Genomic DNA, 144179 nt, shown 5'->3' with positions numbered 1-144179 from the left:
TTCAATCTAATTTCTTTCTGCATCTAGCTCTGAAAAAATATTTAAGCTTCTAGCAGTGTGTGGGACTTGTTCCATTAGTCCATCTATACTGACCTCCATCAGGTTGCAAATTCAATCTAATTTTTTTCTGCATCTAGCTCTGAAAATATTTAGGCTTCTAGCAGTGTGTGGGACTTGGTCTATTAGTCCATCTATACTGAACTCCATCAGGTTGCAAATTCAATCTAATTTTTTTCTGCATCTAGCTCTGAAAAAATATTTAGGCTTCTAGCAGTGTGTGGGACTTGGTCTATTAGTGCATCTATACTGACCTCTCTCAGGTTGCAAATTCAATCTAATTTTTTTCTGCATCTAGCTCTGAAAATATTTAGGCTTCTACCAGTGTGTGGGACTTGGTCTATTAGTCCATCTATACTAACCTCCACCAGGTTGCAAATGAAAAATAATTTTTATCTGCATCTAGCTCTGAAAAAATATTTAGGCTTCTAGCAGTGTGTGGGACTTGTTCTATTAGTCCATCTATACTACCCTCCATCAGGTTGGAAACTCAATATAATTTTTTTTCTGCGTCTAGCTCTGAAAACATATTTCAGCTTCTAGCAGTGTGTGAGACTTGTTCTATTAGTCCATCTATACTGACCTCCATCAGGTTGCAAATTCAATATAATTTTTTTCTGTATCTAGCTCTGAAAAAGTTTTTCAGCTTCTAGCAGTGTGTGGGACTTTTTCTATTAGTCCATCTATACTGACCTCCATCAGGTTGCAAATTCAATCAATTTTTTTTCTGCATCTAGCTCTGAAAATATTTAGGCTTCTAGCAGTGTGTGGGACTTGGTCTATTAGTCCATCTATACTGACCTCCATCAGGTTGCAAATTCAATCTAATTTTTTTCTGCATCTAGCTCTGAAAAAATATTTCAGCTTGTAGCAGTGTGTGGGACTTGTTCTATTAGTCCATCTATACTGACCTCCTTCAGGTTGCAAATTCAATATAATTTTTTTCTGCATCTAGCTCGGAAAAAATATTTCAGCTTGTAGCAGTATGTGGAACTTATTCTATTAGTCCATCTATACTGACCTCCATCAGGTTGCAAATTCAATCTAATTTCGTTCTGCATCTAGCTCTGAAAAAATATTCAAGCTTCTAGCAGTGTGTGGGACTTGTTCTATTAGTCCATCTATACTGACCTCCATCAGGTTGCAAATTCAATATAATTTTTTTCTGCATCTAGCTCTGAAAAAGTATTTCAGCTTCTAGCAGTGTGTGAGACTTGTTCTATTAGTCCATCTATACTGACCTCCATCAGGTTGCAATTTCAATAAATTTTTTTTCTGCATCTAGCTCTGAAAATATTTAGGCTTCTAGCAGTGTGTGGGACTTGGTCTATTAGTCCATCTATACTGACCTCCATCAGGTTGCAAATTCAATCTAATTTTTTTCTGCATCTAGCTCTGAAAAAATATTTCAGCTTGTAGCAGTGTGTGGGACTTGTTCTATTAGTCCATCTATACTGACCTCCATCAGGTTGCAAATTCAATATAATTTTTTTCTGCATCTAGCTCGGAAAAAATATTTCAGCTTGTAGCAGTATGTGGAACTTATTCTATTAGTCCATCTATACTGACCTCCATCAGGTTGCAAATTCAATCTAATTTCGTTCTGCATCTAGCTCTGAAAAAATATTCAAGCTTCTAGCAGTGTGTGGGACTTGTTCTATTAGTCCATCTATACTGACCTCCATCAGGTTGGAAATTCAATCTAATTTTTTTCTGCATCTAGGTCTGAAAATATTTAGGCTTCTAGCAGTGTGTGGGACTTGGTCTATTAGTCCATCTATACTGAACTCCATCAGGTTGAAAATTCAATCTAATTTTTTTCTGCATCTAGCTCTGAAAAAATATTTAGGCTTCTAGCAGTGTGTGGGACTTGGTCTATTAGTCCATCTATACTAACCTCCACCAGGTTGCAAATGAAAAATAATTTTTGTCTGCATCTAGCTCTGAAAAAATATTTAGGCTTCTAGCAGTGTGTAGGACTTGGTCTATTAGTCCATCTATACTAACCTCCACCAGGTTGCAAATTAAAAATAATTTTTATCTGCATCTAGCCCTGAAAAATATTTAGGCTTCTAGCAGTGTGTGGGACTTTGTCTATTAGTCCATCTATACTGACCTCCATCAGGTTGCAAATTCAATCTATTTTTTTTCTGCATCTAGCTCTGAAAATATTTAGGCTTCTAGCAGTGTGTGGGACTTGGTCAATTAGTCCATCTATACTGACCTCCATCAGGTTGCAAATTCAATCTAATTTTTTTCTGCATCTAGCTCTGAAAATATTTAGGCTTCTAGCAGTGTGTGGGACTTGGTCTATTAGTCCATCTATACTGACCTCCATCAGGTTGCAAATTCAATATAATTTTTTCTGCATCTAGCTCTGGAAAAATATTTAGGCTTCTAGCAGTGTGTGGGACTTGTTCTATTAGTCCATCTATACTGACCTCCATCAGTTTGCAAATTCAATCTAATTTTTTTCTGCATCTAGCTCTGAAAAAATATTTAGGCTTCTAGCAGTGTTTGGGACTTGGTCTATTAGTCCATCTATACTGACCTCCATCAGGTTGCAAATTCAATCTAATTTTTTTCTGCATCTAGCTCTGAAAATATTAAGGCTTCTAGCAGTGTGTGGGACTTGGTCTATTAGTTCATCTATACTGACCTCCATCAGGTTGCAAATTCAATCTAATTTTTTTATGAATCTATCTCTGAATAAATATTTAGGCTTCTAGCAGTTTACCGGACTTTGGCTATTAGTCCATCTATACTAACCTCCATCAGGTTGCAAATTAAAAATAATTTTTATCTGCATCTAGCTCTGAAAACATATTTAGGCTTCTATCTTTGTGTGGGACTTGGTCTATTAGTCCATCTATACTGACCTCCATCAGGTTGCAAATTCAATATTATTTTTTTCTGCATCTAGCTCTGAAAAAATATTTCAGCTTCTAGCAGTGTGTTGGACTTGGTCTATTAGTCCATCTATACTGACCTCCATCAGGTTGCAAATTCAATCTAATTTTTTTCTGCATCTAGCTCTGAAAATATTTAGGCTTCTAGCAGTGTGTGGAACTTGGTCTATTAGTCCATCTATACTGACCTCCATCAGGTTGCAAATTCAATCTAATTTTTTTCTGCATCTAGCTCGGAAAAAATATTTCAGCTTGTAGCAGTATGTGGAACTTGTTCTATTAGTCCATCTATTCTGACCTCCATCACGTTGCAAATTCAATCTAATTTCTTTCTGCATCTAGCTCTGAAAAAATATTTAAGCTTCTAGCAGTGTGTGGGACTTGTTCCATTAGTCCATCTATACTGACCTCCATCAGGTTGCAAATTCAATCTAATTTTTTTCTGCATCTAGCGCTGAAAATATTTAGGCTTCTAGCAGTGTGTGGGACTTGGTCTATTAGTCCATCTATACTGAACTCCATCAGGTTGCAAATTCAATCTAATTTTTTTCTGCATCTAGCTCTGAAAAAATATTTAGGCTTCTAGCACTGTGTGGGACTTGGTCTATTAGTCCATCTATACTAACCTCCACCAGGTTGCAAATTAAAAATAATTTTTATCTGCATCTAGCCCTGAAAAATATTTAGGATTCTAGCAGTGTGTGGGACTTGGTCTATTAGTCCATCTATACTGACCTCCATCAGGTTGCAAATTCAATCTAATTTTTTTCTGCATCTAGCTCTGAAAATATTTAGGCTTCTAGCAGTGTGTGGGACTTGGTCTATTAGTCCATCTATACTGACCTCCATCAGGTTGCAAATTCAATCTAATTTTTTTCTGCATCTAGCTCTGAAAATATTTAGGCTTCTAGCAGTGTGTGGGACTTGGTCTATTAATCCATCTATACTGACCTCCATCAGGTTGCAAATTCAATCTAATTTTTTTCTGCATCTAGCTCTGAAAATATTTAGGCTTCTACCAGTGTGTGGGACTTGGTCTATTAGTCCATCTATACTAACATCCACCAGGTTGCAAATGAAAAATAATTTTTATCTGCATCTAGCTCCGAAAAAATATTTAGGCTTCTAGCAGTGTGTGGGACTTGTTCTATTAGTCCATCTATACTACCCTCCATCAGGTTGGAAATTCAATATAATTTTTTTTCTGCGTCTAGCTCTGAAAAAGTATTTCAGCTTCTAGCAGTGTGTGGGACTTGTTCTATTAGTCCATCTATACTGACCTCCATGAGGTTGCAAATTCAATCTAATTTTTTCTGCATCTAGCTCTGGAAAAATATTTAGGCTTCTAGCAGTGTGTGGGACTTGTTCTATTAGTCCATCTATACTGACCTCCATCAGGTTGCAAATTCAATCTAATTTTTTTCTGCATCTAGCTCTGAAAAAATATTTAGGCTTCTAGCAGTGTTTGTGACTTGGTCTATTAGTCCATCTATACTGACCTCCATCAGGTTGCAAATTCAATCTAATTTTTTTCTGCATCTAGCTCTGAAAATATTAAGGCTTCTAGCAGTGTGTGGGACTTGGTCTATTAGTCCAACTATACTGACCTCCATCAGGTTGCAAATTCAATCTAATTTTTTTCTGAATCTAGCTCTGAATAAATATTTAGGCTTCTAGCAGTTTACCGGACTTGGGTTATTAGTCCATCTATACTAACCTCCATCAGGTTGCAAATTAAAAATAATTTTTATCTGCATCTAGCTCTGAAAAAATATTTAGGCTTCTATCTTTGTGTGCGACTTGGTCTATTAGTCCATCTATACTGACCTCCATCAGGTTGCAAATTCAATATTATTTTTTTCTGCATCTAGCTCTGAAAAAATATTTCAGCTTCTAGCAGTGTGTTGGACTTGGTCTATTAGTCCATCTATACTGACCTCCATCAGGTTGCAAAATCAATATAATTTTTTTCTGCATCTAGCTCTGAAAATATTTAGGCTTCTAGCAGTGTGTGGGACTTGGTCTATTAGTCCATCTATACTGACCTCCATCAGGTTGCAAATTCAATCTAATTTTTTTCTGCATCTAGCTCTGAAAATATTTAGGCTTCTAGCAGTGTGTGGAACTTGGTCTATTAGTCCATCTATACTGACCTCCATCAGGTTGCAAATTCAATCTAATTTTTTTCTGCATCTAGCTCTGAAAAAATATTTCAGCTTGTAGCAGTATGTGGAACTTGTTCTATTAGTCCATCTATTCTGACCTCCATCACGTTGCAAATTCAATCTAATTTCTTTCTGCATCTAGCTCTGAAAAAATATTTAAGCTTCTAGCAGTGTGTGGGACTTGTTCCATTAGTCCATCTATACTGACCTCCATCAGGTTGCAAATTCAATCTAATTTTTTTCTGCATCTAGCTCTGAAAATATTTAGGCTTCTAGCAGTGTGTGGGACTTGGTCTATTAGTCCATCTATACTGAACTCCATCAGGTTGCAAATTCAATCTAATTTTTTTCTGCATCTAGCTCTGAAAAAATATTTAGGCTTCTAGCAGTGTGTGGGACTTGGTCTATTAGTCCATCTATACTAACCTCCACCAGGTTGCAAATTAAAAATAATTTTTATCTGCATCTAGCCCTGAAAAATATTTAGGCTTCTAGCAGTGTGTGGGACTTGGTCTATTAGTCCATCTATACTGACCTCCATCAGGTTGCAAATTCAATCTAATTTTTTTCTGCATCTAGCTCTGAAAATATTTAGGCTTCTAGCAGTGTGTGGGACTTGGTCTATTAGTCCATCTATACTGACCTCCATCAGGTTGCAAATTCAATCTAATTTTTTTCTGCATCTAGCTCTGAAAATATTTAGGCTTCTAGCAGTGTGTGGGACTTGGTCTATTAGTCCATCTATACTGACCTCCATCAGGTTGCAAATTCAATCTAATTTTTTTCTGCATCTAGCTCTGAAAATATTTAGGCTTCTAGCAGTGTGTGGGACTTGGTCTATTAATCCATCTATACTGACCTCCATCAGGTTGCAAATTCAATCTAATTTTTTTCTGCATCTAGCTCTGAAAATATTTAGGCTTCTACCAGTGTGTGGGACTTGGTCTATTAGTCCATCTATACTAATCTCCACCAGGTTGCAAATGAAAAATAATTTTTATCTGCATCTAGCTCTGAAAAAATATTTAGGCTTCTAGCAGTGTGTGGGACTTGTTCTATTAGTCCATCTATACTACCCTCCATCAGGTTGGAAATTCAATATAATTTTTTTTCTGCGTCTAGCTCTGAAAACATATTTCAGCTTCTAGCAGTGTGTGGGACTTGTTCTATTAGTCCATCTATACTGACCTCCATCAGGTTGCAAATTCAATATAATTTTTTTCTGTATCTAGCTCTGAAAAAGTTTTTCAGCTTCTAGCAGTGTGTGGGACTTGTTCTATTAGTCCATCTATACTGACCTCCATCAGGTTGCAAATTCAATCAATTTTTTTTCTGCATCTAGCTCTGAAAATATTTAGGCTTCTAGCAGTGTGTGGGACTTGGTCTATTAGTCCATCTATACTGACCTCCATCAGGTTGCAAATTCAATCTAATTTTTTTCTGCATCTAGCTCTGAAAAAATATTTCAGCTTGTAGCAGTGTGTGGGACTTGTTCTATTAGTCCATCTATACTGACCTCCTTCAGGTTGCAAATTCAATATAATTTTTTTCTGCATCTAGCTCGGAAAAAATATTTCAGCTTGTAGCAGTATGTGGAACTTATTCTATTAGTCCATCTATACTGACCTCCATCAGGTTGCAAATTCAATCTAATTTCGTTCTGCATCTAGCTCTGAAAAAATATTCAAGCTTCTAGCAGTGTGTGGGACTTGTTCTATTAGTCCATCTATACTGACCTCCATCAGGTTGCAAATTCAATATAATTTTTTTCTGCATCTAGCTCTGAAAAAGTATTTCAGCTTCTAGCAGTGTGTGGGACTTGTTCTATTAGTCCATCTATACTGACCTCCATCAGGTTGCAAATTCAATCAATTTTTTTTCTGCATCTAGCTCTGAAAATATTTAGGCTTCTAGCAGTGTGTGGGACTTGGTCTATTAGTCCATCTATACTGACCTCCATCAGGTTGCAAATTCAATCTAATTTTTTTCTGCATCTAGCTCTGAAAAAATATTTCAGCTTGTAGCAGTGTGTGGGACTTGTTCTATTAGTCCATCTATACTGACCTCCATCAGGTTGCAAATTCAATATAATTTTTTTCTGCATCTAGCTCTGAAAAAATATTTAGGCTTCTAGCAGTGTGTGGGACTTGGTCTATTAGTCCATCTATACTAACCTCCACCAGGTTGCAAATGAAAAATAATTTTTATCTGCATCTAGCTCTGAAAAAATATTTAGGCTTCTAGCAGTGTGTAGGACTTGGTCTATTAGTCCATCTATACTAACCTCCACCAGGTTGCAAATTAAAAATAATTTTTATCTGCATCTAGCTCTGAAAAAATATTTAGGCTTCTATCTTTGTGTGGGACTTGGTCTATTAGTCCATCTATACTGACCTCCATCAGGTTGCAAATTCAATATTATTTTTTTCTGCATCTAGCTCTGAAAAAATATTTCAGCTTCTAGCAGTGTGTTGGACTTGGTCTATTAGTCCATCTATACTGACCTCCATCAGGTTGCAAATTCAATCTAATTTTTTTCTGCATCTAGCTCTGAAAAAATATTTAAGCTTCTAGCAGTGTGTGGGACTTGGTCTATTTGTCCATCTATACTGACCTCCTTCAGGTTGCAAATTCAATCTAATTTTTTTCTGCATCTAGCTCTGAAAATATTTAGGCTTCTAGCAGTGTGTGGGACTTGGTCTATTAGTCCATCTATACTGACCTCCATCAGGTTGCAAATTCAATCTAATTTTTTTCTGCATCTAGCTCTGAAAAAATATTTAAGCTTCTAGCAGTGTGTGGGACTTGGTCTATTTGTCCATCTATACTGACCTCCTTCAGGTTGCAAATTCAATCTAATTTTTTTCTGCATCTAGCTCTGAAAATATTTAGGCTTCTAGCAGTGTGTGGGACTTGGTCTGTTAGTCCATCTATACTGACCTCCATCAGGTTGCAAATTCAATATAATTTTTATCTGCATCTAACCCAGCCAATACTTTTGGCCTAATACCACAGTTTGGCCACTCAGCTCTGCTCGGTTCCCATCCATTGTTTTTTTGTGCAAACAGCTCTAGAGTTGTGAATTAGTTAACCAACAAAATGAGTGGAAAAAGGCCTGCTGCTGGTGGAAAGAGGAATAGGCGTGTTGGGAAGTGGAAAAAAGGTTGTGTCCGTGGGGTAGGTGTTAAAGCAACAGTAACATCTGCAGAAGAAAGACCATCTTCCAGCCAAACTAAAATGTCTACTTCTTTTAGCGGACAATGTGATAAGATCCCTTTCTTACGGCCACGCCAATCGCTACAAATTCCAGATGAGGCACAAAAGCAGCAGGTGCTTCAACGGATATCAAGTGCTCCTTTAAGTGGGCTCTCCTGCACCTCAACTTCAACATCACAAATACTCCAGTCCTCAGAGGTGTCACCCCAATCGCACTTGCTTCCTCACAGCTCCCAAGTTCTCCAGCTGCCCGTCTGAGTATGGGGTAGAACAGATGGTTGAGTCTGCAGTGCTGTTTACTCATACTATAGCCTGCGAATCAGAGGTCAGCTCCAGAGCTTCTGTGAATCCAGACTAGGAAATGATCTGCACTGATGCCCAGAATCTTTATGAGTCGGATCCAGGACCAGACGCAGAAGGTTCTGACCATAATGTAGACTCTTATTCCCAAACTGTAACTCCTGTTGGTGGAGACAATGAGGAAGACGATGATGAGACTCAAAAACCTGATTGGAGCAACAACTGTAGTTATTTGTCAGGGCAGGAACAGGTTGGCTCTGAGGATGACGGGTGTGATAACACACAGGGTGATGATGATGAGGTTGGAGATCCCACTTACTGTCAACCCACAGTCAGCCAAGAGATGAGGTCAGCAGAGGAGGTGGAGGAGGATGCTAGTGACGACGAGGTCAGGTTGCGCCTTCCTGGACAGAGACGTAGTACTGGAAGCACGTCAACAACTGTGTAGTGCCGGCGTCCCTGCCCTCTGCTAGGCAGGGACGCTGTTCCCCTCACCGCTCTGCTCCGTGCCCGGCGTCCCTCTCCCGCTCTGCTGGCAGCGCGCGCTCCTTCCCAGCCACTGTGCTTAGGGCGCGCGCGCGCGCCCTCCCTCTTAAAGGGGCCGCACGCGCCGTCCTAAGGAGTCCCTGGCCAATGGCCGGAGGACTTTACCATATATAAGGCACCTCCTCCAAAATGGAGGTGCCCGAGCAATGTTGTTGCACCATTCTACTCTGCTTCAGCCCTCAGGTCCCGTTGCCAGTTACCTGCCAGTTACCTGCCAGATTCCTGCCAGCTTGCTGTCCTAATCCTGCCTGATTTCCTGTTACCTGCCTGCCTGCCTGAGGTCCGACGGTCTGCCTTACAACTCCGGTCAGTCTGTCTAAGGACCAACTTGCCCGCTCACCTGGGAGCGCACATCAGCTACCTGCCTGCTTGCCTGAGGTCCGACGGTCTGCCTTACAACTCCGGTCAGTCTGTCTATGGACCAGCTTGCCCGCTCACCTGGGAGCACTTCTCCGCTACCTGCCTGCTTGCCTGCCCGGAGGCTCTGCTGTCACGTGCTGTGACCACCAGCTATTCCAGACTCTTGCCCGCTCACCTGGGAGCGCTTCTCCGCTACCTGCCTGCTTGCCTGCCCGGGGGCTCCGCTGTCACGTGCTGGGACCACCAGCTATTCCAGAGACTCTTGCCCGCTCACCTGGGAGCGCTTCTCCGCTACCTGCCTGCTTGCCTACCTGGAGGCTCCGCCGTCACGTGCTGTGACCACCTGCTATTCCAGAGACTCTCGCTTGCTCACCTGGGAGCACACATCCTCCATCTGCCTTGCTAGCCTACCTGGAGGTTCAGCCATCACAGGTCATACCTACCCTTTACCTAGAGACTGCCCCGGTCACTTGCCGTGACCTCCAGCCCGTTCTTCCAGAGACTGCCCCGGTCACTTGCCGTGACCTCCAGCCCGTTCTTCCAGAGATTGCCCTGATCACTTGCCGTGACCTCCTGCCCGTACACCCAGAGACTGTCCCGGTCACCTGCTGTGACTGCCTGCCTGGTCGCCACCCGCTCCCTTACAAGGACCGCTCCCTTGTATAGTAGCCCAGAGGTTCCGCCTCCCAGACCCGTTACAGTTTGCTCGGGCCATGGAACCCGGTGGCACCCAAGCTCCCTCGCTCTCGGACCTGTGTCATGAACTGTCCCGTCAAAGGTCCCAACAGGAGTCCATCCTGGGTCACCTGCGGAATGTCAATACTCGCCTGGACACTCTGACTGCTCCACCAACAACCTCCGCCAGTGCCATGTCTCGCAATCCGGCAGCTCCGCTGTCCACTAACACCATGATATCCTACCCCGGACCTCGGCTTTCTGCACCTCCTCGCTTCGGAAGCGACTCAGCCCAGGCTCGGGGCTTCATAAATCAGTGCACCCTGCACTTTGAACTATTGTCCCACCAGTTTAACTCCGACCGAGCCAAAATTGCATTCATCATGTCCCATCTCACTGGGGAGGCCCTGGCCTGGCTAAATCCTCTATGGGAGAGAGGAGACCCCCTGGTGTCCAACTTGCCTGCTTTTCTCACGGCTTTCCGGAAAGTCTTCGACGAACCCGGACGGAAGACCTCATCCGCATCATCGTTGCTACGCCTCCGTCAGGAAAGTCTCACCGTGGGCCAATATGCCATACGGTTCCGTACCCTTGCCTCGGAGCTGGCCTGGGATAACGACGCTCTGGTTTCCGTCTTCTGGGAGGGTCTGTCCGGCCGTATTAAAGATGAACTTGCCGGTCGGGACATTCCTACCACTCTCGATGACTTAATAACTCTTGCCACCCGGATTGACCTACGGTTCCAGGAGCGTGCCAGAGAGGTCACCCGTGAGAGGAGGTTACCACGTCTAGCTCCTACTTTTCAGAAACCCGTCACTCCTTCTGTCTCTAACCAGGTACACCCTCCTGAGCCTATGCAGGTCGACCAGACCAAGATGGTCAAGACCCGTCAGGACTTACGCCGTGCCGAGGGGACCTGCTTCTACTGTGGCAGTAAGGAGTACCGGATCCGTGCCTGCCCGGAGAGGTCGGGAAACACCTGTGTCTAGGTTCGCTCAGAGAAGTCCACCTAGACAAAAATAAATCCTCTCCATCCCTGCTGTTGTCAGTTTCAATCGTCTACGGGGAGAACCGTTATTTCGAACTAGCCCAACTGGACTCTGGAGCAGCCGGGAATCTTATTTCACAGTCCCTGGTAGAGAAATACCGCATCCCCACCAAACCTCTGGCTGTACCCTTGTCTGTTGCTGCCGTGGATGGGGGGCTCTTACCACGCCCCATCCAACTCATCACCGAATCCATTACTCTGCAGGTGGGAATGCTGCATTCTGAAAGTATCTCCTTCCATGTTCTGCCTGGACTCTCTCACGCCCTCTTGCTAGGCCTACCTTGGCTCCAGAAACATGCACCCGTTCTTGACTGGCAGACCGGAGAAGTCCTTCGCTGGGGACAGGGCTGCCATAAGACCTGTCTGGTTCCCGTTCATCCCGTCCGTCCTTCTCCTACCCCAGCTAATCTACCTGGACTTCCGATTCCTTATTGGTCTTATGCTGATGTCTTTAATAAAAAGGAGGCAGAGACACTACCCCCTCATAGACCATACGACTGCCCTATCGACCTGTTACCTGGTACTTCTCCTCCCCGTGGGCGTATTTATCCATTATCCGCTGCTGAGACCCGGTCGATGTCCGAATATATTGAGGAGAATCTGGCCAGGGGATTCATCCGGAAATCTACCTCCCCGGCGGGAGCAGGCTTCTTTTTCGTCAAAAAGAAGGACGGCTCTCTCCGTCCCTGTATAGACTATAGAGGCCTTAACCAGATCACGGTGAAGAATAAGTACCCCCTTCCGCTCATTCCGGAGTTATTTGATCGTCTGAGGGGGGCTAGAATCTTCACCAAACTGGACCTCCGTGGGGCGTACAACCTGGTTCGTATCCGTCAGGGGGATGAATGGAAGACGGCATTCAACACCCGGGACGGCCACTATGAATATCTGGTAATGCCCTTTGGCCTCTGTAACGCTCCTGCCGTCTTTCAAGAGTTGGTCAATGACATCTTCCGGGACCTTCTCTACTCCTGCGTAGTGGTGTACCTGGACGACATCTTGGTCTTCTCTCCGGATCTCCAGACTCACCGGAGGGATGTTCGTCAGGTCCTGCTCAGGCTCAGGCAGAACCATCTCTACGCTAAATATGAGAAGTGCCTCTTTGAGCAGACCTCGCTTCCGTTTCTGGGCTACATTATCTCTCAGACCGGCCTACAAATGGATCCTGAGAAACTGTCTGCCATCGAGAAATGGCCCCGACCAGAGGGGTTGAAGGCTATTCAACGGTTCCTGGGCTTCGCCAACTATTACCGCCTCTTCATCCCGCACTTCTCTTCCCGGACTGCCCCAATTTCCGCGCTCACCCGTAAGGGTACTAATACCAAAGAGTGGCCGCCCGAAGCAGAGGAGGCCTTTCTTTCCCTAAAACAGGCCTTCTCTTCCGCCCCGGTGCTGCATCGCCCGGATGGCAACAAGCAGTTCTTCCTGGAAGTTGACGCCTCCTCCTCTGGAGCCAGAGCGGTACTTACTCAAAAATCATCTTCCGGGAGAATGGTAACTTGTGGCTTCTTCTCCAAACTCTTCTCCTCTTCTGAGCGCAACTATTCCATAGGAGACCGAGAGTTATTGGCCATCAAGCTGGCGTTGGAGGAGTGGCGTTACCTACTCGAGGGGGCTCTTCATCCGGTAATAATTTACACTGACCACAAGAACTTGGCTTACCTCCAGCATGCCCAGAGACTTAACCCGCGCCAAGCCCGGTGGTCCTTGTTTTTTGCTCGCTTTGATTTTGTTCTTCATTTTCGCCCGGCTGACAAAAACGTCAAAGCAGACGCCTTGTCCCGATCCTTTCTGGTGTCCGATCTCGAGGAAGAACCTAAACATATCATCGATCCCGCCAGAGTAATGCAGGTGGCTCCCGTGTGTCTAAATCGTCTCCCTCCCGGTAAGACGTTTGTTTCAGTACCTGATCGGGAGAAGATCCTACACTGGGGCCATTCGTCTAAACTAGCTGGCCACGCCGGTCAGAAAAAGACCCTCCAGCTTATTGCCCGGCACTATTGGTGGCCTACCCTGCACAAGGACATAATAGACTTTGTTTCTGCCTGTGTGTCCTGCGCCCGCAACAAAGTCCCGAGACATCTGCCAGTCGGACGCCTCCTTCCGCTTCCTGTACCTGCTGCCCCCTGGCAGCATATAGCAATGGACTTTATAACTGATCTCCCCGTCTCTGCCAGTTGTACGGTCATTTGGGTGGTCGCTGACCGCTTTTCCAAGATGGCTCACTTTATTCCCCTGCCAGGCCTTCCGTCTGCACCCGAGCTGGCTAAAGACTTTATCCGCCACATCTTCCGTCTTCATGGCCTGCCCCTCCACATCGTGTCGGATCGTGGGGTACAGTTCACCTCACGTTTCTGGAGAGCCACTTGTAAACTACTAGACGTCACCCTGGACTTCTCTTCCGCTTACCACCCACAGTCCAATGGTCAAGTGGAGCGGATCAATCAGAACCTGACCAGTTACCTCCGGCACTTCGTTAATGCCCACCATTCTGACTGGGTGGATCTCCTACCATGGGCCGAGTTCTCTTATAATAATCACGAGAGCGAATCCTCCTCCAAATCCCCGTTTTTTGTAGTCTTTGGTCAGCATCCTCGGATTTCTTTTCCTGTCTCCACCTCTGTGGACAACCCGGCTGCGGAATCTCTCGTTAGCAAATTTTCCTCCATATGGGAGAGTACCCGGTCCGCACTCCTTCTGTCATCCGAGCGTATGAAAAGACACGCTGACAAAAAACGCCTGGATCCTCCACAATTTCGTCCAGGAGATAAAGTCTGGCTCTCATCTAAATATGTTCGACTCAAGATACCTTCTTACAAGTTAGGGCCTCGGTTCATCGGTCCTCTGGAGGTCATCAGTCAGATCAACCCGGTGGCCTATAAATTGAAACTCCCGGCCAACTTACGGATCCCTAACTCCTTCCATGTATCTCTCCTCAAACCCGTGGTGCTTAACTCTTTTTCCAAGTCTACAGGTACGCCTCCTGCTCCGGTTTCTGCTGAGGACGAGTTTGAGGTAGAGAACATTCTTGCCACCAAAAGGGTAAGAGGAAAGACCTTTTTTCTGGTAGATTGGAAGGGGTTTGGTCCTGAGGAGAGAACGTGGGAGCCCCGGGAGAACATCCATGCCCCTCTCATCCTAGCTAAATTTCTATCTGGCCTAAAAAAGGGGGGGCCTAAAGGGGGGGGTACTGTAGTGCCGGCGTCCCTGCCCTCTGCTAGGCAGGGACGCTGTTCCCCTCACCGCTCTGCTCCGTGCCCGGCGTCCCTCTCCCGCTCTGCTGGCAGCGCGCGCTCCTTCCCGGCCACTGTGCTTAGGGCGCGCGCGCGCGCCCTCCCTCCCTCTTAAAGGGGCCGCGCGCACCGTCCTAAGGAGTCCCCGGCCAATGGCCGGAGGACTTTACCATATATAAGGCACCTCCTCCAAAATGGAGGTGCCCGAGCAATGTTGTTGCACCGTTCTACTCTGCTTCAGCCCTCAGGTCCCGTTGCCAGTTACCTGCCAGTTACCTGCCAGATTCCTGCCAGCTTGCTGTCCTAATCCTGCCTGATTTCCTGTTACCTGCCTGCCTGCCTGAGGTCCGACGGTCTGCCTTACAACTCCGGTCAGTCTGTCTAAGGACCAACTTGCCCGCTCACCTGGGAGCGCACATCAGCTACCTGCCTGCTTGCCTGAGGTCCGACGGTCTGCCTTACAACTCCGGTCAGTCTGTCTATGGACCAGCTTGCCCGCTCACCTGGGAGCGCTTCTCCGCTACCTGCCTGCTTGCCTGCCCGGAGGCTCCGCTGTCACGTGCTGTGACCACCAGCTATTCCAGACTCTTGCCCGCTCACCTGGGAGCGCTTCTCCGCTACCTGCCTGCTTGCCTGCCCGGGGGCTCCGCTGTCACGTGCTGGGACCACCAGCTATTCCAGAGACTCTTGCCCGCTCACCTGGGAGCGCTTCTCCGCTACCTGCCTGCTTGCCTACCTGGAGGCTCCGCCGTCACGTGCTGTGACCACCTGCTATTCCAGAGACTCTCGCTTGCTCACCTGGGAGCACACATCCTCCATCTGCCTTGCTAGCCTACCTGGAGGTTCAGCCATCACAAGGACCGCTCCCTTGTATAGTAGCCCAGAGATTCCGCCTCCCAGACCCGTTACAAACTGCATCCTCAAACACAACTCTGCCTCTGACCAGAAGTCGTGGTGGCTCTTCAGGTCGCATGGGTGCTAAGCCTTGCATAGCCTGGGCATTTTTTCAGATCGATAAAGATGACCCAACTCATGTTATCTGTAACATTTGTCAGCAAAAGCTAAGTAGAGGCCAAAAAATACATAGTTGAGTACTTCATGCATGAACCGGCACATGGACATGAAGCATAAGTTGCAGTGAGCTTCCCTGTGCTACAATGCGGCCTAGCCGGCCGGGCCAACCACCGTCTGCCCCATCTTGTGCATCTGCGGCCTCTTCATCCTCTGTGACTGGGGGGACAGCAGTCACGCCAGTTTTGGGACGCAGACCTGCCACCTCTTTACCCGCAACAGCCAGCGTGATTGGCAGGTCATCATTTTCTTTGGAGGTGGTAACACCAGCTGGTGTTGAGCGCTGTCCGACATCGATAGCACCACCTTTGGATTAAGGCAACCTAACATGTCCGCCTGCATCTTCCTCACAGACCGTCAGTTTGCCGGGGACACCCTTCTCAACCCTGTCTAAGCACAACAGCCAGCCCTCGGTCCCTCAGATGTGGACAAGTAAAAGACCATTTCCTCCTAGCCATGAGAAAGCTAAGAGGTTGAATTTCACCATCTGCAAGCTCTTGGCTACAGAAATGCTTCCTTTCCGCCTGGTGGACACAGAGGATTTTTGAGACCTTTTGTCCGTCACAGTGACCCAGTACCAGATGCCCAGTCGGCACTACTTCTCAAAGAAAGGTGTGCCTGCGCTCCACCAGCATGTCGCACACAACATCACCGCTTCTTTGAGAAACTCTGTGTGTGACAGGGTGCATTTCACCACAGACACTTGGACGAGTAGGCATGGACAGGGGCATTACATGTTGCTGACTGGGCACTGGGTAAATATGGTGACAGCAGGACAAGGGGCTGCTGTCCAAGTCTTGCCGTCCCCACGAGTTGTGCGTCAATCCTCTTTATCTCAAAGTTCCTCCACTGCTTCTGCCTCCTCAATCTCCTCTCGGTCCTCCACCTGCACCCAAATCCTGTCTGGACATGCCACAAGCTTTCTAACTGCGCAGTAGGGATCCTGCACCCCTCCTTACTATGCTGGCAGCAGGGCTCAACGTCATCAGGCGGTTTTTACTTTGAAATGTCTGGGAAATGTGAGTCACACAGCTGAGGAGTTGTGGTCAGCTCTGAATAACCAGTATCATGAATGGTTGTCTCCACTGGACCTGAAACCAGGGAAGGCTGTGTGCGACAATGCTGCAAACCTGAGTACGGCCCTTCGCCGGGGCAATGTCACACACTTGCCTTGTATGGCTCACGTGTTGAACCTGGTTGTCCAGCAATTGTTAGCCCACTATCCCGGACTAGATGGCCTTCTGCAGAGGGCACGGTCGCTGTGTGCTCACTTCCGCCGTTCACATCCCGCAGCTCATCGACCTACATCTCTACAGAAGTCATTGGGCCTGCCACTTCACCGGCTAAAATGCGATGTGCCTACCCGGTGGAATTCAACTCTGCACATGTTGCAGTGACTGTGGCAGGACCGACAAGCCCTGGTGCAATACGTTCTGATGTATAGCCTGGGCCAACGAGATCCAGAGGTGGGGCAAATCACGCTGGAGGAGTGGTCTCAGATCAGGGACCTATGCACCCTTCTGCACAGTTTTGAAATGGCGACGTAGATGTTTTGTGCTGACGATGCCATTATCAGCATGACTATTCCGGTGATTTACATGCTGGAGCACATGTTAAACAGAATTCGGAGTCAGGTGGTGGCACAAGAGGAGGTGGAGGAAGTAGAGGAGGAGGAGTTGTATGCGGAAGGGCTAACATCTGCAAGGTCCAGACAGTCGGTAGCACCAAGGCGGCAGGTATGTGAGGGTGGGGGAGATGGTTTTACCAGGGCGCATGGTAGCAGCCAAACTAGTGAGGAAGGTGCAGGAGCCCAGGACGAAGTGGAGGATGAACTGATGGAAGACTCATCAGATGAGGGAGACCTTGATCACATTTCTGTTGTGCGAGGTTGGGGGGAGAGGACAGAGGAAGGAAGCATGATTGTTACCTCGCCACCAACACGACAGGGACTTGGTGCTCCTGGATGCGCAAGACACATGAGTGCCTTCCTTCTGCACTACCTGCAACATGACCCTCGAATTGTGAGAATTAGAAATAATCCTGACTACTGGGTTACCACACTGTTAGATCCCCGGTACAAAAGTAAATTTGCAGAAATTATTCCTGCCATAGAAAGGGATGCACGCATGCAGGAGTATCAGCAGAGACTGTTGCAGAATCTTACATGTGCTTTTCCACAAAACACGAGTGGTGCACGTAGTGAATCTCACAGTTCCAACTTGCCAACCGTGGGACCGTTGAGTGTTCAGCAACAGAAACACAGTATCTGCTGGTAACATCAATTTTGCAGAATCATTTCACCACTTTCTTAGCCCATTCTTTGCAAGGCCACAGGACACAAGAAGTCTGACACATAGTCAAAGCCTAGAGACGATGGTACAGGAGTATCTCCAAGTAAACATTGAAGCCATGACTGTGTCACTAGACACTTGCTCTTTTTGGGCTTCCAATCTGGATAAATGGCCGGAGCTCGCCACTTACGCCTTGGAGATCATGTCATGCCCCGCAGCCAGCGTTCTGTCTGAACGTGTGTTCAGCGCTGCTGGTGGTGTGCTGACAGATAAGCGCACGCGGCTCTCCACTGATAATGTAGACAGACTCACGTTCATAAAGATGAACAAATCATGGATCCGAAACGACTTTTCTACCCCTGTGTCATCCTGGGGAGAGTAAAAGCTTGATGATTTGTTTAAATCACCTCACCAATCGTTTTAAGCTTTAAAATTACTAATCATGTTTATCTGTATCTTGGCTAGAAAATAATTTGGGCTTTGTAGCAGTGTGCAGTAATGATTCTATTAGGCCATCTATACTAAGCTCCACCAGATTTAAAATTACTAATCATGTTTATCTGTATCTTGGCTGGAAAATAATTTGGGCTTTGTAGCAGTGTGCAGTTCTGATTCTATTAGGCCATCTATACTAAGCTCCACCAGCTTTCAAATTAATAATAATTTTTAGCTGCATCTAGCCCGGAAAATAATTTTGGGTCTCCTAGATGCGTACGACACATGAGTGTCTTCTTGCTGCACTACCTGCAACATGACTCTCAGATTGTCAGAATTCGAAGTAATCCTGACTACTGGGTTGCCACACTCTTAGATCCCCCACACTCTTCGATCAACCTTTTCATTTTAATAAAGAACAAAAAAATGGTCATTTTTTAAATTATAAGCATTAGCAGGTTATTAGAAACTGAAATCAAACAGTTTTCAACTCAAAACTTTATTCTAGGTGATGTTACATTTGCACATAGGACCCCTTGTTCGAAAGGAGCTTCTGAACTGTCTCGTCCATTGAATTTGTCAGGTTTTGGATGGTTTCTGCTTCAATTGTTTTGCATGAGGACAGAATACCCTCCCAGAGCTGTTGCTTAGATGTGAACTGCCTCCCGCCATCATAGACACTCCTTTTGATGATGCTCCAGAGGTTCTCAATGGGGTTGAGGTCAATGGAGCATGGGGGTCACACCATAAGTTTGTCCCCTTTTATGCCCATATCAGCCAGAGATGCAGATGTGTTATGTGCAGCATGAGACGGTGCATTATCATGCATGAAAATGATCTTGCTGCGGAATACACGGTTCTTCCTCTTGAAACATGGAAGGAAGTGCTGTTTGAGAAACTGCACATACATTATGGAGTTCATCTTTACCCCTTCAGGGATCCTAAAGGGGCCGACCATCTCTCTCCCCATGATTCCAGCCCAAAACATTACTCCACCTCCTCCTTGTTGGCGCCGTAGCCATGTTTGCGTGGGGTGTCCATCAACCAGCCATCCTCCACTCCATCCATCTGGACCATCGAGCGTTGCACGGCACTCATCGGTGAACAAAACAGTTTTGAAGTCAGTCTTCATGTATTGTTTGGCCCACTGGAGCCGTTTCTGCTTGTGTACAGTGGATAGAGGAGGTCGACAGGATGGCTTACGCACAGCTGCAAACCTCTGAAGGACCCTGCATCTTGTTGTTCGGGGGACGTTGGAGGCACCAACAGCTTTAAAAACTTGCCTGCTGCTATGACAAGGCTTTTTTGCCGCTGCTCTTTTAACCTGACGTAATTGCCTGTAGGAAAGAGTCCTCAATTTTCCCTTATCAGCACGCACACGTGTGTACTGTGAATCAGCTACATACTTCTTGATTGTGCGATGATCAGGATGAAGTGTCTTGGCAATGTTGATTGTAGTCATGCCGTGACCTAAACACTCCACAATTTGTTGCTTCTCAGCAGCCGACACATCCTTTTTCTTTCCCATTTTGACAGAAAATGTAGGCTGCTTAATAATGTGGGACAGCCTTCTTAAGTAGTCTTGCCTTTCATTGGACACACCTGCCAAACTAATTAGCACATGTGTCTGCAATTGCTTACAGTGATATAAAGAGCCCTGACAGACATCACCATCAATGAGTTTAACTGACAAACAAACAAATTCTTCCCTTATCACTCCTAAACACTTTTTGCATAATAATTTGGAACACAGTGTACATGTGTTTTTCCACAAAACACCAGTGGTTCACGTAGTGAATCTTTAGTGAAAGACTGAAACACAAATGCAAACAACACAGTAAAGATAAATCCGATCTCAATGGACCCATGTTATTGCATGTAAGACTCATAACAAGACCGGGCCATCGTCTTGTAACAGTAAAGGGAAGGAGGGGTTTGTTCCTCTGTGAAGCAGAGAAACAAATAGATGGCCACACAAGTTCAAAATGGTAAAGAGGTAAGAAAATTCCACATGACAGGGCTGTTGATGCCTCTCCATGGAGACATTGTGAGTGAGGCAGGAAGTCAGTTACATGCAGTGAGTGAGACAGGAAGTCAGTTATACGGCACTTCCTCTTTACTGTGCAACATGTGCACGCTGCAGATATGGATATGTGGGTATAAAAGGTGGATGGCTGGTGTGCAGCATTACCCCTTGAAAAAGGTTTTCCTACCGAAACGTGCATCGGGGTGATGGTAGAAGAGCCTGTCCGGTGGCCTTACCCAGGTACACAGCTATTTCAGCTTATTTATGATCCATTGTTTACATTACTTCTATCTGTATAAGGCTATGTGCCCACGTTGCGGACCTGAAGCATATTTTTTACGCTTCTCCCTGGCGGGAAAATCGCATGCGGATATTACATGCGGTTTTCCCGCCAGGTAGAAGCGTTTGTGAGGCGTCTTTGCATGCATTTCCGCATGCGGGTTATCAAGCACTTCTCCAAGCATCACTTGGAAAAGTGCTTGACAACTTGTTCAAAATGGTAAAAAATAAAAAAATAAACTTTATACTCACCTTCTGATGCATTCTCTGCCCCGTCCGGAGGCTTGAGCGGCTCACGCTGTTGTGTGCAGGACCTGTGGTGACGTCATTGAGTCATGTGGTGGGTCACATGACTCAATGACGTGGCAGGTCCTTCAGACAACAGCGCGACGGAGGGAAAACATCATAAGATAAGTATAAACTTTATTTTATTCTTTTTTTTACAGGTTCTTTGGTACCCAGGTCTGGAGGAGAGTCTCCTCTCCTCCAGACTTGGGTACCATCCGCACATTGATTCCGCTGCGCTTCCGCAAAATTAATGAACATGCTGCGGATTTTTGACTGCAGCATATACGCTGCGGAAAAATCCGCAGCATGGGCATTGACATTGCGGAATGCCATTGGGGACCATGGGGTGCGGATCTACATGCGTTTTTCAAGCGTTTACGCTGCGGAAATTCCGCAGCATATACGCTTGAAAAACGCTACGTGGGCACACAGCCTCAGGGTTTTCACCCCTTTTGTTGCTGGGTATTTTGATTGTGATGGGATATTATTGTATTAGGGGTATTATTTGGGAAAGGGTATTCTATATGGGTGTATATATTTATTAATACATGTGACCCTGTTGCTGTCCCCCTTATAGTCCCATTTGCTATATAGGCTGACCTTTCGGGTGCTGTGTCACCGTTTTTAACATTGTTTTATCCATGTGGATCCAGCACTCTGTGTCCACTCTGTTGTCCGCATTTATCTCTGTAATTTGTATTTACTACATGTGTTAATAAAGGAATTTTCTTACCTCTTTACCATTTTGAACTTGTGTGGCCATCTATTTGTTTCTCTGCTTCACAGAGGAACAAACCCCACCTTCCCTTTATGTAGTGAATCTTACAGTTCTAACTTGCCAACCATGTAACAAAGTGATCTATTTCAGCCATAACAGCAGGGATGGATATATGTGATTGAGTGATATATACTAGGACATCATCAGCAAATGCAGAGCACTTGTACTCGGTGCCTGCCACCTCAATCCACCTAATATTGGGGTTATGGCGAATTGATGAGAGCAGGTGCTCCGTCACTAGGATGTATAAGAGAGGGGACAGAGGACATCCCTGCCTTGTCTCATTGGTGATTATGAAAGGTGATGAAAATGTTCTGATGCGCCCCCTGGGCCTTGGGACACCCGGAGCCGGGCGCTATTTGGTGGATGCTGGTGGTTGTAGTCTCCGTGGCGGCGACCCGGTTCAGGGTGGTCAAACCAGTGGCGGAACTATTTATGTGGTTTTGATGTTTAAATGTCCGACTACGCCACCCGTGGATTGCGGTCAGAGTGAACCGCCGCTCCAGGGCAGACCGCTGAGGCTGGTGTTGTGGGTGCAGCAGAGCGTGGCATAACTCCCCACGGGAGGAGTATAGCCTCAGGGCAGTGTATGCAGAGGATGGGGGTGATGGAGCAGGTCAGCAGCAGTAACGACACGGAGTCAGTGATGCTGTCCAGGGCCTTTACTCACAGTTCTTAATATCCAGACCACGTCTGCAGATAACGGCTGCCCACGTCATACTGTGCTCACCAGGTGAGGGGCTCAGACAACTCCCAGATAACTTTGGAGCGCTTCACAGGACCCCCTTTGTGTGTCCTTTGTCTGACCTTTCTTACCAACGCTTCTGTCCAGCTGCCTCGGGCCTCCTCTTGGTAAACTTGGTGCCAGTTTCCCTGACCCTATGTGGTGCCTTCCTAGCGGGTGTAGCAAGGGGCTGCGCCACATAAAATGTCACAGCCTCCGGTTTCTAGCTGAGGGTCGTTTCCCGCCTCCACTAGTTTCGGGGACCGGTCTCCCCCTTTGGCCTGACCCCTCCAAGCAGGTAGATTCGGGCGTGCGGTGGCGACTCGCCCATCCGCACCCCTGGGATCCCTTCGTTCCTCGTTCCTGGAGCCTTCTCTGCTCCTCTTCCTTCCTTCTCCCTCTTACAGGCCTGGGCCTCTGTTACTAGGCCCACCTCCGGAGCAGAGCTCATGCAGAGCCCCTGCTCCCTGTCACTTCTGCTCAGACTTCTCTGCACTGAACTAAGATGGTGCCCACCTTTTATACTCCCTTCTCAATGCACCCAGGAACTGCTTCCTCCCTGCTCCTGCACTACAGGGTTCCCCTTCCTCGGTGTTCTCTCCCCTCACTCCAGCCAGGGACAGGGACTGTCGTGCCCAACTCAGGGGCATATTGGTCGCCCTGCCCCACGGCAATGTGGTGTAATGCATGCAGGTGTCGGGTCCTGATCCACACTCCATCCTTACCTGAGAGTGAGATATCACACCTCTGGGTGAGGTGCAATACCTCTGTAGCAACCGAGCCCTCGGGGTGCTACAGTTCCATTTATCTTCAGCCTAGGTGACGTATTGCGATACAGGCCCATGATTTTGGCTATAAAAGGGTCCCCTAGACCCCTACCCCAAGCTTTTTAAGAGAATAATATATGGCGTGCCAGGAGACTCTATGGAATGCTTTCTCAGCATCCAACGAGAGTATCTAATTACAAATTTTTAACTGCATCTAGCCCAGGAAATACTTTGTGCCTAGTAGCAGTGTCTGCTAGTCAGCGGATTATCCCAGCTGTTAAGCAAGCTACACCACCTGTAGTTTGGACACTTAATTTTTTCAAAGGAAATGCTTTGGGACCCCGGGATACTCAGTGAAGAGCATCAGGAGGCACCCCAAGGCATAGGGGCTGGGACTGGCGGTAGGATGCCTTGCGGTGGACCGCCGAGCTCGATTCTTATAAAAGCTTTTTAACTGCAGCAGCTTTAGTGGACGCTACTGGAGCTGGAATTACGCGGCTGCTGGCATGAGACTTGCCCTCCAATAGATCCTTGTAAAAGGATTTAAAGTGTATTCTTTCTCTGCCCTGTTGGTTTTGTGACAGTACGGCTCCCAGTCCCACATTACTGGCATCTGTGTGGAGAATAAAAGGCTAGCCATAATCAGGGTAGGCCAGGATCTCATCCCCTGTGAGGGCCATCTTCAACTGGCGGAAGGACTCCTCTTCCGGTTTATCCCACTTGAAGGGTGGCTTTTGGCTTCTGGACTTAGACTGTGCTATCAGGAGGTCCCGCATAGGAGCTGCCATCTTAGTGAACCCGGGGATGAACCTTCGGTAGTAGCCTACCAACCCGAGGAACTGCCTCACTTCTTTGATGTTCGAGGGGCTTGGCCAGCTCTTGATTGCCGTGACCTTGTCAGGGTCGGGGGCTACTCCTTCCGCACTTACCACGTGCCCTAGGTTCTGGACCTTCGGTTTCAACAGGTGACACTTTGATGGTTTCACCTTCAGGCCATAGCCTGCCAGGGCTTCGAACACCTCAGCCAGGTGCTTTAGATGGTCCTCTTAAGTCTTCGAATAGACGATCACGTCGTCCAGGTAAAGGAGGACCGTCTCGAAGTTCTGGTGCACTAGACAACATTCCATCAGCCGCTGGAAGGTCCCTGGTGCGTTGCAGAGCCCGAAGGGCATACAGTTGAACTCGCTCAGTCCCATCGGGGTGGTGAAGGCGGTCTTCTCCTTGTCAGCCTCGGCCACAGGAACCTGCCAGTACCCGCTAGTAAGGTCCAAAGTAGAAAAGAAGTTAGCTGATTTTAGTGCGGCTAAAGACTCCTCTATTCTATGCAGCAGATATGCGTCTTTGTGGGTGATACGGTTGATTTGTCTATAGTCCACGCACACTCTCATGGTGCCGTCCTTCTTTTTTACCAGAACCAAGGGGGCTGCCCAGGGGCTACAGCTGTCTCTAATGACCCCAGCTTCTTTCATTTCTCTTAGCATGCCCTTTGCATTCTGATAATGTGCAGGGGGTACAGGTCTGTGTCTCTCTTTTATAGGTGGGTGGCTCCCTGTGGGAATGTGGTGTTCTATCCCTTTTACTCTGCCGAATTCTAGCGGGTGCTTACTAAAGACTCTCTCGTACTCTTGTACCACCCGGTAGACTCCTTGTTTTTGGTGCAGGGGAGTGGAGTCAGCACCCACGTGGAGTTTCTGGCACCTGTCCTCCTTTTGTTTCTGGGAGCCATTACCCTCCGCCTGTGGAGATGGAGGCAAAGGCTCCACGGCCCTGATAGCTTTGTGTTCGACAGCAAACAGTTTGGGAAGTGTAGCGTACCTGGGTAAGTGTACCTCCCTCTCTCCAATGTTGAGAATGCGGACGGGCACCCTCCCATGACAGACATCAACCACCCCCCGGGGCTGTCAAAATGGTGGGCCTGCTGTCTGAGTACACGGGTTCTACCATGGCTTGGTAGTCTCTACCTCTCAACCCGATTGCAATCAGACACCAGATAATCATTTCACTTTTGGGAGGCATGGAAATGGGGAATGGGTCACTCATTCTTACGCTACCGATCTCACCACCAGACAGTTCTACCTGCTGCCGTCTCATCAGGGCTTTTATCTCCTTGTTGAGGACTCTGTGTTGGCTGGAAATAGCATTCACCGCCACCTGTTGTAGAATTACAATTACCTCTGAAAGACAATTTTCAATCAAGTTAGTACCCACAGTTATTTTAGGGTGACTTTCACGACGGTCAATGTCCACAATAATCACTCCCTGTGCCGGTAGTTCAACTTTACCAATTTTAATGGTCATCTCCTAGAACCCCATCTGCGGAACGGGCAAGCCATTACTGGCGATGATGCTCAAGTCACTGTCTGGATACCGTGTGATATCAGCATCAGTCCAATACTGCTTAAAAAGTACATAATAGATAGTGGTTACTTACGACTCCGTACCCAGCAAGGCGCTCATGGGGATACCGTTCAGCACCACGGGTAAAACCGGGCGCCCCCCAACGTACTTATCACGCCAATTACAAGGGCCTGGTGATCTTATGCCTGGGGGTTGGCCCTCTGCCCCAGGTTGGACCCGTTTAAATTACAGTACCTGGAAATGTGTCCGGGCTGGTTGCATCGACAGCAAATGGGCTGTCCATCCTCTGCGTAGCAGTCTGTGGGCCTCCCTCGGAACGACGGGATCCTCCTCTGTCGACGCCACGGGACATCCTCCGGACTTGAGGCCAACTCGATGGGCCTTGACGGGTCCACTTGCAACGCCTGGATGGTCCTGGTCAACGCCGCGACGCTCCTGGTCAGCTCCTGGACTTGGTGGTGCAGATCTTTCGACGGGGCTTGGTTCAGGGCCTGTGCATCAGCCCCCACGGAGTCCATAGAGGAGGGCGCCGCCTCCCGGTGGTAGGTGAGAGCAGGGCGCCGGGGGTTTACAGCGCCACTGGTTGCGGGTTCACGGAGCACCCTTATGGCCCTGTCCTTAAATTGGGCAAAGATCAGATAAGGGTTCTGAAAGAACATGAGGCGCAGCTGGGTCCTGTGGGCGCTAGACAGCAGACCTTCTATGAACTGTTCGGTTAGTAGCTTATCCGTATCCTGCACGCTGCCAGGGTCAGCTTGTTTGATGACTCTCAAGGCTTCCTGCAAATTTAGGGCATAGTCTCTGATGATGTCCTGTGCCCGCTGCTTACACCCGTAGAACCGCATTTTAATTTCAGCGGAGGTACGTGTATCAAAGTTACCCCGCAGCCGGGCCAGAATGTCCTTTACGGTCTTTTTCTCCTCAGCGGGCCATGACTTTACCTCCCGCTGTGCTGCGCCAGTTAACTGCCCTGTCAGTATGCTAATCCTCTGTTCCTCTGTCAAGGGGTAAACTTGGAACAAACTGTACAGCCTTTCCTTAAAGTCAGTTAGGGCATGGGGCTCCCCTGAATACTTAGGCAGCCAGGCCGCTCCAGGAATATAGGGCAGGGAAAATGGCATCACCGCTGCTGCAGCTGCGCTGGTGGTAGTGGGCGCCTCCGTGTCCGACATCTTCCTCCCCCCTAGTTAAGCGTGGCCTACCTTCCGACGATCCTCTTCTGTAGGCCGTGGCTCCGCTGGTGCTGCTCCGGACAAGGACCTTGCGTCGCATCCTGGTGACGTCAGCGTCGCTCTCTCTCCCTTCCAGGACCTTGCGCAGCGTCGGTGCGTGGGGCGGAGCTTCGGATCTCGCGCGGTTTGGACGTCCACGCCCCTCTTCTTCCTGCGCGGCGTCCTGAAGATGGCGTACGATGGCGGGAAAACGGCTGAAGATGGCGGGAACCGACGGAAGATGGCAGGAAACGGCTCCGGATGGCGGGAAACCTCTTCTTCAGGTACGTGTACAGTCTTTTTCAGGCACGCAATACCCGTTTGTGGCGGGTTGGTTACAATCCTGCCGACTACGCCAAAGCTGACTCGCCCCCTGGGCCGTGGGGCATTCGGAACCGGGCAATAGGGAGACGATGGGGGTAGTAGTGGCAACCTGGTCTGTGGCTCAGGGTGGTCAGACCAGTGGCAATCCTTTATAAGTTTTAAGTGATGTCCGACTACGCCACCCGTGGATTGCGGTCAGGGCTAACCGCCGCTGCAGTGCAGACCGCTGGGGCTGATATAAATGTGCAGCACTGAATCGTTCAACTCCCCACGGGAGGAGTATGGCCCCAGGGCAGAATATATAATGGATGATGGAGGGGATGATTCCGACCGCGATAGCCAGGAAACGGAGGCCTCTTAAACAGTTCAGGGTCTTTATTAGAACAGGTAATATGACCCAGAAACAGGCCCGGCTAGGAGGGGGCCTGGATGTCTGAGAACAAGTGGGAGGCTGGCCCTGGTCAGGGTGAGGGTATAGGCCTACCGTGCTCTCTGTGCTCCTTCTGGCTATTTCCCTCCTTGTAGGGTAACAGCCCACGTTCCCGAGCTCACAGTGTCCTCTCGCCTGTATGGCTTGCAACGTGGGTCCCTTTCTACTCCCAGCCTGGTACGGCTTTGCTGGTCCCTTCTGCTGTGGCGGAGCCTCCGGGCTTCTTAGGCCAAGGAACATACAGTCCCCTGCTGACTGGTTATCTGCTGTGGGACGTGGAATCCTCACAGCCTCAGACACCAAAGTCTGGTAGAGTAGTCTCTTTGTCTGCCAGGACAGGCGCACTTCGCCTCTTGTCCCTGGCTCGTGGCTCTCCTACTGCCACACGTCCTCTTAGGCTGCAACACAACTGTCTGTCCCTGCTCTGGGACACTTCTCTATCCAGAGACAGGTTGTCCAGTTCTCCCTAACCCTGCCCCCAGTTCCAGCTTTTATAGGGGCAGCCTGCTCCCCCTACTGGCCTGAGACAGGAGGTATTACATGCTAATGTTCCTTGACTAGAGAACCTCCCCCTTGCTCTCAGACACAGCTTTATTATATTTGTGGCATCCAGGCCAGGGTGACACATCAACTTTATATATACTTATATTTTCCATGAATTAAACATTGGTGTTTTTTAGCTTAACTAAATACCCAGTAGAGATGATCAGTCAGGATTCTAAGAAATCATACCGACATACTTGAAGTGCTCTGGAATCTTTAAGAAAATGATCACTGTGAAAACAAATTCCACCATTTCTAGGAAAACCTTGCATGTCCATCCTTGATAATACAGTAATATTCTCATATTGCAAGAGAGCTATTTTAGTTTTATGCATATGTGACTTTATGCATCAAAATTAGAAATTCTTAGAGTCATCTTTCATAATATGCTTGTTTTAATTAAAAGAGAGATAGAGCTATGTTCACAATACAACTCTTTCCGCAAACAAAACTGGCCCTCATACAGCTAGGGTGATGGCAAATAAAAAAACTAATTGTTCTTGGAAGAAGATGGTAGAAAAAAATATAGCACAAAAAAAGAGCAATAGCTTTTATTATTCTACATCATCTTAATGTTTTTTTTTTGTGGAAAGCGTTGAGTTTTGAATGATACTTCATTTCACCATACAAAGTCCTGGAAAATGGAAGAAAATTCAAGTCTGTGAAAAGGTGAAAACAAAACACAATTTTGCCATTGTGTTTTAGGTTAAAGGGTTGTTCCTATCTTCAATATCCTATCCCAATATGTAGTAGGTGTAGTAATAATATTCACAAACACCTCCAATTAGAAATTTAGTATAGTTCTGTTCGCTGTCGCTTACCCCGCTACTGTAATGCCCTGCACATGCGCTAAGCAACATAGTAAATCAGAAGAACTATATTATATTTCTATTTGGAGGTATTTGCTAATATTATTATTACACCTACTACATATTGTGATGCGATCTTGGAGATGAGAATACCCCTTTAACTTTGCACAATATTCAAAGTAAAAATAATATATCAACATGATTTTCTAGGACAGTACAAGCACAGTAATGCCAAACTTTTTTGTATAGCTATTATTTTTATTGAAGAAGTGAGTAAAAATCAGAAATCTGTAAAAGAATATTTGTTTTGATTTGCCATTTTCTTAGACCTGTAACTTTTTTCCTTCGATGGAGCTGTGTGACGGCTTTTGTGTGGTGAGCTGAAAATCTAATTGATTACCATTTGAGGTACATACAACATTTTGATTGCTTTTAATGATTTTTTTTAATGCATTTCAGGTGCACAGACTGAAAAACTGCAACTTTGTTGGTTTATTTGATTTTTATCTCATTATGGCCTTTACAGTTCAGGTTAAATAATTTTACATTAGACTTTTACGGATGCAGCAATACACCTGTAGGTGGTAAACCAGATACTGTGCATTAAACATATTTGTATGAGTGGCACCCTATATAAGTCTCATCTGTGTGCATATTTAATATATTAGGCAATTACACCTCCATGAATTGGTAGGTCTATGAGTGGTTGTTTCATCAGTATTTTGCACCCCTGCTGCCTCTTTATCATGGGGTCTGCTGCATCCTGTAGGGCATTAGTTTTGTGACCTTTTGCTGATAAATATGGCTGCTTTTCTTCTGTTATGTTTTTTTATGTCATGCCCTTTTGATGTTTAATGCAGAAATATCAAATTTGCTTGTTATTTATTTCTTTCTTGTTATTTTTTTTTTCATTTGTTCATATTTATTTACTTCTTCATATTTTTAAAATCTTTTCCATTTTTTAAACCCCTTCTAAGTTATTTAGACCAGTCATCTGTTCACTATTTTGCTATACCGAAGAGGGCTGGCAAAAGGTTAAAAAAAAACAAAATAATATCTCACTGCTCACCTTTCCGGCCATCTCTACTTCTCACTCTCCCCCGTAGGTCCTCAGCGCCTCTTCTTATCGTCACCACGCACTGAAACCCGGGCATGTGCATGCTAGGCCGGGACTTCCGGGTGTGACAAGGTCGGGGATGTTCCTATGCATGCAAGTTGTAAGTTAAGGTCACAAAAATGTCCATCATGACACACTCTCTAGGCCAGTCGCTACTATTTCTTGGAAATCTCTGCACATGCACAAGGACATCCCAGGCCTAGTTGCAGTCAGAAGTCCTGGCCTAGAGTGAAGTTGTCCAGGTTTTAGATTGCATTAGTGGTAAGAAGAGGCACCGAGGACCCTACAGGAGACAGTGAGCAGTGGAGGTGAGTATTAGTTGTTTTTTTTATTTACATTTTATGATTATTATGCAATGGGTTCTCTCCAAACCCGAGTATAGTCAGGGGCGTTCAATTTGAAGAGAGTAAATTTACTGCAAATATGAATTTCCTGGTAAAATTCTTACGACTTGTTGAATTTAAATCTCGTCAGATCCGCTCATCTCCAGTCATTGATTGATGTTATTTTATTGTGAAATTACACTTTTTTGTGCCATTAAAGCCCAGTTCTGTCGGAGTCAAGATAACCTTTCTAGATTTGTAGAGATAAGAATGAAAAGTTATGGCTAATGGAATGTGAGAAGGCAGCAACCAAAAAATTATCTCAGACTTTATGTTCAAATTTGCCTTTTTGTCCATATTGGGCATCACAAATTGACATAAATTATAGTACATTCATAAATTTTAGTAGCCCTACTAGTCACACTAATTCCTAATTTAATTCTTAATGTAATTAGAAAAATGACGAGGGCTTTTGCAAAATATGAACATTTTAGAATTCACTATTGTGACATACGTCTTTTCATTCATTGTCACAATATCATCATGAGTCCTGACAAATTTTACATACATGTGAATGGAAGTTTTGGCGGCAGCATTTATTTATATTGATAAGTCTTCCTTATTTTTCTTGGCACCGCATGATATAGTGAGACACTCCTTGAACCTGCCAAGCATGCATTGCCAAGAATCAATGATCAAGAAGCTGTCTAACAATCATCACAATTAGCAATAGGTTTGGTTTGTTTTCTTTTTACAGCCACTTTCTACCCATACCACAAAAATCGTACATAATATAAAATAGCTGTTTATCCACAGTGGAAAATTTTAGAATCTGATGGACCTGTACAGAAGCTACATGACATTGTAATTACCTTTATTTATTTTTAATACTATTCAACTCATTTAATAGATTTTTTGTCACCTACCTGTTTTACCATCTACCTTATATTTTCCATATCAATTGAGAAGGAGGAGGTAAAAAAATGGACAACAAAACTCCCAATCCTAATGGACAGCAACTTGTTGGCCAATAAATGTGTCACCTCTAGTGGTCTTTGCAAAAAAATCTTGAATGACATAAAATGAGGTTTATAGGGCTGGAATAAATGTATTAATGTGCTTTGATGTTTGCCTACGGAGATAAGCTGCTTATTCCCTTAATGTGTCACACAAGTTGTATCAATGAACTTATGATTGCATGGAAGCTTCAAGCCTTGTGTTTTTTGGGTTAAGGTCATATAGTTTGTTTGATTCTTGGATGACAAGATATCAAATGAAATGAGTGGCCACTCATTGAAGTTGATGTCTGGTCATTTTTAATAGACCACTTCCATTAAAAAAGGAAGTGGTCCACTGAAGATGCCGGATTTGCATTAAAGTGGACTTCCTAAAGTATAACATTTTGGGACTAGACGTAGATACTGTGGAAAAAAAGTAATACATACTAATTGTGCTTAAAACATTATTTATTCCTGTTTCATGGCAAATAAAGATGAATTCTAATAATGTAATTCACATTCATTTGCATACAAAAATCGTCTATAAATATAAGGAAGAAAAATACATGTATAGCTAGATTTAAATAGTGAATGTGCACTTCCATCGCTGAGATAGAAGTCTTGCCAAGCTTTCTTGGGAAGCAGATGTAATGCATGTCTTGGAAAATTTCTGGTCATATCCATGGGACCTCGATAATTGTACTTCCCTTAATGTATTTTATTTTACTGCAGGAAAAGTTCACCTCCAGCTGTAGCTTCCCTTTCTTAAATGGCACACAGAAGATCCTGACAAAGCCACCTCGACCAGGAAATATCTGATCCATTCTGAATGGGAGAGAGAAAAGAAACAAAGAAAAAGTACAAGTGATGAATATATAACATAGTATCTTCATGTAATGAGTAATTTAGAAAAATCTTCAATAACCCAATATCAACCAATACAAAGTAATCAAGGGAACCGTTTAGGAAAATAATGCTGCCTGAACTATGGGCGGCAAGACACGAGAACAGGCTTCTTCTTTATAATCAGCTTTAGTATACTCTGTGTCACTGCGGCATATTAGAGATAATAAACACTAAACAAAATTGAAATTGCAACACAGGGAAAGAAAAGTTGTGGAATGATGGAAATCACAGGATTGATAGATATGTTAATGATACGCAAATTATGAAAAAATGGAAAAAAAACAATATTCTAAACATCTCAATTTTATTCAGTATTCAGTATGAGTACCATGCACAGAAATACACTTACATGCTTTGGCATGCAATCAGTCAGGTTATTAATGGTGGGAATGCACTAGGGCATGCAAATCATCAATATTCCTCTGCTGGAAACTCCCTTTGCAATTGCTGACCAATGATTTTTCATATGTGATTAATGGGTGTTAAGTCCGGAGACATTACAGGTCATGGTAGCACATTTCGGCCGTGCAGGCTGCTCACAGTAACTTGAGCAATATGATCCAACACTTTGGAGAAATGGCCATACCACTGGTTCCACAATCAACTCAATGTAACGCTGAGCTATTATTGTATGATGATTGGAGAAGTCCACTACTGCACATTATTCCACCTTACACCATAATCCCGAAAGTAGGACTAGTGTGACGTTTCCTTGTGAAGACCTCTTCATTGACCTCATGCCACAGCTCACAAAAGCTATTGTGCTGTTAAAGTGCGGAGGAAGATTGCTATGGAGGCTGAAATGCAGGTCTACCCCACCTTTGTCTTCACTGCAATGATAGCAGGAGTTTGGTCTGAAGACCACATGAGCAACACCATGAAAAGGCCTTCATGGGGGAACGCCACACCAATCCTACTTCCGAAATTAAAAACACATACAATTGAACATTATTGGCAGTTATTAGTAAAGCTTTGCTCACACAGGTTCACACAATGGAAAACAATGAAATAAGAAAGCAACACTTACTGTACTCTGACAGGACCAGCTGGGAACAGACCTGTGCCTTCTGCAGTCATTACACAGTTACTTAGGATCTCATTAAAAGGGTTGGAGAAGGATAAAATGACATTAAGTGGTTTATTGAGCTGTGGTGTACCATAAACCTAAAGTGATGAGAACATAAAATGGAAAAATAAATTATCTTTTTGCTTTTTTGTTTTTAACTTGCTTTAACTACTCCAACACAATATAAGTGGTAAAGCTTTTGTGTATGACCATACATTGCTATGTATTTTTCATATTTACAGACTCTGATTCCAGAGTGATCAATCAAATAAAGGGCAAAATGTGATTTAATGTGATCATGACATATGAACCACAACCATCATATACTTACAAAAAGGGTTTATCAAAAATGTATTCATATGGTCATCACATTCTTAGTCTCTGCCCACTTCTGTGTACAGCTGGGTTTATTTTTTCATTTTTTAGGCCACCTACCTGTTGGAATGAGCATTGCAACTTTTCTACAAATTTAGTTTTTTAAAGTCTTTAGATTTGAGAGTCCTCAGTGGTTGATACCTTTTAATGGCTAACTGAAAAGATGGTAAGTTTTTTAAAAAGTCAAAGCTGAGAAGTCTGGCCTACAACTCATTTATATATAACTAACTATGCCAACTTTCACACCCATTTTGAAAAACGGAGATAGAAGCTTGAAATAGTTAAAGACACAATTACATTTTTTTACAAAGTGACATTGATAATGCCAGAAAATTGGGGAAAAAGCCTTGATGAATTCCCCATTAATATATGCACAAACAATTTTACTACACAGGCCACTGCTAAAATAATATTAGGTTGTACACAGACCAAGCAGCTTAAAGTTGAATTACACATAACCATATTTTAAAATTTAAAGAAATACATTTTTATGCCCTAAATGTATTTTTAAATTATATACATTGAGGAAAGTTCATTAATATTATCTAAAATAAAATGTCTTTGTTGGCCATAGCAATCAATCCCACTGCATCTTTCATGTTACCAGATCTGTTGGAAAAACAAAATGTAAGCTTTGATTGGTTGCTAGGTGCAACAAAGACAGTTTTGATAAATGAGGCACACATGTTCGATTTCTTTAGACTGGTGCTTCATATGCCAGTTTTAATGATGGGCAAGCAAGAGTAAGATGCGCCTAATTCATTAAGAGGTGCACCAGCACTTAATGAATTAGGCGCATCTTATCACTTGTGTGCAACTCTGTGATGCACTTTGCCAGAAATGTTACTCCAGTCAGAGATTGGAGTACATTTGTGGCGTAAATTATGCCACTGAGGTGGTGTAATTTTTGAAGAATTTGTCATGTGGGCTTCGCCAAGCCCCATCTCACCCATGCTGTGCCCACTTTGGCAGATCTGTCCAGGACTGCTGTAAAAACACGAAAAGCCGCAAAATTTTATCGGAACTTTAAAACATTTTTGCAATTTTGCTTTTTTTGCATTTTTAATTTTTGCTAACATTTTTGCTTAACTCAAAAATCTGGAGAAAGTACTTGGGTGAATCTAAACCATAATGATTTTGTTTCTTTTCTTATTAAATGTGTATCATCATCATAGTCTCACAGTTCCATAGTTAATATGGTTGAAAAAAGACGAATGTCCATCAAGTTTAACCAAGGGATGAGAAAGGACAAAAGGAAGGGCACATGCACAACCACAATGTATGATCCAGTCTGCCCTAAAAGATCTTTCCCTCCTGATCCCAATTGTTGATTCCCTGGACCAAACATTCAGAAAAGAACTTTACACATTTACATAAGTATTTGTTATTTTTATCATTATGTTATTATCTTGTAAAAAAATTCATGAGCTCAAACTGTAGCATTCACTATTCATACTCTTTAAAGGCAATACTTACATCTATATCTATTGAAGGAACCTCAAATACGATGTTTTTAGTTGCCAATTTTAGTTTCTTGCTCTTCAGATCTGTGGCGAGGGCAGTGACTCTGATGTTATTACCAGAACGTACAAATCTCTGATAATGAAAGGGATGAAGCTGAAAACTTGTCTCCAGATCTAGAATACAAAACAGTTATACAGTTAAAGAACTGTAGATATTACATGCACCCATCTCTTTAAACAAGCCTACCATCTCAAATACCCAGTAAACTAACTTTCCCCTGTTCCCTCCTAAATACTATTCAGAACTGCCCCCTACTGTTCATCTGTTTCTACACCCTCCAAGCACACGATAACTGCACTCGGTAATTGAGCATTGCACTTGAACATACAGGCTGATGACCCGATCATACAGCTTTATATGACAATCCCGACTTATTATAATTGCCTGACCTGAAATAACAAGCACTTTCCACCTATTGTGTCCCCCCATTTCCTTGTAAATTGTAAGCTTGCGAGCAGGGACCTCACTCCTGATGTAACTGTTAAACTGTCTCACCTTGTATTGAATTTATTGTTTGTACATGTCCCCGCTTAATTGTAAAGTGCTGCGGAATATGTTGGCGCTATATAAATAAAAATTATTATTATTATTATTATTGTCACCAGAGGTACAGATATAGGCAGGTATAAGTCATATGTGGTGCCTAGAGAAATTAAAGACCTCTGTATCAAGTATGAAGACACCGGAATTATAAATGGCTAATAGTGTTGAGCAATACCTTCCGATATCAGGAAATATCGGATCGGATTGGTTCGGGCCGATACTCAAAAAGTATCGGATATCGCCGATTCCGATACCGGAAACCAATGCAAGTCAATGGGACACAAATATTGGAATGAAAATAAACCCTTTCTTTCCTTGTAGGTTAATTCTACATGAAGGAAAACAGCTAACAATAATGTAGAATGTATTGGGGGAGGTGGTTGCCCAAATCGATGTGAACAGTGCTCACAGTGAAACATGTAAAGCCGGCAATTCATCAGCGGCATGCACCGGTACCCGACAATTTAGAACAGAAAGAATAGAGCTTCACACATAGATTAGATAGATAGAAACATGTCAGCCACATATATAAGTAGTACAGGGACAGTGTTGCTTACTGTACTTGTCAATTAGGGTAAAGGATTTATTTAAAAAAATAATAGTGTTTTCATGCACCGTCTCTTTAAAAAAGCCGGCCGGCAATTCAGCAGCGGTACCCGACAATTTAGAACAGAAAGATAGAGCATCACACATAGATTAGATAGATAGAAACATGTCAGTCACATATATATGAAGTACAGTGACAGTGTAGGTTACTGTACTTGTCATTTAGTGTTAAAATAAAGGATTTATTTAAAAAAAAATTGGCGTAGGGTTCCCCGTAATTTTAGTCTCTAGTGGAGATTAAGCAGACGGCTGGGGCAGATGTTTGAAGCCTGGGAAGGGGGTAATACCCATGGAGCTTCCCAGGCTACTAATATCAGCCCCCAGCTGAATACCTAGCCTTTACTAGCTATTAAAATGGGGGACCCCCCAAAAAAATGATGTGGGGTCCCCCCTATTTTAATAGCTAGCAAAGGCTAGGCAGACAGCTGGGGGCTGATATTAATAGCCCAGGAAGGGTGCCATGAATATTGGCCCCCTCCCAGGCTAGAAACACCAGCCGTCAGCCGCCCCAGAAATGGCGCATCCATAGGATGCGCCAATTCTGGCACTTAGCCTCGCTCTTCCACGCTGCCCTGGTGCGGTGGCAGGGGGTAATAGGGTTGGGGTTGATGTCAGCTTATAATGCCAGCTGACATCAAGCCCAGGTTAGTAATGGAGAGGCGTCTATAAGACACCCCCATTACTAACCCCATAGTCAAAGTAAAAAAAAACACAAACACCCAGAATAAAGTCCTTTAATTGAAATAAATACACAATTCTTTATTGTTCTAAATTAAACCATACTTACCATCACGCCCATTCCAGCTGAAGCGAACGATCTCCTGCAATAAAAGAAAAATAATAAACCAACATCATCCTTACCTTTCGATGGTTCCCAGGACAGCTTCAGCTCTGCTACATCGAGGCGTCTATGGGGGTGTCTTATAGACGCCTCTCCATTACTAACCTGGGTTTGATGTTAGCTGGCATTATAAGCTGACATCAACCCCAGCCCATTTCTGGGGCGGCTGACGGCTGGTGTTTCTAGCCTGGGAGGGGGCCAATATTCATGGCACCGTTCCTGGGCTATTAATATCAGCCCCCAGCTGTCTGCCTAGCCTTTGCTAGCTATTAAAATAGGGGGGACCCCACGTCATTTTTTTGGGGGTCCCCCATTTTAATAGCTGGTAAAAGCTAGGTATTCAGCTGGGGGCTGATATTAGTAGCCTGGGAAGCTCCGTGGGTATTACCCCCTTTCCAGGCTTCAAACATCTGCCCCAGCCGTCTGCTTAACCTCCGCTAGAGACTAAAATTACGGGGAACCCCACGCCAATTTTTTTTTAAATAAATCCTTTATTTTAACACTAAATGACAAGTACAGTAATCAACACTATCACTGTACTTATTATATATGTGACTGACATGTTTCTATCTATATAATCAATGTGTGATACTCTATTCTTTCTGTTGTAAATTGTCGGGTACCGCTGCTGAATTGCCGGCAGGCTTTTTTAAAGAGACGGTGCATGAAAACACTATTATTTTTTTAAATAAATCCTTTACACTAAATGACAAGTACAGTAAGCAACACTGTCACTGTACTTCATATATATGTGACTGACATGTTTCTATCTATCTAATCTATGTGTGAAGCTCTATTCTTTCTGTTGTAAATTGTCGGGTACCGGTGTATGCCGCTGCTGAATTGCCGGCCGGCTTTTTAAGGAGACGGTGCATGAAAACACTAATATTTTTTTTAATAAATCCTTTACACTAAATGACAAGTACAGAAAGCTGAGCGCTGCCATCCAGCTTGTCATCCTTCAGAGACACTGCAGAGCGCAGGCATTTTGGGAACTTCCGATTCCGGTATTCGATATTCTAAAAGTATCGGAACTCAGTATCGGAACTCCGATACCGCGAATATCGGCCGATACCCGATATTTCAGTATCGGAAAGCTCAACACTAATGGCTAATATAAATTGGAAAGGATATTGGGAAAGATAAAGGTGTGTGAATAAAATTTAACTTTTATCAATATAATTAAAAAAACTCTTGTTTTATAAAAATTATTTATAAATGAATATTCATACATCAAAAGATGTATATAGGGCTACTGTTGTATAATTTTAAGCAGTTCAAGCCCACAAGTTTCTTATTTTAAATGTGAGGACACAAAGATAAATTGTCCACAGCCGATGTCCCTATAATTGTTGGCTGGGTATTATAAGTTGATATCTCAAGTATCCCAACTCTCTCTGTCAAATAATTTAATTATTATAAGTTCCATATATAAGATACCGTAAGAATGTGCGGGATAATAATTTATTGCGGTTAATACCGCTGATCTTTCAAATCATACACATAAAGATAAGAGTGCTCTATCTCTCCCACAGCATATGTATGTTAACTGTGTGCGAGTGATCTGCTTGCAGTCACTGTTATTTATTACAGAGATTAAGCATGCGGTTAACTGCCAGTTTGTATCATTAGCTAAAGCACGTGGAGATCAAAGCACCCTATCTCCCCCACAGCGTTCTCACTCAAGTCACGTGCAGATGATCTGCACGAGATCAATGCCGCTTTATATATTAAGCCGGCAGACTAAAAGTTTGAGATAACGACGGTACATAGCATGACAGAGAGTGGTATACGGATCTTGGAGTGTGTCACCACATTTTGAATATAAGAATAAATGTCCCTGACTCGCGTTTCGCCGTGATTACCGGCTTTTTCTAAGGGCTAGTTCAGCCATATATCTTTTCCTTTATGTCATCTATAGCAGTGAGATCATACAAGCATAACATTTTATCTCCCTACTAATACTGTTAATTGCTAGGGGGACGGTTGCAAACACTTTATTAAATAGGAACGCAACCGACCCCGGGGTCCGCGATGCAGCCTAGAGGACTGCTGCCGAACACTTTCCGGGTGAAAAGGCAAACGACAACTAAATGATAAACCCTTCCGTGTTAACTTCACACCAGACAGGGTATAGCGGTACGCTCTATCTCCATATACTGCACGGAGGAGAGAGCGACCGGCGACGCACCTAACAATTATCTTAGCCCTTCGTGTTAATGCACACGGAAGGGTAAGACGGTTCACACAATCTCCAAGAACCGCAGGGAGACGTGCAACCGTGGGAACAGCAGTAGCCCTGTCTTTGATACAGGCGCTACGCTATGGGGATTGGCGCTAAAGCGGTTTACACAATCTCCAAGAACCGCAGGGAGACGTGTGACCGGACTATGAGCAGTAGCCCTGTCTTCGGTACAGGCGCTACGCTATAGGAGATGTCGCTTGCGTGCGGGTGATTCCCGCCGGGTATTCGAGCACTCAGCCGGCGTGCTACCAGACTGAGCAAACCCGCTCTCTTTAGCTCACAGGCAGCACGGGGAGTAAGGCGAACCCCCTGGTTAGAGCCAGTCAGCGAGGTGAAGCTACCTGCCTACTTTCTCTACCTGCTTAGCTAAAGCTATGGCTCTTCAAGGAGCCCAGAGTAAGCGTGCACAGACCACAAACAGCTAGCTCAAATGATCTGAGCGCGCCGCCATGTTTGTGGGCGGGCCTTTTAAAGATTAAGCCCTGCCCCACTGTCGCACCATTGGTGACGACACCCGTGACCAATCAGGCAGTGCCAGGTCACCGGGTTAGGTGGGTGCCAAACCACCAATATACCACTAACGGATGCTTAGCTCCCTCCAAGAGGTACCTCCATTCTGAAAAAGCCATTTTAATGGCCAGCAATTCTTTGTCACCAATAGTATAATTCCTCTCTGCTGGAGAGAAGGTCTTGGAGAAGAAAAAACATGGTCTTGTCCTACCCTGTTCATTCTTTTGGGAGAGAACCACTCCTGCTCCGACCGAAGAGGCATCAACCTCCAGGAAGAATGGCTTGTCCACATCCGGGCGATGGAGAATGGGAGCTCTAGCAAAGTAGGATTTAATCTCCCGGAACGCCTCGGATGTCTCCTGAGACCAGTCCTTGGGATTGGCACCCTTTCGGGTTAAAGCGGCTAAGGGAGCCACCAGGGTGGAAAAATGTGGTATGAACTGCCGGTAGTAGTTAATAAAGCCCATGAAGCGTTGTACTGCTTTAAGAGAATGGGGCTCCTGTCAGTTCTGTACCGCCACCAACTTTTGTGGATCCATAGCCATTCCCTTACTGGAAATGATGTAGCCCAGGAACGGTAATGACTCTCATTCAAATTGACACTTCTCCAGCTTACAGTACGAGGAATTTGCTCGCAATCGCTCGAAAACCCTGCGAACATCCTCTCGGTGTGTGGAGAGGTCCGGGGAAAAAATAAGAATATCATCAAGATAGACTACCACGGAAGATAGCTGTAAATCCCGAAAGATATCGTTGACAAAATCTTGAAAAACCGCGGGGGCATTGCATAATCCGAAAGGCATGACGAGATACTCGTAATGGCCATCACGAGTGTTAAAGGCTGTTTTCCACTCGTCGCCCTCACGGATTTGCACCAGATTATATGCCCCTCGCAGATCCAGTTTAGTGAAAATATAAGCCCCTCGCAACCTGTCAAACAGCTCAGAAATAAGGGGCAGAGGATATTTATTCTTAATGGTGATGGCATTTAATCCTCTGTAATCAATGCAGGGACGCAAATCACCCCCTTTTTTCTGAACGAAGAAAAACCCCGCTCCCGCAGGAGAGACCGATTTTCTGATAAACCCCCGAGCCAGATTCTCTTTGATATAATCGGACATGGCCTGGGTCTCGGGTACAGACAGAGGGTAGACCCTACCCCGAGGAGGCTCAGTACCGGGGATCAGGTCAATAGGGCAGTCATACGGTCGGTGGGGAGGTAAAGTCTCAGCAGCCTTTTTAGAAAAGACATCCGCAAAGCTCCGGTATTGCACAGACAGAGCGGACAAGTCGGAAGGAGGCTCAGAGACTGCTCCTCGGGCAGCTGTAACCATACACTGGGGCACACAGTCTCTCCCCCAGGACGAAATTCTCCCTGTGCACCAGTCAATGTGTGGAGAGTGATGGTGTAGCCAAGGAAGGCCCAATAGCACTTCATCTAATCCCCCGGGGATAATAAGGAAGGAGATAACCTCCCGGTGACCCTGAGGAAACGACATGGTGAGAGGAACAGACTGGTGGGTAATTTGTGTATCCATCAGGGACCCATTGACCACCCTGATGTTCATTGGCCTAGGCAGTAAGTCCATAGGAATGGCATGTCTCTGGGCAAATGCTGCAGACAAAAAGTTGCCATCAGCTCCAGAATCCACCCACGCCTTGGCTGTGACCACGGTGGTTCCGAAGGACAACGTCACCTCATAAAGTAATTTGGAGGACGAGACCCCTGAATCTAACACACCCCCTCCAACAGCAGTTAGACACTCTCGTTTCCCGACTGCTTGGAGACGTGGTTAACGGGGTACTCCAGGGAACGTGTGAGTCGGGAACGAGGGGACTTAGACTTAGCCCGGGATATGTCCATAGCCTCATGCTCCGGATTGGAAACCGCGGGTTTGGAGATAGGCCTAGAAAAAGCGGGTGCCAACCGAAACCGAGGTCTGGAAAGCTCCAGCTCTAACTTGCGTTCTGCATGACGCAGATCAATTCTGTTAGCAAGTATAATTAACTCTTCCAGAGAGGTTGGAATCTCTCTGGTAGCTAGAGCATCTTTAATGTGCCCAGCCAGCCCCCTCCAAAACACCGGGATCAGCGACCACTCCAGCCAATCCAGTTCAGCCGCGAAGGTTCTGAACTGAATGGCATAATGGCTGGCGGTGACCGAACTCTGGGTCAACGCAAGCAGCTTAAGAGCCGTATCATGCGTGACCTGAGGCCCCAGAAAGACGCTTTTTAAGGTCCTAAGAAAAAGACCTGCATTCGCCACAACCGGGTCATTCCGCTCCCACAGTGGAGTAGCCCACTCCAGAGCCCTGTGGGAGAGCAACGAGAAAACATAACCCACTTTGGCTCTCTCGGAAGGAAATCGTGCCTCCATCATCTCCAAGTGAATGGAGCATAAATTTATAAAACCCCTGCAAAATTTACTGTCCCCAGAAAATTTCTCCGGGAGAGCAAAGTGGGGTAATGGAGCACTTGCAGCGGTGGCAGCCGAGTTTATCATGCTGGCTGCTAGAGAAGCCGCCTGGGTAGCTACTGCAGTGGTATCAGCAACCGGGACCATTTGTTCCAGAGACCTGAGTCTGGTCTCCAGTTGCTGTATATGACTCTGCACAGCAGCTGGTTGTCGGCCATGTTCGGCAAGACCCTGGCGCTCAGATACTGTTAGGGGGACGGTTGCAAACACTTTATTAAATAGGAACGCAACCGACCCCAGGGTCCGTGATGCAGCCTAGAGGACTGCTGCCGAACACTTTCCGGGTGAAAAGGCAAACAACAACTAAATGATAAACCCTTCCGTGTTAACTTCACACCGGACAGGGTATAGCGGTACGCTCTATCTCCATTTACTGCACGGAGGAGAGAGCGACCGGCGACGCACCTAACAATTATCTTAGCCCTTCGTGTTAACGCACACGGAAGGGTAAGACGGTTCACACAATCTCCAAGAACCACAGGGAGACGTGCGACCGTGGGAACAGCAGTAGCCCTGTCTTTGATACAGGTGCTACGCTATGGGGATTGGCGCTAAAGCGGTTCACACAATCTTCAAGAACCGCAGGGAGACGTGTGACCGGACTATGAGCAGTAGCCCTGTCTTCGGTACAGGCGCTACGCTATAGGAGACGGCGCTAGCGTGCGGGTGATTCCCGCCGGGTATTCGATCACTCAGCCGGCATGCTACCGGACTGAGCAAACCCGCTCTCTTTAGCTCACAGGCGGCTCGGGGTGTAAGGCGAACCCCCTGGTTAGAGCCAGTCAGCGAGGCGAAGCTACCTGCCTACTTTCTCGACCTGCCTAGGTAAAGCTATGGCTCTTCGAGGAGCCCAGAGTAAGCGTGCACACACCACAAACAGCTAGCTCAAATGATCTGAGCGCGCCGCCATGTTTGTGGGCGGGCCTTTTAAAGATTAAGCCCTGCCCCACTGTCGCACCATTGGTGACGACACCCGTGACCAATCAGGCAGTGCCAGGTCACCGGGTCAGGTGGGTGCCAAACCACCAATCATAATCCGCCAGGTCACGGACATGCTCAGTACGATGCATTTTAGACTTGAGCTGCTGTGGCCTAGTCTCTCTCCGCAACCTGTGCTTCATGTTGCTAGGCACAAATACACAAGATACCACTTGTACCTCTCGTGCATTGGCTAGGTGTTGGGACTGACGGCGATGCTGTGCAGCATCAGCCCTGACTGAACCAGAATTGGAGACCACAGAATCCACTGATGATTCAGAAACCATTTCTGATCCAGCAAGCGCCTGGAGCCTAACAGTTAATAATCTATTAACAGTGCAGAAAATATAAGAAGCCATAAGAGGCTCACTAGTGGAGAATAAATTATTATCCCTCACATTCTTACGGTATCTTATATATGGAACTTATAATAATTAAATTATTTGACAGAGAGAGTTGGGATACTTGAGATATCAACTTATAATACCCAGCCAACAATTATAGGGACATCGGCTGTGGACAATTTATTTTTGTGTCCTCACATTTAAAATAAGAAACTTGTGGGCTTGAACTGCTTAAAATTATACAACAGTAGCCCTATATACATCTTTTGATGTATGAATATTCATTTATAAATAATTTTTATAAAACAAGAGATTTTTTAATTATATTAATAAAAGTTAAATTTTATTCACACACCTTTTTCTTTCCCAATACCCTTTCCAATTTATATTAGCTATTTGTATCAGTGGTGACCACTAGTGTGAATTTTGTCCATTATCCTAATCAGTATTCTATGTAATGGAATTATAAATGGTACTTGGCACTGTTATTTGGGGGCCCATTTGCAGCTCGTTTAATCTCTTAACTACATCCGTACATGTATGGCGGAGATGTTTCCTACTTGTCTAGAGATGGCCCAGGAGGTGAGCCCGTTTCATACAGTGTGAGAGCTGGCTGTGTTATATGGTATACATTGCAACAGTGTAACCTCTTAAATGCACCTGGCAGTTGAAACAGCAGCATTTAAAAGTCTTCAACAGTTCTAACAGCAATTGGGTTCCCTCCCTTCACCGGTGTGATACGATTGCAAGCTGCCAATGGTTGCCATGTAAGCTGGGGGTTACTTCAAGAGGACCTTTCACTAAATTTTTTATGCTGAATTAGACACACAATATAATAGTGGTTGCAGAGCAGAATAAAACATTTTTCCTCTCCACTGTGGAGATATTAGCAATCAAAGTATTTGGCCCCTAATGATTTACTTTTTAAGTCCAAGTGGGTGTTATCAGACAGTTTTCACTGGGGCGTGTATTTTTTCTGCCTGTATGATGCTGCCCAATCATAAGCAAGCAGCAACACTCAAAGGAAAAAAGAACACACCCCAAAAAATAGCTTATGTTTCTCAGTGTGGGAGAGTTAATGCTATAGCCCTGATCTCCTGGTCTAACCTACTTCAGAGGGGGATGGGGGCTTGTATTGTGACACAGCTAAACTCATCTGCACCGCTGAGTTTAGCTATGAAAATTAGCTCATCATGGCTCAAGTACTTTGATTGATATTACCTCCAGAACACAGAGAGGTGAAATAAAAAAAAATAAAAAATTTATATTCCACTCTGCAGCCACTATTATATTGCATGTCCAGTGCAGCATGACAAATTTTGTAAAAGGTCCTGTTTAAGTTACCCTTGTGTCTGTTATGTTAGAAGTCCTATAAAGTCTGTGGCTTGGCTTCATAAGAGATCATCAATGTCACAATACATAGCAATACTACAGTATAAAGGCGTAACTAGGAGTTCAGTACAGGGTGAGACAAAACTCATCTGAGAGCACCCCTAGTCTAGGTAATGATGCACAACTTTCATGACGCACTCTACATAGAGGTTATAGGGGAACCTCAGCAGATGACTGCGCTGTTACTGAAAAAAAATCACTATACGAAGACCAACACTGATATTACTGCCATATGGTGACCATATAGTGGTAGATACCAGTCCTGAGGAAATAGAAGAGATTACAGTCTCGTTTTGACACTTCATAGGTTACATTGAAAAAGCTACTTCACGGTTACATAGAGTGTAGTGTGACCTGGAGAGTCTGATGAGCGGTGAATGCACTGAGAAGAGGAGATTAACAGCACTGGATACCGGAGAAGATGGCGGTAGGTGAGTATATTACCACACTGACAGTATACTACATACATTCATACACAGGTTTAGGGGAAGAAAAGTTCATAGATGTGTTTTTTAAGTGCCCAGTTAACATATAATATTGTCCCTTGTGTGCCTCCTAAAGAAAGTAATAATGTTCCTTGAAAGTTCCCTTAGCAATTAAAGGGAAACTGTCATCAGGTTTTTGGTATGTAATCTGAGAGCACCATGGAAGTAGGGACAGGGACCCTGATTACAGTGATGTGTCACTTACTGAGCTGTGTTTGCTTTTTCAATAAAATCAGTGTTTTATCAAAAGGAGATTATCACTAAAGAACAATTGGCCTCTTGCATCCTAGTCAAACTACGCCTCCAGTACTAATTAACAGCTCTGTCATTATACAATGTACAAAGAAAGCTGTGGTGTCGGTGGGGTTATCAAGGGCTCAATAACTGAGCTCTGCCAGAACTACAATAGAGAAAACTGACTGTATCACAACGGCTGCACCCAGTAAACTAAATGATGCATCGCTGGAATCAGGGTTTCTGTCCCTACCTCATGTTGCCGTCAGATTACTTAGCAAAAACCTGCAGTCAGATTCCCTTTAATAATGCCCAAAAGTGTGTCACCAAAAGTAATAATGGCCCAAGTTCCCCACAGACAGTAATAATCCCAAATCCCCTAACATTCTGGAATAATATGCCAAGTTTCTGCACATATAGTAATAAGGCCCTTTGAGCTAATACATATAATGTCCCGAAAAATAGTAAAAATTACCTCTGAGTCCACCCATATATACTAATAATGAACCATGTGTCCCCCTCACATGAACTAATAATGACCCCAGAGTCCCCCCACATATATTAATAATGCCCCCAGAGTTCACCAGCAAAAACGTAATAGTGTGCCAGAAAATTTAACATAAAAAATGCATATATACTCACCAAATCCTGGATCTGCGAGGCCGCTGGCACAGTCAGCATTCCAGCGCGGTTACAGAATAATTGAGCTCCATGTTCTGTAAGCTGCAGGCCTAAAGCAACCTGCAGCATATAGAACAGAGAGTGGTAGGGCAGGGATACCATGGCTCTCTGCTCTTCTGCAGAGTTTATCGCCATGTTTTTCTCAGCATGGCAATAGAGTTAGGAGCAGCAGTCATTCCGGATGGGCTTAACGGTGTGAGTGGGCCCAGGACGACCTCCCCCATAGGTATGCTACTGCAACAATGATGCTCTATCATAATGAATATTTAATATAGACTAGGAGGAAAGTCATTCTTGATAATGATTTTAGCTGAGAGGAGGTTGAAGGTGTGAGAGCGCCCTCTGCTGTTGATTTTTGATCATGTAAAGCTTATTTGTCTTTCAGTATATTTATACCTTACAGTAGATTGTCAAAAATTGCTATTATAAACAAGAAGTAATTAACATTACAAAACAGAGGTAACTTTTCTTTACTCACCATCCCCAGGTCCACATCACCATTATGTCAGCACTGCAAACAGTAGCAGACACCAAGAGCAGCGGCAGAGTCTCAATGCTGGACCTGGGGAGGTGTAGTAAGGATCCTTTTGTTTTTAAAAAACAAACTACAGATGGGAAGTAAGGGGTTTTCTGAAACCTGAAAACCCTTTTAATGATTGTTATGACAGTAGTTTTCCAGCACGGTCTGTTTGGGGGTCAGAGATGCCGTCTCTATTTGAATCGATGTTGGTAAGAATTACATGGTTCTTTAAATATAACCTGACGTATCTTTTTTTAGTAAAGAAAAATAGTTAAAACTTTTTTTCATAACGGGTTGCTCACACCACCGTATACATCGGACGAGTGATATCTGATTTTTTATTGGACAGCACTCGCACCAATGTTGTTCAATGGGGCAGAGCTGATGACCGATTTTTTTCACTGACAGAATCTGTCAGGGAAAAAAAATTGCAGCATGCTGTGATTACACTTTGAAATCGAGAGGCACTCACCCATTCAAGTCAATGGGAGCCTGGAAATACATCAGACTACACTTAGATGACATCCGAGTGCAGTCCGATTTCTGAGGACTCCTACAATGGAGAAGATGGAGAAATTTGGATCTCCATTTTCTACTCACAGTGTGCTCCAATACTATCATCCAAGAGAATCAGATCACACTATGCTGCTACTTGGCTCAAACTTTGATCAGAGTTTGATCGGAGTATCATCAGCATAATCGGCCCAATTCTCCCACATGAAACAATCTATGGTCGTGTGACCATATGGTCTGTATGACATAATGATGGGTGTAAGGAAAGGTGATTGGGAGATAGTGGGAGAAAGGGTAGTCGAAAAGTGTTATGAGTATCACTCTCATTCTCAACACATGGTGGATGTAAGGTGTTTAATCTGTCAGTAGTTAAATGGAATTAAAATGGCATACATCTCCTCTAACAGCCGGGGGCATGATCAAATTACAGGTAATCCAACTTGCCATCAGAAAGATGCAACAGACTCCATTATAGGGATATGCTAGCTGTCTGGAAAGTGTTATACAAGCAACATAATCTCCCATATTTTTTTTTCTTTTACAAAATGTTGGCATTACAGAATATCTCTATTCTTTCTACATCTTATTATGTCTGATGCAGAAAATGAAATGAGATTCCAAATAATTGAATGTTGCATGGCAGCTATACCATAACTCCCAACTTTCCAGGAAGAAAAAGTGTGAGAGATCATGTAGTGCTCATAGCAGTAAAATTTTAGGCTGCTCCCTTATTTCACACCCTTAGCCAAACCCATTTACCATTTCTCCTCTTGCAATAAAGAAACTGTTTAAAGTGATGAATGGATACTATAAAAGCAATGAATACTTGAGTGACTGTAGACTTTTGTTCCAAGCCTGGACTACCCCCTATAAGTACGTAATAAAATGTATTTCTAAATAAAATTATATTTTTTTTGGAGGTGAGGGCACTCCAATATAAATAGGAGGCACTCTACCTCCAATATAAATATATATTTATATTTCGCAATTCATACAGTGTATGTACTGGTCCTCCCTGGGATTCAAACTTTCTCTGGCTTCTTGTCTAGTTAATGCTCTTCTTTAATGGCACATTGTACTGGTACATAGAGATACAGCTTCATATACCACTACACCTCTACGTACTAAATAATTTTATATATATACAGTACAGACCAAAAGTTTGGACACACCTTCTCATTTAAAGATTTTTCTTTAAAAAATCTTATATACTTAACAAAAAAGTGTGAAACAACTGAAAATATGTCTTATATTCTAGGTTCTTCAAAATAGCCACATTTTGCTTTGATGACTGCTTTGCACACTCTTGGCATTCTCTTGATGAGCTTCAAGAGGTAGTCACCGGAAATGGTCTTCCAAAAATCTTGAAGGAGTTCCCAGAGATGCTTAGCACTTGTTGGCCCTTTGCCTTCACTCTGCGGTCCAGCTCACCCCAAACCATCTCAATTGGGTTCAGGTCTGGTGCACCCCATCACTCTCCTTCTTGGTCAAATAGCCCTTACACAGCCTGGAGGTGTGTTTGGGGTCATTGTCCTGTTGAAAAATAAATGATGGTCCAACTAAACGCAAACTGGATGGAATAGCATGCCGCTGCAAGATGCTGTGGTAGCCATGCTGGTTCAGTATGCCTTCAATTTTGAATAAATCCCCAACAATGTCACCAGCAAAGCACCCCCACACCATCACACCTCCTCCTCCATGCTTCACGGTGGGAACTAGGCATGTAGAGTCCATCCGTTCACCTTTTCTGCGTCGCACAAAGACACGGTGGTTGGAACCAAAGATCTCAAATTTGGACTCATCAGACCAAAGCACAGATTTCCACTGGTCTAATGTCCATTCCTTGTGTTCTTTAGCCCAAACAAGTCTCTTCTGCTTGTTGCCTGTCTTTAGAAGTGGTTTCCTAGCAGCTATTTTACCATGAAGGCCTGCTGCGCAAAGTCTCCTCTTAACAGTTGTTGAAGAGATGTGTCTGCTGCTAGAACTCTGTGTGGCATTGACCTGGTCTCTAATCTGAGCTGCTGTTAACCTGCGATTTCTGAGGCTTGTGACTCCGATAAACTTATCCTCAGAAGCAGAAGTGACTCTTGGTCTTCCTTTCCTGGGGCGGTCCTCATGTGAGCCAGTTTCTTTGTAGCGCTTGATGGTTTTTGCAACTGCACTTGGGGACACTTTCTAAGTTTTCCCAATTTTTCGGACTGACTGACCTTCATTTCTTAAAGTAATGATGGCCACTCGTTTTTCTTTACTTAGCTGCTTTTTTCTTTCCATAATACAAATTCTAACAGTCTATTCAGTAGGACTATCAGCTGTGTATCCACCAGACTTCTGCACAACACAACTGATTGTCCCGACTCCATTTATAAGGCAAGAAATCCCACTTATTAAACCTGACAGGGCACACCTGTGAAGTGAAAACCATTTCCGGTGACTACCTCTTGAAGCTCATCAAGAGAATGCCAAGAGTGAGCAAAGCAGTCATCAAAGCAAAAGGTGGCTACTTTGAAGAACCTAGAATATAAGACATATTTTCAGTTGTTTCACACTTTTTTGTTAAGTATATAATTCCACATGTGTTAATTCATAGTTTTGATGCCTTCAGTGTGAATGTACAATTTTCATAGTCATGAAAATACAGAAAAATCTTTAAATGAGAAGGTGTGTACAAACTTTTGGTCTGTACTGTATATATACACTGAAGAAAAATTTGAACGCAACACTTTTGTTTTTACTCCCATTTTGCTTCTCAAAGATCTAAGACTTTTTCTAAGTACACAAAAGGCCCTTTTCTCTCAAATATTGTTCACAAATTTGTCTAAATCTGTGTTAGTGAACTCATCTCCTTTGCCGAGATAATCCATCCACCTCACCGGTGTGGCATATCAATATGCTGATTAGACAGTATGAGTATTGCACAGGTGTGTCTTAGGCTCGTCACAATAAAAGGCCACTCTAAAATGTGCAGTTTTACAGTATCGGGAGGGTCCGGGGGAAGTCACAAAACCAGTCAGTATCTGGTGTGACCACCATTTGCCTCAATGAGAATACATACTTCAGTACTTCCTTACCTTTGCCTGGACTAACATCAATTTCTATATTTTCGGTCCAGAATTGCTCCAAAGCTTTACCATTGTACATCATCTCTTGTCCACTGAGAGTTATGTTGAACTTTTTTGGTTCAAAGCCTCTATTATGAATACGATATAGAAGAATGATTGTCTGTCCAATTAGAGGGGATTGTGCCAACTTTAAGGACACATTAAAGTCCAGTGCCACAATCGAATCTCTTTCCATAAATGGCTTCTTAGATTTCAATTTAGCTACAGCTTTTTCAAACACAATCCTCTCCTCTGCAGATCCTATAAAATAGAATAGGAGAGAGTGAACATTATCCACCATAGAAGTAACACAAATAGTATAATTTCTATCACTGAAAGTTATATTTACCATCCCCATACTTGTATTGGTTTGTTATATCTTCTCTGGTGTTACTTCCAACACTTTTCGTACTTATCGACTGGCCAATGGTGAGGGTATCCACTTTTCCTTGCTCTACACCACCATCTTGAAGAACCCAGTGAACTACATCCCCATTCACTTCTGTAAACACGAACGCAACATCATAATCTACATCTACATCTCCTTCTTTGATTGCCTTCACAGGGGCTGGGCCACAGCAATATGTCCCTAGAAGAATACAGAACAAGATAAACCAAATGGCAAGACTATACACAATATGAGCTCATACAATATGTAGTCTTGATGTACAGTACAGACCAAAAGTTTGGACACACCTCATTTAAAGATTTTTCTGTATTTTCATGACTTTGAAAATTGTACATTCACACTGAAGACATCAAAACTATGAATTAACACATCTGGAATTATATACTTAACAAAAAAGTGTGAAACAACTGAAAATATGTCTTATATTCTGGGTTCTTCAAAGTAGCCACCTTTTGCTTTGATGACTGCTTTGCACACTCTTGGCATTCTCTTGATGAGCTTCAAGAGGTAGTCACCGGAAATGGTCTTCCAACAATCTTGAAGGAGTTCCCACAGATGCTTAGCACTTGTTGGCCCTTTTGCCTTCACTCTGCGGTCCAGCTCACTCCAAACCAACTCGATTGGGTTCAGGTCTGGTGACTGTGGAGGCCAGGTCATCTGGCGTAGCACCCCATCACTCTCCGTCTTGGTCAAATAGCCCTTACACAGCCTGGAGGTGTGTTTGGGATCATTGTCCTGTTGAAAAATAAATGATGGTCCAAATAAACGCAAACCGGATGGAATAGCATGCCGCTACAAGATGCTGAGGTAGCCATGCTGGTTCAGTATGCCTTCAATTTTGAATAAATCCCCAACAGTGTCACCAGCAAAGCACCCCCACACCATCACATTTCCTCCTCAATGCTTCACGGTGGGAACTAGGCATGTAGAGTCCATCCGTTCACCTTTTCTGAGTCGCACAAAGAGACGGTGGTTGGAACCAAAGATCTTAAATTTGGACTCATCAGACCAAAGCACAGATTCCACTGGTCTAGTATCCATTCCTTGTGTTTTTTAGCCCAAACAAGTCGCTTCTGCTTGTTGCCTGTCCTTAGCAGTGGTTTCCTAGCAGCTATTTTACCATGAAGGCCTGCTGCGCAAAGTCTCCTCTTAACAGTTGTTGAAGAGATGTGTCTGCTGCTAGAACTCTGTGTGGCATTGACCTGGTCTCTAATCTGAGCTGCTGATAACCTGCGATTTCTGAGGCTGGTGACTCGGATAAACTTATCCTCAGAAGCAGAGGTGACTCTTGGTCTTCCTTTCCTGGGGCGGTCCTCATGTGAGCCAGTTTCTTTGTAGCGCTTGATGGTTTTTGAAACTGCACTTGGGGACACATTCAAAGTTTGCCCAATTTTTCGCACTGACTGACCTTAAATTCTTAAAGTAAGGATGGCCACTCGTATTTCTTTACTTAGCTGCTTTTTTCTTGCCATAATGCAAATTCTAACAGTCTATTCAGTAGGACTATCAGCTGTGTATCCACCTGACTTCTGCACAACACAACTGATGGTCCCAACCCCATTTATAAGGCAAGAAATCCCACTTATTAAACCTGACAGGGCACACCTGTGAAGTGAAAACCATATCCGGTGACTACCTCTTGAAGCTCATCAAGAGAATGCCAAGAGTGTGCAAAGCAGTCATCAAAGCAAAAGGTGGCTACTTTGAAGAACCTAGAATATAAGACATATTTTCAGTTGTTTCACACTTTTTTGTTAAGTATATAATTCCACATGTGTTAATTCATAGTTTTGATGCCTTCAGTGTGAATGTACAATTTTCATAGTCATGAAAATACAGAAAAATCTTTAAATGAGAAGATGTGTCCAAACTTTTGGTCTGTACTGTATATATTGTATGTATATACATACCTCCACTGATCTCTTGTGGGGTGGGATCTAAAACTTGCCAGCCATCATAACCTGGAGGGAGGTCTTTCCTTGCCATCCAACCTTCATCCCAGACATGAAAATTCCTACATGGTTTTGCAACATTTCAACATGAGAATATGCTAATTGTAATAATGGTAATTTAGGAAAATAATTAATCTGGGAAAATAATTTAGTGGCTTTCACATCAACATGTGTCAACAAACCATACTAATATAGAAAAAATGAATTAACAATGAAAAAAGCTACATAAGAAAAAGAATAATAATGCAGCATTTAAAGAAGAAATGGCCAGGCCAAAATATATCCAAAATATCAATGTATGTAGTATTCAAAAAGGAAAATAATATGAAATGGCTTCTTCAGGGGTAATCAAGACTTTTCCCCTGATGAAGCCAGTTCACAGCAATACGCCTAAGGAATCTATTCCCACCTGACAATGCAAGTGTAGATTTATTCAGAATAGTTGCTACTAATATTTCATAGTGACTCATACTGATGCAAAGTAATATGTTCTTGATTGTTAGGGCTATCTAGAATACATTGCATATCTTATTTTTCTAATACCAAAAGTGCTCTTGTACATCAATGCTGAATAACCAGATATCTGGCATTAATTTAGTAAGGCCGAAGAAAGAGAAGGCAATATTACTAGCTTGGTGGCTTTGACTATATTGGTGTAGGATTTTAATGCTACATGTATTAGTCTGTGAATGTATACAAAGCAGCCTCTCCTTGCAATCTTTTCTCACCAGACACTGTCTCCTTCTGCGGGTTCCAATTTCTTCCCAGTGTCATCATAATACTCGTCAACCGTTAGGCTTAAGTTTGTATCATGTGCAGATTGAAAGTTTGTCACTACACGAGCAGGAATTCCCAGGAATCTCAGCACTGAAAAGAGAAAAATGAGAGAGATTGGAGGTGGAGGCCAAACATATTGTGAAACTTACTGTAGAGTGTCCATATAAAATAAAGGAAGGTTGGCTGAAGCCGCTGACTGTCTTATGTGTCTGGGGTTATTTCGACTCTCTCTTCATGAGAGATGTTGGTGGAAAGAAAGATCATGTTGAATTACATGTTGGATTCTTTGCTCCTCTGGAATATTTGTCAGGCTGCGACTTATTCCCCTTTTCCCACTGAAACACATAAATGCTCAGTCAAGCTAAGCATGCATTTATATAGTTGGAGGAATAGCTGGAGGATGAACAAGCATTCATTCAACAACTATTTAATGTGTATGGACACCTTTAGATATGTAGATCTTAAATGAGAAGTCCAGTCTCAAAAGAAAAGTCTGCAGTCATTTTATGTAACCGCAGACTGCTAATTCGTGACACTGTGTGATTCGCACAATGCCACAATTCTCCGGTATTCCCTATTTGAGTGGGTGTTCATGTGGTCTCATTTATGTGATTTGCATACTTGAGGGTCACATGCTGACTAGACTAAACTGGGCTACTTTCAATTCTGTTCTATTGAGAGAAGCCAGGTGGAGTCTAGTCTGCATGTGATCGCAAGTAAGCAAATCGCATACATGGGGCATACAGATGTACTATTTGGCATAGAGCATAGGGTGACTGCTGACTTTTCTTAGGAGACCAGATAACCTCTTTACATTGTATATACAGTGTAGCAGGTTGCCAATATGCAGTAAGATATATATTGAAATAAGAAAATGAAAGCCCAACCAGGTTTGCTACGTAAAAGTTTCCATAGTGAATATGCTCTGGAAACTAGAAAACAATATGGCACCCTTAGTGCTATAATATCTTTCTTGAAACTAGAAGTACTCAACTGTTATACATCAGTTGATAGTTTTATTAGCATTTACCTGTGCACATCACTCCAGCTAGAACCCAGCATTGTCCATATCGAACTGGTCTGCACCCACTGTTGTGCCAAATTCTCAAAATAGTAACACTTCCATTCCATGTGCTTGGGTTGGCACCATTCCCGAAGAACTCATCCCAGGAGGATTCTATCACTCCTCGATCATCATTAGAATTGATCTGCATATTTCAGTGATTAATAATAGAAAATGAAGCATTCCCATGAATCATAAAAAAAATAATAATATGTAGTTTACCCAACTGGCCTGGCTTACCATGGCAGATAAAACTCTACTGATGTACACAGGGTCTCCTCTCTTAGAACAATCTAAAGTTGGATTTTTCAGATAATTTGGGCTCATGTCTAAAATTCTCAGGCATATTTCACTTACTCCATCTTCAAACTAAAATTTTGGGGAAAAAATGCATTCCGGTTAAAGCGTTATTTTACTACTAAGCAGCCAATATTACAAGAATATCATCTGGTCCGACCATGAATATAGTATATTAGTTAACTTTTCTATTTAAAGACTTTCTCCCTCTGATTTTTCGATACATTGGACTCACCCACTGATTCCAGGAATGAGCTGCTTTAAATTCTATTCACTAAGGAAGCTTACGCCTCACATGTATTTCAGACGAGAAAATAAATCCCACCAATCGGAACATATTGTAGTTGGAAAACTCTTTTAAATATATGATTTGCATTAACCATTCCCAATCTTATTGTACAAACTCACAGACAAAACTTCCCTGAAGATCAGGACTATTCTAATACCATAAGCTTCAAATAAAGGTCCAGCAAAAGCTAAAACATCAGTTTCTTTTATGGCAGATGGCTTCCCACTACAACAGTATTTAGTGAACAGCTCGCTCAATGATGTCAGGATCTTCTACCTACACTGTGTGCAGAGCTATTAGGCTACTGAGTATTTGCACCATATCATACAGATTTTCCAACTCCAAGCTGTAGAAACTTGAATGCTTACTGGATGAAGTAGATCAGGTGATGTCTGTTTGTTTAACCCTGCTGTACTGTTCGGGTCTATTTGACCCAAAAAAAGTTTGTGAAGCTGGAGATTACTTATTATGAGGAACTGCAAATCATGGTTAGGTGAATTTGCTTATGGGTAGGTTTTGTTGTTATGAGTGTTATTTTTTTTTTTTTTAGTGTGAAATAATGATTGTTCTACATGTACTGTTCGGGTCAATATGACCCGATAGTGTTTTATACAGATCTCCCGCCATATTTTCAGTCACATAATCGATTTATAATATCGTTGTGGATTATTTATTGCATCTACTATTGTTTATCGATTTCTCCAGTTCCAACAGGTCCGTTCGCTCGATACATTTGCAAGTTACTGCAGATGGATGGGCTTTGAGTACAGGTCTGTGTAGGTCTGTTTCACTGTAGTATATAAGCTCTTATTGTTGCTAAACTGGTTAGGGTTTGACCCGATTTTATTATTATCATGATTGTTGTTTATTTATATAGTACCATTTTATTCCACAATGCTGATTTTACCCTGTGAAAGTTGTGAGTGTCAATTATTTCGAAAGTTGGATAAAAATGTGGTGAAGACATCCACTGAGTGAAGCGGAATTGGAAAAGCTTGCCAACGCCTCATATTCTCAAGAAGGTATCCAGCGTGTCCAAAGATGAGGACCACAAAAGTGGCGGGGAAAGTAATTATGAGAATTCTGATTCTGAAGTTGAATCTGATGAGGCGCATGATACCCAGACATCTAGTCTGATGCAAGAAATTCAGTCTAAAAAAGAAAATGTCATTTGGAACTTGCAGCCTTCTGCCCAGGCAGGAAAATTGTCATATGCTAACATCAGATAATTCTCTAATAACTAGCTGCAATTAGAGAAGTTTGGGATAAATGAAGAGAGATTTTTCCAAAATTATACAATACTGGTGAAAATGTCACTGTGGATGAACAACTTGTGGCATTCCGAGGTAGGTGCCCGTTCAAGCAAAATGGAAATAAAAATGGTACCGCTGAAAACGTCATCTTGTTCCGCAAAAAAAAAGCCACCATACAGCTCCATCAGCCGAAAAATAAAAAACTTATAGCGCTCAGAATAAAGCAATGCAAAAAAATATTTTTTCTATAAAATTGTTTTATTGTGTAAAAGCGCCAAAACATAAAAAAAATATACAGTAAGTGTAGTATCGCTGTAAACGTACTGACCCGAAGAATAACGCTGCCTGATCACTTTTACCACACGCAGAACGGCATAAAAAAAAAAACTCAAAAAACAATTCCTGAATTGTTGGTTTTTGTTAATTTTACCTCGCAAAAAACAGAATAGAAAGCGATCAAAAAATGTCCCGTACCCAAAAATGGTACCAATAAAAATGTCAACTCGTCCTGCAAAAAACAAGCCGTCACATGACTCTGTCGGCCGAAATATGGAAAAAGTATAGCTCTCAAAATATGGCGATGCAAAAACTAGATTTTGCAAAAAAAAAGCGTCTCTTAGTGTGTGACAGCTGTCAGTCATAAAAACCCGATATAAATCTGGTATCTCTGTAATCGCACCGACCCGAAGAATAAAGTAATCTAATCAGTTATATCACACTAGGAACGGCGTAAAAAATAAATAAAACCAATTCTTCACCTGCTACTGATTTGTTTATTATGTCTCCCAAAGATCGCAGTATGGCTCGGCACACATTTATCCTGCGCTCTGCGCTGAACACTTACGCCAGAGTTTCCGTGTAAAGCTCTGAAATATGTGATTCAGCCGGAACCCATGACTAGTGTTGAGCCACCCCCGTAGTGTTCGAGTTCGGTTCGGTTCGTCGAACACCCGTGTGTTCGCCGAACTGTTCGTCGAACTGTTCGTCGAACACCTTCGAACACCGTTAAAACCAATGGCAGGCAAACAAAAACACATAGAAACACATAGAAAACACCTTCAGTCCGCTCCTGCCCGTGCCACCTCCGTGTCGCCGGGTTTGTGCCAGAGCCGCGGTGAACCCTGACGGCCAGCCCCCCTCTCCCAATACTGGTGCCTGTCCGCTGGTGGGTCGAGCGAGCCCCCCTGTGGTGGAGGCAGCTCTAAGCTTTTTAATTTAAATTGTCTCTCTAATTTGAATGAATACACTTTAAATCCATTTACAAGGATCTATTGGAGGGCAAGTCTCATGCCAGCAGCCGCGTAATTCCAGCTCCAGTAGCGTCCACTAAAGCTGCTGCAGTTAAAAAGCTTTTATAAGGATCGAGCTCGGCTGTCCACCACAAGGCATCCTACTGCCAGTCCCAGCCCCTATGCCTTGGGCTGCCTCCTGATGCTCTTCACTGAGTATCCCGTGGTCCCGAAGCATTTCCTTTGAAAAAATTAAGTGTCCAAACTACAGGTGGTGTAGCTTGCTTAACAGCCGGGATAATCCGCTGACTAGCAGACACTGCTACTAGGCACAAAGTATTTCCTGGGCTAGATGCAGTTAAAAATTTGTAATTAGATACTCTCGTTGGATGCTGAGAAAGCATTCCATAGAGTCTCCTGGCACGCCATATATGATTCTCTTAAAAAGCTTGGGGTAGGGGTCTAGGGGACCCTTTTATAGCCAAAATCACGGCCCTGTATCACAATACGTCACCTAGGCTGAAGATAAATGGAACTGTAGCACCCTGAGGGCTCGGTTGCTACAGAGGTATTGCACCTCACCCAGAGGTGTGATATCTCACTCTCAGGTAAGGATGGAGTGTGGATCAGGACCCGACACCTGCATGCATTACACCACATTGCCGTGGGGCAGGGCGACCAATATGCCTCTGAGATGGGCACGACAGTCCCTGTCCCTGGCTGGAGTGGGGGGAGGGAACACTGAGGAAGGGGAACCCTGTAGTGCAGGAGCAGGGAGGAAGCAGTTCCTGGGTGCATTGAGAAGGGAGTATAAAAGGTGGGCACCATCTTAGTTCAGTGCAGAGAAGTCTGAGCAGAAGTGGGAGGGAGCAGGGGCTCTGCATGAGCTCTGCTCCGGAGGCGGGCCTAGTAACAGAGGCCCAGGCCTGGAAGAGGGAGAAGGAAGGAAGAGGAGCGGAGAAGGCTCCAGGAACGAGGAATGAAGGGATCCCAGGGGTGCGGACGGGCGAGTCGCCACCGCACGCCCGAATCCACCTGCGTGGAGGGGTCAGGCCAAAGGGGGAGACCGGTCCCCGAAACTAGTGGAGGCAGGAAACGACCCTCAGCTAGAAACCGGAGGCTGTGACATTTTATGTGGCGCAGCCCCTCGCTACACCCGCTAGGAAGGCACCACATAGGGTCAGGGAAACTGGCGCCAAGATTACCAAGAGGAGGCCCGAGGCAGCCGGACAGAAGGGTTGGTAAGAAAGGCCAGACAAAGGACACACAAAGGGGGTCCTGTGAAGCGCTCCAAAGTTATCTGGGAGTTGTCTGAGCCCCTCACCTGGTGAGCACAGTACGACGTGGGCAGCCGTTACCTGCAGACGTGGTCTGGATAATAAGAACTGTGAGTAAAGGCCCTGGACTGCATCACTGACTCCGTGTCGTTACTGCTGCTGCCCTGCACCATCACCCCCATCCTCCGCATACACTGCCCTGAGGCTATACTCCTCCCGTGGGGAGTTATGCTACGCTCTGCTGCACCCACAACACCAGCCTCAGCGGTCTGCCCTGCAGCGGCGGTTCACTCTGACCGCAATCCACGGGTGGCGTAGTCGGACATTTAAACATCAAAACCACATAAATAGTTCCGCCACTGGTTTGACCACCCTGAGCCACGGAACCGGGTCGCCGCCACGAAGAATACAACCACCAGCATCCACCAAAAAGGGTCCGGCTCCGGGTGTCCCAAGGCCCAGGGGGTGCATCAGAACATTTTCATCACCTTTCACAATCACCAATGGGACAAGGCAGGGATGTCCTCTGTCCCCTCTCTTATACATCCTAGTGACGGAGCACCTGCTCTCATCAATTCGCCATAACCCCAATATTAGGTGGATTGAGGTGGGAGGCACCGAGTACAAGTGCTCTCTATTTGCTGATGATGTCCTACTATATATCACTCAATCACATATATCCATCCATGCTGTTATGGCTGAAATAGATCACTTTGTTACATGGTCAAATTTTAAAATCAATACAGCGAAGTCTGAGGACCTCGATGTCTCCCTCCCCAAATCCATATAGGATTCCATCCAGTCCAACTTTCCCTTTGCCTGGCCCTCACAGGGTATCAAATACTTAGGAATTCCTATTCATAGAGACCTCTCCCATCTATGTTATCTTAATTTTGGGCCCTTTATTGAACAACTCCATACAGACCACGGTTGGCAAGTTAGAACTGTAAGATTCACTACGTGAACCACTGGTGTTTTGTGGAAAAGCACATGTACACTGTGTTCCAAATTATTATGCAAAAAGTGTTTAGGAGTGATAAGGGAAGAATTTGTTTGTTTGTCAGTTAAAGTCATTGATGGTGATGTGTGTCAGGGCTCTTTATATCACTGTAAGCAATTGCAGACACCTGTGCTAATTAGTTTGGCAGGTGTGTCCAATGAAAGGCAAGACTACTTAAGAAGGCTGTCTCACATTATTAAGCAGCCTACATTTTCTGCCAAAATGGGAAAGAAAAAGGATGTGTCGGCTGCTGAGAAGCAACAAATTGTGGAGTGTTTAGGTCAAGGCATGACTACAATCAACATTGTGCGAAGATCAGGATGAAGTGTCTTGGCAATCAAGAAGTATGTAGCTGATTCACAGTACACACGTGTGCGTGCTGATAAGGGCAAATTGAGGACTCTTTCCTACAGGCAATTACGTCAGGTTAAAAGAGCAGCGGCAAAAAAGCCTTGTCATAGCAGCAGACAAGTTTTTGAAGCTGCTGGTGCCTCCAACGTCCCCAAACAACAAGATGCAGGGTCCTTCAGAGGTTTGCAGCTGTGCATACGCCATCCTGTCGACCTCCTCTATCCACTTCACACAAGCAGAAACGGCTCCAGTGGGCCAAACATTACATGAAGACTGATTTCAAAACTGTTTTGTTCACGGATGAGTGCCGTGCAGCGCTCGATGGACCAGATGGATGGAGTGGAGGATGGCTGGTTGATGGACACCCCACGCAAACACGGCTACAGCGCCAACAAGGAGGAGGTGGAGTAATGTTTTGGGCTGGAATCATGGGGAGAGAGATTGTCGGCCATTTAGGATCCCTGAAGGCGCTTAAGATGAACTCCATAATGTATGTGGATTTTCTCAAACAGCACTTCCTGCCATGGTTCAAGAAGAAGAACCGTGTATTTCACAGCAAGATCATTTTTTTGCATGATAATGCACCATCTCATGCTGCACATAAAACATCTGCATCTCTGGCTGATATGGGCATAAAAGGAGACAAACTTATGGTGTGACCCCCATGCTCCCCTGACCTCTACCCCATTCAGAACCTCTGGAGCATCATCAAAAGGAGTGTCTATGATGGCGGGAGGCAGTTCACATCTAAGCAACAGCTCTGGGAGGGTATTCTGTCCTCATGCAAAACAATTGAAGCAGAAACCATCCAAAACCTGACAAATTCAATGGACGAGAGAGTTCAGAAGCTCCTTTCGAACAAGGGGTCCTATGTGAAAATGTAACATCACCTAGAATAAAGTTTTGAGTTGAAAACTGTTTGATTTCAGTTTCTAATAACCTGCTAATGCTTATAATTTCAAAAATGACCATTTTTTTGGTCTTTATTAAAATGAAAAGGTTGATCGAAAAGTTTGGGGGATCTAAGAGTGTGGCAACCCAGTAGTCATGATTACTTCGAATTCTGACAATATGAGGGTCATGTTGCAGGTAGTGCAGCAAGAAGGCGCTTATGTGTCTTGCGCATCTCGGAGCCCCAAAATTATTTTCCGGGCTAGATGCAGCTAAAAATTGTTATTAATTTTAAATCTGGTGGAGCTTAGTATAGATGGCCTAATAGGATCAGTGCTGCACACTGCTACAAAGCCCAAATTATTTTCCAGTCAAGATACAGATAAACATGATTAGTAATTTTAAATCTGGTGGAGCTTATTATATATGGCCTAATAGAATCAGTGCTGCACACTGCTACAAAGCCCAAATTATTTTCCAGCCAAGATATAGATAAACATGATTAGTAATTTGAAAGCTTAAAACGGTTGGTAGGGTGATTTTAACCAATCATCAAGCTTTTACTCTCCCCAGGATGACACAGGGGTAGAAAAGTCGTTTCGGATCCATGATTTGTTCATCTTTATGAACGTGAGTCTGTCTACATTATCAGTGGAGAGCCGCGTGCGCTTATCTGTCAACACACGTTCAGACAGAACGCTGGCTGCGGGGCATGACAAGATCTCCAAGGCGTAAGTGGCTAGCTCCGGCCATTTATCCAGATTGGAAGCCCAAAAAGAGCAAGGGTCCAGTGACACAGTCATGGCTTCAATGTTTACTTGGAGATACTCCTGTACCATCGTCTCTAGGCGTTGACTATGTGTCAGACTTCTTGTCTCCTGTGGCCTTGCAAAGGATGGGCTAAAAAAGTGGTGAAATGATTCCGCAAAATTGATGTTACCAGCAGATACTGTGGTTCTGTTACGGTTTGAGTGCTGAACACTTGACGGTCCCACGGTTGGCAAGTTGGAACTGTGAGATTCACTACGTGCACCACTGGTGTTTTGTGGAAAAGCACATGTAAGATTCTGCAACAGTCTCTGCTGATACTCCTGCATGCGTGCATCCCTTTCTATGGCAGGAATAATTTCTGCAAATTTACTTTTGTACCGGGGATCTAACAGTGTGGCAACCCAGTAGTCAGGATTATTTCTAATTCTCACAATTCGAGGGTCATGTTGCAGGTAGTGCAGCAAGAAGGCACTCATGTGTGTTGCGCATCCAGGAGCACCAAGTCCCTGTTGTGTTGGTGGCGAGGTAACAATCATGCTTCCTTCCTCTGTCCTCTCCCCCCAACCTCGCACAACAGAAATGTGATCAAGGTCTCCCTCATCTGTTCAGTCTTCCATCAGTTCGTCCTCCACTTCTTCCTGGGCTCCTGCACCTTCCTCACTAGTTTGGCTGCTACCATGCGCCCTGGTAAAACCATCTCCCCCACCCTCACATGCCTGCCGCCTTGGTGCTGCCGACCGTCTGGACCTTGCAGATGTTAGCCCTTCCGCATACAACTCCTCCTCCTCTACTTCCTCCACCTCCTCTTGTGCCACCACCTGACTCCGAATTCTGTTTAACATGTGCTCCAGCATGTAAATCACCGGAATAGTCATGCTGATAATGGCATCGTCAGCACTAAACATCTTCGTCGCCATTTCAAAACTGTGCAGAAGCGTGCATAGGTCCCTGATCTGAGACCACTCCTCCAGCGTGATTTGCCCCACCTCTGGATCTCGTTGGCCCAGGCTATACGTCAGAACGTATTGCACCAGGGCTTGTCGGTGCTGCCACAGTCGCTGCAACATGTGCAGAGTTGAATTCCACTGGGTAGGCACATCGCATTTTAGCCGGTGAAGTGGCGGGCCCAACGACTTCTGTAGAGATGTAAGTCGCTGAGCTGCGGGATGCGAACGGCGGAAGTGAGCACACAGCGACCGTGCCCTCTGCAGAAGGCCATCTAGTCTGGGATAGTGGGCTAAAAATTGCTGGACAACCAGGTTCAACACTTGAGCCATACAAGGCACGTGTGTGACATTGCCCCGGCGAAGGGCCGCACCCAGGTTTGCAGCATTGTCGCACACGGCCTTCCCTGGTTTCAGGTCCAGTGGAGACAACCATTCATGAAATTGGCTCTCCAGAGCTGACCACAACTCCTCAGCTGTGTGACTCACATTTCCCAGACATTTCAAAGTAAAAACCGCCTGATGACGTTGAGCCCTACTGCCAGCATAGTAAGGAGGTGTGCAGGATCCCTTCTGCGCAGTTAGAAAGCTTGTGGCATGACCAGACAGGCTTTGGGTGCAGGTGGAAGACCGAGAGGAGGTTGAGGAGGCAGAAGCAGTGGAGGAACTTTGACATAAAGAGGATTGACACACAACTCGTGGGGACGGCAAGACTTGGACAGCAGCTCCTTGTCTTGCTGTCACCATAGTTACCCAGTGCCCAGTCAGCGACATGTAACGCCCCTGTCCATGCCTACTCGTCCAAGTGTCTGTGGTGAAATGCACCCTGTCACACACAGAGTTTCTCAAAGAAGCGGTGATGTTGTGTGCGACATGCTGGTGGAGCGCAGGCACACCTTTCTTTGAGAAGTAGTGCCGACTGGGCATCTGGTACTGGGGCACTGCGACGGACATAAGGTCTCGAAAATCCTCTGTGTCCACCAGGCGGAAAGGCAGCATTTCTGTAGCCAAGAGCTTGCAGATGGTGAAATTCAACCTCTTAGCTTTCTCATGGCTAGGAGGAAATGGTCTTTTACTTGTCCACATCTGAGGGACCGAGGGCTGGCTATTGTGCTTAGACGGGGTTGATAAGGGTGTCCCCGGCAAACTGCCGGTCTGTGAGGAAGATGCAGGCGGACATGTTAGGTTGCCTTGATCCAAAGGTGGTGCTATCGATGTCGGACAGCGCTCAACACCAGCTGGTGTTACCACCTCCAAAGAAAATGATGACCTGCCAATCACGCTGGCTGTTGCGGGTAAAGAGGTGGCAGGTCTGCGCCCCAAAACAGGTGTGACTGCTGTCCCCCCAGTCACAGAGGATGAAGAGGCCGCGGATGCACAAGATATGGCAGACGGTGGTTGGCCCGGCCGGCTAGGCCGCATTGTAGCACACTGAGCTTCCCACTGCAACTTATGCTTCATGTCCATGTGCCGGTTCATGCATGAAGTACTCAAACTATGTATTTTTTGGCCTCTACTTAGCTTTTGCTGACAATTGTTACAGATAACACGAGTTGGGTCATCTTTATCGATCTGAAAAAATGCCCAGGCTATGCAAGGCTTAGCACCCATGCGACCTGAAGAGCCACCACGACTTGTGGTGAGAGGCAGAGTTGTGTTTGAGGATGCAGTTGTTGACGTGCTTCCAGTACTACGTCTCTGTCCAGGAAGGCGCAACCTGACCTCGTCGTCACTAGCATCTTCCTCCACCTCCTCTGCTGACCTCATCTCTTGGCTGACTGTGGGTTGACAGTAAGTGGGATCTCCAACCTCATCATCATCACCCTGTGCGTTATCACACCCATCGTCCTCAGAGCCAACCTGTTCCTGCCCTGACAAAAAACTAAAGTTGTCGCTCCAATCAGGTATTTGAGTCTCATCATCGTCTTCCTCATTGTCTCCACCAACAGGAGTTACAGTTTGGGAATGAGGGTCTACATTATGGTCAGAACCTTCTGCGTCTGGTCCTGGATCCGACTCATAAAGATTCGGGGCATCAGTGCAGATCATTTCCTCGTCTGGATTCACAGAAGCGCTGGAGTCGACCTCTGATTCCCAGGCTATAGTATGAGTAAACAGCTCTGCAGACTCAACCATCTGTTCTACCTCATACTCAGACGGGCAGCTGGAGATTTGGGAGCTGTGAGGAAGCAAGTTCGATTGGGGTGACACCTCTGAGGACTGGAGTATTTGTGATGTTGAAGTTGATGTGGAGGAGAGCCCACTTAAAGGAGCACTTGATATCCATTGAAGCACCTGCTGCTTTTGTGCCTCATCTGGAATTTGTAGCGATTGGCGTGGCCGTAAGAAAGGGATCTTATCACATTGTCCGCTAAAAGAAGTAGACATTTTAGTTTGGCTGGAAGATGGTCTTTCTTCTGCAGATGTTACTGTTGCTTTAACACCTACCCCACGGACACAACCTTTTTTCCCCTTCCCAACACACCTATTCCCCTTTCCACCAGCAGCAGGCCTTTTTCCACTCATTTTGGTGGTTAACTAATTCACAACTCTGGAGTTGTTTGCACAAAAAAACAATGGATGGGAACCGAGCAGAGATGAGTGGCCAAACTGTGGTATTAGGCCAAAACTATTGGCTGGGTTAGATGCAGAAAAAAATTATATTCAATTTGCAACCTGATGGAGGTCAGTATAGATGGACTAATAGAACAAGTCCCACACACAGCTAGAAGCCCAAATATTTTTTCATAGGTAGATGCAGAAAAAAATTGTATTCAGTTTGCAACCTGATGGAGGTCAGTATAGATGGACTAATAGAAAAAGTCCTACACACAGCTAGAAGCCCAAATATTTTTTCAGAGGTAGATGCAGAAAAAAATTATATTCAGTTTGCAACCTGATGGAGGTCAGTATAGATGGACTAATAGAACAAGTCCCACACACAGCTAGAAGCCCAAATATTTTTTCAGAGGTAGATGCAGAAAAAATATATTCAGTTTGCAACCTGATGGAGGTCAGTATAGATGGACTAATAGAGAAAGTCCCACACACTGCTAGAAGGCCAAATATTTTTTCAGAGCTAGATGCAGATAAAAATTATTTTTAATTTGCAACCTGATGGAGGTCAGTATAGATGGACTAATAGAGAAAGTCCCACACACTGCTAGAAGGCCAAATATTTTTTCAGAGCTAGATGCAGAAAAAAATTATATTCAGTTTGCAACCTGATGGAGGTCAGTATAGATGGACTAATAGAACAAGTCCCACACACTGCTAGAAGCCCAAATATTTTTTCAGAGCTAGATGCAGAAAAAAATTATATTCAATTTGCAACCTGATGGAGGTCAGTATAGATGGACTAATAGAATGATGCTATGCCGAAAAGATTTTACTTCACTAGGTGCAGTAAAAAAATTGGTATTCTATACACAGGTGGTATATCTTGCAACACAGATAGGCTACTCCACTGACTAACACACTCTGCAATAGGCCAAAAAGGATTAGATTTGCTAGATTCAGCCAAATGCTGTGAAAAAAACTTGCACAGCACTGGCACAGACCTGCCTGGCAAAAACTGATAGGAACTGATGTAACCTAGTCCTGAAAAGGACTGCAATTACAATTAGTCTTTACTCCCACAATCTATCTATTTAAGAGCACAGACCTGCCTGATAAAAGTCGTAGGAAATGCTGTAACCTAGTCCTTAAAAGGACTGCAATCACAACTATTCCCTACTCCCAAGCTATCTGTAGATTTGTGCGAAAATTGGCTTGAAATTAACAAGGTATAGCGCACACAGCAACAGCGGTGCCGTCTAACACGCAGCTGCAGCAGTGATAAAATGGTGGCGACGGGGAAAATGGCTTGGTCTTATAGGGCAAGGACATGTGACATACACTGCCAATGACACATGCCCTTGCTTGTGTGAAAAAAAGCACTTCGCTCCGTGTGTGTGCTGCTGATAGGCTGACAGATTGCACCTCCCCACTGTAAATGCGGGAAAGAGAAAAAAAAATGGAGATCTTCATTATTCCTGCAGAGATCCATCCCCTGCCCCTCCCCCCACCCCGCTGTACACTCAAACTGCGTATTAACATTAATTTTCATCATTACTGAGAAAAAATCCAGTTATGATTTTGGTGCATGAACAGTTATCGAACATAACCTCGAACAGCCGAATTTTTCTCAAATCGTTCGTGTTCGCCGAACGGCTCGAACACCGCCCAAAACAGCTCGAATTTGAGATTGGCGAACAGTTCGAGTAGAACAACGCTCATCTCTACCCATGACGGAAGATTCCCTGTAATGAGGCAGATATAGGCCACTGTGGATGCCGTCCGGCCTGTGATCCAATGGTGTCATTTGTTTTAGGCGTGCATAAAAGTGCGGTTGGCCACAGTTTTGTGCACTTCTGAAAAAAAGGACACCACTAAACAGAGGCCAGACGGAGTCCAAAGTAACTCTGCTGCCTCATTACAGTGAATGGATCCTGCAGGGGTTTCATCTGAATTACATCACTTGGAAATTTAGATGGAAACCCCGATGTAAGTGCTCAGCCTAGAGCCCCGGATAAATGTTACGTAAAATGTTCCCAATAAAAGCTTCAACTCAGTCCTCAAAAAAAGCTAGTCCCCACTCAGGTCCGTCATCTGTTAAAAATATAAGGGACTTCCAAGTTACTGGTAGCAGAAAGGCTCTAGAAAAGCAAAATTGCCCTTGCCCCCCAAAAGAGATTCAGAAAATTTTGTGCTCCCAAATCCAAATGCCTATTCTACAATAATTTGTTCTCCAATTGTCAAATAGCGCTCCGTCCCCCCCAGATCTCGCCGTATGGCTGAGTGGTGCGATACAGCCACATATGGGGTATTGCCACTTTTAGAAGAAATTGTGTGACACATTTCGGCACCATTTTTACCCATTGCCCTGTGGGAAAATGTAAAATCTGACGGTAAAACATTTTTTTGTGGTAAAAATATAATTATGCTTTTTTCACTGCTCAATGGTATAAATTTAAAAATTAAAAAATACTCACTACTTCCCTAGATGAATTCCTTGAGAGGTGTAGTTTACAAAATGGGGTCACTGCTGGGGTTTCTGCTGTTTCGGCATGTCAGCGACTCTTCAAATGTGACATGGTGTCTGCTGCCTATCCCAGCCAACATAGCGCTCCTTTCCCTTCCGAACCCTGCCGTACACCAAAGCAGTGGTTTTCCCCCACATATGGGGTATTGTACAACAAATTTCATGGTGCAATTTATCCTGTTACCCTTATGATAATGCAAAATTAGGGAATGAAAAACATTTTTTGTGGGAAAAATGTGAAAATTTTATTTTTATGGCTCAATATTATAAACTTCTGTGAAGCAGCTGGGGGTGCAAGGTGCTCACCACACATCTAGATAAGTTCCCTAAGGGGTCTAGTTTCCAAAATGGTGTCACTTGTGGGGGGTTTCCACTGTTTAGGCACATCAGGGGCTCCCAAAATGCCACATGGCGTCCGCTAATTATTCAAACAAATTTTCCATTCAAAAAGTCAAATGGCGCTCCTTCCCTTTCAAACCCTGCCGTGCGCCCAAACAGTGGTTTGCCTCCACATATGGGGTATCGGCGTGTTCAGGAGAAATTGCACAACAAATTACATGGTGCAATTTATCCTATTACCCTTATGATAATGCAAAATTAAGGGATGAAAAACGTTTTTGTGGGAAAAATGTGAAAATTTTATTTTCACAGCTCAATATTATAAACTTCTGTGAAGCACCTTGGGGTTCAAGGTGCTCACCACACATCTAGATATGTTCCCTAAGGGGTCTAGTTTCCAAAATGGTGTCACTTGTGGGGGGGTTTCCACTGTTTAGGAACATCAGGGGCTCTCCAAACGCAACATGGCGTCTACTAATTATTCAGACAAATTTTACATTCAAAAAGTCTAATGGCTCTCCTTCACTTCCAAACCCTGCAGTGTGCCCAAACAGTGGTTTTCCCTCACATATGGGGTATCAGCGCGCTCAAGAGAAATTGCAAAAAAAATTTGGGGGTCCATTTTTTCCTGTTACCCCTGTGAAAATAAAAAAAATTGGGTCTAAAGTAACATTTTGGTGAAAAAAAGTAAAATGTTCATTTTTTTTCTTCCACATTCCAAAAATTCCTGTGAAGCACCTGAAGGGTTAATAAACTTATTGAATGTGGTTTTGAGCACCTTGAGGGGTGCAGTTTTTAGAATGGTGTCACTTTTGGGTATTTTCTGTCATAAAGACCTCTCAAAGTGACTTCAAATGTGATGTGGTCCCTAAAAAAATGGTTTTGTAAATTTTGTTGGAAAAATGAGAAATCGCTGGTCAATTTTAACCCTTATAGCTCCCTAACAAAAAAAAATTTTGGTTCCAAAATTGTGCTGATGTAAAGTAGACATGTGGGAAATGTTATTTATTAACTATTTTGTGTGACATATCTCTCTCTGATTTAAGGGCATGAAAATTCAAAGTTTGAAAATTGCTAAATTTTCAAAATTTTCACCAAATTTCTGATTTTTTCACAAATAAACGCAAGTGATATCAAAGAAATTTTACCAATATCATGAAGTACATTATGTCACGAAAAAACAATCTCAGAATCAGGGGAATCCGTTGAAGCGTTCCAGAGTAATTACTTCATAAAGTGACAGTGGTCAGAATTGAAAAAATTGGCCCGGTCACGAAGGCAAAAACAGGCTCTGGTGCGAAGTGGTTAAGTAAGCCAGCAAAGTAAGGCATCAAGATATGGACACTTTGTGACAGCAGCAGTTCATGCGCTCTAAATGCTCAGGTATATACAGGAAAAAAGCCTGGAGAAAAACCTGAAAAGATTCAGGATATTCAAGCCTTTTTAGATTTGACGTATGGACTAAGAGGACAAAATGTGACTTTTTTACATCGCACCAACTGGGGCAGCTGTTGCTTAAATGAAAGCTTACATTGATGGGAACTGTCAAAAAAAGCAAGCCTGAACTTCCGCAAGATATCCCCGATAAAAGAGATGTTTATAGTTTATCATTTTACTTTACTGGAGATACGACAGTGGTTTCTTAAATTCCCATAAAAAACAAACATTCTGATGAGCACGAAGCACCATGACAATACAGTAAGTAGTCGAGATGACAAAAAGCCGCAGATGATATTGGATCATAATTCCACCAATGGGGCAGTTGATACACTAGATCAACTAATAGCTACATACACAAGCAAAAGCAAAACCAATCGTTGGCCAATGGTTTTATTTTATAACCTTGTTGATGTATCTTCCTATAATGCATTTGTTTTATGGCATGAAATAAACTCCGATTGGAACGCCAATAAACTGCATAAAGAAGACTCTTTCTGGAAGAATAAGGAAAGTCACTTGTTATGCCATCTAATTTAGGAAGAAAAGTAAAACCTTGAAGTGAAGTAGCAGCAGCCATAGTAAATTGTATCTAGCAACATGCTCAACAAAGCGTTAGTCACGGCCTCCACCAGCACCAGAAAAAGACTAAAAAGCAAAAGATGTAGCATTTGTCCATCTTTGTGATAAAGCACATATTATATATTCTAGTCATTGTATATATTTATGTAAAGCTCATGTGAGTTGTTTCTGTGCAGAATGTAAGAATGTCTGAATATAAGTGAACTTGTACAACCCTTTTCTAAAGAAAATAAAGCAAACGGAAGTTTTGATTTTCATTTGTTTTTGACCAATAATGTTCACATACAGTTGAATAATGCAACTGGTCTTCAAATAATACCCGAACAGTACAATTGTATAGTCAATACGAAGCTGAACAGCAGGGTTAATGAGAGAGCAATTTGCCTAATAATACAACACCCTTTATCAAGGTGTGCAGAATTATTAGGCAGCTTGTTTTACTCAGCCAAAATGGGCCAAAAAAGACATTTAGCTGACTCTGAAAAGTAAAAAATTGTTACATGTCTTACAGAGGACTCCAGAATTAGAAAAGAAAACTGCTAAGACATTGAGGTGCTATCAGAGAACCATCAAAAATTTTGTTGAAAATAGACAACGGGTTCACAAAAAAATGCCCTTCGTTAACATATATATTCAAATCTAAAAAAATTATCACCTCGGTACTAGTTGTGGAAGTAAAATCTAGATGAAATTCATTTTTATTCATTTCAATTAAAAATTCAGATAAGAAATTCAGATAATGAATCATGGCCACCAGACCATATGAATAGAACATCGTCTGTATAACGTTGCCAGAGGACCAGGTTCGCGCGCATCACCCCACCTGGGTAGATGGTAGAATCGTCCCATTTTCATTTTGTCCAAAACCACTACTGTGAATTCTGTATAAACGCCCTTACTTTGTATTAAATATAATATAATCTGTCACTATGTGGTTATTATATGAACCGCTTTGAATCATAACAGGTCATTTTTTGCTGTTTGTGTATTTTAAAACAATTTCACAATACACCCTTTTAAATATCCCTGGAATAGCCTCAATATTTAGGCTAAATTCACACGATGCATTTTTGATGCGTTTTCGAGATGGTTTTCCCGCCGTGGAAACGCTGCAGAAACGCTTGTTAATAGGTCTGCCAGGTATAGCAATGCAAATCCAGATGTGCTGTGCACATGATGCGGAAATTTCAGCTCCGGATTCACATTGCGGTAAAAACCGCAGCACGACCATTGTCTGGGCATTTCCGTCGTGAATTTGCGCCCATTGACTTGCATTGAATTGCAGCAAACCCACAGGTATAATGCGCTGCAGGTGGTACCCGGGTCGGGAGAGGAGGACTACATCTCCTCTCATCCGACCGCCGCTCTTGCTGATAACAGCGAGAGCGGCGTGGATGGGAGGAACAGTAGTTTGCTCTGCCCAGCCCGCGTTCCCATGGTCAAAAAAATAAGAAAAAAAAGTAAAAATAAAAAAATAAACTTTATACTCACCCATCCGGCGGCCCCCGGTGTCCTCCTGGCCCCCGGTGATTCTGTCTCCCCAGCGGCTAGCAGTATACTGTGAGGAGCAGGCTGTACCGAGCTGCCAGGACCTGCGCTGACATCATAGATCAGCTGATGGTCACCTGACCATCGGCTGATCGGTGACGTCACTGATCAACTGATGGTCACGTGACCATCAGCTTATCAGTGCCGCCAGCGATCAGCTTATCGGTCACGTGACCGATCAGCTGATGCTCACGTGACCTGACCCTGTGAAAATTTGCAAGAATGTTCCCAGGGTGATAAGCTCACTGGGGCTGATCAGCTGATCTTCAGCTGATCAACCCCAGTGACCTCCTGCAGCATGTATACTGACAGGGGTGATTTTATTGGCTGTGTCTTTTATTGAAAAAGCCGCAACCATTTTACTACCCAGTTAGTAATGGGGTCATCTTATAGACGCCATCCATTACTAACCTGGGCTTCACGTCAGCCACCAATACAAGGCTGACGTGAACCCCAACCCCATTACCCCTCTCACAACCGCTACAGGGCAGTGGGAAAAGTGGAGGCTAAGCGCCAGATTTGGCACATCTTATGGATGCGCCATTTCTGGGACTGCTGAGGGGTGATATTAATAGCCTTTCCTGGCTATTAATATCAGCCCACAGCTGTCTAGTTTAGCCTTTGCTGGTTAGATTTTATAGGGGGACCTCACGTCAATTTTTTTCTGGGGTTCCCCTGTGATCTAGCCAGTAAAGGCTAAACAAACAGCTGTGGGCTGATATTAACCCCTTAACAACATTTGACGTACTAATACGCGTCTGCGCCCTGAGACTTAAGAGCCAGACCCGTATTAGTACGTCATGGCGATCGCGCGTGCACACAGGCTGTGCGGGCGCGATCGCCGCCGGGTGTCAGTTGATTGTCACAGCTGACACCCGGTACTATGAGCAGGGAGCGGTCATGCACCGCTCCCAGCACATTAACCCCCACGATGCTGCGATCGAAGTAGATCGCAGCATTGCGGAGGCAAGGGGAGGTGATCGCAGATACTCACCTCCTCTTCCGGCTTCCAGCGCTGTCTGCCGTGGCTTCCAGGATGTTGCCATGACGACCCGATGTCGTCATGACAACATCCGGGTCACCAGACAGCAGGAAGATTTTTTGGACATGCGCAGTGCATCTCCAAACAATCTTCTCCCTATCCAGCGCTGACAGCCTGCATGACACAGGGATGGTGCTGCATTCCTGTGCCATGCAGGCGATCAGAGAAAAAAAAGTGAAAGTCCCATAGTGGGACAAAGTAATAAAGTATAAAAACTATCAGAAAGTGAAAAAAAAAATAAAAAAAAAATTGTAAAAATATTTAAAAAAAAATTAAAAAGATAATCCACCAAAAATAAAAATAAAATGTACCCATCAATAAATATTATTATAAAAAAAAACAAAAAAAACAATAAAAGTACACATATTTGGTATCGCCGCGTCTGGAACAACCTGACCTATAAAACTGTCCCACTAGTTAACCCCTTCAGTGAACACGGTAAAAAAAAGAAATAAAAATCGAAGCAAAAAACAATGCTTTATCACCATACTGCCAAACAAAAAATGGAATAACATGCGATCAAAAAGACAAATATAAATAAAAATGATACCGCTAAAAACGTCATCTCGTCCCGCAAAAAACAAGCCACCATACAGCTCCATCAGCCGAAAAATAAAAAAGTTATAGCTCTCAGAATAAAGCTATGCTAAAAAATATTTTTTTCTATAAAATTGCATTTATTATGTAAAAGTGCAAAACATAGAAATACGATATAAATGTGGTACCGCTGTAAACGTACTGACACGAAGAATAAAGCTGCCTTATCAATTTTACCACACGCGGAACAGAATAAAAAAAAAAAAAAAAAAAACAATTCCTGAATTGTTGGTTTTTGTTTATTCTGCCTCCCAAAAATCGGAATAGAAAGCGATCAAAAAATGTCATGTGCATGAAAATGGCACCAATAACAACGTCAACTCATCCCGCAAAAAAAAAGCCGTCAAATGACTGTCTGCCAAAATCTGGAAAAATTATAGCTCTCAAAATATGGCGATGCAAAAACTAGATTTTACAAAAAATGCGTCTTTTAGTGTGTGACAGCTGTCAGTCATAAAAACCCCATATGATTCTGGTATCGCTGTAGTCTCACCGACCCGAAGAATAAGGTCGTCTAATCACTTATACCGCATGAGGAACGGCGTAAAAAATAAACTCTCAGGTTAGGGTTGTGCTAGGGTTAGGGTTGTGCTAGGGTTAGGGTTGTGCTAGGGTTAGGGCTGGGGTTGGGGTTAGGGTTGGGGTTGGGGTTGGGGTTGTGATGGGGTTGGGATTTTTTTCAAAAGTAAGAAAAAAAGATGACGATATGGCGACTACTGTTGAGCGCAAGTGCTCGCTACTTGAGTTTGCATCGGGTGTTCTGGTATGCATTGAGTATCGTGGGTTTTTGAGTGACATGCTCGAGCCTCCGCCCCATATGCTTCACGGCCCAAAAAACTTTGCGGGGATTGCCTGCCATGCTCGAGCGATCCCCGCATGTTTTTTTTTGGGTGTCTAATAACCGTGAAACATCCGGGCGGGGACTCGAGCATGTCACTCGAGCACACGCAGTACATGGTGCATACCAGAGTATCTGATGCAAACTCAAGTAGCGAGCACTTGCGCTCAAGACTAATGACAACTTATTCAATATGATGACCTAATGTTATCAAATTCTGTGTCGTACCTCTGGGTTCAAAATGTTCACTATACACCTTAATAAAATCCTTGAGGGGTATAGTTTCCAAAATGGGGTCACTTGTGGGGGAGCTCCACTGTTTAGGCACATCAGGGGCTCTCCAAACGCGACATGGTGTCCGCTAACAAATTGAATGGAAAATCGGCTCAAATTGTTAGCGGACGCCATGTTGCGTTTGGAGATTCCCTGCGTGCCTAAACTTTGGAGCTCCCCCACAAGTGACCCCATTTTGGAAACTAGACCACCCAAGGTACCTATCTAGATGCATAGTGAGCACTTGGAACCCTTAGGTGCTTCACAAATTGATTTGTAAAAATGGAAAAGTATTTTTTTTCCACTTTTTCATTTTTACGATTCAATTTGTGAAGCACCTGGGGGTTCCAACTGCTCACTATGCATTTAGATAGGTGCCTTGGGGGGTCTAGTTTCCAAAATGGGGTCACTTGTGTGGGAGCTCCAATGTTTGGGCACACAGGGACTCTCCAAATGCAACATGGTGTCCGCTAACAAATTGTCGGCTCAAATTGTTAGCGGACACCATGTTGCGTTTGGAGAGCCCCTGTGTGCCCAAACATTGGAGCTCCCCCACAAGTGACCACATTTTGGAAACTAGACCACCCAAGGCACCTATATAGATGCATAGTGAGCACTTGGAACCCCCAGGTGCTTCACAAATTGATTCATAAAAATGAAAAAGTGTTTTTTTTTTTCACTTTTTCATTTTTACGAATCGATTTGTGAAGCACCTGGGGGTTCCAAGTGCTCACTATGCATCTAGATAGGTGCCTTGGGGGGTCTAGTTTCCAAAATGGGGTCACTTGAGTTGGAGCTCCAATGTTTGGGCACACAGGGGCTCTCCAAATGCAACATGGTGTCCGCCAACAATTTGAGCCGATTTTCCATTCAATTTGTTAGCGAACACCATGTTGCATTTGGAGAGTCCCTGTGTGCCCAAACATTGGAGCTCCCCCACAAGTGACCCCATTTTGGAAACTAGACCCCCCAAGGCACCTATCTAGATGCATAGTGAGCACTTGGAACCCCTAGGTGCTTCACAAATTGTTTCGTAAAAATGAAAAAGTGAAAGAAAAAACACTTTTTCATTTTTACTAATCAATTTGTGAAGCACCTGGGGGTTCCAAGTGCTCACTATGCATCTAGATAGGTGCCTTGGGGGGTCTAGTTTCCAAAATGGGGTCACTTGTGGAGGAGCTCCAATGTTTGGGCACACAGGGCCTCTCCAAACGCAACATGGCGTCCGCTAATTATTCAAGCTAATTTTACAATCAAAAAGTCAAATCGTGCTCCTTCCCTTCCGAGCCCTGCCGTGCGCCCAAACAGTGTTTTTTCCCCACATATGGGGTATCAGCGTACCCAGGGGAAATTGCACAACAAATTTTGGGGTCCATTTTTTCTTGTTACCCCTGTGAAAATAAAAAAAATTGGGTCTAAAGTAACATTTTTGTGAAAAAAGTAAAATGTTCATTTTTTCTTCCACATTCCAAAAATTCCTGTGAAGCACCTGAAGGGTTAATAAACTTATTGAATGTGGTTTTGAGCACCTTGAGGGGTGCAGTTGTTAGAATGGTGTCACTTTTGGGTATTTTCTGTCATAAAGACCTCTCAAAGTGACTTCAAATGTGATGTGGTCCCTAAAAAAATGGTTTTGTAAATTTTGTTGGAAAAATGAGAAATCGCTGGTCAATTTTAACCCTTATAGCTCCCTAACAAAAAAAAATTTGGTTCCAAAATTGTGCTGATGTAAAGTAGACATGTGGGAAATGTTATTTATTAACTATTTTGTGTGACATATCTCTCTCTGATTTAAGGGCATAAAAAATCAAATTTTGAAAATTGCAAAATTTTCAAAATTTTCGCCAAATTTCCATTTTTTTCACAAATAAATGCAAGTGATATCGAAGAAATTTTACCACAATCATGAAGTACAATATGTCACGAAAAAAGTCTCAGAATCAGGGGGATCCGTTGAAACGTTCCAGAGTAATTACCTCATAAAGTGACAGTGGTCAGAATTGTAAAAATTGGCCTGGTCATTAACGTGCAAACCACCCTCGGGGGTTAAGGGGTTAATAGCCAGGGAACATTGTTGGCTAATGGCCCCTACCTCGGCTATTAGTATCTGCCCCCAGCGGTTGGCTTTCCCTCTGCTGGTTATAAAAAGAATGCAGGAGCGCAGGCCATTTTTTTTTTAATTTTAGGCTCTGTGCCCACGATCCAGACATAGCAGCGCTTTGAACGCATATTTTTTGCTGCGTCCAAAAGTTGCATTCTATTGAATGCAGGTAAATCCACATGTGTTCACTGAACCATGCGGATTTACCGCATTCTATACATTATAGTGGTCAAATTTCTGTGGCGGAGACTAGCGACTCCGCAAGAGAATTTGACATGCTGTGGTCCTGAAAGACGCGCTGCATGTCAGTGTCCATGGGTTTTAGAGATCCCATCCACTATACCGTAATATCTGGACACTGCGGGTTTTACGCTGTATAAACATGCAGTGTCAAACCTGCAGCGGCTCCTGGCCATGGCCACGTACCCAAATTCACCCGCAGCATGCAAATTTCTGTAGCGGACACGCTAGTCTCTGCTGCATATTTTGACCAACTGAAGTGTCATTATATGCGATGGATTCACATGTACCGACAACAAAAGTGTGGCATTAGAACACCACGTTTTGGACGCAACAAAAATGCGCTGCATCCAAAGCGCTGCTGAGTGCTGAGCGGGGGGACGTAGCAGCTAACGAACCAGCTGTGAGATGTTATTTAATGGCTAGGGACCATGTTTGCAAATGGCACCTTCCCAGGCTAAAAATACCAGCTCACAGCAGTTGCATAAATTACATGAATAGAAATGCTAATGAAGATTGGGTGAATGGGACTAGCTGACACCCAGCTCTTTTGTTTGGTGATGACAAGGTGTCAATCAGACCTTTTCATGACCAAAACTAATTAAAGTAAAGTAAAGAGCTAAATAAACACACAGACACAGAGTAAACAATTTATTTGAAATACAACAGACACATTCTTTAATCATTTAAATTAACTAATATACTCACCCCAGTTCTGATGATAATCCAAGGGTTTAAGAAATGTCCCACCAAATAACTTTATTTAGCTCCAAAAAGCATTCATTGGTGTACAAAAATGCTTCAAAAACGTGTCAAAAATGCATCAAAAAACAATCAAAAATGCATCAAAAAATGCCCAGCGTTTTTCCTGCCAAGGAGATACAGAAATGCTCAGGAAATTTCTGCTTCGAATCCTGATCGTGCGCACATACCCTTAATCTAGCAGAGGTAATATAAACCTTATTAACTAAGGCTATGAAACCGGGGGAATACGCCACACCAATCGGTCCATTTATTAATAAACATTATCTCCTCTTCAGCGGTCCTGTCGCCTTGTTGTTATTAAGCTAAAGTGGGAATAACATTTTTTATTCTAGATATAGGCCTAAGCTAATTGCTTAAAAATACATTAAAGGGTTTTCCCACATTTTTAACTGATCTGACAGGATAGGGGTTAAAATTACAATGGCTCAGGAATCTGACTGTTGGAACCACCCATTGATCATGAGTATGGGGTTACAAAGTCACCTGTGTCAATAGATCGGTAGTGCACATGTGGGACCAATGTTCCCTTCATTGCAAGTGTGAAGGATTGAGATAGCCGAGCACTGTATTTGACTATATTTTACAGTCCTATAGATTTTTAATGGAACAGTAGTCACTCAGGCATATTACTGCTCCATTAACAAAAGTTGACTCAGGAACCCCCGTTCTTACAATCACTGAGGGCTCAAATAGCCTTTCGGACACAAAGATCAAAATCCATCTAATCAATAGCTAAACAATAAATTCCAACTGACACAGCTGCCACCAGAGGGAGCTTAAAGGTGTTCCCATTGAAAATAAGTTATCTCTAGAAATGAGCAGGATTCGTACAGGACAGTTAGTGTTTGGCACGAAACACCGAACATGGACTTCTCCCGAAAGTCCATCACAATGTTCGGAGTTCCTGGAGGATAGAAAGAGAACATTTTTCAGCTCAAAAGTTTAGGTCTCCATTGTTTTCAATGTGATTCGGTTGAAGTTTGGGTACAGATCTAGTACCCGAACCAAACTTTGGAATAAAGTTTGAGTCAGTACCAGAACCCAAACTTCCACAGGTTTGCTCATTCCTAGTTATCACCTATCCACAGGAGGTCCAACCAGTGGGACCCAAACTGTTTGTTAGAACAGGCAATTTTTATTCGCGACGGGGCACTTTTATCCCTGTTATAAAATTCAACAGCAGTTTGGCTGTCTGATTGTCCCATCATTCATCCTCTATAGGGCTGCCAAAAAATGCAGAGCAGAGTACTAAAGCCGCCCCATAGAGAATGAATGGAACTGCAATCGAGCATGTCCACTGATGTTCCATATTATAACCAGGATAATAGTTCCTGTTATGCCATTCAATGTGAGTCCTAGCAGTCATACCTCCACCAATTACATTGGGTAGTAAAGGGATAGGTTATAACTTGTTTTCACCAAATAGCTTCTTTATGAGTTTACTGCAGACTGTGTGAGTACTAAATTCACAGTATAAACTTAAAGGGAATCTGTCAGCAGGTTTTTGCTTTGTAATGCATGAAACCCTGAGATTCATGAAAGCAGCATGAGACCTAGAGACCCTGATTACAGCGGTGTGTCACGTACTAGGCTGTGTTTTGCTGTTTCAATAAAATCAGTGTTTTATCAGCAGGAGATTATCACTAGGTGTCTTGTACCCCCTGGTCCAACCATGCAACCACCACTGACCAGCAGCTTTCTGTTAATATACATTGAACAAAGAAAGCTACAAATCTGTGGTGTGGGTGGGGTTATACAGAGATCAGCATTCAGAGGTCTGCTAGATATACAGCAGAAAAAAATGTGATTCTATCACAACTGCTGCGCCAAGTAAACTTAGTGAAACATTGCTGGAATGTACAAAGTAAAAAGTTCACTAGCTCCCGTGAATTGGCTGTGAAGATCCTCGGCATGGAAAAGTAAAAGCCCTTGCTTGGTTTGAGATGCAGACAAATCAAACAAAGTTGTCTAGCCATGTGGATATGAAACTTCACTAACAATTAGTACAGCTTAAAAGGTTCCAGGTACATTAAAAATATTGTGTGGCGCCCCTGAGGGTTCAGTCACCACAGAGGTACAGCACCTCACCCAGAGATGTGGCATCTCCTTCTCTCAGGTAAGGATGGAGTACTGCCCCGGGACCCCAACACCTGCACTCAACACTACACTACTCCAGGCCGGCTGGAAGGACATTATGCACTTCTTCTGCTGCCCTGTCCCTGGCTGGAGTGGGGGGGAACCAAAGAGAGGGGGAACCCGTAGTGGGTGTGGGTGGAGGACGTAGAACAGGGTAGCACTTGGAGAATAGATATAAAAAGGGAAGCCATCTTAGTGAAGAAGTAGTTCAGTCCGTGAGTAGTAAGAAGAGGAGTAGAGGGGAGCAGAGTCTCTTCAGGAGCTCTGCTCCATAGTGGGGCCTAGCAAGAGAGGCCCAGGAGTGAGAGGGGAGCAAGGGAGGAATGCTCCGGGAACAGAAGGGATCGCAGGGGGTACGGTGAGTGTGGGACGGCACCCGTACGTCCGAATCTGCCAAGCGTCAGAGGGATCAGGCCGCAGGAAGCGAACCGGTCCCTGGCCCAGCCGTGGCTGGAAAAACCGGAGGCTTCTGCACTTCCATGGTGCAGTTGCCACAACCTCACCCTAGCCGCCGTGAAGGGGCACCAAGTAGGTCCGGGAACTCCAGGTTGCCCAGAGGGATCTCAGAGTACCCGATCAGGACTGTGTGTGAGGGAGCGCAGGGCAGGAGGGAGAAGACCCAGCGTGGGAAGTCGGCCAAGGAAGGAACATAAAGAAAGGGGGTCCCGTTAAGTGCTTCTGATACACCTGAAGGAGTGCTGAACCCCTGGCAAACGCAGTGCGACGCGGGAGTCTGACACCTGGACAGTGTACCTAAGGACCCTTAAAGAACTGTAAGTAAACTCGGATGACTGCACTCCACTGTCTCTGTCAGTTATTTCCACCACGCTACCGCGCCTGCACTACAACGCCCAGCATTACCATCTGCATCCCTTTCATCAACTCTGCACCAGGGAGCCCGCTCCGCCTGTGGGGAGCAGAAACATCCCAGCTGCCATCCCATGACCCCCGGAGGTCTGCAGCAGCGCTGCTACTCATTACCGGGAACCACATGTGGCGTCACGAGACAAAACTGTTAATAAACCCCCTTTTTAAAGAGTGACCCCAGGGTACGGGCCCGGGAGCCGACTGCCATGACATCCCATAGAAGGTCAAGGCCCGGGTACCGAGTTTCCCCCCCATATCCCCCCTGGGCGAGTCAATTGCATGAAGGCAAAAATTGACGGATTTCAGACTTAAAGCTGTCCTTTATTATGATATATGGCATCTATTATCATGTATGACAACTTTGTCCCTACAACCTGGTGCTGTCAGATCACATAGCAAAAACCTGCTGACATATTCCCTTTAATAGGCTCCCAAATGCCCTCTAGTGGTGCTTGCAACTTGTTTGATTCAGCTCTATATCAAAATAGGAGATTTAGAGCTTTGCAACTGAAAAATAAGATTACAAAGATGTATTAGGAAATGATAGAATAATGTTCAAATTGAAAATGATATGATGTTAAAAAAAGGAGATCCACTTTAATGTTTACATGTTTCCACTTTTGAGTAAACTAAAAGAGCGCAGGAACAGTGGATGTCCCTGTAAGGCCTCGCTCACATCTGTGTATAAAAAATTGCTACGATGTTCATCCTGAAGTGTTGGACGAGTGTCTTGTGTATGCCACCTCATATGCCATGCAAGTGCAATGCAAGTGTTTTCGGGTTTTTTCTCACCTAGCCATCCATATGACATGCATATGCAATACGTTTTTAACATCATATTTTGCATACTGTAATACTATATGTAAATTAAAGCTAGTTTACAAGCTGTCTTTCATGTTGCACTAATGGATGTTTAGCTTTAACCTAATAAATAACTAAACAAAAAAAACACACGGGGCCCCCCCTATTTTTGAAAACCAGCAAAGGTAAAGCAGACAGCTGGTATTATCAGGCTGGGAAGGTCCATGGTTATTGAGCCCTTCCCAGCCGAAAAATACAGACCACAGCCACCCCAGAAGTGGCACATCTCATTAGATGCACCAATTCTGGCTATCCCCGATTGCCCTGGTGCGGTGGCAAACGGGGTAATGGTAGTTGGTGTCAGCTGTAATTTGTTAAAAATCAAGCACTGAGGTTAGTAATGGAGAGGTGTCTACAAGACATCCCCATTACTAGCCCAGTCAGCAAAAATTAAAGCACACACAAAAAAAATACTTTATTTGAAAAACCCACTCCTCGACACTTTCTTTGGATTCCCAGTTTATAAAAAAAAAGCCATGCAAGTCAGCCATAGTTCACCGAATCCACCATAGTCCACAAATGGAAACCTGAAAAACATAAAAAGAGAGAAAGAAAAACAAGACACTTTCCCTCGTTTACCAATTTATTAGAAAACAAAAAGTTCCCATGCAGTTTCAACGTAGTTCTTGGTGTTTTGATGACGATCCCCGAATCTGACGTCAAAAGGCCACCGAGCCTTATTCAGAGAACGAAGCTCCATAGTCTGTAGCAGCAGCCACTCCGGGTCCCGCTGTGGTCCACAAGACCCGGCGGCTCTGAACAGCGGTGACATCAGTAACTACACTGCTCATCAAGCTCTTGCGGGCTTACAGTCTACAGGATAATGGGGAAAGAGACAATCGGGTAGGGAGTTGGTGTTGGTGAGGAGGCAGCAGAGCCATTGCAGGCTATAAGCTTACCTGAAAAGGTGGGTTTTGAAGTTCGGTCTGAAGATTCTAATTGTGGAGGATAATCAGACATGTTGTGGCAAAGAATTACATAGGATGGGGGACAATCTGGAAAAGTTTTGGAGGCGACTGGGTGAGGAATGTATGAGTGTGGAGGAGATAAGGAGCTCTTGGGAGAACTGGAGGTTGCATGTTGGAAAATATATGGAGAGATTGTACTCTTTTGCAAATAAAAATTAAACTTATAAATATAATTTCATTATGAAATCTTAAGACCCCCTCTCAGGGTCCTGCCAGCTCCACATATGCATTTATTCTGATGCTGACAGACCTCTCCGTCACCCTACGACTAGTGTCATACAACTGTTTTTCTATAATTTGAGAAAATCAGCCCGATTATACTAAGCACTCTTATCAGACTCTGATCAGAGTTTGATATGATCTTATCAGATGAGGAGAAGATGGAAAAAATTGTCTTCATCTTCTCCATTTTTTCAGTCCGTGAAAATTGGACGGCACTTGGATGTCATCTGAATGAGGTCCGACTATTTCCACAGACTCATTGATTTGCGTGGATGAGTGTGATCTGAATATGAGATGCAATTCGTACATGCTGCGATTTTTTCTTTGGCAGAGCACATGTGCACGGCCCCAGAGAATAACATCAGATCGCAATCCGACTGAAAATACAGTCGTCTGCACAAGTCCTATGTGTCAGTGATGTGCTTTCAGAGGGCTGCCTGTGTGGTTCATTAGGTTAAAAAATATTACAGATTATTTTCTTCGCATGTCCCACCTTTAAAACCTTTAAAAACTTTTTGGACACCGTGTTGTCATCACAGCAGGAGAGTTGCCAAAATAGCACTATTTACTGCACTTGTTACTGTGATCTGTCAGATATTTCCGCCTAACGCATTTGTTCATCCTCATAACTGGCCTGCAGGTCGATGAATGAACACTATTATGTTAATGTAATCCCTGTGGTTAGGGAGAGGTGCAGTAAGATAAAGTGACAGCTTGACGCTTCAAACAGTGGCTCAATAAGTTGTTCTCTGAAATCCGATAATATATTCCTTTTATAGCTTATTGGCTTCAGTGCACATAACAAGACTGTGATCCATGGACTTACTCAGCAGCGATGGCTTAGTCAAGCATGCAGCTCAAAAAGAAAGAAAATATGGTCCGCAAACATAAGGCCTTGAGGTTATTATTATTATTATTTATTATTATAGCGCCATTTATTCCATGTCGCTTTACATGTGAAAGGGGTATACAAAACACAAGCAATTACAATAATTTTGAACAAAAGGAGTCAGCGACTGATACAGGAGGAGAGAGGACCCTGCTCGCGAGGGCTCACAATCTACAAGGGATGGGTGAGGATACAGAAGGTCGGGGTAGAGCTGGTCGTGCAGCGGTATGGTGGAGCGAGGGTTGCTGCAGATTGAAGGCTTATTGGAGGTTGTTAAAAATGTATTGAGATGTCTGTTAGTTAAAACTGAGTCTGGAAATGTACAGTGACAACCAAAATGTCCGCCATTATCAGGTATACCAACCAGACACAAAGCAGTTGTTTTAGAGGATAGGGGCAGGGGTGACAGGTTTTGCCTGTTGTGAGGACCCTGTCGAATGCTATAGTTATACAGTGTTTCCCAAACTCCAGTCATTACGACCCCCAACAGATCATGTTTTCAGGATTTCCTTAGTATTGTACAGAGGAGAGAACCTGTGGTAGATTCTCATACCTTGATAATTGACGAGCCTCCTGGGCCATGGGGTACTCGGTAGCCGGGCCGGACGGTGCTGGGGATGTCACAGTGGCAGTGACCCAGTCCGTGACCCAGGGCGATCAATTAAAGGGAAAGTAAAAGGGGAATAAAGTTTTTAGAGATAATGTTTGTGACGCCACCTGTAGTACGCGGCTATATGGGGCCGCCACTGCGGTGCAGATCCCCTGGAGCTGATGGTGACGCAGCAGAGTTGGTTCAGCTCTCCACAGGCAAAGCTAAGTTCCGGGACAGTGTAGATGATTTGAAGAGTAGATGTTGTCAGCTGGGACAGTGTTGTGCAGGGCTGAGGGCGTAGGTAATGAACAGACAAGACATTAATGGCGGTTTCCTCTTAGCTTTACTTGCTGTTTGACAGAGCAGACCGGGACACGGGTACTAGCTGGTAGAGGGGGTCTGGGAGGCCTGGAAGCAAGTTGGGGATCCACCTCGCCAGGTGGACTTGTAGGCCTTCCCTCTGCGCTATTCTCCTTGGCCCTGCTGCTTGAAGCTATGTCCCTGAGTAAAAACGTCTTTTTCCTCACCCGTATGGCAGGCAGCTCGGGCCTTCCTCAATTGTCGCTCCCAGGTGGCAGTGCTGGGCCCTATGGTGCTGCTGTGCTGCCGGGCGTCTGGTGGGGCCAGGAGACCTGCAGTCTCCTGCCCTCTGGATTCTGCTGCTGGGCCTTCAGTGCCCCACAACCACGGACTCCGGTGTCTGTTTCACTTGCGCTTCTCTCCTCTGGGGTGAGCTTGTACACAGTTCTTTTCCCCAGGTCCTTCCTCGTCGCTGCCTTGTCTCCAACTCCTCTCCACTCACTCTTACTAACCCCGCCTCCAGATTCCAGTTGTCAAGGGGAGGAGCTCCCCTTTCTGGTCTGGAGCCAGGAAAGTGTTGTATGCTGGTAAACCTGATTAGGGGACCCCTCCTTGCTTCCAGGCAAAGCATAAACCCTTGTGAGGGATGCAGTGCCACTGTGGCAACCGGATCCCTGGTGTGCCACAATAATAATCATCTGTGTAATACAAAGGAATTCTGAAAACATGATCTGTTGATATGCTGGGGGCCCATGAGGACCGGAGTTTGGGAACTTTGAGCTATAGGATCCATGTTATTATGGTCCTGTGGCTGCCAATGTTTTGGAGGTACTGTGGTTGTTGTTATTATAGGCGACCTGTGAGTGTTGCAATTATGAGGTTCCATGACTGTGAAGGTGCCCGTAAACTTTTTATAGCTATCGACTGACAGCTATCTCTCCCAACCCTTACAGACACATGCAGGTCAGTCAAATGTGTACGTATTTTCTGTAGGAAGAGGGAAATAACCTGCTGCAGACAACTCTGGTGGCAACTTATTTGCCCTGAGAATCAAAAGATTCAGTTTTGAAGTTCAACATACTCGAGACCTCTTTGCTCAGGAGTTGGGAGGCTGCTATTTTAATTTGATAGTTGGCAAGTCATGCCAAAATCGATGGGTTTAGATTACATGTTATAGGGGTCATACTGCTATCACTGATATGGTATTTCTTGGCTACCAATATTATAGAGGCTCTATGACTGGCACTGCTATGGGGGTCACAAGGCTGTCAACCTTATTGGGGCCATGTGGCTTTAACCACTAAAGGAATCCTAAGGCTATCATGTTATGGGTATCATGTTGCTGCCATTGCTATCACACTCCTATAACCGTAAACATTAAAGGAGTCCTGGGGGTACTGGCCTTTTTTTTTTCTTACAGGGTTCTCAGTTGGTAGTCATTGATATTTTTTCACATGAGAAATCTCAGAAATTTGCTATCTGACATGAAGTCGCCAGCCCATGAACTTTCAGTCCCAGCACTAAGCATTGATAATAATAATAATAATAATAATTTTGTTTTTATAGCGTCAACATATTCAGCAGCACTTTACAATTGAGAGGGACATGTACAGTCAATAAAGATATTACTGAGTAACAAATAGTTCAATAATTACAGGAGGATAGAGGGCCCTGCTCGCAAGCATCAATCTATAAGGAAATGTGGGGGAAACAATAGGTAAAAAGGGCTTGTCGTGTATGAACCAGCCATTATAATAAATAAGGGTTTTCAAATAAGCTGCATGAGCCGGTCATCAGCCAGTATCGGTCTAGGTACAGTTACCAAGTGCTACTGGGTGCATGGAGGATGTATAGACAGATTCTGAGGAAAATTTAGAAAGAGAGCAATGAAGCATTAGATTAGTTAGTTGAGGTGATAGGCCTGTTTGAAGAGATGTGTTTTTAAACCACGCTTTAAAATGTGCGGACTAGGTATTAATCAGATCGTCCGGGATAGTGCATTCCAGAAAACTTTCTCAGCACAAGAGAAGTATTGGAGATCGAAATTGGAAGGAAATTGCAATATAGGGTATAGTTAGGATAGTAGAGGGATGAAACATGAGAAGTTCAGTTTTGGAGAGATTCTGATTTAGTGGTATGCCCAGGTAATCTTTAAAAGGTTTCCTTGGCATTGCAGACTGTTATGTACAGTACAAATGAAATAACTAAAACATTGTCATGCACAGGTAAGCTTCTCATACACATGAATCATGATGCATCTTGCCAAAAAAGGAGGGTGACTAAACATTCTTTCGACCAAATTAATTATAATGTTATACAAATGTAGAGACTATATAATATATTAGGCTGTATAAATGACAATCCTCTATTTTTTTTAATTTATTGCATCTTATTCATTCTCTCTTATGGTAAAAAAATAAAATGAGTGTAAATATATGGGTGTGAACAATGACATAAATCTTTATGACATACTGTAGTTATTTGGGTTGAGTATTTTGTCTACAGACAACCAGTTAGACGATTAGAACAAAATGTTTTAGTTTAGTATATAGTTTAGGTGTTAACATTTAAGCAATGTATTGTTTGTATGTAGAGATGAGTGGATCATTTTGCAAAACGTGTCCATTGCCAGGTTAGTGCTCTATGAACATGGACGGGAGTTGCGTGAACTTCCTGAGTTTTTGGGTTCCCTGGCACAGCGTTTAATTTGCCAGACAGACATGACGTTATCTGTGTGGCATACAGGTTAAGTCTCGCCATCCCGGGGCAAATCATATGGAAAGGTAAATAAATTAATGTAGCTCATGTCTACGGCCACAGATCACAAGGAATATTCAGAAAATTCCTTAGAGCGGTTTTCAATTACTTTATAAAAAATTATCTAGAGTAGGCAATGTTCTAAAATAAGGAAATGACCATTAACCCCTTCACGACCTTTGACGTACATGTACATCAAAAGTCATGTCCCTGCCTTTAATGTGGGGTCGCATGCCGATTCCTCATCTCTACCGGCAGATTATGGCTGATTTAATCAGCTATTATGTGCCTTCAACAGCCATGAGTGCATCTGTTAACATGCTAAATCTCTAAAAGCGGCATTTAATACGTGCCGGAAGGGAGTGCGTAATTCCACACTCCAATTGGCGTGCCTGTGATATGATTCTGGGGCACTGATGAGTTGCCATGATAACTGGGAGTCTGCTGAAGACCTTCATGATTGTCATTACGATCCTCCTGTGAAAGCCTGTGTTTAGCTGGGGTTGATAGGAGATCGTGATTTTCTCTATACATAGCAGTTTTGATGCACTGCTGTGTATAGCACAAGCAATCATGTGATCACAGCTTTAAGTCCCCTATGAGGACTATTAAATACAGAAAATAGTGAAGAAAAGTTTTAAAAATATGAAAAAATAATAGAAGCACAAAAGCTAAAATCATCCCCCTTCTGCCCCATTAAAAATAAAATAATTTAAAAAATACACATATTTGGCATTGCTGCATTCCTAAAAGTCCAATCTATCAAAATATAAAATAAGTTAATCTGATCTGTGAACGGCATAACAAAAAAAATCTAAACGACAGAATTACCTTTTTTACCAATTAAAAGCAATAAGAGGCGATGAAAATATTTTATCTATCCCAAAATTATATCAGTGCAAACACCAGCTCATGGTGCAAAAAATAAGCCCTCACACGGCCCCATATCCTGAAAAATGAAAACGTTACGGGTCTCAGAAAATGGCTACAAAAGAAACTTTTTTTTTTTTTTTTTACTAATTTCTGAATTTTCTTTCACCACTTAAATAAAAAAACTATACATTTTTTGCAACTTCGTACTCGTACTGACTTGGGGAATCAGATTACCAGGTCAGTTTTACCATATAGTGAAAATGGTAAATTAAAAAAACAACTTCAACTCACTTGGATTTTTTGAATCAGTGATAGGCTTCAGCCGCCATGTACAGTACATGGTGGACAGAATCTTATCAATGTAGAACCAATAGGGACCACCACAGTATCAGCGCTAAAGTTGTGGGAATTTGATGAATAAGTAATGATTCTTTATTTTAGAAGCCTCCTTACTCTTAGACAAAAATTTTTAAATCCTTTAAATTCCTTTTTTTGTAATACTCTCAATTTGAAGCAAAATCTTAAAAACCAACATTTTTCCGTATAATTTGGAAACAATTTTTATACTCTTTGATAGATTAATTAGTTGAGAACTCTACTTTAAGAGATAGATATTAGCCATGACAACAAAACTGGGGCTACAAAATAAGTAATTATGAAAATAAATTGAAGTTTAAAATGATTGTGAGACCTGGGACTTCTGGTCTTAAAATTTGGAAATGGCAACGACACATAAGGATATTATCCTGACACACATAAAAAACAACATGCTGACAGAAATCATGCAGACTGGTCTTGGGTTGATTTTACCTGGTTATTTATCTATTGTTGGACCAAGGATAACCTGCTGATTAGGCCCAGACCTTTTCACCCAGAGGGGCTGAAGATCTATGATTTATTCAAATATGTCACAATTCCATGGACGTTGGTAAGGAGACCATGACAATTATCACCCAGGAAATTCAGACCATTCTCAATTAGTCCCTGCTTCACAGACAGATACATCTGACTTTCAAACATTCCATTTCCAATCGCTATCGCTGTTAATACAAATGTAATGATGATGGCACGATACCTGTCCAAAGTTCCAGGGTGTGGTGAGAATAAAGTCTTTGCTTCCTTGATATAATAAGCCATATTCATTCATCACATATTCCTGTCTCAAATCTTCAGCTTCAAGAAAGACATCATCACCTGGGAAAAAAAAGAAATCCGGAGTTGGATACATTATACATACATAGATTATAAGGAAGTTATATAAGTGTGCATCTAATCAAACTGAAGAATTATCAGTATATTGCATTCAAAATAGTTACTTCCTACTTCTAAAAACTGATATACCTAAAATTTCCTTTGTTGATTATTAAAGGGTTTGAAAACAGGAACCAATCCCATGATACATGCTTAAAAGAGCCACATGTGAATGGAATCATGGTCAAACGTGCAGCACACCTCCGCTGCATTTCAAAGCGCATTAACCAAGCGCAGTGTTCGTCCTCGGTAAGAATTAAAGGAATGGAGGTGAACAAGATCAATTACCTCTTGAGAGCTCCAGTTCTCATGATTGATGGGAGTCCCATCAATCATACCCTGCGCTCTGCAGTGTCTATGAAGGATGGCATGCTGGATGGCAGCGCTCAGCTGCGATGCAGCCTGTCATCTCAATGCCATCCCAGCGTGGGAGAATTCTCCTGCTCAAGCGCTGAGCGCAGGAGAATTCTCCCACGCTGTCAGTGACGTGCATGAGGTGAGCTGAGTTCATTGGACATGAACTCGGCTCATCTGGATGCCGTCACAGCCAGACACTGAGGAGCGCAAACATGCCTGAGCTTCTCAGTGTCTGCGGCATGGCAAGCTGGATGGCAGCTTTCGGCTGCGATCCAGCCTGTCATGTGAATGTAGAAGAGCTGGAGCCGTCCTGGGAACCATGGAAAGGTAAGGATGAGGTTGGTTTATTATTTTATTTTTATTGTAGGAGATCGTTGGCTTCAGCTGGAATGGGCATGATGGTAAGTATGGTTTAATTTAGAACATTAAAGAATTGTGTGTTTATTTCAATTAAAGGACTTTATTCTGGGTGTTTGTGTTTTTTTTAACTTTGACTATGGGGTTAGCAATGGGGGTGTCTTATAGACGCCTCTCCATTACTAACCTGGGCTTCATGTCAGCTGGCATTATAAGCTGACATCAAACCCAGCCCTATTACCCCACTGCCACCGCTACAGGGCAGTGGGAAGAGCGAGGCTAAGTGCCAGAATTGGCGCATCCTATGGAAGCGCCATTTCTGGGGCAGCTGACGGCTGGTGTTTCTAGCCTGGGAGGGGGCCAATTTTCATGGCATCCTTCCTGGGCTATTAATATCAGCCCCCAGTTGTCTGCCTAGCCTTTGCTAGCTATTAAAATAGGGGGGACCCCACGTCATTTTTGGGGGGGGTCCCCCATTTTAATAGCTGGTAAAGGCTAGGTATTTAGCTGGGGGCTTATATTAGTAGCCTGGGAAGCTCTATGGGTATTACCCCCTTCCCAGACTTCAAACATCTGCCCCAGCCGTCTGCTTAACCTCCGCTAGAGACTAAAATTACGGGGGAACCCTACGCCAATTTTTTTTTTAATAAATCCTTTATTTTAACACTAAATGACAAGTACAGTAACCAACACTGTCACTGTACTTATTATATATGTGACTGACATGTTTCTATCTAATCTATGTGTGATGCTCTATTCTTTCTGTTCTAAATTGTCGGGTACCGATGTATGCCGCTGATGAATTGCCGGCCGGCTTTTTTAAAGAGACAAAAACACTATTTTTTTTTTAAGAAATCCTTTATTTTAACACTAAATAAGTACAGTAACCAACACTGTCACTGTACTTATTATATATGTGACTGACATGTTTCTATCTATCTAATCTATGTGTGATGCTCTATTCTTTCTGTTCTAAATTGTCGGGTACCGGTGTATGCCGCTGATGAATTGCCGGCCAGCTTTTTTAAAGAGACGGGTGCATGAAAATCGGAGGGCACTAGTGTGTTCCAAGTGCCCTGCTATGTTTTTCATGCACCCTCCTATATACCCTGCCTGCCTGTCTGCCTATATATTCTGCCTGCCTGACGTTTAATTGAGCACCGTTCCCATCGATTTGGGCAATTTTTGACCTTCTGCAGACCGCCGGGGGGGACCACCAGAAAAATGCTCGAGTTTCCCATAGACTTACATTGGGCTCGTTGCTCGGGTCGAGCACCCGAGTATTCCAATGTGCTCGACCCAAGCTTCGAGCACCCGAGCATTTTAGTGCTCGCTCATCACTATATATTACCATTCATTGTATAAACCTAAATGTTATGTTTCAATTTCATTTACAGGAGATCTACTTTCATCTCTTCAAGCTCAGTTTATAGCCAGTCTCTATCCGTTTATCAGTTCACCAAGCTAATAACCTTCTTATGGCAGTATAAATATAAAGTGCATTTTATAGTGCTGAGCTTCTACATAATAGTTCTCTGTGCTAGTCACTCCGCACCATATTATTTCAGCTAAATGTGTAGCTTAATACACTCAATACTGAAAGCTAAATTCCTATATTACTTTGCCTTCTTTTTATATAGGGATTTTCTCTTTTTTAATCCTAACAGATACTTTATTTATTTATCCCCTATTCCAGAGTGTAGTGTCGGCGCCTCTGCCTCCTGCCCGGCAGAGATGCCGATCCCCTCACCGCCATGGCTACGGTCCGGCATCCTCCGCTCCTCCTTTCTCGCTGCATCTTATGGCGCGTGCTCCCTACCTTTTAAAGGGGCCGCGCACGCCGTCCTAAAATGTCCCCGACCAATGGCCAGAGGAGTTCTGTTATTTAAGGCACCTCCTCCAAAATGGAGGTGCCTGTGCAAAGTTGTTGTTTGTGCTCTTACACTTGCTTCAGCCCTCAGGTTCCAGTGCTGCCCGCCAGCTTGTCTATCAGCCGTGCCCACCAGCTTGTCTATCAGCTGTGCTCACCAGCCTGCTTATCAGCCGTGCCCGCCAGCCTGTCTATCAGCCGTGCCCGCCAGCCTGTCTATCAGCCGTGTCTGCCAGCCTGTCTATCAGCCATGACCACCTGTCTGTCTTCCTGCGCTGCCTGCTGTCAGCCTGTCGTGTTCATCTGCCAGCCCATCTGCCGTGTCTGTCTGCTTCAGCTGTCAGTCCCGTGGGAGTTGCCTGCTCTCACACAAAGTCGGTCCCAGAGTGGCACCTGGTTCACCTGCCCGGTCCCTCCTTGGCTCACGGAGTCGACTAAGCCACCGTATAGACAGGGTCCGGGTAGGCTCTTAGTTACGCCCCTCTGGTCCCTCCTTGTACCACGGCACAGTGTTCCACCATCCGGACCCATAACACAGAGATACACTATATTGTACTATTTCCCTTGCTGCCTATTGTTTAGACATTATTATCTTCAATCTCCATTACACCTTCATGGTTTCATTATCATCTTTATTCGCCATTGACATCAGCTGTTCCCTAGAGCACACCATGGCAGGACGTTCTCTTGGCTTCCTGCTCGTGTCAACACATTAAAGTATGTGGCGCCACAGACACACCGATTATTTATAGACTCGGCCACTCTTCCTCCATGACATGAAATCCAGCCTCTATCTCATTGGTCCGGACCAGCCAAATATCAAATAATAGAGCAAGTTGTGGTCCCTAGGAGAGGTGGTAATATTAAAAAGATTCTCCTCCGTAGAGAGGCATATTGGACACACACGTTAAACACATTATCCCCTAATGGTTTGAATAAAGACTATAAAATTAACCGCATTATGTGAGATCAACTGTTCTGTTTTCCTCCTTTCTCATTACGGCTTTGTTTGTACTTTTTTATTTTTTCAGATGTCCCTTGTACATTGATCCATTATTGATTAATTTCTCTACATGGAGTTGTCTGTGGAACAAGTGGATTTGAATTGATTAAAAAATTGATCATAAATCGATTTGGAATATTTAAAAAAATAAAAAAAAATAATAAAACAAAATTAAAAACAATAAAAATATCTAAATATATATTTTTTGTATTGATTTAAAATAACAGAATTGGTCTTTTCATGTATCCACAGTATATCCGGTTCATTTCCATTCAGAGAATAGATGGATTTTTATAGTGGGACATATTTTTCACATTTTTTGATTTTGTTATGTATTTGTTTCTAAAGCATGACTTATTATATGGTATATATAGCATATAATTCTTATAGTATTAAATTTGTCATATTTTTTGTAGTATAAATCATATATAATTATACATTCATTCTATTATACGGTTTATTTCACATGTTTAGCATATATGATGTAATTTCCTTGATGTGACCCTACAGGTGCATCTCACTAAATTAGACTATCATCAAAAAGTTAATTTATTTCAGTTCTTCAATACAAAAAGTGAAACTCATATTATATAGAGTCATTACAAACAGAGTGATCTATTTCAAGTGTTTATTTCTGTTAATGTTGATGATTATGGCTTACAGCCAATGAAAACACAAAAGTCATTATCTCAGTAAATTAGAATACAACAGCTTGAAAAATTATTTTAAAATCCGAAATGTTGGCCTTCTGAAATGTATGTTCAGTAAATGCACTCAATACTTGGTCGGGGCTCCTTTTGCACTACTGAGGTGTTATGGAAGCCCAGGTTGCTTTGATAACAACCCGTTGGGTCTGGTGTCTCTCATCTTCCTCTTGACAATATCCCATAGATTCTCTATGGGGTTAAGGTCAGGCGAGTTTGCTGGCCAATCAAGCACAGTGATACTTTTGTTTTTAAACCAGGTATTGGTACTTTTGGCAGTGTGGAGAGGTGCCAAGTCCTGTGGAGAATGAAATTTCCATCTCCAAAAAGCTTGTCGGCAGAGGGAAGCATGAAGTGCTCTAAAAATTCCTGGTAGACGGCTGCGCTGACTTTGGTCTTGATAAAACACAGTGGACCTACACCGGCAGATGACATGGCTCCCCAAACCATCACTGATTGTGGAAACTTCACACTAGATCTCAAGCAGCTTGGATTGTGTGCTTCTCCACTCTTCCTCCAGACTCTGGGATCTTGATTTCCAAATAAAAACTGGAACTCTGGGACCTTGTGGAGTGTGTCAATGACTGCCTTCTGGACATCTGTCAAGTCAGCAGTCTTCCCCATGATTGTGGAGCCTACTGAAACAGACTAAGGGACCTTTTTAAACGTTTAGGAAACCTTTGCAGGTGTTTTTTGTTAATTATTTTAATTTACTGAGATAATGACTTTTGTGGTTTCATTGGCTGTAAGCCATAATCATCAACATTAACAGAAATAAACACTTGAAATAGATCACTCTGTTTGTAATGACTCTATATAATATATGAGTTTCACTTTTTGTATTGAAGAACTGAAATAAATTAACTTTTTGATGATATTCTAATATAGTGAGATGCACCTGTATATAAGCATATCTTTGTATTTTGACTGCATTATTGATAAAAGCCTGGGAGGGACTGAAACACCTAATTGGATTTTTATGCACTGAATTGAATTAAACAGCAATTATTCAACACGTGAGTGCCGGGACCTTTTTCTCTATTTCCATCACTTTTTGAAGACTGTAAAGGCCCCTTATAAGTGTTGGCTAAATCCACAGATATTGGTGGGATCAGTTGACCATTTGAAGTGTATATGGGCCTCCTGATTCTTCTCCAACAACATCTGAAGGATTAGACAATTGAAATTTTCAGGCAAGGTAACATACTGACAGAGATAGCTGGCATTACCATTTTAGCCTCAGTCATTTGAAAAACTTGGGGAATTGGTAAAAAAAAGCAAAAATAATGTCCAACAGCCTTGTGTATGTGCAGCTTAAGGCCACGTTCACACTATCAGTATTTGATGAATATTTTACATCAGTATTTGTAAGCCAAAACCAGGAGTGGGTGATAAATACAGAAGTGGTGACGTGTTTCTATTATACTTTTACTCTGATTCTTCGACTCCTGGTTTTGGCTTATAAATACTGATGTAAAATACTGACCAAATACTGAACGTGTGAACGTGTGCATGTGGCCTAATATTGTATATACTTTGTATTTGAACTTTTTCATTTCATATTAAACACAAACAACCCGCTTCACTATTTATATAGACAATACATGAAAGAATAGTATTTTTCCAATATGGTACCGTCAGGGAAGTTTTTAAAATATAAAATCAGCGACAAGAAATATATACTTACTGAGGCTGAATTGAAATATACATGAGACATTCCCTTTAATGCCACTTTGTGCTTACTGCCTATGACTTTTGTACAAGAGAACGCAGAATAATGACAATGAACTTAAACGGCAAACTGGAATGTATCCAAATTCCTGCCTCACCCCTTTCCCTTCATACGGAGTTTGTCTTGGGTCACATCCAAGATATGCAATAATTTTAAAATATTCAAAGGGAAAAAATGTGCCAAGTATCATTTTATATAGCATTTATTAACACAAGGAATAGATTTCCTATCCGCCTTTCTTTTGTGATTTCAGTAGTAATATCACCTGATTTGTAGTGTGATTACGGTCTTTGGTTTACCATAATTCTGCAATATATATGTAACTGTTCATGAAAGATATATACTTGAAGTCAATGACCAAGGATGTGAATATGGGCTGAAAAAATGAAATAATCTACATTTGATTGAATAAAATGAACTTTGGGGTGGTGGATAAATAATAACATTACTGCACGTTTTCCTCGATCCATGGCAAATATGTATGTAGTTAGAGTTAACAGTGAAATGGAGATATCAGTGTTTTGTAAGAATGGTTTACAAACTCTGAATTGGGTCATAAGCTAGGATCTGTTGTTTGGAAGCTGGACACAATTGTAGTAGATTTTTTTATTGGAAAATACAGATGCTTCTCATAAAATTAGAATACCATCAAAAAGTTAATTTATTTCAGTTCTTCAATACAAAAAGTGAAACTCCTGTATTATATAGAGTCATTACAAACAGAGTGATCTATTTCAAGTGTTTATTTCTGTTAATGTTGATGATTATGGCTTACAGCCAATGAAAACAAAAAACTCATTATCTCAGTAAATTAGAATACTTTATAACAACAGCTTGAAAAATGATTTTAAAATCCGAAATGTTGGCCTACTGAAATGTATGTTCAGCAAATGCACTCAATACTTGGTCGGGGCTCCTTTTGCATCAATTACTGCATCAATGCGGCGTGGCATGGAGGCGATCAGCCTGTGGCACTGCTGAGGTGTTATGGAAGCCCAGGTTGCTTTGATAGCAGCCTTCAGCTCATCTGCATTGTTGGGTCTGGTGTCTGTCATCTTCCTCTTAACAATACCCCATAGATTCTCTATGGGGTTAAGGTCAGGCGAGTTTGCTGGCCAATCAAGCACAGTGATACTGTTGTTTATAAACCAGGTATTGGTACTTTTGGCCGTGTGGACAGGTGCCAAGTCCTGCTGGAGAATGAAATTTCCATCTCCAGAAAGCTTGTTGGCAGAGGGAAGAATGAAGAGCTCTAAAATGTCCTGGTAGATGGCTGTGCTGACTTTGGTCTTGATAAAACACAGTGGACCTACACCAGCTGATGACATGACTCCCCAAACCATCACTGATTGTGGAAACTTCACACTAGACCTCAAGCAGCTTGGATTGTGTGCCTCTCCACTCTTCCTCCAGACTCTGGGACCTTGATTTCCAAATTAAAATTGGAACTCTGGGACATTGTGGAGTGCGTCAATGACTGCCTTCAAGACATCTGTAAAGTCAGCAGTCTTCCCCATGATTGTGGAGCCTACTGAAACATACTAAAGGACCTTTTTAAACACTTAGGAAGCCTTTGCAGGTGTTTTTTGTTAATTATTTTAATTTAGAGATAATGACGTGTGTGTTTTCATTGGCTGTAAGCCATAATCATCAACATTAACAGAAATAAACACTTGAAATAGATCACTCTGTTTGTAATGACTCTATATAATATATGAGTTTCACTTTTTGGATTGAAGAACAGAAATAAATTAACTTTGTGATGATATTCTAATTTAGTGAGATGCACGTGTACATTGTGAAAACTATTGCTTGGTGTGTGATAGACAATGTACATGTGAGAAGATCTGCATGGTTGAATCTGTGATCTCATGTCACAGAAGTCATCCAGAATAAAAGTGCTCTCCAAGAAATCTATACACCTTTAACCCCTTAATAACATCTGACGTACTAATACGCGTCTGTGCCCTGGGACTTAAGAGCCAGACCCGTATTAGTACGTCATCGCGATCGCGCGCGCACACAGGCTATGCGGGCGCGATCGCCGCCGGGTGTCAGCTGATTGTCACAGCTGACACCCGGTACTATGTGCAGGGAGCGGTCCTGCACCGCTCCCAGCACATTAACCCCTGCGATGCTGCGATCGAAGTCGATCGCAGCCGATCTCAGCATTGCGGGGGCAAGGGGAGGTGATCGCAGATACTCACCTCCTCTTCCGGCTTCCAGCGCTGTCTGCAAAGGCTTCCCGGGTGTTGCCATGACGACCCGATGTCGTCATGACAACATCCGGGTCACCAGACAGCAGGAAGATTGTTTGGACATGCGCAGTGCATCTCCAAACAATCTTCTCACTGTGCAGCGCTGATAGCCTGTATGACACAGGGATGGTGCTGCATTCCTGTGCCATGCAGGCGATCAGAGAAAAAAAAGTGAAAGTCCCATAGTGGGACAAAGTAATAAAGTATAAAAACTGTCAGTAAGTGAAAAAAAAAAAAAAAAATTGCAAAAATATAAAAAAAAATAAAATAAAATAATCCACCAAAAATAAAAATATAATGTACCCATCAATAAATATTATTATAAAAAAAAAAAAAAAAAACAATAAAAGTACACATATTTGGTATCGCAGCGTCCGGAACAACCTGACCTATAAAACTGTCCCACTAGTTAACCCCTTCAGTGAACACGGTAAAAAAAAAAAACGAAGCAAAAAACAATGCTTTATCACCATACCGCCAAATAAAAAATGGAATAACACGCGATCAAAAAGACGAATATAAATAAAAATGGTACCGCTGAAAACATTATCTCGTTCTGCAAAAAACAAGCTGACATACAGCTCCATCAGCCGAAAAATAAAAAAGTTATAGCTCTCAGAATAAAGCTATGCTAAAAAATATTTTTTTCTATAAAATTGCTTTTATTATGTAAAAGTGCAAAACATAAAAAAACGATATAAATGTGGTACCGCTGTAAACGTACTGACCCGAAGAATAAAGCTGCCTTATCACTTTTACCACACGCGGAACAGAATAAAAAAAAAACAAACAATTCCTGAATTGTTGGTTTTTGTTTATTCTGCCTCCCAAAAATCGGAATAGAAAGCGATCAAAAAATGTCACGTGCCTGAAAATGGCACCAATAACAACGTCAACTCATCCCACAAAAAACAAGCAGTCAAATGACTGTCTGCCAAAATCTGGAAAAATTATAGCTTTCAAAATATGGCGATGCAAAAACTAGATTTTACAAAAAATGCGTCTTTTTGTGTGTGACAGCTGTCAGTCATAAAAACCCCATATGATTCTGGTATTGCTGTAATCACACCGACCCGAAGAATAAAGTCGTCTAATCACTTATACCGCACGAGGAACGGCGTCAAAAATAAACTCTTGGGTTAGGATTGGGCTAGGGTTAGGGCTGGGTTTGGGGTTAGGGTTGTGCTAGGGCTAGGGTTGTGCTAGGGTTAGGGTTGTGCTAGGGTTAGGGTTGTGCTACGGTTAGGGTTGTGCTACGGTTAGGGTAGTGCTACGGTTAGGGTTGTGCTACGGTTAGGGCTGGGGTTAGGGTTGTGATGGGGTTGGGATTTTTTTCAAAAGTAAGAAAAAAGATGACGATATGGCGACTAGTGTTGAGCGCAAGTGCTCGCTGCTTGAGTTTGCATCGGGTGCTCTGGTATGCATTGAGTATCGTGGGCATTTGAGTGACATGCTCGAGTCTCTGCCCCATATGCTTCGTGGCCAAAAAAACTTTACGGGGATTGCCTGCCATGCACGAGCGATTCCCGCATGTTTTTTTTTGGGTGTCTAATAACCGTGAAACATGCGGAGCAGGGACTCGAGCATGTCACTCGAGCACACGCTGTACATGGTGCATACCTGAGTACCCGATGCAAACTCAAGTAGCGAGCACTTGCGCTCAAGACTAATGACAACTTATTCAATATGATGACCTAATGTAAACAAATTCTGTGTCGTACCTCTGGGTTCAAAATGTTCACTATACACCTTAATAAAATCCTTGAGGGGTATAGTTTCCAAAATGGGGTCACTTGTGGGGGAGCTCCACTGTTTAGGCACATCACGGGCTCTCCAAACGCGACATGGTGTCCGCTAACAAATTGAATGGAAAATCGGCTCAAATTGTTAGCGGACGCCATGTTGCGTTTGGAGAGCTACTGCGTGCTCAAACATTGGAGCTCCCCCACAAGTGACCCCATTTTGGAAACTAGACCCCCCAAGGCACCTATCTAGATGCATAGTGAGCACTTGGAACCCCCAGGTGCTTCACAAATTGATTCGTAAAAATGTAAAAGTGAAAAAAAAAACACTTTTTCATATATTATGAATCAATTTGTGAAACACCTGGGGGTTCCAAGTGCTCACTATGCATCTAGATAGGTGCCTTGGGGGGTCTAGTTTCCAAAATGGGGTCACTTGTGGGGGAGCTCCAATGTTTGGGCACACAGGGACTCTCCAAATGCAACATGGTATCCGCTAACAAATTGTCGGCTCAAATTGTTAGCGGACATCATGTTGGGTTTGGAGAGCCCCTGTGTGGCCAAACATTGGAGCTCCCCCACAAGTGACCCCATTTTGGAAACTAGACACCCCAATGCACCTATCTAGATGCATAGTGAGCACTTGGAACTCCCAGGTGCTTCACAAATTGATTCGTAAAAATGAAAAAGTGTTTTTTTTTTCACTTTTTCATTTTTACGAATCAATTTGTGAAGCACCTGGGGGTTCCAAGTGCTCACTATGCATCTAGATAGGTGCCTTTAGGTGTCTAGTTTCCAAAATGTGGTCACTTGTGGGGGAGATCCAAAGTTTGGGCACACAGGGGCTCTCCAAATGCAACTTGGTGTCCGCTAACAATTTGAGCCGATTTTCCATTCAATTTGTTAGCGGATACCATGTTGCATTTGGAGAGTCCCTGTGGGCCCAAACATTGGATTTCTCCCACAAGTGACCCCATTTTGGAAACTAGACCCCTAAAGGCACCTATCTAGACAGCTCCAGATTAAAAATTTTCTATAATGACATAGATGCATAAATGCTAAAATTTTGTCTGTCTGCACCTGTCACTAGAGGATGGCTAGGAACTTACTGCATAACATTTTATGTTTTATTACCAGTTCCATGTATTCATAAGGATCATCCGGTGTGGTTTGAGATCAGTGTGTGTGGAATGGAGGAAGAAGTAGCAGTCTGTAACATACCTGGCGGCGTCCTTGCATGGTGGTCCATCTCCCACTGTGCAAGAGCGCGCACTTGATCTCCAGTCCAGAATGTCTCTCTGGCTTCCCTCCATGCTGTCTGTTTGTGTCTGTTTCTGCTGCTTAAGGGCGGCGCCCGATCACTTCCTACTTTTTGTACCTGCTGTGGGTCACACCCCTTGTGCGTCCTCAGCCTATTGCTGTCTGTCACCTGGTATATAGCTCAGCTGCTCCCATCTATTCCTGCCTGAGCATAGTGTTTCTTTCAGTGTGTGCTTGCACTCTGAAGGTGCCAGGTCCCGTTCTGTGTTCTCTTGTCTGCCTATCCTGGAGGCTGTATTTCCAGGCCTGTCTGAACACGCTCCTAGCCTGTTCCTCCTGCCTTCTAGGGGCCGATTACCTAGACCTGTTCCTGTATCTTGTCTGACCTGTCTGAACACGCTCCTAGCCTGTTCCTCCTGCCTTCTAGGGGCCGATTACCTAGACCTGTTCCTGTATCTTGTCTGACCTGTCTGAACACGCTCCTAGCCTGTTCCTCTCGCCTTCTAGGGGCTGATTACCTAGACCCGCTCCTGTATCTTGTCTGTCCTGTCTGAACACGCTCCTTGCCTGTTCGTCCTGCCTCTCTGGGGGCCGTATTCCCAGACCCGCTCCTGTATCCCGCTGCAGTGTCGGTCTCCTCCGTACACTCAGTTCCAGTCTGAACTCTCTCCTATCCTTTACCTGTTTTGCCTCTATGTCCGTTCCCTTCCTTTTTCTGCAGAGTCTGAACTCGTACCTAACTCCTGCTTGTTGTCTCTGTACTCCCGTTTGTGAGTTTGTGGTCCACTCGCTACTTCACTGCAAGTACCCTGTGGGTGTCTGGCTCTGCCTTTCCCTTCCTGTCTGTTCCGTGTGAACAGAGCCCTGTCCCCCCTACTCAGCCTAGCCTGCTCTGACTCCTTTGCTCACCGCTCCGGCGGTTCTAGCCTGCTCTGACTCCTTTGCTCACCGCTCCGGCGGTTCTAGCCTGCTCTGACTCCTTTGCTCACCGCTCCGGCGGTTCTAGTCTGCTCTGACTCCTTTGCTTACCGCTCCGGCGGTTCTAGCCTGCTCTGACTCCTTGCTCACTGCTCCGGCAGTCCTGTCCTGCCCTGCTTCTGCCCGCTGCTCCGGCAGTCCTGTCCTGCCCTGCTTCTGCCCGCTGCTCCGGCAGTCCTGTCCTGCCCTGCTTCTGCCCGCTGCTCCGGCAGTCCTGTCCTGCCCTGCTTCTGCCCGCTGCTCCGGCAGTCCTGTCCTGCCCTGCTTCTGCCCGCTGCTCCGGCAGTCCTGTCCTGCTCTGTTCTTGCCCACCGCTTCGGGCGTTCCCTCTCTGCTGTGGTTGTCTACCGCATCTGCGGTTCTGTGACCCAGTCTGTACTGGGTCTTAACCTTTCTGTGCTCCAGCCCGTCCTTTCGGCCAGTACCTCCCTGCCTGCATACTCGCCTGTATCCACCCATCTGCATACCTGCCGTGTTTGCTTATATCCACCAGTCTGTGCCAGCCTAACCTGCCTGTTCCTGAGTCCCAGTGTGTACTGGGTCCTATCCCGCCTGTGTTCCTACCTGCTAGTGCCTCCCTGTCTGCACTCTAGCTGTGCTTGCCTGTACCCCTCTACCTGTATTGTTCCTGAGTCCCAGTGTGTACTGGGTCCTATCCCGCCTGTGTTCCTACCTGCTAGTGCCTCCCTGTCTGCACTCTAGCTGCGCTTGCCTTTACCCGCCTGCCTGCATACCAGTCGTGCCTGCCTATACCCTCCAGTCTGTGCGCCAGCCTAACTAGCCTGATCCAGTAATCCCTGTGTGGGTCAACCCCCGTGTCCGGAGTTTGACCTGGAGTAGCACCTGGTCCCTTTGCCCGGTTTCTCCCTGGTGCACTGGCGTCGTATGCCGTCGTGCCATCTTGGTCGGATCGGCCAGATACTTAGTCACGCCCCTCCAGGCACTCTCCGGTTCATGGTCCAGTGGAATCACTACAATCACACGCACACGCCGCTCAGCCCGGGCGTGTGCATAACAGCATGCTCAGGCCATGGTTCCCGTTGAGCCCCACGGCCTTCGCTCTCTGAGAAGTTTTCCAGCGAATACATGCATTAAAATAAATAAATAAATATTTTTTTTTTCCCTTAGCTGAGTTCCAGGCGAATTACGCACCGTCCAGATGGATCTATCAGCTCTCGTTCCTGCGGATCCGCCACGTTACTATGGGGATCCAAGACAGTGTCGTGCATTTGTGGAGCAATGCATGCTACACTTTAAGGCCTACCCTCTCTATTTTCCTTCCGATTGGGCTAAAGTGGCCTTTATGATTGACTACCTAGCGGGTGATGCCTTGAAATGGGTCACCCCCCTATGGGAAGCATGGGATCCTGTCGTCCTTGACCTGCAGGCCTTCCTGGTGGCCTTTCGTATGGTCTTCGAGGACCCTAACCCTGAAGCCCCTGCTGAAGCTTCACTTCCCAAAATCCCGGAGCAGCCCCGACAGGTAATGTGTGTGGGTAGCGCAATAGTCCTCCAGCCCAATGAGACTACTGCCCACCCAGAATCCTCACAGGGTGACTACGCTTTCCGGAATACTTCTCCCAACCTCAAGAGGCAGTCCAGACGTGCTAGACATAGAGGCAAGCCGTCACGCCAGGGTCTGTCCTCCCTGAGACCTCCTGACCCCAACCTTGAAGTCCCTACTGAAGCTTCATCTCCCTGTATCCCGGAGAAGCCCCAATGGGTAATGTGCGTGGGTAGTGCACCAGTTCTCCTGCCCGAAGAGACTTCTGCCCATCCAGACTCCACACAGGAGAACTTCCTGCACCCGGCATCAGATGCTTCACCCACTTTAACCGGTGTGCATGTCCAAGGATGCTCCAAAGCTGTGGTTACCTCAGAGTCTGTGCACCTCTACTACCTGGTGGAGGACCCCCTGTTGCCTCCTGAATCCTCCGGGATACCACTCGATGACAAATGGAGAGAGACTTCTCTACACCCGGTACTCGATACTTTGTCCGCTTCGTCCTGTGAGCCTGACAATGGGTACCCCAAAGTGGTAGTTACCCCAGAGTCTCTACACCCCTCCGACCAGGCGGAGGACCTCCAGTTGTCTCCTGAACCCTTCGGGGTGCTACCTGGTAGCGAAAGGACAGAGACTCTCCTATACTCTGTACCTGATACCTCGCTCGCTTCGTCCAGTGAGTCCAACCTAGTGTACTCCGAAGCAGAGGTTACTCCCAAGTCTCTACACCCCTCCGACCAGGCGGAGGACCTCCAGTTGTCTCCAGAACCCTTCGGGGTGCTACCTGGTAGCGAAAGGACAGAGACTCTCCTATACTCTGTACCTGATACCTCGCTCGCTTCGTCCAGTGAGTCCAACCTAGTGTACTCCGAAGCAGAGGTTACTCCCGAGTCTCTACACCCCTCCGACCAGGCGGAGGACCTCCAGTTGTCTCCAGAACCCTTCTGGGTGCCACCTGGTGGTGAATGGACAGAGACTCTCCTATATCCTAGATCTGATACCTCGCTTGCTTCGTCCAGTGAGTCCGACCTAGTGTACTCTGAAGCAGAGGTTACCCGTGAGTCTCTACACCCCTCTGACCAGGCGGAGGACCGCCAGTTGTCTCCAGAACCCTTCGGGGTGCCACCTGGTGGTGAATGGACAGAGACTTTCCTATACTCGGTACCCGATACCTCGCCTGCTTCGTCCAGTGAGTCCGACCTAGTGTACTCTGAAGCAGATGTTTTCTCTGAGCCTCTGCACTCTTCTGACCAGCGGTTCTAGCCTGCTCTGACTCCTTTGCTCACCGCTCCGGCGGTTCTAGTCTGCTCTGACTCCTTTGCTTACCGCTCCGGCGGTTCTAGCCTGCTCTGACTCCTTGCTCACTGCTCCGGCAGTCCTGTCCTGCCCTGCTTCTGCCCGCTGCTCCGGCAGTCCTGTCCTGCCCTGCTTCTGCCCGCTGCTCCGGCAGTCCTGTCCTGCCCTGCTTCTGCCCGCTGCTCCGGCAGTCCTGTCCTGCCCTGCTTCTGCCCGCTGCTGCGGCAGTCCTGTCCTGCCCTGCTTCTGCCCGCTGCTCCGGCAGTCCTGTCCTGCTCTGTTCTTGCCCACCGCTTCGGGCGTTCCCTCTCTGCTGTGGTTGTCTACCGCATCTGCGGTTCTGTGACCCAGTCTGTACTGGGTCTTAACCTTTCTGTGCTTCAGCCCGTCCTTTCGGCCAGTACCTCCCTGCCTGCATACTCGCCTGTATCCACCCATCTGCATACCTGCCGTGTTTGCTTATATCCACCAGTCTGTGCCAGCCTAACCTGCCTGTTCCTGAGTCCCAGTGTGTACTGGGTCCTATCCCGCCTGTGTTCCTACCTGCTAGTGCCTCCCTGTCTGCACTCTAGCTGTGCTTGCCTGTACCCCTCTACCTGTATTGTTCCTGAGTCCCAGTGTGTACTGGGTCCTATCCCGCCTGTGTTCCTACCTGCTAGTGCCTCCCTGTCTGCACTCTAGCTGCGCTTGCCTTTACCCGCCTGCCTGCATACCAGTCGTGCCTGCCTATACCCTCCAGTCTGTGCGCCAGCCTAACCAGCCTGATCCAGTAATCCCTGTGTGGGTCAACCCCCGTGTCCGGAGTTTGACCTGGAGTAGCACCTGGTCCCTCTGCCCGGTTTCTCCCTGGTGCACTGGCGTCGTATGCCGTCGTGCCATCTTGGTCGGATCGGCCAGATACTTAGTCACGCCCCTCCAGGCACTCTCCGGTTCATGGTCCAGTGGAATCACTACAATCACACGCACACGCCGCTCAGCCCGGGCGTGTGCATAACACAGTCTTTGTGAGAAAGAGTTGGCATGGGTAACAGTAACAGATAGGGATGGGGCCAAAGAGAGCAGTCTAAGAGATATAGGCCATATGGAGTAGTCTGTATAACAGAGGGGGTGACATAATGAGCAGTCTATGGAAGAAGTGGATGTCTGTGCATTCTAGTCTCAAGTATCGTTTTATGGGGACAACTATGTAAGGTGAAAAAGAACCCACTTGAGGCCAAATAGGCAACATTAACCATTATTTTCTCTCTTGACCACAAGTAATCCTGAAATTAACAACTTCCGATTCACTATCCTTAACAAATAGGGATCCAGACATCAATCCTTTCTCTTCCCTAGACACCAGGGATGCTACCACCAGCCCATTAACTTAGCACATTAGCATATTATTTGGTGCTATATCACATTCATTTGCCAAGTATTCATGTCCAGCATCTAAGTCCCAACCACCACAAAGGCTTAGAGGAAACTTTGCTTACCACACTGTCATTGATTAGGCTGCTAGTTCTGCACCGTTGGATCCATCTAGAGACCCAGAAAGTGCGGACCATGGCCTGTGTCAGTAATGAGAAGGTAAAACTGAGGGTGGGAATGAACCTTTGGCCACATCCCTGTTCCAAAGCTACCCCAGTGATGCTTACAGAAAGCTAGACTTTTTCCCATCCAGTACTATGTCTATGATGGGGATTTGGAGCTCTGTTTAAGACAACAAATTAAAAGCAAAGGATTTTGGATAAGATAACATTAGCATTTAATTTTAAGTAATTGTTCCATATTTACCTGAGCACCAAGGATTAAAGAGTAGAATGAAATCCCCTAAGTAGTAGGATTTGGTGTTTCCCCAGTAGGTGCCCTCTAGGTATAGATTATATCTCCCGATAGAAGCTTTGACAGAGGTGCAAATGGTCAACGCTAGAGAACTGCTAGACTCACTCTCCACCTCAGCACTCCATGAGTTGTCACGCAGCCCTGTCACAGCCATTTGTATCAGAGTGCCTGTTTGTTGAGATGGATATGGACCTGGAGGTAAAACCAAACAGAATTTGTGATTAATAAACATATAATTTATAGGTTTTTTTTGCTTGCTATTTTCTGGTTTTTTTTCTTATATTTATTTTTTTTTTCTTTTGTTGTTTTTTTACTTTTTTGTGTGCGGTTTTCTTTTAGATTTTTTTTTAACAAACATGTAATGGGACTACTGTAAAGTCTGTTTATGATACCTACGATAATTTTATGTGTTCACAATCAAGGAGCTTTCCAATTTTACATAAATAAAGCTTAAAGGGGTTTTACACTTTCAAGAAAGTGGACCCCAAATGCTCTATAAATACCTAAAGTAACAAAAAGAGCAGTTCCTCATCTTCCCCGGGTTCAGCGCTGGCTCCTACTGCTGCTCGTGTTTCGATGTCTCAGCTGCAGCAGCGGCGTCACCTTGACAGTGCATATCACCGCTGTAGCCAATCACTGAGCTTAGTGACCGTCTGTTTTGGCACAGCCATTGAGCGCTCAGTGATTGGCTACACCGGTGATGATCACAGTGGATGTGACATCACCTCTGCAGCCAAAACACCTGGCTAGATCCTAGCAGCGGTGGGGAGGGCGAGTACCTGCTCTGTTTATTTTGAGCATTTTAGAATGTTGGGGTCCACTTTCCTGAAAAACTGTTTAATTTGTGTACAATGTTATACGAATAATTAAAATTTTTCCAACATACATTTTTCTTATTTCTAACAGCTTTGAAGGCATCAGCTTGATGTTAGTCAAAGGAGCAGTTCTTGCTCAACAAATGACTGACCTAGACCTGAACAGACAGGTTCATGACTTGTTAAATCATTTTGGTGAACTGCACTACATATAAGTTAGACACACTATAATTAAGATTGCTTAGAATGTAAGATATTGAAAATTAAGAAAATGTTTCATTTTACAATGACTTAGGAATGCCCTTTAATTATAATAAAATCCATCTAATCTCATCTTATGTATTTCTCTTGGCAGATATAAGCCATTATTAGTTACACCATAAAATTGCTCTCTGTACGGTTAGTGTTATTTAAAGCTACCCAGGTTGGTAGGGGTTGATGGAGCGGTATTGAACCTTGACTGGACACACAAATGACAAATGACATTAGAAGGGATATCTGGTTAAAAAAATTCTCTTCAGCACCCCAATCATTAACCATAGAAGAGATATAGGTGTCTCTCTAGCACAGTGTGTAACGGGTCCGGGAGGCGGACTGTAACGGGTCCGGGAGGCGGAACCTCTGAGCTACTATACAAGGGGGCGGCCCTTGTAAGGGAGCGGGTGGCAGTCTCTGGGTGAACGGACAGGGAGTTACGGCAAGTGATCAGGGCAGTCTCTGGGTAAGGGGTAGGTACGACCTGTGATGGCAGAGCCTCCGGGTAGGCTAGCAGGCAGGTGGTAGATGTGTGCTCCCAGGTGAGCAAGCGAGAGTCTCTGGAATAGCTGATGGTCACCGCACGTGACAACGGGACCTCCGGGCTGGCAAGCAGGCAGGTAACGGAGATGCGCTCCCAGGTGAGCGGGCAAGAGTCTCTGGAATAGCTGATGGTCACCGCACGTGACAACGGGACCTCCGGGCTGGCAAGCAGGCAGGTAACGGGGATGCGCTCCCAGGTGAGCGGGCAAGAGTCTCTGAGATAGCTGGTGGTCACAGCACGTGACAACGGAGCCTCCGGGCTGGCAAGCAGGCAGATAACGGAGAAGCGCTCCCAGGTGAGCGGGCAAGCTGGTCCATAGACAGACTGACCGGAGTAGTAAGGCAGACCGTCGGACCTCAGGCAAGCAGGCAGGTAGCTGACATGCGCTCCCAGGTGAGCGGGCAGGCTGGTCCTTCGACAGACTGACAGGAGAAGTAAGGCAGACCGTCGGACCTCAGACTGGCAGACAGGTAACAAGTATTCAGGCAGGAATCAGGCAGGTAACTGGCAGGTACTGGCAGGTAACTAGCAGGAAACTGGCAGGTAACTGGCAACGGGACCTGAGGGCTGAAGCACAGGTGAGACACAGGTGCAAACAACATTGCTCGGGCACCTCCATTTTGGAGGAGGTGCCTTATATATGATGAAGTCCTCCGGCCATTGGCCGGGGACTCTTTAGGGCGGCGCGCGCGGCCCCTTTAAGAGGAGGGGAGCGCGCGCGCGCGCGCCCTAAGCACAGGGGCCGGGAAGGAGCGCGCGCTGAGAGCAGAGCAGGAGGAGGACGCCGGGACGGAGCGCGCGCTGACAGCAGAGCGGGGGAAGGAAGCCGGGCACGGAGCAGAGCGGTGAGAGGAGCAGCGTCCCTGCCTAGCAGAGGGCAGGGACGCCGGCACTACAGTACCCCCCCCTTTAGGCCCCCCCATTTTTAGGCCAGACAGAAATTTAGCTAGGATGAGAGGGGCATGGATGTTCTCCCGGGGCTCCCACGTTCTCTCCTCAGGACCAAACCCCTTCCAATCTACCAGGAAAAAGGTCTTTCCTCTTACCCTTTTGGTGGCAAGAATGTTCTCTACCTCAAACTCGTCCACAGCAGAAACCGGAGCAGGAGGCGTACCTGTAGACTTGGAAAAAGAGTTAAGTACCACAGGTTTGAGGAGAGACACATGGAAGGAGTTAGGGATCCGTAAGTTGGCCGGGAGTTTCAATTTATAGGCCACCGGGTTGATCTGACTGATGACCTCCAGTGGGCCGATGAACCGAGGCCCTAACTTATAGGAAGGGATCTTGAGCCGGACATATTTGGACGAGAGCCAGACTTTATCCCCAGGGCGGAATTGAGGAGGGTCCAGACGTTTTTTGTCAGCGTGTCTTTTCATACGCTCGGATGACAGAAGAAGTGCGGACCGGGTACTCTCCCATATGGAGGAAAATTTGTTAACAAGAGATTCCGCAGCCGGATTGTCCGCCGAGGTGGAGACGGGAAACGGGATCCGAGGATGCTGACCGTAGACTACAAAAAACGGGGATTTGGAGGAAGACTCGCTCTCGTGATTGTTGTACGAGAATTCGGCCCATGGCAGGAGATCCACCCAGTCAGAATGGTGGGCATTAACGAAGTGCCGAAGGTAACTGGTCAGGTTCTGATTGATCCGCTCCACTTGACCATTAGACTGTGGGTGGTAAGCGGAGGAGAAGTCCAGGGTGACGTCCAGCAATTTACAAGTGGCTCTCCAGAAACGGGAAGTGAACTGTACCCCACGATCCGACACGATGTGACGGGGCAGGCCATGAAGACGGAAGATGTGGCGGATAAAGTCTTTAGCCAGCTCGGGTGCAGACGGAAGACCTGGCAGTGGAATGAAGTGAGCCATCTTGGAGAAGCGGTCAGCGACCACCCAAATGACCGTACAACCGGCAGAGACAGGCAGATCAGTAATGAAGTCCATCGCTATATGCTGCCAAGGGGCAGCAGGTACTGGCAGAGGTAGGAGGCGGCCGGCCGGCAGGTGTCTCGGAACTTTGTTGCGGGCGCAGGACACACAGGCAGAAACAAAGTCTATTACATCCTTGTGCAGGTTAGGCCACCAGTAGTGCCGGGTAATAAGCTGGAGGGTCTTTTTCTGACCGGCGTGGCCAGCTAATTTAGACGAATGACCCCAGTGTAGAATCTTCTCCCGATCAGGTACTGGTACGAACGTCTTACCAGGAGGAAGACGATTTAGACTCACGGGAGCCACCTGCATTACTCTGGCGGGATCGATGATATGTTTCGGATCCTCCTCGAGATCAGACACCAGAAAGGATCGAGACAAGGCATCCGCCTTGACGTTTTTGTCAGCCGGGCGAAAATGAAGGACAAAATCAAAACGAGCAAAAAACAAGGACCACCGGGCTTGGCGCGGGTTAAGTCTCTGGGCATGCTGGAGGTAAGCCAAGTTCTTGTGGTCAGTGTAAATTATTACCGGGTGAAGAGCCCCCTCGAGCAGGTAACGCCACTCCTCCAATGCCAGTTTGATGGCCAATAACTCTCGGTCTCCTATGGAATAGTTGCGCTCAGAGGAGGAGAAGAGTTTAGAGAAGAAGCCACAAGTTACCATCCTCCCGGAAGATGATTTTTGAGTAAGTACCGCTCCGGCTCCAGAGGAGGAGGCGTCAACTTCCAGGAAGAACTGCTTGTTGCCATCTGGGCGATGCAGCACCGGGGCGGAAGAGAAGGCCTGTTTAAGGGAAAGAAAGGCCTCCTCTGCTTCGGGTGGCCACTCTTTGGGATTAGTACCTTTACGGGTGAGCGCAGAAATTGGGGCCGTCCGGGAAGAGAAGTGTGGTATGAAGAGGCGGTAGTAGTTGGCGAAGCCCAGGAAACGCTGAATGGCCTTCAACCCCTCCGGTCGGGGCCATTTCTCGATGGCAGACAGTTTCTCAGGATCCATTTGAAGGCCGGTCTGAGAGATAATGTAGCCCAGAAACGGAAGCGAGGTCTGCTCAAAGAGGCACTTCTCAAATTTAGCGTAGAGATGGTTCTGCCTTAGCCTGAGCAGGACCTGACGAACGTCCCTCCGGTGAGTCTGGAGATCCGGAGAGAAGACCAAGATGTCGTCCAGGTACACCACTACGCAGGAGTAGAGAAGGTCCCGGAAGATGTCATTGACCAACTCTTGAAAGACGGCAGGAGCGTTACAGAGACCAAAGGGCATTACCAGGTATTCATAGTGGCCGTCCCGGGTGTTGAATGCCGTCTTCCATTCATCCCCCTGACGAATACGAACCAGGTTGTACGCCCCACGAAGGTCCAGTTTGGTGAAGATCCTAGCCCCCCTCAGACGATCAAATAATTCTGGAATGAGCGGAAGGGGGTACTTATTCTTCACCGTGATCAGGTTTAGGCCTCTATAGTCTATACAGGGACGGAGAGAGCCGTCCTTCTTTTTGACGAAAAAGAAGCCTGCTCCCGCCGGGGAGGTAGATTTCCGGATGAATCCTCTGGCCAGATTCTCCTCAATATATTCGGACATTGACCGGGTCTCAGCAGCGGATAAAGGATAGATACGCCCACGGGGAGGAGTAGTACCGGGTAGCAGATCGATGGGACAGTCGTATGGTCTATGTGGTGGTAATGTCTCTGCCTCCTTTTTATTAAAGACATCTGCATAAGACCAATAAGGAATCGGAAGTCCAGGTAGATTAGCTGGGGTAGGAGAGGGACGAACGGGATGGACGGGAACCAGGCAGGTCTTATGACAGTCTTGTCCCCAGCGAAGGACCTCTCCGGTTTGCCAGTCTAGCACGGGTGCATGTCTCTGGAGCCAGGGCAGACCTAGCAAGAGGGCGTGAGAGAGTCCAGGCAGAACATGAAAGGAGATACTTTCAGAATGCAGCATTCCCACCTGCAGGGTAATGGATTCGGTGATGAGTTGAATGGGGCGAGGTAAGAGGCCCCCATCCACGGCAGCGACAGACAAGGGTACAGCCAGAGGTTTGGTGGGGATGCGGTATTTCTCAACCAGGGACTGTGAAATAAGGTTCCCGGCTGCTCCAGAGTCAAGTTGGGCTAGTTCGAAATAACGGTTCTCCCCGTAGATGATCGAAACTGACAACAGCAGGGATGGAGAGGATTTATTCTTGACTAGGTGGACCTCTCTGAGCGAACCTAGACACAGGCGTTTCCCGACCTCTCCGGGCAGGCACGGATCCGGTGCTCCTTACTGCCACAGTAGAAGCAGCTCCCCTCGGCACGGCGTGAGTCCTGACGGGTTTTGACCATCTTGGTCTGGTCGACCTGCATAGGCTCAGGAGAGTGTACCTGGGGAGAGATGGAGGGAATGACGGGTCTCTGGAAAGTAGGAGCTAAACGTGGAATCCTTCTCTCACGGGTGACCTCTTTGGCACGCTCCTGAAACCGTAGGTCAATTCGGGTGGCAAGAGTTATTAAGTCATCGAGAGTGGTAGGAATGTCCCGACCGGCAAGTTCATCTTTAATACGGCCGGACAGACCCTCCCAGAAGACGGAAACCAGAGCGTCGTTATCCCAGGCCAGCTCCGAGGCAAGGGTACGGAACCGTATGGCATATTGGCCCACGGTGAGACTCCCCTGACGGAGGCGTAGCAACGATGATGCAGAGGAGGTCTTCCGTCCGGGTTCGTCGAAGACTTTCCGGAAAGCCGTGAGAAAAGCAGGCAAGTTGGACACCAGGGGGTCTCCTCTCTCCCATAGAGGATTCAGCCAGGCCAGGGCCTCCCCGGTGAGATGGGACATGATGAAGGCAATTTTGGCCCGGTCGGAGTTAAACTGGTAGGACAAAAGTTCAAAATGCAGGGTGCACTGATTCAAGAAGCCCCGAGCCTGGACGGGGTCGCCTCCGAAGCGAGGAGGTGCAGAAAGCCGGGGTCCGGGGTAGGATACCATAGTATTAGTGAGCAGCGGAGCCGCCGGATTGCAAGATATGGCACTAGCGGAGGTTGTTGGTGGATCAGACAGAGTGTTCAGGCGAGTATTAACATTCCACAGGTGACCCAGGATGGCCTCCTGTTGGGACCTCTGACGGGACAGTTCAAGAGCGAGGTCCGAGAGCGAGGGAGCTTGGGTGCCACCGGGTTCCATGGCCCGAGCAAACTGTAACGGGTCCGGGAGGCGGACTGTAACGGGTCCGGGAGGCGGAACCTCTGAGCTACTATACAAGGGGGCGGCCCTTGTAAGGGAGCGGGTGGCAGTCTCTGGGTGAACGGACAGGGAGTTACGGCAAGTGATCAGGGCAGTCTCTGGGTAAGGGGTAGGTACGACCTGTGATGGCAGAGCCTCCGGGTAGGCTAGCAGGCAGGTGGTAGATGTGTGCTCCCAGGTGAGCAAGCGAGAGTCTCTGGAATAGCTGATGGTCACCGCACGTGACAACGGGACCTCCGGGCTGGCAAGCAGGCAGGTAACGGAGATGCGCTCCCAGGTGAGCGGGCAAGAGTCTCTGGAATAGCTGATGGTCACCGCACGTGACAACGGGACCTCCGGGCTGGCAAGCAGGCAGGTAACGGGGATGCGCTCCCAGGTGAGCGGGCAAGAGTCTCTGAGATAGCTGGTGGTCACAGCACGTGACAACGGAGCCTCCGGGCTGGCAAGCAGGCAGATAACGGAGAAGCGCTCCCAGGTGAGCGGGCAAGCTGGTCCATAGACAGACTGACCGGAGTAGTAAGGCAGACCGTCGGACCTCAGGCAAGCAGGCAGGTAGCTGACATGCGCTCCCAGGTGAGCGGGCAGGCTGGTCCTTCGACAGACTGACAGGAGAAGTAAGGCAGACCGTCGGACCTCAGACTGGCAGACAGGTAACAAGTATTCAGGCAGGAATCAGGCAGGTAACTGGCAGGTACTGGCAGGTAACTAGCAGGAAACTGGCAGGTAACTGGCAACGGGACCTGAGGGCTGAAGCACAGGTGAGACACAGGTGCAAACAACATTGCTCGGGCACCTCCATTTTGGAGGAGGTGCCTTATATATGATGAAGTCCTCCGGCCATTGGCCGGGGACTCTTTAGGGCGGCGCGCGCGGCCCCTTTAAGAGGAGGGGAGCGCGCGCGCGCGCGCCCTAAGCACAGGGGCCGGGAAGGAGCGCGCGCTGAGAGCAGAGCAGGAGGAGGACGCCGGGACGGAGCGCGCGCTGACAGCAGAGCGGGGGAAGGAAGCCGGGCACGGAGCAGAGCGGTGAGAGGAGCAGCGTCCCTGCCTAGCAGAGGGCAGGGACGCCGGCACTACACAGTGGTTCTCAACTCCAGTCCTCAAGACCCACCAACAGATCATGTTTTCAGGATTTCCTTAGTATTGTACAGGTGAATTATTACCTGTGCAATACTAAGGAAATCCTGAAAACATGATCTGTTGGTGCGTCTTGAGGACTGGAGTTGAGAACTACTGCTTTAGAAGATTAAGAATGTCATTGCATTATATGGATAGCTTATGCATTTCAATGGATATTGTGTAGTGCCTCCTTTATCCTGGAATGGGGCTTGCAGATTTCAGTTGAGAGACCTTCTAGCAACAACAGACACAACCATTTAGTTTTGCCAGGAGAGATACTTCAGAAATCTCAATTTCTTTATACTTATTTCGTTCCTATAGTTCCATCAGCAAACATCTGCAGCTTAGAAAAATCTGTAATCTTGAGTAGTGTTGAGCATTCCGATACTGAAATATCGGGTATCGGCCGATATTCGCGGTATCGGAATTCCGATACTTAATTCCGATACTTTTGCAATATCGTATACCGGAATCGGAAGTTCCCATAATGCAATGAGACATTTTCATTTTATTCAGCCAATGAGGATCCTAAGAAGTGTGGGCACATCCTGTTAGGCATGTAGGCATCTTAACTAATGGCATGGCTGTGATTGGCTGCTGAAATGATGTCATGATGCACTATAAAAGCCACCGCCGCCATTTTGAGCTCACTCTGCTGTGAATTCAGTTAGGGATAGGACGCTGTTGTTCTGAGGGACAGTTTTAGCTACCTATTTGCTCTATACTGCTTTACCCAAGCTACTTTCTAAATCACTGTGCCTTGCAGTGCTAGTGCACAGTTCCCTGTGCTGTTCACCGCTGTCTGCAAGGTCTGTGTGTGTGAGTGCAGCTCACCCTGTAGTGTGTGCTTCAGCCAAGTCTGGTTGTAGTGCACTCAGTGTGTGTCACTGCCTCATACATTGTCCTTTTTTGCCAATTCATAATTTTTCCTGATATCTCCTATTAGTGTGGTGGTTCCATCTGTATTCAGCTAAATTGGTTCCAAACACACTATATAGGAGTAGATAGAGAAATTTTTTTCCGTCTTGCAGCACTAGTGCACAGTGCTCTGCATCTGTACTGCTCACCGCTGTCTGCAAGGTCTGGTGTGTGAGTGCAGCTCACCCTGTAGTGTGTACTTCAGCCACGTCTTGTTGTAGTGCACTCAGTGTGTGTCACTGCCTCATACATTGTCCTATTTTGCCAATTCATAATTTTTCCTGATATCTCCTATTAGTGTGGTGGTTCCATCCGTATTCAGCTAAATTGGTTCCAAACACACTATATAGGAGTAGATAGAGAAATTTTTTTGGTCTTGCAGCGCTAGTGCACAGTGCTCTGCATCTGTACTGTTCACCGCTGTCTGCAAGGTCTGGTGTGTGAGTGCAGCTCACCCTGTAGTGTGTGCTTCAACCCCGTCTGGTTGTAGTGCACTCAGTGTGTGTCACTGCCTCATACATTGTCGTTTTTTGCCAATTCATAATTTTTCCTGATATCTCCTATTAGTGTGGTGGTTCCATCTGTATTCAGCTAAATTGGTTCCAAACACACTATATAGGAGTAGATAGAGAAATTTTTTTACGTCTTGCAGCGCTAGTGCACAGTGCTCTGCATCTGTACTGTTCACCGCTGTCTGCAAGGTCTGGTGTGTGAGTGCAGCTCACCCTGTAGTGTGTGCTTCAACCCCGTCTGGTTGTAGTGCACTCAGTGTGTGTCACTGCCTCATACATTGTCCTTTTTTGCCAATTCATAATTTTTCCTGATATCTCCTATTAGTGTGGTGGTTCCATCCGTATTCAGCTAAATTGGTTCCAAACACACTATATAGGAGTAGATAGAGAAATTTTTTTGGTCTTGCAGCGCTAGTGCACAGTGCTCTGCATCTGTACTGTTCACCGCTGTCTGCAAGGTCTGGTGTGTGAGTGCAGCTCACCCTGTAGTGTGTGCTTCAACCCCGTCTGGTTGTAGTGCACTCAGTGTGTGTCACTGCCTCATACATTGTCCTTTATTGCCAATTCATAATTTTTCCTGATATCTCCTATTAGTGTGGTGGTTCCATCCGTATTCAGCTAAATTGGTCCCAAACACACTATATAGGAGTAGATAGAGGAGCCTTTCTGCAGCCTTGGGCCCTGCAGCCCCAGCCAGATTAGTATTAGCCTATTTTTTGCAGCCTCATCTATTGCATTGTAGGTTACCTTCCTACATTGTAATAGCTACAAAAAGTTTGTGATACTATCGTTATTACATCTTTAGGCACATCCAGTGTCTTTTTGTGACAAAAAAAAACCTAAATAAAGTTCACCAAACACTCCACTTTACAGTTGTGTAGGCCACATTAGCTCATATTAAAGTCTAGTCCACACTTTATAAAATTAGTGTTTCTTATACCTGTTAGCAGCTGTTCAGGAATAAGCACACTAAGCCCTTAGTACTTTTCTGCCTATCTTTATCAGTCTACCAAGATGAAGAAGGCAGGGAGTAAGGCATGTGGTCGTGGGCGTGGGCATGGGCGTGGAGTTTCTGCAGGGAGAGGACGTGAGGATTCTGTGCCTGCAGGGAGAGGACGTGGGGATTCTGTGCCTGCTGCGGGCACCAGTGACTCAGCATCCCCCAGTTTTACCAGGGAACAGTCCTTTATGCGCAGCTTTGTAGGAGCTAGCCGTACCCCACTGCTGCGCGAGGACCAAATTGAAGCCGTTGTCGGATGGATGGCAGCTAACGCATCGACTTCAATTAGTTCCAGATCCTCTCAGGTCCTGAGCACTGAAGAGCACCCATCTGTCTCTTCACCACCTGCCAAATTGCCCAGGCAGTCAGAGAGCCCTGGACAGGAGCCATCTCTACTTCTGTTCTCTGAATCTCTTGGCTTGGAAAGAGGGGGCCAGCCAAGCAGAATTCGAGAATTTGAAGAAGAGGTAGTATGCAGTGATGCGCAACCGTTTTGTCTCTCTGAATCTGAAGAGGCGGGTGGGCCAGTGCCTATGGTCAGCAGCACACCTCAGTACGCATCTGATGATGAGACTCAGGTGCCACTTTCTGGTGCGTACTGTGCTGTCGAGACTACCCAGGAGAAGCAGTTGTTTGAAGAGGGTGGTGTAGATTATGAGGTCCTTGACCCATCATGGCGTGAGGGACAGGAAGGTGGTGGGAGCAGCTCTGAGGAAGAGATTCCCCGAACGGCCCAAAAAGGAGGGAGAGGGAGGGGGCAGACTTGGTTGCCTGTAGCCTCCACTTCGGCACCCATTAGGAGCATGGCTCTTCCAAAATCCAAAGCGGGCGCTCCCAAGACTTGCAGTGCCTGGTCCTTTTTTGACACAGTTGCAGATGACATTTGCTTTGTCAAATGCAAGCTGTGTAATCAGAAGGTGAAAAGAGGGAAAAGTGTCAGCAACCTCAATACCACAAATATGTGGAAACATGTGCGGACCAAGCACGTGGTGGAGTTACACAAACACACTGAAGACCTAGGCCAACCTACAGCGCCACCTACCACCTCTTCAGCTCGTGTTGTAGCCTCTTCCTCCAGCTCACACACAGCTGGTTCGGCTTCCTCACAGGATCGCCATGGAAGAATCTCTGGCACTGTTGTACAGAGACACAGTGTAATTCCACCCACAGCACCACTTTCCCAGTCATCCTCACACTCCCAGGCCAGTCTACAGCCATCGTTAGCACAGGCATGGGAGAAAAGGCGCCCATACTCGGCAAACCACCCCCGAGCACAGGCTCTGAATGCTGGCATTGCTAAACTACTGGCCCTTGAAATGCTATCATTCAGGCTGGTGGAGACTGACACATTCCGTAACTTTATGGCATTGGCAGTCCCACAATACAACGTGCCCAGCCGCTTTTATTTCAGCAGGCAAGCCGTCCCTGCCCTGCAACATCATGTGGAGGGAAAAATTAAACATGCGCTACAAAACGCCGTCAGTAGCAAGGTCCACCTGACCACTGATGCGTGGACCAGTAAGCATGGACAGGGACGATACCTTTCCCTCACTGCCCATTGGGTAAATGTTGTGGAGCCGGGTACAGATCTTGAGAGTGGCGCTGTACGTGTTCTGCCAACTCCAAGGATTGCAGGAATCCAGTCTGTACACATTGACTCCTCCTCATACTCCAGTTCCTCTGAATCAGCGCTGCAGGAGCCGTCACGGTCTACCTCCACATCGACCCGTGAACGGTTACCTGTTATGATGACCGATATGAGCACAGCCGTGGCCAAACGTCAACAGGCCGTATTAAAATTAATTTCTTTGGGGAATCGAAGCCACACAGCTCAGGAGCTCTGGAATGCCATCAAGCAGCAGAGTGACGTGTGGTTTGTGCCAGCGAATCTCCAGCCAGGCATGGTAGTGTGTGACAATGGCCGAAATCTGGTGGCAGCTCTGGGCCTAGGCAACCTCACTCACATCCCATGTCTGGCACATGTGCTCAACTTGGTCGTGCAGAGTTTTTTGAGGGACTATCCGGATCTTGATGCACTGCTTCACAAGGTCCGCATAGAGTGCGCTCACTTGCGGCGTTCCAGCAATGCAAGATCACGCATTGCAGCTCTGCAGCGCCGATTATGTCTTCCGGAACTTCGCATCATATGTGACCTACCCACCAGGTGGAATTCAACGTTACATATGTTGGAGAGGTTGTGTGAGCAGCAGGCAGCAGTAATGGAGTACCAGCTGCAGCAGGCGCAAACAAGTCGCAGTGCGCGCCGTTCACACTTCACCACCACTGAGTGGGCCTCTATGAAGGACATTTGCCACGTTTTGCGTGCCTTCGATTATTCCACGCGGATGGCGAGTGCAGATGATGCACTAGTCAGCATAACTATCCCCCTTATCTGCCTGCTTGAAAAAACACTGCAAGCACTAAGGGACGAGGTTTTGGAAGAGGTGGAGGATGAGGAGTCACAAATGCCATCTGCTTCTCTACAGTCTGCGCAACGTGGTTCCTCACAAAGGCCTAGGCAGGGGACACTTTGTGAGGAGGATGAGGAGGAGTCAATGGATGAGGAAGACATCTGTCCAGAGGAGGGAGGTACACAATGCTCTAGTAGTCAGTATCTAGAGCGAGGGTGGGGTGATGCAGAGCAGGCAGAGATCACGCCTCAAGCAGGGGACAGCGTTTCTTGGCCAGTTGGCAGTCTGCAGCACATGGTTGATTTCATGCTGCAGTGCCTGAGAAACGACCGCCGCATCGCCCACATTCTCAACACAGCTGATTATTGGGTGTCCACCCTCCTAGATCCTCGCTACCGGGACAACTTACAAAGCCTCATAACACCGTTGAACCGGGAGCGTAAAATGCGGGAGTACCAAGACGCACTGGTGCATTCCATCATGTTCTCCATTCCAACCGAGAGCAGTGCTGCTAGTGCTTTACAAAGCAGCTCAGTGCGTCGGGCAGTGGAGGAAGCTCTGCACAAAGAGGGAGCAGAAGCAGCGCCTCAGCACAAGGCAAGACCAGTATGGCCGAAATGTGGCAAAGTTTTGTGTCCCCGTCGCCACAAATGTCTACACCATCACAGACGGCTCCAGTCAGCAGGAGGCAACGTTTCCGTCAGATGGTGACAGACTACATGTCTTGCCCTCTTAGTGTACTCCCAGACGGCTCTTCTCCCTTCAAGTTTTGGGTCTGTAAGCTGGATACATGGCCAGAGCTTAGTCAGTATGCACTGGAGGTGCTAGCTTGCCCTGCTGCTAGTGTATTATCGGAACGCGTCTTTAGTGCCGCAGGTGGTGTACTAACAGACCGTCGCATGCGACTATCCTCCGATAACGTTGACCGGCTTACTTTTCTCAAAATGAACAAGGCCTGGATCTCTCATGAATTTGCCAGTCCTCTTCCAGAATAAATAATTGGTTGGCAACAGTATCCAGGTCTCCTGTTCTGTTCATGTTTCTACCACCTGAACTGTAATCCCTGAGCTCCAACACCGCCAGTTGGCGCTCGGAAGTGCCGTCTGCACAGTCAACACTTGCTGCCGTGTTATTGGGGTTCAGTAACGTCAGCTGTTCCCCTGCTGTGCGGACGGCAATTTCTCCTGCTCTGTCCACATCCACTGTACTACTGATTTAAAACCTCCTCCAAATACACCTCTGGCTCCTCTGTTTTCAGTATTATCCCTGAGCTCCAACACCGCCAGTTGGCGCTCGGAAGTGCCGTCTGCACAGTTAACACTTGCTACCATGTTATTGGGGTTCAGTAACGTCAGCTGTTCCCCTGCTGTGCGGATGGCAATTTCTCCTGCTCTGTCCACATTCTCACTACTACAGATTTTAAAGTTGCTCCAATTACACCTCTGGCTCCTCTGTTTTCAGTATTATCCCTGAGCTCCAACACCGCCAGTTGGCGCTCGGAAGTGCCGTCTGCACAGTCAACACTTGCTGCCGTGTTATTGGGGTTCAGTAACGTCAGCTGTTCCCCTGCTGTGCGGACGGCAATTTCTCCTGCTCTGTCCACATCCACTGTACTACTGATTTAAAACCTCCTCCAAATACACCTCTGGCTCCTCTGTTTTCAGTATTATCCCTGAGCTCCAACACCGCCAGTTGGCGCTCGGAAGTGCCGTCTGCACAGTCAACACTTGCTACCATGTTATTGGGGTTCAGTAACGTCAGCTGTTCCCCTGCTGTGCGGACGGCAATTTCTCCTGCTCTGTCCACATTCTCACTACTACAGATTTTAAAGTTGCTCCAATTACACCTCTGGCTCCTCTGTTTTCAGTATTATCCCTGAGCTCCAACACCGCCAGTTGGCGCACGGAAGTGCCATCTGCACAGTCAACACTTGCTGCCGTGTTATTGGGGTTCAGTAACGTCAGCTGTTCCCCTGCTGTGCGGACGGCAATTTCTCCTGCTTTGTCCACATCCACTGTACTACACATTTTAAAGTTGCTCCAATTACACCTCTGGCTCCTCTGTTTTCATTCTTATCCCTGGGCTCCAACACCGCCAGTTGGCGCTCGGAAGTGCCGTCTGCACAGTCAACACTTGCTGCGGTGTTATTGGGGTTCGGTAACGTCAGCTGTTCCCCTGCTGTGTTCACGGCAATTTCTCCTGCTCTGTCCATATTCACTGTGCTACTTATTTAAAACTTGCTCCAATTACACCTCTGGCTCCTCTCTATTTTTATTCTTATCCCTGGGCTCCAGCACCGCCAGTTGGCGCTCGGAAGTGCTGTCTGCACAGTCAACACTTGCTGCCGTGTTATTGGGGTTCGGTAACGTCAGCTGTTCCCTTGCTGTGTTCACGGCAATTTCTCCTGCTCTGTCCATATTCACTGTGCTACTTATTTAAAACTTGCTCCAATTACACCTGTGGCTCCTCTCTATTTTTATTCTTATCCCTGGGCTCCAGCACCGCCAGTTGGCGCTCGGAAGTGCTGTCTGCACAGTCAACACTTGCTGCCGTGTTATTGGGGTTCGGTAACGTCAGCTGTTCCCCTGCTGTACGGACGGCAATTTCTCCTGCTTTGTCCACATCCACTGTACTACACATTTTAAAGTTGCTCCAATTACACCTCTGGCTCCTCTGTTTTCATTCTTATCCCTGGGCTCCAGCACCGCCAGTTGGCGCTCGGAAGTGCCGTCTGCACAGTCAACACTTGCTGCGGTGTTATTGGGGTTCGGTAACGTCAGCTGTTCCCCTGCTGTGTTCACGGCAATTTCTCCTGCTCTGTCCATATTCACTGTGCTACTTATTTAAAACTTGCTCCAATTACACCTCTGGCTCCTCCGTTTTTAGTATTTACCCTGGGCTCCAATACCGCTAGTTGCTGCTCAGAAGTGCCGTCTGCACAGTCAACGCTTGCTCCAGTGTTATTGGGGTTCAGTAACATCAGCTGATCCCCAGCTGTGTGTCCGGCAAATTCTCCTGCTTTGTCCACATCCACTGTACTACGGATTTAAAACCTCCTCCAAATACACCTCTGGCTCCTCTGTTTTTAGTATCTACCCTGGGCTCCAGCACCGCCAGCTGGTTCTCGGCAGTTCCATTGGCTCTTGTACCTTCTGCTACCCATCCGGGTTCCAGTACCGTCAGCTGGTCCTCGGTAGTTCCATTTGCTCTTGTATCTTCTGCTACCCATCCGGGTTCCAGTACCGTCAGCTGGTTCTCGGCAGTGTCTTTGGCACGGGTACTCCCTCCTGCCCAGCCTGGTTCCAGCACGCCAGCTGTTTCCGGGTAGTGTCAACGTCACTTTGCCTCCAATGCGTTGTCCTGTCGTGTTGCGGTCGGGTTAGCCGACTCTATGGAGCCTGCAGTTTAGGTGACTCCTATGTGGGCTGCGGGATCTGGCAATGAAGGCTGGTTCCATAGTGCCAATAGGACAAGCACCCCCTGTAGGACTGTGGGTTTTGGTAACTGCGGCCGGCTCGCGGCCTTGAACTTTTTTTTACATGGGTACCTTCTGCTACCCATCCGGGTTCCAGTACCGTCAGCTGGTTCTCGGCAGTGCCTTTGGATTAGGTGCCTCCTTCTCGGTATCCAAGTTCCACCAACGTCTGCTGGTCCTTGGTAGTGCTTTCTGGCACAGGTACCTCCTGCTTAGTAACCGAGTTCCAGTAACATCAGCTGGTCCTTGGTAGTTCCATTGGCTCTTGTACCTTCTGCTACCCATCCGGGTTCCAGTACCGTCAGCTGGTCCTCGGTAGTTCCTCAGCTTTCTTGTACCTTCTGCTACATTTCCAAGTTCAAGCTTTTTGAAATGGTTCTTGGTAATCACTCTGGATCTCCCTGACGAGGACCCTGAAGACGAGGACCCTGAAGACCAACCCTAAGAAGACGAGGACCCCGAAGACAATGACCCTGAAGACGAGGACCCTGAAGACCACCCCGAAGACGAGGACCCTGAAGACCACCCCGAAGAAGACGAGGACCCTGAAGACCACCCCGAAGAAGACGAGGACCCCGAAGACGAGGACCCAGAAGACCAACCCGAAGAAGACGAGGACCCCGAAGACGAGGACCCCCGAAGACGACGACCCTGAAGACCACCCCGAAGAAGACCAAGAAGATGACCCTGAAGAAGTTGACCAAGAAGACAAAGAAGAGAAGACAAGCACCAAGATACAGAAGAACAAGAGACAGAAAACCAAGAAGCAGAAATACAAGAAGCTGCAGAACAAAAAGCGGAAGAACATTAAGCATAAGACTAAAAATCAGAGCAAAAGATAATATCTAAATTATAAGCAGAAGATGACTAAGCAGTGTATGGGGGTGAGTCCGTTCCTCCTCGTGGTGCCCCTGGAAAAGACCTGCTGCTGCAGGCCAAACTGAACGCGGACAAATCCTGTTGTAAATCTTTTGTGACGGGCAGAACGAAAGGTGTAATGTCCAACCTTTTATAGATAACAACTACAGGAATGCCTGTCACAAATAAGAATATGATGAAGAAGAAGAATATGAAGAAGATGAAGAAGTAGAATATGAAGAATGTAAAAAAAAGAATAATACGAAGAAGGTGAAGAAGAAGAAGGTGAAGAAGAAGTGGATGAAAAAGATGCTGAGGATGATTAAGGAGAAAGTGTGGGAGAAGTAAAAAAGAAGGTGAAGAGCATGGAAGTAGTGAAACATAAATATCTGACAAAATATAAAAATACTTAACATAGTTAATATTTCCGTAACTCAGAACATAATAAAAAAATAGTAATTCCTGCTATTCCATTTGACTGGGCTAAACCTCTATGCCTTTATTGTCTCCCCCACCTCCCCCAATACATTCTACATTATTCTTAGTTGTTTTCCTTCATGTAGAAATAACCTACAAGGAAAGAAAGGGTTTATTTTAATTCCGATATTTATGTCCCATTGACTTGCATTGGTTTCCGGTATCGGAATCGGCGATATCCGATACTTTTTCGGTATCGGTCCGATCCAATCCGATCCGATATTTCCCGATATCGGAAGGTATCGCTCAACACTAATCTTGAGTAATTTCAAAGATGGTTACTGAGAAATGTGCAGAACACAATGGAATTTTGAAATTTGCTGTGGTGCCACACATTATTACATAACAACTAATTGGTGTTTCTCCAGATAAATAGAGAGAAAAAAAAGTAATAACCAATATAGTAATTTCTCTTCAACAATTTAGTTCTTTGAAAAGACCATTCCTGGTCTAGGCCAGATATTTCTATGACAGATGTTCTATTTACCCATATGCCATACAGTGGATATTAAAAAGTCTACACACCTCTGTTAAAATGCCAGGTTTTTGTCATGTAAAAAAAAAATCATACCAAGAAGAATCATTTCAAAACTTTTTCACCTTTAACCACTTCATGCCATGGCTAGTTTCCATTTTTTTTCATTTCAGTTATTTCCTCCCCATCTTCTAAGAGACTTAATTTTTTTTATTTTCATCAATAAAGCCATATGAGAGTTTGTTTTTTTTGCGAGACAAGTTGTAATTTTGAATGGAACCATTGATTTTACCATATAGTGTACTGGAAAACGGGAAAAAAAAATTCCAAGTGCAGTAAAATTCCAAAAATAATGTGCAATTCCACAGTTGTTTTTCAGGTTTTTTATTGACCATGTTCACTAAATGGTAAAACTGACCAGACAATATCATTCCCCAGGTCAGTATGAGTATGCAGATACCAAACATGTATAGTTTATCTTTTATATAAGTGGTGAAAATAAAATCTGAAATTTGTGTGAAAATAAAGTTTTTGCTTTTGTCGCCATTTTCTGAGACCCGTTGCATTTCTATTTTTGGGATCCGGGGCTGGAAGATGGCTCATTTTTTGTGCCCTGAGCTGACATTTTTATTGATACAATTTTGGGGTAGATTGCCTTTTATTGCATTTTATTGCAATGTTGCAGTGACCAAAGAAACGTAATTCTGGCTTTTCGTTTTTTTCCTCTTTAAGCTTTATTGATAAATTAGTCCTATTTCATATTTTGATAGCGCAGACTTTTCTGATTGCAGCGATATTGAATATGTATATTTTTTCATTATTTTATTTTCAGTGAGGCAAAAAGGGGGTGATTTGAACTTTTGTGGGTTTTTTTATTTATTTTTTTCATATTTTTAAAAAAATGTATTCACTTTTTACTTTATTTATTAGTCCCATTAGGAGACTTGATAAATGCAGACCAAGGGATCACATAGGAGTATGACTTTAAGAAAAATATATATAATCAATATAGTACACTTATGTAGCTAAAGTACAAAATGCCATACAATGTATATGGAATAGTGCTGGCAACCTAGACAGTTGGCCAAATTAACTGCCAAGAAAGTGCAAAAAAGGAAAACCGACCAAAAGGTCGATGGAACATCGCAATGACAGGCACGAGGGTCTTCTGCAGACCCCTGGCTGTCATGGCAACCCATTGGCGCCTTGCGATCGCACAACAGGGATGCCGATGGGCTTCTGGAATAATGCTCTGTCGGTCAGCGCGCGTTGAACTGCTTAACTGGTTAAAGGCACATGACAGCTGATTAAATGACAGCTGTCATGTGTAGGGAAAGATGTGGCACCAGCCAGGGACTCGACATATGACGTAAATATACGTCATATGTTGCGAAGGGGTTAAGGTCACCCATGATCTGCTTAATTCACTTGAAAAATAAACTGAAATCTTTTCAAGTGAAAAAATAAAAATAGTAATACTAAAACAATTTGGTTGCATTAACATATGCATCTTTGAACTAATACTTTGTTGAAGTACACTTTGAATTTATGACAGCATTCAGTCATTTTAGATAGGAGTCTATCAACACAGTACATCTACAATTGGCAATCTTTGTCCACTCTTCCTTGTAGTAGCACTCCAAGCTTGTCAGGGCATCTCCTCTGTACAGCGCCCTCCTCAGGTCAACCCACAGATTTTCACTTGTTCTCAATCTAGACTCTGGTTGGGCCATTACAAACTTTGATCTTCTTTTGGCGGAGCTATTGTTTTGATTTGGAGGTATGCTAAGGATCGTTGTCGTGCTGAAAGATGAAATTTATCTTCAGCTTTTTAGCAGTGGCTTAAAGGTTTTGATGCAAAATTGACTGATATTTGGAACTGTTTCCAATTAAAGTTTAAATATGCACCCACATTATTTTAGTTTTGTTATTTCTCTCTCAAAATGATTTAAGTTTGCTTCTCAATGGATTTGCACAGATTAAGGTTGACATTAGGGGTACTAAAAGTTCTGAAATTATTTCTTCTTGGTATGATCTACTTACATGACAAAAATAAGGCATGTTAACAGGGTGTATAGATTTTTTAAAATATCTTTTTATATCCACTGTATCTTGTCTTCTTTAAAAAGACCACTGTTCTAGATGGCCATTTTATCATTGCAATTTTGGATGATGGTCTGCTCGTATGGTGCTAAGATCAGTATGGAAGCCCTCATACTAAATCTTGAGGTATGGTTTACTGATGTTGCTCTACATACCTGTTTGAGCTATTAGCCTCAAGTTATCTAGTTTTTCCTCTTTTTCTCTGTTATAAAAAGCCAAGGAGATGCTAAAGGGTTGTCCTCTCCGAAGAAAAAGTTCTCTGCCACGTATACTCTGAGTCCTGTGCTCTTGACCATTTTTGAGTCTGTTGGCATCAATCCTCGAAATTTCTGGTGCTGTAATAAATCAGGTGTATAAGCTGAGTTTTGGCTGAAGATAACTGTAGAAAGGCAGGTGTGTGGCAAAGGAATTTGTTAACTCTATACCTACAGAATCTAAAGAATCAACTTAACTACTGGTTCACAGTTAAATATACCTCTGATTATATATAAGAATGCACATGATGAAGGCCTTACCTGTTGTGTCATCTTCATGATACTTCTTTCTTTTGGCAGCTATAACAACATAGGTTTCTCACTATCCATGCTCTAGTCTACACTGTACATAAGCAGCAAAGAAAAAAGCCAAAAATGTGTCCTTTCTTATTGTTTCTCTTGGTTTAACATATCCCAAGATGAGTGGAGCCAGTTGACTGCCATTGATAAATAGTATGATTTTCTGATACTCAGTAAGGAGATGTTTATGCTTTTTGTGCCCACAGAGGTTCTTGAAAGTTTGTGAACCCTTCAGAATTTTCCAAACACCTGCATAAATGTGACCTAAAACTGCATTACAATTTCACACTATTTATCAACGAAGAGAAACAAATCAAACAAATGCATCAAAATTATTAAACTTTCTCATTTTTTATTGGGTAAGGTGATCCAATCTCACCTGTATGTGAGTTGCAAAAATATGTGTATATTTGCTTTTTAGTATCTGCTGTGACCCTCTTGTGCAGCAATAACTGTATCTAAATGTTTCCATCTAAGGTGGATTGTTTCTGTTTGTGGAGAGTGCCAAACTGGTATAAAGAGGCTTATAAGCCATACAATGTTCCTCTGGGAAATTAAATATGCAAATATCCTATTCAGAGAGGAAAAGGAGTAGAACTCTAGTGTCTTCTATTGAGGTAGCAATCCGAAAAGTCAAAATTGACACTCTAACGGATCTTGCCACACTCCATTTGCAGACAAGTGTTTTGGAGTATTTGTTGCTCATCACTGTAAAGCAGGAAGTCTAATCTGGCATTTTTCCTTGCTGGGAGTGGCAAGCTGGAGTAAGGAGACTTATAGTCCATTCAATGTTCCTCTGGGAAATTAAATATACAAATATGCTCTTCAAGGATGAAGAGTGCAACGGATTTACCATGACAAAGAAGGGCCAGAAGACCATGGTATCTGATTTCACATAGTCCTGCACTGATTAGAAGCAATTCACAATCATATTAAGCAGTGCAGGTTTCTGCTAGTGGTGCAAGGGTTAATCTGTTCAGTTGAGAGCTCCTGGAGCTTTCCTGCTTGAATGTTCTCAGCTGTTCAGTGTTGGTTACTCCCCTCTGCTCTATAAACTTTCCTCTGGCAATCAGGGATTGCCAGTGTTAGTACATGCTGCCTGGTTCTGGAGTTTGAGGTGTTGGTTGTTGGAGGTAGTGTTTGGAGAGTTTTTCAGAAGACTGTTGCTTTGTTTTTGTCTGTATGCATATCTTCATCCTCTCCTATTTGGTTTCTCCTTCATTTATTCCTTGGTGTTCCACTCTGTTGTCTATGAGTGCATTTTTGTATGATTGGTATTTTTATTTAACCCTGTCATCCATTGTTTGTCTGGTTGGTGTATTCTTATACACTTCAACTCCCCACTTCCCTACGTGAGGGAGGGGACAGATATGGGTTGATAGGAGCATAGCAAGGCACGTGGCCCCGGCATCTTCGACATCAGCAGTAATCTAGGGACCAGGGATAGACTAGGGCACCCCCTAGCATCAGGGATAGAGAAGGAGCCCCTAGGCCCGAAATATCCTGCAACAGTGCTGTGACATTGATGACTAAAACTCTAGTGCCACATATTGGGGGTAGCAATTATAAAAATTCTTTAAATTGACTTTTAGGATTGCTATCCCAAATATGTAGCACTATAGTTCAAGTCGTCTTCCACTCTGAAGAGGCTATTTGCATAAATATTTCGGATAATTCTTGATTAGTCCTGCACATAGGCATGAATGAATTTTAGACCATTCCTCCCTACAAAATATTTTCAACTCTGCTATATTGGTGAATTTTCTCCCATAAACTGCTAGCTTCAGGTCCTTCCACAAAATTTCTCTAGAATTAAGATTAGTACTTTAACTTGGCCATTCCAAAATTTTACCTTTATTCTTCTTTAACCATTCTTTTGTGGAGTCACTTTGAGTACTTTAAGTTGTTGTTTGCTTTATGACCCATGTTCCCTTGAAATTTAGCTCATGTACTAATGTACTAACATTTCCTTTAGAATAAACTGATGCAAATTAGAATTTGTTGTTCCATCAATGATGGCAAGCTGTCCTGTCCTAGGTGCAGCAAAACAAATTAATGACACTACCACAACCATGTTTCACTGATAGCTTGGGCTTTTTATGCTGTCATACAGAGTTTTCCTTTCTCTGAACATAATGCTTCTCCTTTAAACCAAACATTTCAAGGTTTTTCTCACCCATCCATAAAACATTGTTTCAATAGCCTTCTATTCACCTTACTCTTGGAGTGATCTTTGTTGGTCGACCACTCGTAGGGAGTACTATAATCATCTTGAATTTCCTCGATTTGTGACAATCTGTCTGACTGTGGATTGATGGAGTCCAAAATTTATAGAGATGTTTTGTAACATTTTCCAGCTTGTTGAGCATCAACATCTCTTTCTTCTGAGTTTCTAAAAAAATTCCTTTGATTGTGCCATGTTACATCTCCACTAATATTAGAAGATCAGACTTTAATAGATCCCTGTTCTTTAAAAAAAACAGGTCACCCACTCACATTGGACTGTCCTCTTATTGATAGAAAACACCAAACTTTCATTTTACCCTCAAATTATCTGTTAGTCCTAAAAGTTCAAATACTTTGGCCACACAAAGACATGTAGATTTGGATTGTTTTCCTCTTTAACAAAAGATACAATGTCTAATATTTTTACTCATTTGTTTGATTTAAGTTCTCATTTCTAATTTTATGACTTGTGTGAAAATCTGATGTAGTTTTAGATTAAATGTATCCAAAAATATGGAAAATGATTAATGGTCACAAGCTTTCAAGTAAAATAAGGGTTCCTTGGCAAATGTAGAAAACTTAAGGGTGCACATGATTGTAGCTCATGCCCTGCATCTTCTACAGTTTCTGATAGTTCTATGGAAAAATTAACCTTGAATAGTGCTAGTTCTGTTAACTTTTTTAAAAAACATGTTCAAAAGACGTATATTATAAGCATCACACTAGGTAGATTTTCTACCATACCATTTTGTATATGTAATAGGAGGTACACTAAAACAAACTTGAAGTCTAATGTACACATACTTGAGGTTGGGGGCCTAACATTTGCTTCTGGAATGTTTTTACATGCAGGACTGTTAAACTAGAACAACATGATATGTTTGTATGCCCAGTAATCTCCTCTATTGTTATCTTCTACATATAGTCATTTTGTTTTTATAGATATATTATTTCCATAGATTTTTTTGGTGCTGAATATGGTTTCGAAAACATGATGTCCACACCTAGCATTTATCTACACAAACTGTCAATCAAAGCCAACATTCCTCTTTGTCACACCTCAAAAGTGTGGCTTAAAGCCAGTGAAATCTATCAGGAACTGAACATGCCATCACTCTGATATTTTGTTTTTTTGAGAGCTTTCTGTATCTATAATTTGAGATATTTGCAATTTCTGAAAGAATTCTTAAGATTGCTGTATAATGTATATTTAAAGATTGTCCAAAGTTTTTTCAAAGAAGGCACAAAGCAGAGAATGCTTCAATATAAAATAAAACTTATGTTTAACCACTAACTCTCCAATGTATCATTTGTGCACTTAGCCTAAAGTACATGTCGGGAGTAAAAATGAGTGAATGTTTTGAAATTCAAGTACGCTTATTTGGCCAAATATTCCTCAAAAATTTGATTTGTTGCGAATCTCAATATTGAAAAGCTTGTAATTGGTTGGAAAATACAAGTGAGGGAGAGTAGAGAAAGAGCGGACTGTTCATAAGAGTTTACACTTTACAGGAGAGAAAGAGAGGAACCCGCTGAGCATAAGAGCTTACACTCTATACGGGAGAGAGAGGACCCTGCTGACCATAAGAGCTTACATTCTACAGAAGAAAGACGTTGGAGATTGAAAACGACTCTGCCGTACAAACTGTGCAGCAAACCGCAGATATGCAAAGGTCTGGGTGATGACCACCACTGTACAAGTATGATAATCCACTAGGTGTCATAGCTGCTGGGTATTATAGGGAGGCCTGAGCAGCCACATAAAAAGACATTAGCTCACTCTTTGATGCTTCAGCAGTGTGGGAAATGGTGATGGCAAGGATTATTTTCTTTTGCGAACCACAAATCGAATATGAAAATGGTCGATTTAGTGTGAAACTGTGTGAAACTGCAAATTTCAGATAATTTGACTCAAACTCAATCCACTGTGGATTGATCCATTCATCTCTTGTGTGAGCTTTTCCAATGTATACTGTAACAATCTTCTTCTGGTGAATGGTCGCATATAACATTAAGTATGTTCTTTTGGCCCCTGCATACCATTTGTTTTACTTTAGAGTATAGGAAGTTGCTGCGCACTGCACTTTACTATACAGAGGGCTACTGCAAAAATATATATATGTCTTTTTACAATGGGTCCCTATGGTGGACAGATGCTTCAGCATCCATCCCGACAGTTACTACCATTAGGCACATAGCTCCATTGCTTGTGGAAGGATATACCGAATGTTTGACCCAAGTCATTCAGTTTAAGGTCAATGATACCAAATACTAATGAAATGTACTGTATGTAAACTTTTAACTTTGCAGTAAGTAATACAAATGCCTTAAAACATTCTCTCTCTTTCATTATTCTGGCATTTGGCAAATATTAAAAATTATGGTAATCCTAATTGACCTAAAACGGGAAAAGCTTATTCTGATTTCATGTCAGATATTGAGAAAAACATGCATATGTGTCTTTTTATATAGTGTGTGTAAACTTCTGGTTTCAACTGTATGTGCAGACACAAAGACCTATCACCGGAGTGATGGGAAATTTATCAGCTATGCAAAGGTTATTTTATAATTTTAATTCATTCCCTGATTTGTGCCCTCTTTAAAAACATTGGACACCCTCAGTATATGGATTGTGATGGTGGGAAAGCTACTAACAAATATTAGTACTCCTTGGTAAACTCACACTGCCCGCCTATTATATAACCTTTATTGGAATTACATGTAATACTACATGAGAGCCGTAGATATCTGCTACTTTTGTATCAATTTCTCATAGGTCGTTTATTTCCAGGATTGGCCTGTATTCATATTTACCAACATGTTACTATGGCAGTTTTTTTCCTAGAGTCATGATTTTGATGTGAAAGAACCCTCACCACAATGGCCTTGTAAATTGTTGTGACTGAGCATATAGGTAAGTTCATTCAGGACATAGACTGACACTATATGCTGACTTCTAGGCATTCTGCAGTATGAGCTGCCACTAGAGATGTCTTCAGGCTCCCACTTATCTGGTGACTTGTGCAGCATGACAATTACACACCCAGCTGGTGCTGGTGATGAAGCAATGTACATGTATGTGCAACGTCAATTAATCTGTCGTAACAATTAACAATTAAAAATTATGTGAGATATTAATATTTGCAGAGAAAAGTTTGTACAGGCAGATACTTCAGCCGGTAATATTATTAGCTGGACCAGTTATTTACTGGGCAGGTGGCAACACTGATTTCCTCCATTTCCTTTAGTTTCATACTCCTGCTCTGAAACTGTGCTAATATTGTACTAATATTGTCAGTGTGCATTGGGTATACTAAGTGTTTACAGTGTCAGTTTCAATATGCTATCATATCTGTCAGAGGCCACAGGCTCAAAAAGGCTACCTCGGACCGACTTGGCACAAGCCACTCCATCTGGCAGATTCCAGAGGAACCCTGACCTTCACCCTTTAACCCCGTACAGGGATATGGTTGTACAACAGGGTCCACTGGATTTCTTCCACGTAAGTGCTGCCATCTGGAGGAGCGAACTAGAGGCTGGAACGGTCGCCAAGCAGGGTCAAGGCCAGGAAACGTCAGGAACAGAATCATTAAACCAAAGGATGGTCAAAATTCAAGGTGGGGTAAGAAAACAAGAGGAATCAGGAAGACAACACCAGCTAGGACAAGAGCACAAGCCAGGTAGAAGAACTAAACCCGGGGATTTAAATAGCAGGCAGCCCCGCCCAGGGCTCTCAGAAAAGAGTAATCAAAACCAGACAATTAATTCCAAAGCTAGCTGATCTAACAGCATCAAAAGTCCCAGGAATAAAACAGGACTGATGCTGTCACCTGTCACCATGAACAATGGTTTTGGCGCCGCCATAGGGGCTGAAGCAGAAACAAAAGGAATAGGAACCAGAACAGATGTTACATATGTCAATAGATTTTGCTAAGTGGCTACAATGACTAGGGTGGATATTAACATGTGCATGTGGTGTTTACCAGCTGAGTTTAAAAATCTTAGTAAAATGGAAAAAAATATTCCATTCCTTGGGTCTTATCTACGTGAGTGAAAATAGAGGCTTCATATACCCTGAATGATTGTATTCTTGGCTATAATCTGATGACTTAATGTCAGAGACCATCAGGAACCAAATATGAAATATCATACTGCTACCAGACATTAACTGCACCAATGCCCAACATAAATTGATTATTGATTGTCCTACAGATACAAAGTTGGCATCACGTACTATACGTTTTGTACACTTACTGAAAGCTGATGATTTTTTCATCATTAAAGCTAAGATTACTAGTAAGAAAACTAGTATGCACACGTATAGAAATCTGTAAAAGCAAGATTCTAAATGGGTTATAGGTTTTGGAGAACCTCAAAAGAATAACAGCAATTTCTGACCACTTATTTGTTTAAAACAAGACAAATGTTATACTAAAGGAATTCTACTAAAGAAGTATGACAGACAATTATGTGCTCCCACCTTCCAGGAGAAAGAGGGTTTCCAAACCAACATAGTACAGTAGAAGCCAATATTTGTGTATTGAATTTGATAATCAAACAACCTCCATTCTACCAAAAGTTGAATATAACCAGAAGTGTTTCTATAGCACTAGGGTAATTCTTTAGTTAGCTTCTTTACACATCATGACACATAATAAGGCAAAAAGAGTAACATTTTTGCCACAAACAGATTTCATTAATCAAGAAAAAAGGAGAAATTACAACAGCCAAAAGCTGGATACATAAACACCAAACACTGCCACAAACACAGTGCTTGATGACAACACTTAGAGACCCAGGTTGGAAAGACTAGTTAATAAGTCTGTTAATCACTATGTACAAGGAGTGACTTACCTCTATCACAGTAGTTTCCCCAGTTACTTATACCCAAACAAAAGGCTTTAAGCAAAGTCTACACAGGCTAGAATTATTTGACAGCAGATGTCACTGCAAATCGCAGCAAATGGACACTTCTACTAGAAATGAATTTCCTGCGCATGTCCTTTGAATTTAACCCCTTTTACATTAATAGGGTTGAATCCAGAGTGTAAATCAGAAACAGAAATTGACATATTACAGATTTGAAAATCCCCACTACATGTCAATTTCTGCGCTAAAAGTCTTCAACATGTGTATGACGTTTAAAACTTCTTATCCACTTACCTTGTACTTCTATCCACTTTGGATTTTACTATGTGCCGTCTTTGTGCGTATTTTAAGCAGTGCATTTATTGAGTAAAATATGCAGCATTTTACAGTACCTATAAAATATGGAGATCCACAGCCAAGATACAGTATATAATAAGGGTGTTACATCAGTAAAGGATTAATTGGACCAAAAAAAGTAGGAGAAAAAAGTAATACCATATTGATGTCCACAGCTATACTATATATAAAGTATACTTTATTCAAAACCTCAAATCAATACGTCTTGATTAAGTACAACTAACAGCACCTGCATAATCAATGAGATTTTTGAAATCACATGCACATACTGCATTTTTTTTTGCCAAGTTGCGGCAAATTCTTTCAGAGTTTTTGCATCACTTTTTACACATTCAGATGAATGAGTTAAAAATGCAAGTAGAAATGCTGCAAAAATACATGTAAAATGCACATAATAAAAATTCAGGTATTGTATGCAGCAGCTTTTCCAGCCATCACTCTGCGTTTTGGTTCAGACAAAAAGCTGCAAAAATGCGACACGGGAACATACCTGGTTTTAAAGAAACTTCTATTAAGATTCTCTGATTTCTTGACAAGCTAGGATATAAAATGACATCTCAACCCACAAATAATTTCTATAGGTGAAAGTAATATTAAGATACTTACGATAATTCATAGCAAGCAGCTACTGCTGAGACGTCTCAGCTTCTTCTGTACTGTATAGACTGAAACGTGTTCCCCTAAGATGAATCAACTCTTCTACATTGCTGAACTCTTAACCCAGCCTTCCTCCTCCTATTGTACTTGTCACTGCCCTGATACTCCTTAAGTCTGAGCATCTAAATTATAGGAAGTTAACATATATACTTAAAAGGGTTGTTTCATCATTTAAAATAAGTAAAATTGCAAAGTGCTTGTTAAAACAAGCGACTTTGCATTTTACTTCTTATTAAAAGTTCTTCTTAATTATATTGTTTACTGCTCATTGCCTAGTCTACTGACCACCAATGCAGTCTAACAGAGATGGCCGGTCTCCAAGGAAAGGACCAGAGAGATTACATAGCTGAATCCAGCCATCTTCAGTGTCACTGTGTCCCTCCATTGCTGCAGATGCTGTCTGCATGCAGCTTTAGGGAGCTCACAATTCAAGACAGTGGTACAACGATGAAGGTGGTCCAAACTAAATCAATCAGAAGCGCAATGCCCCTCAAGCAAGCAGGACATCGGGATGCTATGGAGAGGTGCACTCCTGAAGATCAAGATGAGACAACTCCTTTATGTGGTGTACAGTTCATTGTGTCAGGCAACTACTGACATTGTTGCAATGTATAGAACAGAGGGTGTTTTTGGCAAAATCACCAATCTGAGAAAAATAATTTTCTAAACGTAGGCATTTCATGTTATCACGTTCTATAGGTGTTTCAGAGAACCAGCAGTGGTGCTAAGTCAAGTTCACATGCAAAAAAAAATGTTAATAAGGTGGCTGAGTTTGGTTCATTTGTAACACCCCAGAGTGGGGTATTCCTAAAAGAACTCTGTATAGGTTAAATGTCTATTAATGTTATTGTGATTCAGCACTTTTCATACTAGTTTGTACACAAACAGTTAATATCCTCACTAAGGTAGGTTGTGGAGTTTTGCACACAAAAGTAACATACAATATAGTTTAGTTAGCAGTTGTTTGGAGTTAATCTGAGAGAGACGATGTAGAGAACATGAGGAAGACAGGAGGAAGAAAGAGTCCATAATGGAAGAGAAGAAGAGAAGCTCAGCGAGCACCACTAAACAGCCACAGTCAAGTATGTAGGGGATTCTCTCCCCTGTTTCTATCAGGCTGCAAATGGAGCGGCTAACTTGTTCCAAGTGTGCCCAGAATGCAGGCTCTACATTCAGCCATTGGTGGTTACTTATAAAAGACTATGTGGATAACGTTATCCAAATTGCACTTCATGTCATATAATGGTTAGTGAGGAATAGAGATGAGCCAACATGTTCGGAAAACGTTCTCCAATTTTAAATTCGGCACTAACGTTGTTGCTCATTCGGATTCGTGATCGGACACCCGAGCATTTTTACTTAAAATGGGCAAAATTCGGTAAAAGTGCGGAAAATAATAGTAGTACACTACAGTATTTTCAGCACTTTGGCTAGAATAGTGGGAGAGTGTTGCTGTATGATGAATTTGATGAGGGGAGGAGGTGGGGAGAGGACAGAGGAGCGGCGTGCTTTTAATCTAATTTTTTTTCCCCCTAACTTAATGTGTGCAAATTATGGCTAACCAATCAGTGCGCAGGAACCATCCACAGTGTCCAGTCACAAGGGCTTGTGCAACTGGCTGTTGAAATCACATGTCCCTCTCTATATAAAGAGCGGACATGTTGTTTTAGCGCCATTTTGTGAGTATAACAAGTAGAAAGGCTTTTCCTGATGCTGCTCCTGGATACTGAGCAATTTTAGATAGTTACCTAGGCAGCTGCTTCTAAGTCAGATAGTTTTGATAGGGTCCTGTGTAGCTGTGAAATAGACCTTCCAGCAGATTTTTCTTGTGTGTTATTAGTGAGGTCCAGACCAAGACAGCAGGGCACAATTCAGCATAGAACTCTGTTATGCACTGCTTGTATTGTGCTCCATGTATGAGTACACCTTTAAAAATCTATTTTTTTCTGTTACTAATGTGATACAGCATGCCACATCTTAGCTTGTCATTTTGTGGCTCTGAAATGCAGCTGTATGCAGAGCTCGTTCAGAGTAAAAAAAAATAATTTCTTCTGTTAGTAACGTGATACAGCAGGCCAGATCTCAGTTTGAAATTTCTTGGAGCATATATGCTTTGTTACACAAGCCCCATCCACAGTTAAAAAAAAAAAATCTTCTGTTACTTACGTGACACAGGACGCCAGATCTCAGTTTGAACTTGTTTGGAGCATATATTCTATTTAATACAGGCCTCATCCACAGTAGAAAAAAATATTTTCTTCTGTTAATAATGTCATACAGTAGGCCAGATCTCAGTTTGAACTTGTTTGGAGCATATATTCTATTTAATACAGACCTCATCCACAGTAAAAAAAATAATTTCTTCTGTTATTAATGTGATACAGAAGGCTAGATCTCAGTTTGAAATTGTTTGGAGCATACATTCTATTGTATAAAGGCCTCATCCACAGTAAAAAAAAAAAAATTCTTCTGTTACTAACGTAATACAGCAGGGGAGATCTCAGTTTGAAATTGTTTGGAGCATATATTCTATTTTATACAGGCCTCATCTAGAGTAAAAAATCTAATTTCTTCTGTTACTAACGTGATACAGCAGGCTACATCTCAACTTGAATTGGTTAGTGAACCAATACTGCCACGGCTCACGTCCTATCCAAAGAGAATTGACAACTTCTGTTACTGGACAGGCTTCTCTACTCCCTTTTTTTGGCAGCCGCACACCAGTACGCCTTGTAAATGAGGGCCAGAAAGAGCATGTACTTCAGTGGATGGCAAGCACTGCATTAAGTGGCCTCTCTTCCTCAACATCACACACAGTACAGTCCTCAAAGGTGGCACACCAATTACCCTTGTTTCCCCCCATGTTACTGCTCTCCAACTACCCAACTGACTGTAGGGAACCACAGATGGGTGAGTCTGCAGAGCTGTTCACACATTCTATGACCATGGGCATCAGAAGTCTGCTCCAAAGATTGACAAACTCAAAAGAAGGAAAGCATCTGCAGTGATGCCCAAAATTTTTTTAGATTTGATCCAGGGTAGGATGACGTAGGGTCCGATCAGCATCCTGACCCTCGTCAGCAGACGTTACCCTCAAGGGGAGGTGATCCTGATGAGACTCAGATACCTGATGCTCAAGCGGACAGTACTGTGCTGTCAGGGCAGGAAGAGGAGGAGGGTGACTCTCAGGGTGAGGAATGTGAGAACAGAGAGGATGATGATGAGGTTGTAGATCCCACTTGGTGTGAACCCAGAGGCACGCAGCTGAGTAGCTCATCTGAGGAGGTGGGGGAGGAAGACGAGGAGGTTATGTTGCGCCCTGTGGCACAGACATGGAGTGGTGCAACCAAAACCAGCACTGCATCCTTAGCCACAACTGGCTGCCTTTCCCCCTGGTGGATACAGATGGTTTCCGAAAGCTGATGCCCAGTCGCCATTACTTCTCTAAGAAAGCTATGCCTGCACTACACCAGCATGTCGCACACAACATCACTCATTGCTTGACTAAATCCATGTCTGCCCGGGTGCATTTCACCAAAGACACCTGGACGAGTAAGCATGGCCAGGAACGTTACATCTCGCTGATTGGGCACTGAGTGACTCTGGTGGCAGGTGAAGAAGGGGCTGTTCCCCAAGTCTTGAAATCCACCTGCATCCTTAACCTCTGACTTAATGAGACACGCATTCCAACAGTGCAGAGTGAATCCCCACCACCTCGGTACTGCGCAGTCAGGGCTCATCGCAATCAGGCAGTTTTAAAATTAATATGTCTAGGAGATCACAGTCATACAGCTTAAGAGTTGTGGACAGCTATCCAGGCTGAGTTTAGCAATGGCTGTCTCCACTGAACTTGAAGCCAGGGAACGGTGCATACCTGGTGGCGGCCCTACACCCGGCAAGCTCACTGGTGGTGTCTGCCCCTATTTTTTGCAAATGTGAAGACTCCTGATTGGGTCTCCATCTGCTTGGTTGGCTGTAGTGGAAGAGGTGTTGGTCCCCATTATACTATTTCTACTCTAGTAAAATTGATGCCACTTTGGTGGTGTCTGCCCCTAATTTTTGGAAATGGGGAGTCTCCTGGTTTGGTCTCCTTCATGTCTATTGCCTGTAGCAGTAGGCCTCCCAGACCAGCAGGCCTTCACTTACTTTCAGTCAACTGCCCTTGTTACTCTCCTTAAATTTTTGTACCAATGCAGCTCTATGAAACTGATTTTTCTGCCTTCTGAGTGTGGCAGAGCATAAAAACAGCTTGAGCTGTTGCATGTGGTATCAGGGCTCCAAGCACAGCAGGCCTACACTGATTCCTTATCCACCTCATCTTAATTTGAAGCTCAATTAAAAGCTGTAAATGCTGGCCCACACCCTGATACCTTATTCATGGCCCATGGCTGACTGTACTGTGGGTCAATTGATGCCACTTTTCCTGGTGTCTGCCCCTAATTTGTACTGTTTTGGCAGCTTTTTGGTCCATTTTCTGGTGCTGTTTATGCGTTTGTTTTTGCCTCTCATTGAATCCAATGGGGTTTGGTATGTTTGATGAACCGTTCGACGAATTATTCGGTGAACATCGTGAAGTTCGCCGAGCTGAGATCTACTGAACATTTTAAGGTTCACTCATCTCTACCTGAAAACTCTAGGAAATTTTAAATGTGGAGGATGCCCTTTTAGCAATTAGCATCTAACTTCAAAATCTGTAAAAATTGGCCATATAATTCATCAAGTTCGAGATTGCATTTCATGCAAGACGCGGTTTATTGTATATGTTATTTTTTTGTCCGTGTAATCCGTTTTATATAGGGAAAACAATAAGGCCCTTATATGTGAGGTTTATGGAACATTACAAATGTATCTCCTCTGGTAATGGTTCAAGCTTGTTAATACAGCACATTTCTGAGGCACATAATGCAGATCCAAATGTAATGCGGTTTGCAGGTAGAGAAAAGGTGTCCTGCCCTCCACGAGGTGGTAATCATCACAAACTACTTTCCATGAAAGAATCCATATGGATCATACGTATCCATGTGCAGGGTCCAAATGGATTAAATGACAAATTCGATATGCTTGTGTTTTTATAAAACCTCATATGTCAGAGGCTCTATGTATTAGATATGGTGTGGTGGTGGTTTTGTGTTTCTGTGGAGATTTGATTGCACAGGTGTGAAGGGGAAGGCTGTATCTCTGGACCCATTGAAGGGTATGCCAGCGTGAAAAGGCCATCATCCTCCACGGTGCTTTTCTCCCTTCTTGCTGACGATTTTTAAAATGCTGTAAATAAAGACGCTCGATTTTAAAGGAACGGTGAGTGTCACTTTTCTTCTTTTCTACAATACCATTGACTTGTTTCTATGTGAGCACCCGGTATGCTTTAGCAACCATTGCTCTTGCTGATAAGTGAGTTGATACGAAGACATACAGGTTGCTGGTAAGGGCAAATCTCTCCTTTCTACAGAATTATTTTTTTTACCACACTACTCGTACAGATACAGTGGTACAATAAAATTATTTATTTGGCCTACAAATGGCAAACAAACGGCTGCAGAGTAGAATAACTTTTTGTACCAAAAATGGCAAAGACACGACTGCAGAGTAGAATTATTTTTTTGCCACACTACTCATATTGACACAGCGGTACAGTAAAACTATTTGTTTGGCCTACAAATGGCAAAGAGGCGGCTGCAGAGTAGAATTACTTTTCTGGCCTACAAGTGGCAAAGAGATGGCTGCAGAGTAGATTTATTTTTAGGCACACTACTCGTACAGATACAGTTGCAGAGAACACACAGAGGCTTTTTGGCACAGTTCTCCCACAGGCGGGGTTGCAGAGTACACACAGAGGCTTAAAGGCACAGTTCTCCCACAGGCGGAGTTGCAGAGTACACACAGCAGCTTTTTGGCACAGTACTCCCACAGATATGGGTGCAGAGTACACACAGCAGCTTTTTGGCACAGTACTCCCATAGACGAGGTTGCAGATTACACACAGTGGCTTAAAGGCACAGTGTTACCACAAGCGGGGGTGCAGAGTACACACAATGACTTTTTGTCACAGTACTCCCACAGATATAGGGTGAGAGTACACACAGCAACTTTTTACCACAGTTCTCTTATAGATAAGGGTGCAGAGAACACACAGTGGCTTTTTGGCACAGAAATCCCACAGATATGGGTGCACAGTACACACAGCGGTTTTTTACCACAGTACTCCCATAGATATGGGTGCAGAGTACACGCTTGAGACACGTGCAGAGTACACACAGCGGCTTTTTTACAGAGTGTGCAACCTAACACTCTCCCTCATTCCAGCTGCGTCCTGTTGCTGCACTAATCAGAGCAGAATGGCGGCAGCACTCGTGGTCCGAAATTTATATAGTCACGGGGTGCGCCGGCCAATACTTGACATGGCTGTGAAGGCTCCGGAAGTGCCCAAAGCTTGACTGCGCTGCAGCTTTTCCACAGGCTTTATTAGGCATCCGAACTCGAACAGCAAACCGGATATCCTGTTAAAAATCCATGTTCGGGGTTCAGTACCAAACACTTTACAGTTCAGGTTCGCTCATCCCTACTCATTTATTTTATTTGGTTTTCTTTATCTACTCTTAGGACTCAATTTATGCAGAAATATGGAAAATTCTGAAGGGTTCACAAACTGTCAAGCACTACTGTATGAAAGGCAAAATTTTTTTAAAATAATTAGAATTTCAGCATTGTCCATAGCAGGCTGTACTTTGCAGACACGTTATTCTAAGAATCATAAAGTCAAAAGCTGGAATGTGGATATTTGTTTCATATAAAATATGCATAAACATTTCTGTCTGGGTCATGAGAATAATGGGAAAGTATGACTGATTTAGGATTACGTGAAGATATTAGTTGTTCAGGATTTAATTTTGACATGGTTATAATGTTAATTGCCTGGCTGCCATGTAATTATTTTTGCATCTACTTATGTAATAACGTGTCATCATTTTATATGACTTTAAAAAGAACTCCTCTTCCCATTTCACCTTCATTTTTCAACTAGACACAATTTATTTTGCTAAATTCCAGGAACTATTTTACATAAAAACTTCATTAAAAGTAAAATGACTTTTGAAGCACATTACATTTCTTAACCCCTTCACCCCCAGCCTGTTTTCACCTTTCTGACGAGGCAAATTTTTTAAATTGTGACTAGTGTCACTTTATGAGGCAAGGACTCTGGAACGCTTCACCATATCTCAGTGATTCTGAGATTATTTTTTCATGACACGTTGCACTTCATGATAATGGTAAATTTTGGTCGATATGATTTGAGTTTATATATAAATGCAAATTTTCAAATGTTTAATTTTTATGCCCTTAAACCAGATAGTTATATCACACAAAATAGTTAATAAATAACATTTACCATTAGTGATGAGTGAATGCGCTCCCCACTACTCGGTACTCAGCCGAGCATCATGGTGCTCGACAAGCTCGGCGCTTGGCGAGTATTTCCGGGTTGCTCGGGTGGGAACTCGGGTCCCCTCCCTGCATGTTTGGTGCTCTTTAGAGAGCCGATGAACATGCAGAGATTGCCTGCCATGCACTGTAATGCCGTAGCCATGTTGGTTGTGGGCATTACAGTGATTGGCTGGCCGCACAGCATCATCAGGTCTACATAAGAACTGGCGCTGCCATGCTGGTCACAGTCACTCCGGATCAGACAGTGTAGGGAGAGCTGCTGCTGTGTCAGGGAGAGATTTAATCGTGTATTAGGTAGTGTAGGGAGAAAAAACGTACATTACACATATCCATCTTAACAAACAGTCCTTTTGAGGACTAACTAATCCATCTGCAGAGATATCAGGCAGGCAGGGTGTATAGGAAGGCAGGGTATATAACAGACTGCAGTGCACATAGGACAAGAGGCTCTATTCCAGTTCTGCCTTCTGCTGCTGTTATATTTCTAGAAATAGGCCCAGGTCTCAGGGGCCAGGAATCATTTTTTTTGCATCTTAATCCTCATAATTTGCTTGAAAAGCAATCCAGAGAACACCGTTTTTCTGTGCCATTTGCTTGTTGGTACTGCAGAATACAGCCAGGTCCTTTCCATATTACAGCGCTAAAAATCCAACTATTTAAAACTGTGCTTTCTCTGTCACATGGATCACATATACGTTTTCAGAAAATACTGCCATTTCTGGCCTGCATTACATTTTTTTTCAGTGTGTCAGCAAAGTTTTTGACACTGGTTTGCTGTTCAAAACAGTTACCTACAGGCCAGGTATTTAAAACTGTGTTTTCTCCGTCACAAGGATTACATATATGTTTTCAGAAAATACTGCCATTTCTGGCCTCCATTAAAAAAAGTTTCAGTGTGTCAGTGAAGCAATTCACAGCAGTTTGCTGTTCAAAATAGTTACCTACAGGCCAGGTATTTAAAACTCTGTTTTCTCTGTCACACGGATCGCATATACGTTGTCTGAAAATACTGCCATATCTGGCCTGCATTAAATTTTTTTTCAGTGTGTCAGCAAAGTTTTTGACACTGGTTTGCTGTTCAAAACAGTTACCTACAGGCCAGGTATTTAAAACTGTGTTTTCTCCGTCACACGGATTACATATACGTTTTCAGAAAATACTGCCATTTCTGGCCTCCATTAAAAAAAATTTCAGTGTGTCAGTGAAGCAATTGACACCAGATTGCTGTTCAAAATAGTTATCTACAGGCCAGGTATTGAAAACTGTGTTTTTTCCGTCACACGGCTCACATATACGTTGTCAGAAAATACTGCCATTTCTGGCCTCCATTAAAAATTTACTTTAGTGTGTCAGTGAAGCAATTCACAGCAGTTTGCTGTTCAAACTA

General features: G+C 44.4%; 1 protein-coding gene across 1 annotated transcript; it reads right to left on the bottom strand.

Annotated features, from left to right (window-relative positions):
- Positions 1-31899: 31899 nt before the first annotated feature.
- On the bottom strand, positions 31900-135398 carry LOC141272794 (protein-glutamine gamma-glutamyltransferase 5-like). Its single transcript, XM_073683862.1, has 13 exons — positions 135299-135398; positions 126842-127021; positions 106520-106759; positions 89507-89625; positions 55060-55188; positions 54787-54964; positions 53708-53846; positions 52938-53041; positions 50968-51207; positions 50589-50879; positions 35105-35265; positions 33215-33351; positions 31900-32106 (listed from the first exon to the last, which is right to left on the bottom strand). Exons 1-13 carry the CDS (start codon positions 135306-135308, stop codon positions 31956-31958), a joined length of 2079 nt encoding a protein of 692 aa, XP_073539963.1. The 5' UTR covers positions 135309-135398; the 3' UTR covers positions 31900-31955.
- Between the last annotated feature and the right edge of the window lie 8781 nt (positions 135399-144179).

This window comes from Phyllobates terribilis, unplaced genomic scaffold (assembly GCF_046119375.1).
Source record: "Phyllobates terribilis strain yellow unplaced genomic scaffold, ASM4611937v1 Scaffold_5__5_contigs__length_657084704, whole genome shotgun sequence".
Lineage (NCBI taxonomy): Eukaryota > Metazoa > Chordata > Amphibia > Anura > Dendrobatidae > Phyllobates > Phyllobates terribilis.
This window is presented reverse-complemented; position numbering and strand designations above follow the sequence as displayed.

Excerpts from the sequence above, each read along its gene's own strand:
- LOC141272794 (XM_073683862.1), bottom strand. Across the intron at positions 55,189-89,506 it reads CACCCTGGAACTTTGGACAG|TTTGAAGATGGAGTAAGTGA; the intron begins GTATCGTGCCAT and ends CCAAAATTTTAG. Across the intron at positions 32,107-33,214 it reads GCTGGTCCTGTCAGAGTACA|AATGGATCAGATATTTCCTG; the intron begins GTAAGTGTTGCT and ends TCTCCCATTCAG.